This window comes from Gossypium hirsutum, chromosome D07 (genome assembly GCF_007990345.1).
Source record: "Gossypium hirsutum isolate 1008001.06 chromosome D07, Gossypium_hirsutum_v2.1, whole genome shotgun sequence".
NCBI lineage: Eukaryota > Viridiplantae > Streptophyta > Magnoliopsida > Malvales > Malvaceae > Gossypium > Gossypium hirsutum.
Window position 1 is genome coordinate 4,299,861 of NC_053443.1, and position 111,181 is coordinate 4,411,041.

General features: G+C 32.6%; 7 protein-coding genes, 1 long non-coding RNA gene and 1 pseudogene across 11 annotated transcripts; 5 read left to right on the plus strand and 4 right to left on the minus strand.

The window, feature by feature from the left end:
* Window positions 1–16,016: 16,016 nt before the first annotated feature.
* Window positions 16,017–18,716, minus strand: LOC107953698 (SPX domain-containing protein 2). Of its 2 annotated transcripts, none has more exons than XM_041097130.1 (3): window positions 18,190–18,716; window positions 17,498–17,624; window positions 16,017–16,626 (listed from the first exon to the last, which is right to left on the minus strand). In XM_041097130.1, exons 2-3 carry the CDS (start codon window positions 17,535–17,537, stop codon window positions 16,160–16,162), a joined length of 507 nt encoding a protein of 168 aa, XP_040953064.1. In that variant the 5' UTR covers window positions 17,538–17,624; window positions 18,190–18,716; the 3' UTR covers window positions 16,017–16,159. The 2 variants fall into 2 exon arrangements, with proteins under 2 accessions (XP_040953064.1, XP_040953065.1); XM_041097131.1 differs by lacking the exon at window positions 18,190–18,716 and adding an exon at window positions 17,718–18,158.
* Window positions 17,538–18,504, minus strand: LOC121219480 (SPX domain-containing protein 2). Its single transcript, XM_041097728.1, has 2 exons — window positions 18,190–18,504; window positions 17,538–17,624 (listed from the first exon to the last, which is right to left on the minus strand). Exons 1-2 carry the CDS (start codon window positions 18,502–18,504, stop codon window positions 17,538–17,540), a joined length of 402 nt encoding a protein of 133 aa, XP_040953662.1.
* Window positions 18,717–30,219: 11,503 nt separating the features above from the next.
* Window positions 30,220–30,993, plus strand: LOC107956577 (dirigent protein 15). Its single transcript, XM_016892189.2, has one exon. It carries the CDS (start codon window positions 30,269–30,271, stop codon window positions 30,833–30,835), a length of 567 nt encoding a protein of 188 aa, XP_016747678.1. The 5' UTR covers window positions 30,220–30,268; the 3' UTR covers window positions 30,836–30,993.
* Window positions 30,994–49,283: 18,290 nt separating this feature from the next.
* LOC107953697 (ethylene-responsive transcription factor WIN1) lies at window positions 49,284–50,551 on the minus strand. Its single transcript, XM_016889082.2, has 2 exons — window positions 50,179–50,551; window positions 49,284–50,095 (listed from the first exon to the last, which is right to left on the minus strand). The coding sequence occupies exons 1-2, from the start codon at window positions 50,256–50,258 to the stop codon at window positions 49,573–49,575; spliced, it is 603 nt and encodes a 200-aa protein (XP_016744571.2). The 5' UTR covers window positions 50,259–50,551; the 3' UTR covers window positions 49,284–49,572.
* A 6,116-nt stretch (window positions 50,552–56,667) lies between these two features.
* LOC121219271 (uncharacterized) lies at window positions 56,668–57,344 on the minus strand. Its single transcript, XR_005915934.1, has 2 exons — window positions 57,243–57,344; window positions 56,668–57,167 (listed from the first exon to the last, which is right to left on the minus strand). It is a non-coding gene; the product is annotated as an uncharacterized lncRNA (long non-coding RNA).
* A 9,146-nt stretch (window positions 57,345–66,490) lies between these two features.
* Window positions 66,491–78,853, plus strand: LOC107955966 (phospholipase D alpha 1-like; annotated as a pseudogene).
* Window positions 78,854–83,029: 4,176 nt separating this feature from the next.
* On the plus strand, window positions 83,030–83,897 carry LOC107956576 (uncharacterized). Of its 2 annotated transcripts, none has more exons than XM_016892188.2 (2): window positions 83,030–83,365; window positions 83,476–83,897. In XM_016892188.2, exons 1-2 carry the CDS (start codon window positions 83,218–83,220, stop codon window positions 83,718–83,720), a joined length of 393 nt encoding a protein of 130 aa, XP_016747677.1. In that variant the 5' UTR covers window positions 83,030–83,217; the 3' UTR covers window positions 83,721–83,897. The 2 variants fall into 2 exon arrangements, with proteins under 2 accessions (XP_016747677.1, XP_016747676.1); XM_016892187.2 differs by having other exon boundaries at window positions 83,085–83,365; window positions 83,473–83,897.
* An 11,652-nt stretch (window positions 83,898–95,549) lies between these two features.
* On the plus strand, window positions 95,550–98,700 carry LOC107953695 (EIN3-binding F-box protein 2). Of its 2 annotated transcripts, XR_001699262.2 has the most exons (3): window positions 95,550–95,989; window positions 96,147–98,173; window positions 98,259–98,700. XR_001699262.2 is itself a non-coding variant. In XM_016889081.2 (2 exons), exons 1-2 carry the CDS (start codon window positions 95,965–95,967, stop codon window positions 97,232–97,234), a joined length of 1,113 nt encoding a protein of 370 aa, XP_016744570.2. In that variant the 5' UTR covers window positions 95,550–95,964; the 3' UTR covers window positions 97,235–98,700. The 2 variants fall into 2 exon arrangements, 1 of the variants encoding a protein (XP_016744570.2); XM_016889081.2 differs by having other exon boundaries at window positions 96,147–98,700.
* On the plus strand, window positions 97,253–98,370 carry LOC121219481 (EIN3-binding F-box protein 1). The gene is made up of 3 exons (XM_041097729.1): window positions 97,253–97,954; window positions 98,016–98,161; window positions 98,259–98,370. The coding sequence occupies exons 1-3, from the start codon at window positions 97,253–97,255 to the stop codon at window positions 98,368–98,370; spliced, it is 960 nt and encodes a 319-aa protein (XP_040953663.1).
* Window positions 98,701–111,181: the final 12,481 nt, after the last annotated feature.

Sequence of the window (111,181 nt, forward strand, 5' to 3'; positions counted from 1 at the left end):
TGATTCTTGATTTTTTGGGCTTTTTTAAAGACCGATCTATAAACATTCATTTTTTTTTTTGTTTCCCGTTCTTTTGTTTATTCTTTGCCCCATTCCTCGCATGCTTCGCCTGTTGCTTACTGCCTCTGTTGCAGGCTCAACACAGTATATAGTAGTTGTAGAACTATGTCGGTCTGGGTGGCACGTGATGGCCAAGGGCAGAGGTAGCATGGGGGGCGACTGATCAGAGGCGTGCTATGCGTGAGGGGGATGGGTTGAAGCGGGCAGGCAAGCTACAAAGCATGGAGACTAGGTTTTTTTGTTTGGTTTGAAAACTAGTATAGTTTTGGGCCATTCGGGCCTCTAAGGTTTTTATCATTATTGGGCATTTGGATTGGGTCTGTTTTTTGGGTTAATTGTTGTATGTTTTAATCTTATGTCTGTCATGTATGCTGCCAAAATATGGGTACAGCTTTTTGCTCTTGTCTGTCGAACTGAGCAGGGAAGAAAATTTGCCTCTGCGACCTTTTCCTTTGGTTTTTCTCTTCAATGTTCTGTTTTTTTTTCGTTGTTCATCTTCACTGCTAGTGATTCTTTGCTGCAATCATGGGAGAGATTTGTGTCTTCGTCTGTCCATTTGTTAGGGATATAAGATTTTCTCTTCATTATTCACTGATGCAGGATAGAGTATTGGCTTATTCTCCACTTGTCAGATATGCATCGCTGTTCTTCGATCTACTTCACCACCAGTATGGAAGACAAGATTTGCGTCGTCGATCCACTTCATCATTATAGAAGATAGGACCTGTTATCTTTGTCTACTTCCGCCAATACATGAAGACAGATCTGCTTTCTGTGATCTACTTCGCCACCTATGGAGACAGATCTGTATCTTGATCCACTTCCTATCATATAGGAAGATAGGACTGCTATCTTCGATCTATTCACGCCATACATGAAGACAAGATCTGCTTTCTTCGATCTACTTCGCCGCCAATATGGGAAGCAAGATCTGTATCTTGGATCCACTTCCTATCAATATAGGAGATAGGACCTGCTATCTTCATCTACTTCACGCCAATACATGAAGACAAGATCTGCTTTTTCGATCTACTTCGCCACCATATGGGAGCAATTCTGTATCTTGATCCTTCTATCATATAGGAAGATAACCTGCTATCTCGATCTCTCACGCCAATACATGAAGACAAGATCTGCTTTCTTCGATCTACTTCGCCGCTAATATGGGAAGACAAGATCTGCATCTTCGATCCACTTCCTACCAATATAGGAAGATAGGATCTGCTCCTTTGACTATAAAATCAATTTTATGGACCTATTTACGTCTATGTTTAGGATGACATGATCGAGTGGATCAAATGCTCCTACTAGATGTGTATGAATGATATTTGTAGATGTCATGAGAATGATCCATTTTTAATGCTTAGGTTGTCATTCCTCATTGTTCATCAGGTTCCATCACTGATGCCTTCTTTTTCAGCCAGTACATTTGACAGAAAACTTAAAGAAATAGACGCTATTTGACTATCATTTCTCAAATGTTTCCAACCTTAGGTTTGGTTAGTTCTAAACAATAGTCCTGTTTCAGTCCTGTATTATTAGAAACTTTCAGAGTAATATGCAGAACTCCTTCTGCATGTGTATTGTTATCCATTTATCGTTATTTCAAAGAAAAATGCTTGAAAGATTATCAAAATGGACAAAATAAATTTTACTGAGAGCAAAGCTCGAAATGAATAAATCAATCAAGATAGCAATTTTGCTGAGATATGATGAAAAGATATCACAATGATAAGATGGAATTTATTGAGAGCAGAGCTCTAAATGAACAAATAGCAATTTTAAGATGTAATAAGATAAAAAACAGGTGCCCCAGATATCGCAGCATGAGCTTCTCTGCACAACTCTGTGTTTAGAAATCCTAAAGACTTGTTGATGCCCCAGATGTAGCATCTCTCCTTCTTGTTAATTCGGAGAAGACAAAACTACTCTATGCTTCACCTTTGATCGAAAATTTGAATTGCCCACTCCTGGGTTTTCAATTCAAAGCCCCTTTGGTCTCAAGGTGCCCTTTGCGGTTTTTGCCTTGGCCTCTCCCTTTTTTTTTTTTTTAGGCAAAGTACCTCTTCCCTGAATCCGAATTCATAGGATTGGGCAAGCTTTTGCCATCCATCCCAGTTAAAATTAATGGCCCTCCTGAAAAGGCCTTTTTTACTACATAAGGTCCCTCCCAGTTTGGCATCCACTTTCCTCTGAAGTCCTTTTGTATGGGAAGGATCTTCTTCAGTACCAAGTCCCCTTCATGGAAGTTTCTAGGACGAACTTTCTTATTGTAAGCTCGCATCATTCGTTTCTGGTACATTTGACCATGACAGATAGCTCTTAACCTCCTCTCTTTAATCAAGTTCAGCTGATCATATCGGGATTGGACCCATTCTGCTTCGTCTAACTTTAGTTCTGAAAAACTCGGAGAGAGGGAATTTCAACCTCAATTGGTAGCACTGCCTCAATTCCATAAACCAAAGAGAATGGTGTTGCCCCGGTAGAAGTCCTGACGGACGTTCGATAAGCATAGAGGGCGAATGGCAACTTCTCGTGCCAATCTCTATAGGTCTCAGTCATTTTCCCCACAATCTTTTTGATATTTTTATTGGCTGCCTCCACCGCACCATTCATCTTCGGACGATATGGCGATGAGTTGTGGTGCTTGATCTTGAATTGATTACAACTTCTGCTATCGTGCTATTATTCAAATTTAATGCGTTGTCTGATATGATCCTTTCAGGCATTCCATACCGACATATGATTTCCTTCTTTAAAAACTTGCTGACAGCTGTCTTTGTGACGTTGGCGTAAGAAGTAGCCTCTACCCACTTAGTAAAGTAGTCAATCACTACAAAATGAAACGATGTCCGTTTGAAGCCTTTGGCGATATCGGCCCAATGACGTCCATGCCCCACATGGAGAAAGGCCATGGGGAAGTCATGACGTGAAGAGGTGATGGAGGCACATGAATTTTGTCTCTGTAAATCTGGCATTTATGGCACTTCTTAGCATACTTGATGCAGTCTCCTTCCATGGTAGACCAATAATATCCGAATCTCATAATCTGTCTGGCCATTGTGAAACCGTTAGCGTGTGTTCCACAAATACCATCATGGACTTCTTCCAAGATCTGCTTGGCCTCCACAGCGTCTACACATCTTAACAGCACCTGATCTTTTCCTCTTTTGTACAGGATTTCTCCATCTAAGACGTAACCACTGGCCAGCCTCCTCAACATTCTCTTGTCATTCTCAGTTGCTTGGTTTGGGTATTCACAATTTTTCACGTATCGCAATATGTCCTGATACCAAGGGTTGTCGTCCTTTTCTTCTTCCTCGTCAATATTACAACAGTGGGCTGGAGCATCATAAATGCTCATTTGGATAGGCTTCACATCCTCTGGTCTATTTACTTTGATCATGGAAGCCAATATAGCTAAAGCGTCGGCCATCTGATTCTCGTCTCGTGGGAGATAACAAAAAGTGATGTCGTCAAACTCCTCAATCAATTCTAGGACTATCCTTCGGTAACTAATCAATTTAGGGTCTCTTGTTTCCCATTCGCCTTTGAGCTGATAAATTACTAATGCCGAATCCCCATATACCTCAAGTACCTTGATTTTGCGTTCCATAGCCGCGCGGATTCCCATGATACATGCTTCATATTCCGCCATGTTATTTGTGCAATCAAAATCTAGTTTACTGGTGAAAGGATAATGATCACCGTTTGGAGATACCAAGACTGCCCCAATCCCGTTGCCCATGGCATTTGAGGCTCCGTCAAAATTTAATTTCCAAGTATTGCCTTCTTGTGTGCTCGCTTCAGTAGTTGCCACATACATCAGATCCTCATTTGGAAAGTCAAAGTTCAAAGGCTCATAATCGTCCAGGGCTCTACTTGCTAGAAAATCTGCTATCGCTCCCTTTTACAGCCTTTTGATTCACATAGGTTATGTCAAATTCAGATAGTAGAATTTGCCATCGGGCCATCCTTCCGTTTAGAGCAGTTGACTCCATCATGTATCTCAGAGGGTCTAATTTTGAGATTAACCAAGTCGTATGGTACAACATGTATTGTCTCAATCTCCGAGTAGTCCAAACCAATGCGCAACATAATTTTTCAATTGGCGAATATCTCGTTTCGCATTCAGTGAACTTCTTACTGAGATAATAGATCGCTCTTTCTTTTCGTCCTGACTCATCATGTTGGCCGAGCACGCACCCCATGGAATTCTCAAATACTGCCAAGTATAGTATCAGTGGTTTGTCATGGCAAGGTGGCATCAGTACTGGGGCGTTGGACAAGTAATGTTTAACTCTTTCGAAAGTTTTCTGGCATCCTCATCCCATACACCTGGATTGTGTTTCCTAAGAAGACGGAATATGGGTCACATTTCTCAGTTAATTGTGAAATGAATCGAGCGATGTAATTTAGTCTTCCTAGGAAACCCCGAACTTCTTTTTGAGTACTTGGCGGAGGTAATTCTTGTATGGCCTTAACTTTGTCTGGGTCAATTTCAATTCCCTTTTCGCTGACTAAGAATTCTAGCAGTTTTCCTGATCTAGCCCCGAAAGTACACTTGGATGGGTTAAGTTTTAGCTGGAACTTCCTTAACCTCAGAAACAGTTTTCTCAGAACTTGCACGTGTTCCCTTTCTGTTCTGGATTTTGCGATCATGTCATCAACATAAACTTCTATCTCTTTATGCATCATATCATGGAATAATGCTACCATGGCTCTCTGATACGTTGCTCCCGCATTTTTCAATCCAAAAGGCATCACTTTATAACAAAACGTCCCCACATCGTTATGAATGTGGTCTTCTCCCTGTCTTCAGAAAGCATCTTAATTTGGTTGTACCCGGAGAAACCATCCATGAAAGAGAACAGTGAGTATCCGGCCGTGTTGTCTACCAAGGTATCGATATGAGGCAGTGGGAAATTATCTTTTGGGCTGGCTTTGTTCAAGTCTCTGTAGTCCACACACATTCGCACCTTCCCATCTTTCTTAGGAACAGGGACTATATTGGCTACCCATTCTGAGTACTTGACCACCTGTAAGAAACCAGCATCAAATTGCTTCCTAACTTCTTCCTTTATTTTTAGCAAGACATCAGGCCTCATCCTTCGGAGCTTTTGTTGGACTGGTTTGCATTCTTCCTTTATAGGCAATCGGTGCACCACGATATCAGTACTTAAACCTGGCATATCTTGGTAGGACCATGCGAAGACATCTTTAAACTCTTGAAGCAACTCAACAAGGTCTCGCCTTATTTCCTTGGCAATGCAAGCGCCAACTTTTACCTCTCTGCCCTCTTCTAAGATCACAACTTCTACTGATTCCTTACAGGGTAGAATTTGTTTTTCTTCTTCTTCCATCATTCTTAACAAATCCGGAGATAAAACGCTGTCTTGGTCACCTTCAAAATCTTGAGGATCATCTATACTCATGTCTTGCTCAAATAGAGACTCTGAATTAGTAACAGAGTCGCTCATCTCGTTGATATCTGAAGACCTGTTATTGGAACAAATGGAGGCCCAAATAAAAGGATCTAAGAATACTTGTATGCATAGTATGATTATAAAGGGGATGAAAAGAATGAAAGAATATTTGCTCAAGATGAAACTGAATGATAAGTTTTCACTGAAATTAGATTTTGGACATGTGCCTTTTACAAAAGATTCTTATCACCCCCAGGCTTAGGGCAACAAGTGTTCTGAATATTACTCTGAATTAGTTCTAAATGTTACAGGGATCTCTTCTGCAGTCCAGTTATTCAAAACACTTCCAGGTTCGTAGGGACGAATGCCCGATAAATTCCTTTCCACCCTTTCTTCCGCGGATATGGCATTGATGTCCAACCTCTCAATCCTTCCTTCTGTAACCTCATCCTTCTCTTCAGGGTGGACAATTCCCCCTGAAACAAAAGTCTTAGATATATGAGGAAAGGTTATCGGTCCCCACTTGGCTTCTATCCCGCCCAAATGTGCTCTTCTCCTTTCTTACTTTTTCTCCATCTCCTTCCTTCTTTCCCTCGCATTAGGCTTATATCCCAAACCATAACGGTCCTGTTTGTTAACTAGGATCGGTACTCTGACCCTTCCCTGGAGGTATTTTCCCAATCCTCTTCCAGGCAATGCTCCCTTCCCCATCGTTAGTTGTAAGCTCATTGACGTAGCTTTGGATATCTTAGGCTTTGGGATTTTGCTCATCTCGATGACAAATGTGGCATTTACGAATTCCAATGATCGAAATGAACATTCTATCGCTTCACTATCAGCCTCTATGTATGGCATATCATCGGTGACTGATGCAATGATGTCTTCTTCTGCACCTATAGTCACCAATCGGCCCTCTATCACCAATTTTAACTTTTGGTGAAGTGACGATGGTACAGCTCCTGCAGAATGGATCCAAGGCCTCCCCAATAGGCAATTGTAAGATGGTTTAATATCCATTACCAAAAAGTCCACCTCGTATGTATTTGGACCGATCAATAGAGGTATCTCGATTCTCCCCATCACTTTTCTCTCAGTGCCATCAAATGCTCTCACTATATTTTGGCATGATTTCATGTGAGAACTATCCACAGGTAACCTGTTTAATGTGGACAGGGGTAAAACATTCAGGGCCGATCCATTGTCCACGAGTACCGCCGGTAGTATACACCCCTTGCAACGGGCAGTGATGTGCAAGGCCTTGGTAGATCCCATACCACCTGGCGGGATCTCATCATCGTTGAAGAAGATGAAGTTATCGGTATTTATATTGTTAACCAGGTGATCCAATTTGTTCACTGAGATATCTTTAGCGACATAAGTCTCATTTAGCACTTTTACCAACGTATTACGATGTATCTCTGAACTTAGAAGTAACTCGAGCACTGAGATGCGAGCGGGTTGCTTATGCAATTGTTCCACCATGCTATACTCGCTATGCTTCAAGAATTTTAGGAATTCTCTAGCCTCATTTTCAGTCACCGGTGTGTTAATTTGCGGTTCAATTCCGGTCGTCTTCGTTTTATCTTGTTCAACCGCCAAGGCTTTTCCTTTTATAGGCTCCCTTTTTGTATTTCCCAGGTCGTAACGTTTTCCACTACGCGTATAGAAACCTGCGTCATTACCCTCTTCTGAAGCATTTATCGGGTTCTCCTCTCCCGTGATCATCACATTGCAGTCGTAATTCCAAGGAACTTTTTTGCTATCCTTGTAAGGAAAGGCTACAGGTTTTTGGATTATGACCCTTGGCGCCAGTTGTATTCCAGATCCTGTACTCGTTGGCCTTGAAATAATCACCACTGGGTGATTTGGGGCCTTTCCCGTAGGCCCCTCCTCCGAGGCATAAACTTCTCCATTTTCAAGTCCTTTGATCTCTTCATAAAATTCTAGCTCTTTGTTGTTCATCAGATTTTGCACCATGGCCTTGAATTCAGTGCAGTTTTGAATGTCATGGTCTTCTTCAGCATGAAACTCGCAGTACGTCTTCGTTCCTTCGGGCCTTTCTTTTGAATCTTGTTTGATGAGACCTCCTTCTATCATTTGTCTCCAGACCCAACTCAATGGGGTTTTTATCTCTGCAATGTCGGTTTTGATTCTCTTTTTCTCACCTTCGATTATTGCGTTTACCCCTTTATCAGCATGGTTGGGTAACGGATTCACTGCTACGTTGGGTCCTAATGGGTTGTCAAACTTCACAATCCCCATCTTAATGAACCTTTCCACCGCCTTTTTAAACCCAGTGCAGTTCTCAATTGAGTGTCCTGGTATCCCTGCATGGTATTCACATTGGGCATTCGTGTCATACCATTTGGGATATGGAGGTTGCATGGGCTCGAGATAAAATGGAGATACTATGTGTGCATCAAATAACTTCTGATATAGTTCCCCGTATGTTATTGGAATGGGCGTGAATTGAAGTCTCTCTGCGTTAGTCCTTGTGTTGGGCCTTGTGTTGGGTTCCTGCCTTGAGGGGGCTTGGTGACTAGTGGTTATCATTTTTGGAGGGCCAATAGTAATCGGTTTTGAATGGCTCTTGCTATATGTGCTTACGTTGTTTACTTCGCCCTCTTTTTTCCTTGGGGCTGGTCTTTTGAAGTTTTCCCCCGTGTCAATCTTACCGCTCCTTACCGCGTTCTCAATCATTTCACCGGACATTACCATATCCGAGAAGCTCTTGGTAGCACTCCCCAACATGTGGTTGATGAACGGGGCTTTCAAAGTGTTGATAAACAACATGGTGACCTCTTTTTCCAAAAGGGGTGGCTGGACTTGTGTTGCCACTTCTCTCCATCGTTGGGCGTACTGCTTGAAATTCTCGCTAGGCTTTTTCTCCATGTTTTGTAACGTAATTCGATCGGGTGTTATATCCGTTACATGACTGTATTGCTTCATAAAAGCTTGCGCCAAGTCTCTCCATGAACTAACTTTAGCACGACTCAGTTGGTTGTACCATTTGGCTGCAGATCCGATCAAACTGTCCTGGAAGCAGTGGATTAACAGCTGATCGTTGTTGACGTATCCTGTCATTATTCGACAGAACATAGTTATATGAGCTTCAGGACAACTAGTCCCATTATATTTTTCGAATTCCGGCATTTTGAACTTAGGTGGGAGTACTAAATCAGGGACCAAACTCAGATCCTTGGCGTCAACCCCGCGATGATAGTCGATGTTCTCCATGACTCTAAATTTTTCCTCTAACCATCTACATCGGTCCTCTAGTTGTTTTGGCAGGTTCATTCTTGTTTTTTCTGTTTCTGCCACATCATCGAGGTCCGGGACCACAGGATTAGTGGGATTATCCCCGGGATTAGAACCCGAGCCCATTTGAAAATGCAATGGTACCGAGGCACCAGCCAGATATTGAGGTCTAATGGTAACCGGTACCCTCTGTGGGTACACCTCTGGTTGTGCTTGGATGTTAGTTGGGGTGAAACCTGGAGGATAAACAGGGTCATCGTGATCTTCCCCAGCATCGACTACGGGGTATTTTCCTTTGTTATTTCCTCCAGCCAATAACTGCTTTAATTGGTTCATCACAGTGTTCTGGGATTCTAACATGTCCTGCTGGATTTTTTCCAGTCGTTCATGCATCTGATCTTGCATCTCTCGTTGCAACTGTTCCAGTCTTTCCAACCTTTGATCCATTGCTTTTGTTTGGCGACGAGTACCGTAGTGATATTTGATTAGATTTTTGTTGGTTTCCAGGGTAACTGTCATAATTTAATTTTATTAGGGTCATTTTATGAGATGTAATGCAAATGTATGAGATGAATGCAAAAAAAAGAGGCATTGATTCGAATTCAATTTCATTAGAAAACTCAACTAGAAAGCAAATTTCTTTACATAAAATAAATTACATATACGGCTTCGCCTTTATACCCAAAGCCTTAACCTTCCTAAGAAGCCAAGCTAAATCTCGACCTCGGCTTGATTCTGACTCATATTTTAAACTCAATACATCGGCCTGAACTGCTAATGTTTGCAGATGATCAGCCACTTCCCGCACTTGAGTCACAGCTTCGCCCATAACGTAATCTCTATCTCTAATTTGCCTTTGAGAATGATGGAATTGCTCTTGCCATTGATCATTACTCCTCTCAAGAAGCTCCATTCGTAGCTCAGAATTGTGTAATGCGTCCTCAAGCTCCTCTACCTTTCCTTTCAGTTCTTCGATCTTATTTAAGCTTGCTCTTAATTCGATCATGGAGTTGCGACTACGGTACGAGTGAAGTGACTTTTCTAGCTCTGCCACCTTGGCCTTTAATCCTGCCTTCTCATTTCGGCACTCTAACAAACTCCTTTCCAAAGCGTTTTCTCGAGCTCGAGCATCTTGAAATTTCTTTTCCTACTGATCGGCCCTATTCTTTTCCTCATTGATCTCTTGTTGCCACTGCTCTGACGTTTTACCCAGATCGACAGTTCTCATCGACAATCGCAGCTTCTTGTAATCTGTTTTTAGACTATCCAAATCCTCTTCAGCTTTGTTCTTTCCCTTCCTTAATTTCTCGGCTTCTAGCTTGTGGATATCGATGTTTAATCCCAAATGCACTCTTTCTTCTTCTAACTGTTCTATCCTCTTTCCCAACTCAGAATTTCTTTTCTCAAAGTCTCGTTTGATGATCTCTAATTCTGACAGAACTACTTGTAGATGCTCCTCTATAGACTGAACGCAATCTTCCCTCGGCTTAGGGATGTTGTCATTGACTCTTTTACTCCACCACCCATAATATTCTGAAGTTGCCATCGCTCCTACGGTAAATCTTTTCATTCGGTGAACCTGTTTCCAAGCGTTAGATATTTCTCGAGTTTTTCTCTTGTAGTTTTCATCCTTATAAGAAAACTCACATTGAGCCAACCCTTGTGTTGCTGGTATGAACTGTCTCGATCTATATTGTCTTAATACGAGTAAAGGGGCATAACCGACAGCTCCCCAAATTCCGAGTAAAGGGACCCAGTCGAAATCCCCACATCGATACAGGATCTCGTCGGGTACCATCCAAGGAGCTTTCCATTCAACGTCATCCTCCTGAAGATTTTGGAGAATCGTCATCCACTTTTCTTCCGTGATGTCGTCTCGTCTTGGTGTAGCAACTTGTTCCTTCAATGGAGAATAGTCTTCTGAGAAGACTCGATAGCAGACATTTTCCACCTCCCAAAAGTGACTATGGAACCACACCAATAGTAGCTGCGCGCATCCGATGAACCTTCCCTCCCCTACTCTTCGACATGCGCTTAGAGATCTGAAGGTTTCTGCTAAGATTGCCGGGATGGGCGTGACTCCTTTACTAAGCCGATCGAACAAATCAGAGACGGCCTCATCTACGTGCCCTAAAGCTCTAGGGAAAATTACCAATCCATAGATACCTAGAGCGAAGACATCCACTCTTTTCTTCACATCAGGGTGTGCTAATACTAAATCTCGCAAGCTTTTCCAAGGAACGCATTTACTGTCTCCTTTCTGTTGGATCCGGGCAGCGACCCACTGTTCGCTCATCCCTGTAATGCTCATCAATTTTTTTAATAATGTCGGGACACTAGCAGCTCTAGAATAGGCTTTGTCAATTTGAATCTTTGGACACCGAAGCAGGGTCGTATATTCTTCCATGGTGGGAACCAAGTCCACTTTTCCAAAAGTGAAACAACTGTAAGCAGGATTCCAAAACTGGGCTAGGGCTCGGAATAAATGCTTGTCCACTTTGATACCAAGTAGGTAAGGCAAGTCCCCGTAATCACAGTAAAACATCTGCTTGGTCCCGTCGTCCCATTGATCCCATATTTCCTTCATTTCTCGAAGATCATTTTGGATTACGCTGATACGGGTGAAGTCCCATAACTCTGATACGTACCCTTCTGCAAGACTATCGCCTTTCTCTCTCCACATCGTCTCAGCCCATAATCGTACAGCTGTATTGTCTTCTACTTTATCAAGAAACCTCTTTTCCATGATAAGCTTTCTATCTATACTGAACGTGAATCGACACCTCTTTTGAAATGAAAATGCCATGGAATCACAAACAAAGCAAATTAGAGCTAGGATTTAAAGTAAACAGTAATAAATAAAGCATCTATTCGGTAAGCACTAGGGTCTGGAATAGCTCTATCTTGGTGGGTTCTTATAGCTCGGTATGTGTGGTTTGGTTCTAAAGTAAGGGTACCTGAACCAGCAGATTCCTCGATCCTCACCCATTATAGGCTCATATGGACCGAGTTTAGTTCAGGGGAATACATTTCCCTATGGCCATGCGGAGATGAAAATCTCACGAAGACATAGGTACGGATGTATCCCGGAAGCGATTCACTATCCCATGCGGAGGTGAAAACCTCACGAAGGCGTAGTTTCTCACTCCCACTTAAAAGGTGTGACCAACGGTCATGCAATGGAATGTGCAGAAATATACACCTAAACTCTAAACAAAGCAGTAATTATAAACAAATAATAAAAGCCAAAATAAAGGCAAAAAGCAAGTTTTCAATTTTGACACAAAGACAAAAAGTAATCCACTCGTGGCTTGACTCTCTTATTTAAATTCCCCAGCGGAGTCGCCAAGCTGTTGACACCATTTTTTGATGAAAACGGGGTCGACTTGGAGTTTAAAAAAAAAATGAAAACGGGAGTCGCCACCAATCCTTTTTGACGAGGTGTGATCGGGTCACCTCAAAAAGTGGTTGTTTTTAATAAATGATTTAATTTTATTAAAAGAACGATTTTGGTCTACGAAATTCAGAAAAATGAGTTCGGGAGCCGGTTACGCACGAGGAAGGATTAGCACCCTCGATACGCCCAAAATTGGTACCTAGTTGATTAATTAGTGTCTTAGTGTCGAAAATTGAAAATTTGAAGAGTTTTTAAAAAATACGATCCTTAAAAGAAAATCTGATATCGTGAATTGAAACATAAGATTCTCTTGTTCCGAAGGAATATCACATCCAGCACGTTAGGACACGATACTCTAAACCATCGAAACCAAGATCACCTTATAGTTTAATGAAACCATACTTTGAAGCTTTAAGAGGATATTTGGCTATTTAGTCAAATGAGAAATCGAAACCCAGTACGTTAGGGCACGTTTTCTCGAGTTTCCAAACGCGAAATATTGCCTTATTTAGAAAAATTTTCCTTTTGGTGTTTAGTGTCAATGCTTGACAAAACAATAACGAATACGACAAGGTGAGCAAAGTAAAATGAGTAACAACAATGCAATAGGCAAAATGAAATGACGAGGCGATTACATAAACAAAGCATACAAATAAATAAATAGAACTAACATTTTAGAAAAAGCACAAGTGTACATGGATAAATAAACAAACACCAAATAACAATGATGACAATAAATACAATTATGTAAAAAAAAAATATATATATATATATGCATGTATAATTTAAAGCCATAAAATAAGAAATATATATAAATTACAGAATATGAAAACATAGATAAGTATGTACATATATATAAAATCGGTAAGTATTATAAAAAATGTAAATGTGTATTTATATATTTACAAATCGTGATAATATAAAATATATGTATGTGAATTATAAAATATGTGAAATATACAAAAAGCATTTTTAAGAGTATAAAATATATAAGTATGTATATGATGTAAAATATGCATAAATATATGTAAGTATATAAGAACTATGAAATGTGAAAAAATATATTTAAGTATGTATAAGTACGCATATATACATATTATAAATATATAAATATATAAAAAAGCATAAACTAATAATAATAATAATAATAATAATAATAATAATAATAACATTGGAATATAAAAGAAACGAACATAAAATTAATAAAATATTAAAATAAAGTGAAATGAAAAATATTAAATACGAAAAAAATATATGTGTATACACGTACGTAATAAAAATATACACTAGTACATAATTATAATAATAGTAATACTAATAATACTAATAATATAAAAATAATAAGGATATTTAATAAAGATACAAAAAATAAACGAAAAAAAGGATTAAAATTGAATTAAAGACAAAGTTGTAGGGCCAATTTAAAATGAAAACAGAGAAAAGGGACTTAATTGTAACACGCGTGCAACTTGGAGGGTCAAAAGCGCAATAAAACCCAAGTATTAAAACGCTGCGCAGCATGGGGGACCAGAATGAATTCGGGGCGAAACCATGGAGCCAAATTAAAAATAAAAAAACCTTAATTGTAAACTCCCAAAAAAGTGGAAGGGCTAAAAGTGCAATTAGCCCTTCCAAAGAAAAACACGCGGATCCTCCCTGGTGCGGGTCGGGTCGACCCGACCCGTGTTCAAAACGACGTCGTTTTATTTGTTTAAACTGGGGGTCCAAAACGGTGCGTTTTGACCCCCTATAAAAGTCAAAAAATTTCAAAAAAAATCATTTGTAGAGCTGAAGGGAAAAAAAAAGAAAAGGGAGAGAGGAGAGGGGAGCTCGGAGCGATTTCCGGCCAAGGGGGGGTCACCGGACGGCCACCGGAGGCTCGCCGGCACCGGCGCCGGCCACCGCGTGGGTAAATTTTTTTTATTTTTTTGTTAACTCCTTTTTTATAAACTTATGCTATGTAAAGATATATAATAGATGAGTTTTTGAACAATAAAAATAAAAGAAACCTTAGATCTGACTGCCTTTTCTGTTTTCGGGTGTTTTTCTTGCTTGAATCTGCTTTTACTCTTGTATTCTTAAGTAATATTACAATTGAAAATGAAAGGAAAATCCCAGAAAAGAAAAAAAGTCCCCCATTTGATTCTTGATTTTGGCTTTTTAAAGCCGATCTATAAACATTCATTTCTTTTTTTGTTTCCGTTCTTTTGTTTATTCTTTGCCCCATTCCTCGCATGCTTCGCTGTTGCTTCTGTCTCTGTTGCAGGTGTGTCAGGTGTGGGTGGTGCACGTGATGGCCAAGGGCAGAGGTAGCATGGGGCGACTGATCAGAGGCGTGCATGCGTGAGGGGAGGTGAAGCGGCGGCAGCTACAAAGCATGAGACTAGGGTTTTTTTGTTTGGTTGAAAACTAGTATAGTTTGGGCCATTCGGGCCTCTAAGGTTTTTATCATTATTGGGCATTTGGATTGGGTCTGTTTTTTTGGGTTAATTTTGTTGTAATGGTCTGTTAATTCTTTATTGGTCTTGGTCTATTTGGGTTTTATGGTCTGGGCCCGGGCAAAATTTTGGGCTTTACAATAACTTGTTTCTAAATCCAACTACCAGGTGTCAAACAGTGTTCTCAATGCTGAGGTACCGGAGTTAATTCTGTTGATCACTTCAACGGACAATCTAAAACCGGTGGCTTGTGTTGGCTTTGCAGGTGCCCATCTCTCCTTTTCTTCATCCAATCGGGATAGCTTGCATTAAATATCATTTAGGTCATCACCACTAATTGGTTGCATTCTTAGTTAATTATTTATTCTTCTTTACTCTGGTGTCTGCATTAAGAGATGAACAGGCATTGGAAGCTTGATTTCTTATTATTGAGAAGGTTTGAAGCACGATGAGCACTGTTCCGCAGCATTGTTAGCAAAGAGCGATTAACGGGATTAATGTATGTTGTAGGGGGAAAAGGGAATTGTAATGGAGTTGGCTTTATTGGTGGATTTTATGATGATGAGTAATGTAAAAAGCTTAAATTCTGGGTTGTTTTAAAGGATATCATGTTTCGTAATTTTGTTTTGTTTTCCCCTTTAGAGAAACAATTAATACCCTTTGTTTCAGTCATCATGGGATGGTTGAATTGTTTTGGAAATGCTTCAAACCGTCGCCATGCCTATACTCTAATATCTGCTTTATGGCATTGCCGTGCAGACCTTTAAATCTGATGTTATTTCTGAAAGCTAGTAAGTAATATACTAGATTAAATATTAAAATAAAATACTTGCATCCCAACGAAGTTGCTTTGGCCGGTGGTTTTATATATTGTTACAACTTTCAGTTCCCTTTATTAAATATAGTTTTGGTTTAAATAGTTGAGTTGGAGAGTAAATTTACATGGATAAGATAAAAATATCTTTAAAATAAATAACTGAGTTGAGACTAATTAAAAGTAATCAAACTTTTTATAAATAGTATCTTCGTAATCTCATTTGTATTTTTTTACTAAATAATCAAATTATGTACCTTGTTACCCCTTCTTTTCTTTTCTGTTTGGATTTTGCGTTTTGAGCATGAGTCTAATTCTTAGAATATAAAAGAAAAATTAAAATCAAATTTAGTGAAAATGAGACAATCTCAATTTCTGTTTTAAAGTTAATAATTAATCATTATAAATACCGAATTAGATAGACAAGATAGAATTCTTAATACTTCATTATTGGCAACAATCCCAAATTTAGAATTCATATTTTGATAGATTCAAGTTCTACTACTATTAGTTAAAAATCTTAAAACATTTCAAGTATAATTACAAACCAAGGGTAGTTGCTTGTAGTGTTTGTACAATAGTAAATGATTGATTTATATGTAAAAGCGAAACAAAATTATAACACAATAAGAGCATTGGTAATCATTGCTATAGTTTCAATATATATAGCATTTACACGTGTTGCTATCTAATATTAGCATTATAAAAGCATGAAATGTAAATTAAAAAATAATGAAAAATATCAGGGTCTTTTACCAAAATTCAACTATTTGGCTGCTTGTTCAAGAACAGGGATCTTTTTCCATGTCTCGTCCACTCCGCTTATTTGCAATGGAGGCAATGAAAAAACGCTAACAGTTGAGCTTCCACTCCTGATTTCCTTCAAAGCACGCAATGCTGATATACTGCTTTTCATATATAGACTCTCCATGTACTCAATCTCTGCCAGCTCTTTGGACATTCTGAGCCGATCTTCGCTCCTAGAAGTGGATGATGTTACAGGATCACATCCATCATCCTCACACTCTCCACCATCATCCTTATTTTCGGCTTCAGTTGAAGATGGTTTTTCTTTCTTGGGGAACAGATGGTCCAGCATCGCCTCACACTCCTTGACCAGCTTGTAAAGCAAGTCTGTAGTGAAGAAGGGCTGTTGCAAAACCCTTTGAATGAAAGGCAAGCGGATCAAAGCGCCCGTTCTTTTGTCATACTTCTTCAGTATTTTCACCAATCCTATTCATTGCATATCGTGTTAATGATGTTATCCACTAAAACAATCTTCTAAGTTAAAGCACTCTTACCTAATACTTGAAATAAACAACTGGAAAAAAGCAGTTAATCTTTTCTTTCTATCCAACAAGCCACACAAAAGATATACTACAAATGCAAATGATCTTCCTAATAAAGCAAAAGTGTAAATCATTGGGACCCTCTATGTTTGTTAACTTTCTTCTCTTTCTTCATAATTTATACAAACACATTATCTCCTCTGCTTTTAGTTCAGTTGGGAAGAAAAACTCCATATATAATGGATTAGTGACCAAAACTATGGTGCAGCTCAATTTTGGGCAAACTCATTTTATTTGGGGGAATGACAAAAAAACGATCCATATGCAGCCCACATGTAATACATAGTTTCTGAAAAAATAACATGAATATGAGAATGCCTCAAGATATATACATATATTATGTACATATAAAGAATGAATTAATAATGGATTATAATCTGTATAAATATAAAATATCTTAAACAGGATTATGACCCTACAAAATACATGAACAAGATATGATAAAAGGCTATAAAGGAAGATCAAATCATTGAAGTTTTAACTAAAGAATGGATATGGATAAGTTGTCTGCCAGAAAACTAATGTCAAAAAAGTAAGCATGCCATAATAAAGGAATAAAGAAACTCTGACTTCAAGAGAAATGGACATGGCACCAACAGGCTTCCTAGCAAGTTGCTATAAACCTAATCATAATATTCCCGGACAAATCATTTGGCCGGCTGAAATATTAACACCATGTAAGCATTAAAAGGAAGCAAGTAGCAATATCTTTGATTAAGCAAAGAGACAAAAGGAAATAAGCACAACTGAAGTACCTGTGTAGTTAAGAGCGCTATAATTCTCTAACAAAACCATCTAGCCATGGAAGTCCACTATCTCCTTCCGAATCCTTATCATCTCTTCACTACAATCCTTTGCCTTTGCCACACTGTCTTGTAATTCCTGCACCGCAAGCCCAAATAGCCCATCAATGAGCATGAAACTTGAAGAACCCATATATGAAACTTAATAGCGTTAGATCTCTAACTTAGTTACCAGCAATCTACATGATCAAAACTTCACTAAATCTCATAAATTTCTATATGTTCTATTGCAGTAATCCAAGCTTCCATGTTTTCGGTATCAACTTTTAAGAAAATACCGTATTGTCTTGCAGGTAAGCAAATAGTTGATTGGCGGCAACATTAGCATGCTATTGCAAACTCAAGCTTGTACTTTAAGGTACAACCCCTAAATGCATGTACGCTAGTTGTTGAAGGAAGTTTCTCGCAAGTTGACAACACGTTAAGTTTCAACGATTTAACGGACCCATGAAGGACAAACGAGAAGAAAACAGAAATAAAGGGAGGAAAAAAGAATTATGCTATTGAACCAAACGGCAACGTTTTTAGCTTTAATATTAAATCCCCTGTTTGCTTACCGGGAAAAGAAACGAAAAGCCAGATAAAAGGGGAAAAGAAAAACTCCCCAACCAGACAGATAGAATTCAAATCAGAATTCGAATTACCTTCAATCTAATGATGTATTCTTCCTCTTTCTCGACAAAAAAAGTGTTGAATTTCTCGAGCTCATTTTCCAAAAGCTTAATGAAATCGGTCTCCTCTGTCGACATACCGTCTCCGTCGAAGACGCCGACCTTATCTCCTGCACCGGCAACATCACCAGAATTTCCATCCAATTTAACCCGTTTATTCGGCCTCTCACCGGAATTAGGCTCAATAAGCTTCAATTTTTTCTTAAGCTCCTTATAAGAAAGGAACTTGTCCCGCCATTCAGGCAGAGTCTCCTCGATCTGGCTACTAAGGCTCTTCCCAAATTTCATGGCAAAAAAATCTGTTTTTTTTATATAATTAACAGAAAACTCTTAATTTAAATCTTAAGGGGGGGTATTTGGCTGGTGAGAAAATGAGAAAGCAAGTGAGGGAAAATGTGGGAAGGAGGATGGGAGCGGGGATGGTGGGAGAGGGGGAATATAACGGAAAGAGGGAATATTCGGAGTTGATGGGCGAGAATATCCGGGGGGTTCTTTAAATGAAAGCAAAAGTATATCTTGGGTTTTATTCCTTTCGACAGGGATTTTTTATTATTTTTATTTATTTTCTCTTTTCTTTTTTGGGCTATTTTTATTTTTAAAATTTTAAGCGAGTCAGATCCCGACACCTGGCAATGTAATTTCTTTTGTAGTGGCTCGAATAAGAGAGCTTTTGTTTGGACATTGGCTCGAAACTCGGAACTACTGAGTTGAGCTTGACACAGCTGATTGTGATTAGTCAAATGACCAATGTTTGACTATCTAAATTGGATTATTATTATTTAGCTGTTATTTGATAAATTAAAAAAAAGTGTTTGCTAAAAATTAAGTATGAATATAATTAATTATGAAAATTTAAAAACATTTGATTTTTTTAAGCAAAATAAAATATTAAACATAATAGTTAATATAACGTTAAAAGAAATCAAACTAAACTAATTAAAAAATTCTTGCACTTTAATAAAAATTTATCAACCAGTTTTTATTATAATATTTTAAAAAAATTAAATTACTAAAAATATTAATTTTTAGTTAATTTTTTTTAGAATCCTTATAAAACAAACCTTGACTTTTCTTTCTTTCTTTTTTTGAGAATTATGGGAGAAGAATTAGGTAACTTGGGATTAAATCTAAGCTCTCATGCTTACAACATAATGTTCTTGTCACTGGATTAAGAGGTTGTTGACATTGTTTCACATACTTTTTATTTGTTAAAAATTCGATAGGTTATAGATAATCTATAGTTAGCCTTCTCTATAACAATCACCCGCTATAGCAGTTAAGTTTTTAGAAGAATCGATTTTTTATATTTTATTTTAACTATCTATAACAATTTTTCACTGATAACAACATCTATAGTTGTGAAATATTTTTTTATTAAAGTAGTTCTTTATAACATCATATGGTCTAAATTTTCAAGTAAAATTATAGCTATTTTATATAAAAACAAGTCTATTAATTATCATTTACTACATGAAAATTATCTTCATTAAAATATTATTTCAATGAAATGACTAAATTTCTTGTGAAGAATCTATTTATCATATTTTGTTAAATGAAAAATAATCTTTAATGAGCGAAATTAAAGATATCAATTCAATAAACTATTAAGATTTCTAATTAAATATTCTACTATGAATTTAGAACATCATAAACTTATGAATTGATTACTTGAATTTAGTAACTTATGATAATTTAATTAATTTAATTTGATAATTCATATTGATTAATTCAACTTGTTATATTTATGAACTTTATAATTAATCATGTGAAAGAATGTAAAATAAAATATGTCTAAAAGTAATAATATATGTACATGTTATACGTCTTTTAATTTTGTTGATTTGATTCTCATTTTCATTTTCTTTAACATAATTCACTTTCTTTATTTGATAGAAATTCACGATATACATTCTATGATAAGCTTACGACGATTATCTCTATATAACATATTGTTATAGGTGTATAATAGTCACCTCTCTATAATAGGCAAAATTCGAGAAGACAAATGAGACTGTTATGGGGAAAGTTGATTGTATATATTTATTCAAAACATCACTTAGCAATAAAAACTTTTATAATAAATGAATAAAAAGTAGCTCATAAAATTTATAAATTAAATTGGATGAATATACATTTTGGTACTTGAATTTGTTTTCAAGGTTTCAATTGATACCTAAAGTTTATTTTGATCCAATTAGGTACCTGAACTTCACTTCTTGAGTAAAATTGATACTTGAACTAGGTTTTTTTTGTCCAAATTAGTACTTACGTTAATGACTTATTTGAACCAATTTGAGTTATGAAGCCAAGTTTAGGTACTAATTTGAACCAAAAAGCTAAGTTCAAATACTTTGGATTAAAGAAAACCTTAGGTACCAATTTGTACTTTGAGGCCAAGTTCCAGTACCAAAATTTATAGTTACCCAATTAAATTCAATATAATTATATATATTAGAGAGCATTCAAATTTCAGAAATCAAACAAAAATATGAATCATTTTCAAAGTGCAGAACCAGATTAAGATGTAATGATTGATGGATTGGCAGGACTCCGCTGGTCATGACACATGAATGGTTCAGCAGGATACATGTATCATTTTCCTTGTACCAACATATCACATCCTTAATTTTCTTTTTAAGTTGATTAATGATTCACATTTTTCTTTTTTATGTTTAAATAATAAATATTGAAGGTTAATATATATATTCTTTTTTATTTATTTACTATAATAATATTCTAATATCAAGAAATTTGAAAGAGCAAGGAAGTCAAAGTCGCTGCCCTGAGATTCCTGCTGCTTTTCGAATGAGCAGAGTATAATAAGTCGAAACTGGTAAAAGTACCAGGGAAGTCCCTGTACTTAGGAGTAGGTTGTATTTCGGCTCTTTTTTGAACAAATAGGTAAATTAGCCCTTATACATTTTGAAATATGCAAATTAGTCCATCCGTTAAATTTTATCTGCTAAATGATGACATAAAATGTTAATTTAAATGGTTAATTACTAATTTATCACTGAACTATAGCTAAAATATAATTATGATTTTTTAAAAAAAGTTTTCTTAACAATAATTCTAAAAAAGAAATTAAAAATAAATCTTAAAAATAAATACAAATTATTAAAATTATTAAAAATATATTTAAAAAATTAAAAATTACGTTAAAAAAATTTAAAACTAGATTTATTAAAGCCAAAACTTACATTCAAAGAAGTTTTTTTTTTTTGTTGAATTATAATTTTTGTTTTTCTGAAAAGTTGAACTCCCTTTCAATAATAGGGGAGAAAGTATTGTAAAAAGACAATGGTTTTTGGGTTTCGATTTGAAAGTTTGAAACTTTTTTTTAAAGATTTTTTTGTAAATTTTTTAGATTTTTTACATATATATTTTGAATTTTTAGAATTTTTTATTTAAAATTTTTATGTTTAAAATATTTTAACCTAATTTTTAATATAGTATATTTATTTTAAATTTTTGAGAATTATTGTTAAGAAAATTTTAAAAAAATTCAAAATGATATTTTAGGTATAGTTTAGAGACCAAATTAATAATTAACCATTTAAATTAATGTTCCACACCATTATTAACAAATAAAGTTTAATGGAGGGACTAATTTGCATGTTTCAAAATATATAAAGATTAATTTACCCAATTTTTAGTAGAAAGACCAAAATACAATCTAAGACTTTTCCAATAATTTTTACTGTAGAAACTAGGGGTGAGCAAAACTCGATTCGACTCGAAAAAAAATTCGAATTTTGAGTTACACGAATCGAGTTATTCGAGTTATTCAAATCAACTCGAATTTTTTTTTTGAATTTCGAGTTCGAATCGAGTTGAGTTTTCGAATTTGAATAACTCGAATAATTCGAATAATTCGAATATCAAACTATAATATTTTACATTTTTACCCCAAACTCCCAAACCTTTTTACTTTTCCCTCAAAACTTTTACTCCTTCCCACTTTTCCCCCAAAACTTTTACTCCCCTCCCCTCCCCTCCCAACCCCCCAATCTACCCAAAATTCATTTCCCACCAAAATTTTACTCTCCCATTTATTTTTTCTCAAAATTTTACTCTCAAAAACCCTCAAAACCTTTTATTTTCCCCCAAAATTTTTACTCCCTCCCACTTTTCCCCTAAAACTTTTATTCCCTTCCCATCCCACCTCCCATCTATCCCAAACCCTCCCCCTCCAATTTTTTTTAATATTTTCCCTCCAAAATTTTACTCCCCCTATTTACTTTCCCTCAAACTTTTATTCCCCAAAACTTTTTATTTTTCCCCTAAACTTTTACTTCTCACACTTTACTCCCAAATAAAAAATCAAAATATCCAAAAAAAATTCACTAAACATAAATAGTAATAATTTTATTTATATCTACTATTTATATTATTAAATTAAATTTCACATTTTATATTATTTATATTATTGAATTGTTTAGTCATATTGAATATTTATATTAAAATTAAATTATTAATTATGCCATAAAATATTCGTGTTAAAATTTTATATTGGTATCAATTTCACATTTTATTTTTAAAATAACTTTTATTAAAAAATCATATCTTTACATTTAATATATTTTTTAATTCTAAAATACATAGTGACAAGAATCTGAAGATAATTGAAACAACTAAGCAAGCAAAGAAGCTAATCAGTATATAAAAAATTAATAAATAAATTATGAAGTGATGAAAGTTAATAAAAAATTTGATTAAGGTGGACAAATTTTATTATGATGGGTGACAATGGTTACAGGACCCAAAATTATTTTTTAAAATTTAACTCGAACAAATATATTCGATTCGAATTCCATCTCACTTGACTCAATTCGAGAAAACTTCAAATAAAGTTAGGATGATAAAATGAGATTCAAAAACTCGATTAACTCGAGAATTTTCGATTCGAGTCGATTAGATCAAATGCTCACCCCTAGTAGAAACTCTAAATACAAATAAAGAAATTAGACATTAATTACACTAGAAAAGGAAATTAGACATTAATGAAACGGTTTTTTAATTGAATTTTGCATTAATGAAACAGTTATTTTCCCTAAATTCTACATTAATGCAACGGTTAAATGTGAAAAATAAAATAAAATTCAGTCGGGGTTACCCCGCCCACTTCTTCCCATTTATCTAGTGGGTTAAGCCAGGCTGTGCATTTTATCTAGGTTATTTATGTCCTTTTCTTATTATGTATTATGCGCCAATTATTTAAAACATAAAACAAAATTTACTTATTATTTCTGAGTAAAAATAGCATGCCAGTCTCTATACTATATTTTGAATTGTATTTTGATCTCTATATTAGAAAATAAGTAAATCGATCCCTGAATGAACAAATTAGTCCTTTCATCATGCTTATTTTGGCATTATATAAGCCATAATAATAAATTTACCTCTCAATCTTTACTTCTTTATTTAGTTTTATTTGGAGCAACTAGCCCTCAGTCTTACATTGCTTATGTGACACAATTTTGTCTTATATGCAACATCATCAAATAATTCAAAAATTCTAAATGTTTTTAAGAAATTCAAATTAAAAAACCGTAAAAATCCAAAAATATATTTTAAATTTGTAATAAAATTTTTAAATGTTTTAAAAAATAGAAATACAAAAGAATTATAGTTTTTTTAGAGATTTAAAAACTTAAAATTATGAAAAAGAAGGTTAAAAATTCAAACAAAAAAGTGCTTTTTAAAAAGGATTTGGGCCATCCGTATATGATATATATTGTTTATTTCGTAAATATATATATATATGAAATCAAAATTTAATTTTATGTATAGAATCACACAAAATTAAAATTCATGTCCTTAAAAGAAATTTATCCATTTTATTATGAGGCTTGGTATAATGCGAAAGCATTTGGAATATCCATGCGTTTAAATATTGAGAAGAATGGGATCTATGTATGGATATTCTTGGCTTACCTCTCCTTTATTATTAATATATGCATAATCACATGATATCTCTCCACTGTTTCCTTATCATCCCAAAAACAACCCTATTTTATTAACATATCTTTAGAGTTAAATATGAAAAAAAAATTATTAAAAATCACAAGACGAGTAACATTCACACAGAATTATAATTTCTATTCAAAATTTGCCTCTAAACTTTAAAACATTTTAATTATATCCCCAAACTAACAAGGTTATATTTATAAGGTCATTTAACCATTAAATGAGATGCCAAACCTTATGTGACATAGTTTAAAATGAAAACTCTTAATTTTGAGGTTTTCGAAACTTTTACAAAAGTTTTACTGCCCACTCTCTCTTTTTTCGGTTTTACTTTTAAAAGTTATTCCGTAACGTTATACTTTTTCTTTAAAATTTTCATTTTAAATTATGCCACATAAGATTTAATATATCATTTAAACGTTAAATTAACAATTTTAATAATTGAAGGACCTAATTTATATAATGTTGATAGTTTGGTTCAACTAACCCTACAAATAAATAAAAGCTTTTAGACTTAGGCCTCTTTTAACTTACCAAAGTAAAGTGTTGAAAACTATACTAGAGTTCATTGAATTGCACACTTAATTGCAACTAGCTTTAACAACTAGAAAAATAAATTAGAGATGGTCACAAAAGTTAGTTAAGCAATTTGGGAAAAAAATTACGTTTACGAGGCCTTGTCCTAGAGAATAATCCATTATCAATTTGCATTACCAAATTGAAACCTCATTCCTATGTATATAGTAGCTAGATCACCTCCCCAATAAAAATTTCACATCAATGAATTTACACTAAAATAATCTTTTTTTACATTAATGATTAAGGATCGTACGTACTTAATTAAATCAGGTTACAACCTAATTTCCAACTCAAGTAAGGGACGAAATGAAGTTGATCTTCTAACCAAAGGGCTATGATAGGAACAACCTATGGAAGTCCATTTGGAATATCAACTCCTTGCGAGGGGTTAAACTGTTCATTTGGAGAACTTGCTAAAATGCATTAATTAGCTTCAAAGGAGAACCTTAGGAAAAGAAATAGATTATTCTCTATAGAGTGACATCGATGTGATAGTGAGGTTGAGTTCATGGAGCATATTCTATTCCTTTGTCCCTTTGCCCAAGTAGTTTAGAGATCATCCTCTTTTTGCTAAAACCATTAGCAATTGGTTTCTCGCCACGCTTTCAATGGTGGACCAGAGTTATGGGATGATAAATCAGAGTGGACAAAGTTTGGATATAGGGCTTGTTGTTTGGATACGTTGGTGCATTTGGAAAGTGAGGAATACTTCCCTTGTTTGAGGGTGAAAATTTTGGACCTCATTGACGTAAAACCTATTATTTGAGACAACCTCAAATCTCTGAACTTGATTTTATGTTAAAATAGAATAAATTAAATCGAAAAATTTCGATTCTATGGTCAAGTTTTTACTTTTTTTCTTTTAAAAATCTATTTTGAAATTATTTGTTTATAAAAGAAAAGAATGTTAGCATTTATTTTTTTATAATCATTAATAATCTACAAAAGGTTGAATGAAACCCGATATACACATAAACAATGCTAGGAAGGAAATATATAAATAATAAAAAATGAAAACTTGCATCCTAACCCAATTAGGGTATAACATATATAATTTCTAAGCATTTGTATATATATATATTACATTGGCACATCACATAATTTAACACGAGACATATACATATAACTTTGTATACTTGTTTAACTTTAAATGTAAATTCTTTCTGGTTTTAATTTTTTTCTAATAAAAGGGTTTGAGATTTGATTAAATTAATTGTAATTTTAAGATAACTATAAATTGTATCTCAATGATAAGCATAAAATTTTTTTGGAGAACCCTTATTAGGGAGTTTAAGATGACACAAAGTACAAGGTAAGGAGATTTATTATCTCCTTATTTATTTATGCTTGGTATGAAACGACTTATTAATTAAGCGATCTCGAATAAAAAATGGAATCCAATGAGATTAATTAAGATTTACATTTGTTGATGATGATGTGTTTTTTTGTGGAGTAGGCATTGAGCAAGCAAGGATTGTGATTGAAATTCTATAGCAAATTGGTAGTTCTTAAAACTAAGTTATACTTTTCTGAAAATACAGATGTCCTAGTGGCGGATTCAATTAGCAACATGTGGGGATTTCAATGAGTCAATGATTGTGCCTCTTTTCCATAAAAGAGTACCTAACATGACGTATCAATTTATAACGGTCGAGATGCGAAGTTGTCAATGGGTATCAGAGTAACTTTAGCAAAATCAGTACTCTTCTTAGCGATTCTAAATTCTTTCATGCAGTATGCTTTAATTTCGTTGGGAGTATATATGGAATTAGAGAAATTGGAGAGAAATTTGATCTTGGAGTCCAAGAATAATACAAAGAAACTGGCCTTAGTAAATTGGAAAGGCTGTTGCCAACCAATAGCGAATGGTGGTTGGGAATTCGCAGGCTAAGTGACCATAGTAAGTCTTTCATGCTTAAATTGGATTTTAATGTTCTAAAAAACACTTATAATGCTATTTGGGTGAGAGCTGTTAAAAATAAGCACTATTAAAAAGAGAAGTGCCCAAATAACATTGAGAGGCGTAGCTGTTCTTATATTTGGAGGCCATTATCGAAGGTTTGAAAGCTGTTCTTGATAGTGTGTGTTGGGTCTATAGAGGATGGAAAGGTAATAAGGGTCAATGTTTCTAATAATCAGGATGAAGTTCATGAGAATGCTTGAGTGGTTGACTTGATCAATAGCTAAGGGAATTGGAATTGGAGTAAGATAACAAAAGCCTTAAAATATTCACCATTCTAAGGTAGTAGAAGCAAGACAAGATAGTGAACAAGTTGGTCAAGATAATTATTGTTTGGCGCTGGTCAAGGAACAAACATTTCTCAGCCTACAAGAGGTTTACCTGAGGGATTACTTAGGAATTTGTCCCCTAAGTGTAGTAAAATTTTTAAAAAATACTATAATTTAATCCTATGCACATTAACTATGTACATATATTATGATTAAATTTAACATTTTTAAGTTAATTTAATTATTAGAATAGTGCTATAATCAATTTAATTTTTATGACATGTTAAACATAATTCCAACTTTCATTACATTCTGATCGTCACAACCAAATGGTGTGACCCTATAGGATCTTGTAACGTTGAAAGTAACATTAAAACGACCATAATATTATAAACAGTGAGTGACATCTAGCAATGCATCACTGCTACCCAAGTTGCAAGACGTCGCGGTCCGGCATTGTCTTCTATGATAAATAATGGAAAACATCCCTTTGTCCTTTATATCTAGAATGAACACAAGTCATAGGAATAGTCACACTTGTTTAGAATAATCTCTTGGTTCTTGATTCCCAAGTAGACTAAAATAATCAATTAAGTGTAATATCTCATATCAACTAATTTGATCATGTCCATGCATTTTTAGTCTCACTCGATCAAGAGGCTTGAGATATTTCTCCTACTATGTAGGAGGGACAGATCATATCTTGATCACTCACATGCCACTATACAAATTGTGGCAGACCCCACACTGGTTTTTATAGTACAACCATTTATGGAAGACATTTGATTGTCTCAAAGCATACGACTCACAATTTTAAAACAATGATCATCTCAAGTCTAAGGATCATAGATAAAATTACCACTATGAGAAACATTGTGACTATTACATAATAATCCAATAACCATTCTCATGGTGAATTAGTCCAATATATACTTATGTGTTCATTTTATATCACATATCTATAACAACACTTGTTATCAATCAATCACATATTAGTCTCAATGTATTATTGTTGTCCAAGCCCATAATAATACTTGACTAATAACCTTTAAGAATGATCATATCATTCTTTGGACATTATAATTATACAATTTATTTAAACACAGAAATAAATACTGAAAACAATAATGATAATGAATTTATTAATAAATTAGGTAAATGTGTATTATTATAATCATCATATGATTGGTCTTTGGACATAGTCAACACTTTTGGTAAATTCCCTTGTTGTTGAACATGAGTCTATGCTTGCCAGAAGAAAGGACTGAGTCATTGATTCAAGCTTCTATCCAACAAAGTACATCTAATTCCAATCTCATTGTTATTGATACTAGTCCTTCTATTGCTAATGTGTTTGAAATTGACATCATTGAACCTGTCTCTGTCCTTGATAATACACCTAGTGAGAAACCCCGTATTGAGCTAGGAGAGACTAAAACTGATGATGTTGTGGTTATGGGAGTAAGCACTTGTACTGGCACCGGAGCAAAGACATACTTCTCAAGTGTCGTTCGAGAAGAACTTTGTATTAGAAGATGGATTATATTTTAGTTATTTTATTAAAAGTGAACAAACTAATCCTAATGCATTAAATTAAAGAGCAAATGAATTGTTCCATTAAAAATTTTATTAATTTCTGCAGTTAAGTAATAATGTGACTAATGGAGCAAGTAGGTAGGGATACATAGCATGCCACATGCACCTCATGTTTGACACATCAGAAAATATTTGAAAAAATAAAAAACATCCTAAAAATAATTACTTTTTTAAAAAGTTATTAAAAACCCCACATCAAGAATTAACATTGATTTGTCTAGGTTTATTTTAGATGTGGTTTTTCAAATATTTTTAAAAAAAATTATAAAATATATAGAAAATTATTTAAAAATTATCAAGAATTATAATAATTTTTTAAAAAAGTATTAAAATTTAATAAAAGTTATTTAAAATTACATTAGACATTTGAATTGCAAATTAATAATCATAATTGAGTTAAAATTTATTTAAATATTTAATAATTATGATGATGAATTACTATAAATATTTAAAAAAATTGAAATGAAAAATAACTTGAAAAATAGTGTAAAATTTAATTGAAGTGAAAGCTTTTGTTTTAATTAAGTAGTTGTTTCCTCCCTTTTTGTCCACTTAGTGGAACAATATGAGAATATATATATATTATAAATTAGGACAAAAAAAACCAATAAAGATTTAAGGGAATATGATCAAAGTATAAATATTGTTCACTGGAAAAACAAAAAGTTATAGATTCTATTATTTTGGATTTGTAGTTTGGTTAGGGCTATTTTATTTTTGGTTATTTATTTTTAATTAATTAAATTTTTAATATTTTTATTAACTTTTAATAATTTCAGTAATTTTTTATAATTATTAATATTCTTAAATAATTTTCCATATTTTCAATAATTTTTTATAATTATTTGAAAAACCACATTTAGGATGAGCCTGTACACATCAGCATGAGGTACACATGACACTTCATGTGTCGTTGCCTACTTGCTCTGTTAGCCACGTTATCACTTAACGATAGAAATAGATGAATTTTTTTAATGAAATGACAAGTTTTTTTTAATCTAACATACAAGTGCTAATCTACCTATTTTTTCAGTAGAAGAAATAAAATACAATCTGACTCCTAATACAAAAACCTTTATAATACTTTTACCACAATATCTCAATTTGGTATGCTAATTTGTTGAAAGCTAGCAAGCAAAAGATATTGCTTTGTCACTGTCCATTTTTTTTATGACAATCCAATGATTTATCTCTTTAACCTTTAGATTTCGTTTTCTCAAATATATCGACATTGTCACATAATCTCTAACAACATGAACCATGAGGTGTGATATTGTGGTGATTGTTCACCTTATCCCTTAATATTATGGTCGTGGATTTAATACTATTTGTGGGAATGAGCCCATTTCATGACTAACTGTTACCTATTTAGAAAACACCCGTAACGAAGAAATTAATCACTACTTCCAAAATTGTGAAAAGAAATTATAAAATTATGGAAACTAATGAAGAATTTATAGAATTCCCAAACTAATTTTCGTCAGAAATGGTAATTTTTGTGAGAAATGATTAGTTTTTGTCAAAAACGGTAAATTTTGTCAGAAATGGTTGGAAACAAAATCAGGGGGCTTTAATATTTAAAATCCAGCATAAACTCTATTTAAGCCGTAGAGGTAACACAATCAGAAGCACAAAAGAAAATATTACTAAAGTAAAAAAGTAAATATTGTGTTGAAAAATGGAAGAACAATTGATATTTGCGTGGGCAATGATATTCTGCATCGCCATAGCGCCCGTCTATGGGGAATACTATTCCAAGACTGTTACACCTAGTTCAAAGGCGGAAAAAGTGACCAATCTTCACTTCTTCCTCCACGATACCCTCAGTGGAGAAAACCCTAGTGCAGTTCTGGTAGCCCATGCTAACCTCACCAGGAAAGACCATTCCCCAGTTCCGTTTGGCAGCTTGTTTGCTATCGATGATCCGCTCAGAGTAGGGCCTGAACCAACATCCAAGATAATCGGCAACGCCCAAGGACTGTACCTATCATCCAGTCAAGATGCTTCCAAGTTTACAATAGTTTTGTACGCTGATTTTGCGTTTACGACTGGCAAGTTTAAAGGGAGCTCCTTCAGTATATTCTCTAGGAATCCGGTGACCGAAGCTAAACGTGAAGTGACAATCGTGGGAGGGAGAGGTCGGTTTAGGATGGCTAGAGGGTTTGCCCATATTAAGACCAGCTATTTCAATGCTACTACAGGAGATGCTATTCTCGATTACAAAGTTACTTTATATCATTATTAAAACCATAAGAATGCAGAAATACAGGAATCCAATCATGAGAGAAAATTAATATTTTCCTAAGACTGAAAATGTGATATCATAATTAATACTTGTTATGATTCTGTGAAGAATTGGGGAATAACGCTAGTGATCCCATAATATACATTTTATCTTCCTTTACAAATACTGCTTACTTTCCAAGGGATTTCTATTAATTATTTATGGTGTTTATATGAATGATTCTGAAATATTTTGATGGCAAATTTGTGACAAAATAGCTAAAAATAATAGAGAAAAGGGTGAGATGGTAAGGCAAACTTATTACACGACCCAGACAATAGCATTACTGAATTCATATCATATTTGTGTTATGAAATAATGAAAGGAAAAGACATAACTAAAGAGAGAATATGAAAGAGATACAAGAGTGATAAATGAGAGAATTTTTTTATTTCATTCCTTGTGTATACCTCTACAAGCCTTGCACATGCCTCTATTTATAGTTCTTCTAACATAATACAATCCCTTAACTTATAAAGAATAAATAGAGGCTTAATTACAATATAAAAGCTACATAATTCCATTGGAGAAATTTTAAATTTTTTGAAAATTTTAAGCAAAAATGAAAAATAAGCAAACAAAACACACAAAAATAAAGTCCATGTATACCCTACGCTTAAGTTATACATTATCCTCAATGTGTCCACTTACTAAAGATAAGTTTGAGAAATTCCATTGGTAAAAGGTGATGTGCAAAAAATTTTTTAGGTCCTCTTCAAACTTCGTTGAAAGCTCAAAAATGTTGTGTAACTTCCGGTGAGCGAACCTACATAGAAAAACATATAAAACACACCAAAATAAAATATGCAATAATAAAGAAAGAAAAACAAAAACAAAAATAATCATCCAAGTTCAAAATGAGTTCTCAGTTATGAGTCTTCACTACTCATCCAAAATTCCTCTATCATGTTCCACTTTCATGGGTTCCCCAACATCTACTTAGTCAACACACAATGAAATCCAAATACATAACCTCTTGAGGTGTGTCAAACGCCCTTCCAAAATAATGTTCGACTCGTTGTCCATTTGCTTGCTACAAAAATGGGATCCTTCATCACTTAAAAGTTCTCCTGGAGTTCCAAATCTAGAGAAAATGTTTTCCTTGAAGAATTTCACCACTGGTTTCGTATCATTTGTTGGTATCACAACCACTTCCACCCATTTAGAAATATAGTTCACCTCCAATAAAATGTAATGATTACCAAAAGAACTTTGGAAACAAACTCATAAATTCAATTCCTCAAACATCGAACATTTTCACTTCCAAAATTCCTCTTTAGGGCATCTCATCTCGTTTGGAGATATTTCCTGTATGTTGGCAACAATCACATTTTCTTACAAACTCATAAGAATCCCAAATCATGGTAGGCCAATAAAACCTCGAATGTAGCACTTTTTGCGCCGTTCGCTTGCCTCCGAAATGATCTCTACAAGGTGAAGCATGACATCCTTCTAAAATCTTGACAACTTCTTCCTCTACCACATAACGAAGAATTAGTTTATCAGTACACTACTGGAAGGCATACGATTCCTCCCAAATGTAGTCCCTTGCATTATGCATAATCTTTTGCTTTTGTTGAGTCGAGGCATTAATTGGGAAAAAAAACCCTTCTACAAAACAGTTCACAATACCAACATATCATGGTGCCGACGATGGCTTCCCTTACACTTGACAACACTCTAAACGGAATAATTGTTCATCAATGAAGCTCTCGTTAATAGCATTGTTACCACTCAACTCTTCATCAGTGAAATGTCTACTAAGGAACTTTACAATTATAATTAACATATATCCACCAACGTCATTAACAAACATATGTACACATATCATATAAGTGCACCTTAAGTGTCTTCACATACTCATGATCAAATCAAAATTAATAAAGGCCTTATGAGCATGTTCATTTTCACATGTAGTCACCATAGATGCTTTACATTTAAATACACATTTACACATTTTTTTAGGCCTTATGCATATCCATTTCATTTAATAGTTTCCAATAGAGAAAATTCATATTTACCTTAGTCTTTATCTTTTACATGACAAAACTCATGTTTTAACATGGTGTCGACTCTATCGACTAAAGGTAGGAAAATAACCAATATGTCTTATTTATAACCATAGTGGCATTTACTCACATTTTTAAAACTTTTAAAACTTGTAAAATTTTAAAAAAGGGGCATTGGATTATGTATTGGAAGAGAGAGCCAAAACTTTTAAAACTTTGGGCTCGAAACTTTTGATTTTGGGCCTTTGGAGCACTTTAGCATTTTTAAAGTGAAAAAAGGGGGGAAGAACCCACACCATTAGCTGGCAGCAGCCAGCCAAACCCCTTATGGAAACCCTTCTTTCTTCTCATTTTCTTATCTTTTCTTCTAAGATCAAACCATTTCTTAGCATCAAAACTTTTGATTTCTTGATAAAATCAAGTAGGAAACTTAATTCTAATCTCAATTCCTCCATCAACTTCACCATTCAAGTCAGAGAGAAAATAGAAGCTAGTGAGAGAAAGTTTCATCAAGGTAATAAATACTAATTTCCATTAACAAGCTAGGAAAGCTTGTGTATTAATTTTGGATATGTTTTTTGTGTACATGGAAAATGAGGAGATGTTGACATTGAGCTTCCAAGTTAAGATGATGATGATGGAAACAAGTTTTTGGAGGCATGATACTGTATTTAAGAGCATCCAAGAGATAAGTAACTTTGGATACTCCTACTTATTCTACGTTATTATATTAGGAAAAAAATGATAAATTTATGTAATAAATGTGAAAATGATAGTGAAATGTATGCATGCAAATGTTATGAAATAAGTCATTAATATGTGTTACAGAAAAAATACGTTATAAGCTAATCAAATGAAATGGGAAACTTTGGTTGCTATGAAAGTGATAACGAGTATATTTGGATATGTAGGAACATGTATGAATCATGTTAGTTAAATCAAAATTTTAATAATGTCATTATGTCCAAGTAATGCAATGAATTGCAAATTCTTGCAAAATTTCCACAGATTCAATATAAGGTAAAAATGTGAAAATGGTTATATGAAATTAATGAATATATATATGATGTATAATCGAGATCATAAATTTAATATGTTATAACATGGAAATGAAATCATATGAAAAATGTGTATATGAATTGTCATGTGGTGATGATGTGTGATATGGATTTTGTAATACAATAGGGATTAGTGAAATAGTGAAGGTATAATTGGCATGTCAATAAGGATTAGTGTGCGTTCTTTGTGTTAGAAGCTTTACGGCACTACACATAAGTGCATAATAAGGCTCTAATGCTTGGTGTGATGGTTGGGTTGCACTTATTGTGCAACAAATGTACGATGTTCAGTTGGAATCCTGAATATTTAATTTTATTTTACTAAGGTTTAATAAAGTCAAAGTGCTTAAAATTGGCTAAGAAGAACTATAAGTGAATGTTTCTTGTTATAATCGAAACAAAAAAAAGTCACATGTGCTAAGTATATATTAGTGTCAATGAAAAGATTATAAACTTGGTCAAATATGAAAGGATTGATTAAGGGAATACATGTGGACCTAAAAGTGAGTGAATAAGAGAATAACTAGAAAATTAATTAAATGAAAACATATTTAGGGCCAGTTCTCATTGCTTTTGAAAAGTGCTATGAAAAAATGCTTTTGAGAAGTGCTTTTAAAAAGTTTGGTTTAAAATTTGAGTGTTTAGTTTTGCTGTCAAAAATTGCTTTTGAGAAATAAAATGTCCATTTTAGACATGTTATTATCAAGTAACAAATATGCATTTAAATAATATTTAAATTAGTTAATATTATTATATTTTAGTAAGAATATAAAAAAATATTATAACTTGTTGTTAATATTTTAATATATGAAATATAAATTTTAAATATTTTTAAGCAATAAATATTAATTATTTATAAAATTTAATTAGAATATATAAACTATATTTTAAATATTTAAATATAACCATTAAATATTTATAATTAGTATTTTAAAAAATATTTTTTTTATTTTTAATTAATGATTTTAACACATTTATAATTAAGCACCAAGAAAAAAAGGAAAATACTCTGTTATTGGAGGGGTGAAAAAGTAATTAAGCACTAAAAATGCTTTTGGGAGAGGAAAAGCTAAAAATTTCAGCAAAAAACAGCTTGTTCTTCACAGTTTTTCTTCCAAAAGTGATTTTAGAGTCAGAAGTGTTTTTTTTAAGCAATGAAAAACTGGCCTTTACATGTCTTAGGCCTAATGAATGAATCTTTGTTCTTTTTATAAACAACCTATAAAAAGTGTAACTTCATAATTGGCATAAGTTATAAGAAATGGTAAAGTAGGTTTATCTATGAATGCTCATTGAGTTTTTTAAGCTCATGCGACGAAAAGTATAAGGTTCGAAATTGGGAGCTTCGTATCATCAATTATCCTGAGGTTATACATAGTTATTTTGGATGTTTTTTATAATAGAAATTGACATGTACAGAAGAACTTATTTTTTATATTGTAATTGTAGAATTTGAGTTGTAACTCGAGTCTTTTTTATGTTTTTAATTAAGACATTTTTTCATGGTTTACTTTAAATGTGTTTATGGCTTGAATTATGAGTTTGAATAGGTTTTGAAATTGAATTATAATGTTTGATTCTTAATGAAATGATATGGTGATGTTTGAACATGTTTTTCTGCTTAAATTTTAGCTTAAGGGGTCTAGGGTCCAATACCTTTTCCTTAGGTGTCGATATCCAAGTTGATGTCAAAAACTACATTACATGAATTTGGGTACCTACCTTAGGTACTGATACCTTGGACCCTGGATAGTGCCCCCACACTATTTTGATCATTTTAAGTCCTTCAAGGCTCGTACTTGATCCCATGCATCTCCAATCACCCAAAAAATATTTTTAAATAATTTTAAGTTGATTTCATAACCTTCAAAATGTTTTTATATTATTTTTATGATTTTATTTAAATTTTTCAAAGCTTTAAATTTTGATAAAACTCCTATTTTCCTCCACCCGAATGACTTTGTTTAAACTGGTGGGCTTCAAACAATTATTTTATGATTTAGATGTGCCCCGTAAGTTTTAAAATACTCAAAATAATTAATAATAAATTTTAATTATTCTAAAATCCACATTGAAATGTTGTAAAATGAAGGCTTTTATAAAAGAAAATTTTGGTTAAAGCTTGAAAGTGCTCTAATAGCACCTCCTACTCGTACAGTGCGTCAAAATAGGTGGGGGATGTTACACTTGAAATTTGGGATATAATTAATTTATTTTGGGTTTGGTAATAATGGATATATTATATGGGTTTGGGCTTAGTGTAATATATGTGGGTTTTGAAATAAATATTTTAAAATAAGTATTAGGTTTATAAATTTAATAAGAAAGATAAAAGTTATTCAATTGTCAATAAAATATAATAATAAAGAATAAAAGATATTTCTATCAATTCATATGCATATCATATAATAATAAATTTTACATCCAATAAGTACTTCAATTATTTTATATAAAAGAACTCTAATGAATAAAATATATTTTCATCAATTCATATGCATATTATATAATAAATTTACATACAATGAGCATTTTAATTATTTTATATAAAAAATCCCTATTAAATATATGTAATTTATGTTTTTTATAAGACAAATCTAAATTGTGTTGTTATCAATTAAAAATAAAATGAATTATTACAATCGAAATTGAAATATTTATAACTTAAAAAAATTCAAAATTATTTGAATCCATCAAAGCCCACTCAATGGATAGTGTGATATATCTCCGACAAGCTTCCAACCCAATCGAGCTTCCGATAATCATTTCAATGCATCTAATAATTATACATATTACCAATAATAAAACACATATTTATATAATATTCATCACCAAATAACATTCACTTTACTTAAAATTATACATAATATAATTCATATGAACTTACCAGGCTAAATTATAGAAATATCATAATTCAGAGACATTTTAGTAATTTTCTATTTTCCTCGAATTTTCACTCAATCTTGATCTAAATTAACATTTCATTCAATTTATTAATTTAAATAATAAAACAATTCATTTCATGCAATTTGGTCACTTTTGAATTTTTTACAAAATTACCCTTAAAATTTTACTTTTATTCAATTTAGTCCCTAAACCTAAAACATGCGAATTAGCCATTTTTAATGAAAACTCATGCTAGTTGAATAATCATATATTTTCCTCCTCCTCCTCTCCATTCCACATCCTTAATGTATATAACATGTTTATATGTAACATTATCTATAACTTCACTATTTATTTATATGTTCATTCAAAGTTATCTACTTGAGTCATGGTCACTAAATTATTTATATTTTGAGCAACAGAACTCTGAATTAAGATCCGCTAAATTTATATGAAACTAGGATCACATATTTTCTTACCATAAAATTTTCAGAATTTATGGTTTATCCAATAAGTACAGTTTATTCTTTAAAGTCATCCCTATTCTGCTGTCTGACAGTTTCAACCCTTCTTCACTAAAAATTAATTTTCTCCTCGTACAGGATTAGGATAATGTTCTCGTTTGTTTCTATTAAAATTAGACTCACTAAGAATTTAAAAATATAAATTTATGCCCCTAATTATTTTTATAAATTTTTAATGATTTTCCAAAGTCAGAACAGGGGAACCCGAATTCATTCCGACATTGTCTCACAAAATTTATTATATTTCATGATTTACAACTCCATTGCTTACACCATTTCTTCTACAAGAAACTAGACTCATTAAGCTTTAATTTCATATTTTATTTATCTTCTAATTTGATTCCCAAAATTTTTGGTGATTTTTTAAATTTGGACTACTGCTGCTGTCAAAAACTGTTTTAATGCAAGATGTTGATTACTAAGTTTAAAACTCCCTTATTCCTTTTCTCTATAATATTTCCCATAACTTTCTCTTATTTCTCTTCACTAATAAATCAAGAACATAAGACCTTTGTAGAAGCCCAAATTTGCTGGGCCCATTGTCCAAATAAAATAAAATACAACAAACCCAAAATTCAATCCCAACTACCCAAACCTTAAAGCCTAAAATAATCAGTCCACAAACTTAAAATTTCAGCAGCAAACCCTAGCTGGCCGCCGCATGCCTTACGTGGCCTCCTCGTCTGCCACGCCTCCACTCACACGCTTCTGCCACCACTGTCGGCCACGGGCACCTGCAAAGCCAACAAGTAGACGCAACAACAAAGAAAAAATAATGTAAAAAAGCAAAATAGAGATAAAAGCATTGGTAATCGGGTTAGAAAAACCCCAAGCACTGCTCATGTATCTTCTTCTTCGTTTTTTGACGAACAGAGAAAATAAAAAAGAAACACAGAAATTTTGAAAGGATTGAATCCTTGTTATTTCTTCTTCGTTTTCCTTTTTTATTTATTTACTTGTTTTATCTTACATTTTTTTCTTCTTTTGCAAATCTATTTTTAATAACTATAATAAAAAATCAAAAGCGAAAGAGGGGGAAGAGAAACTCATCGGAGTTGGCCGTGACCGCGCCGCCAGTGGGTCTCTCCTCCGTCGCCCGATTCGGGTCCAAGGAGGTCAACGGTCTCCCCTTCGTTTCACTTCTCGCGGGTTGAGAGAGCTTGGCTCTCAAGGACGCCGTAACAGGGGTTGATGGGCCCATCGTTTTCCGTTGTCGGCCGTTGGCTAAGGCGGCGGCGCGACCATTTCGTTACCAGAGACCATAGGTCAGAGGTGTGGGGAGTGTTGAGAGATTGTGAGGTTTTTTTTACTTTGAATGGCTGAAGGAGTAAAAAAACTTTAGTTTTTGTAAAGAAAGTGGAACGGCGCTGTTTGATGGGGGATTTGTGCATTCTATGCCCTAATGGGTAATTTATGAATTTAGTCCCTCCATCTTGCGCTAAAGTGCAATCTAACCCTTTTATTCTTAATTTCGGCCACTAAATTTTGCGCATGCTCCAATTTAGTCTTGTGCAGACTGAAGCGCATAAGAGACGGGGAATATTGCACAATCGGTCCCCCATGTCCTCAGCGCAATTTATTTCGGTCCCCATAGCCACCTGTTTCATGTATTTGCAGTTTAAGACCCTTTTTTATTATTCTGTTTCAACCACATGCTTGATACGTTTAATTTTTTTTCTATATACTATTTTATCATTATTTGTTTTAAGCCTTTATATTTATTCTTTATTTGAAATTCTTTTACATTAAAATTTTTCATATATTTTATAAAAACTGTTTCTTTTATTGTTTAAGATTTTCTTTTGTATATTGTTTTATCTTAAACTATTTTAGATTGACTAGTATTTATCTCAAGTTTTTATTTTTATTTTTTTTGTTTATTTATTTGGTTTAAATTCATATATTATCATCTTATGTATTATTATCTATATTAAATATTTTAATATTCATAATTTCAAATTGTTCATACATTTTTATAATATATATATTTACGTACATACTTTTCATTTATTATAAATATATATTTTTTATATTTTATATTTCATATCTTTATATACATAGATATACATAAATATACACATTTTAATTCATATATATATATGTACTTGTACATGTTTAAATATATTTTTCATATTTCATAATTCTTATATACTTACATATATGTATACATATTTTACTTCACATACATATATTTTTATATTATTACAATTTGTAAATATATACACATACATACATATATTCTATTCTTAGTTTTATTTATTTGTTTCATTGTCTTGGTGTTTTGCGTGATGTTTACCTTTTCTTATTACGTGTCTCTTATTTTCATCTTATTTTATTTTGTGTTGCTTCATTTATTGTTGCTGCAATTTAGTTATCAATATCACATCATTATTATTGTTGTATCCCATTATTTGTCTTTCAAATATTTCGTCCACACGGTTACTTTACATTATTTCACTATTACTCTATCTTACATTATGTTCTAGAAAAAACATATTTGTTTGCTCCTATACGATGTTTAATAAACTAAGCATATATCATGTTAAATATCACGATAGTTCTTACTCAAAATTCCTCAAAAGGAAAATTTTTTCAAAACGAGACAATGTTTTGCGTTTGGAAAATCGAGAAAACATGCCCTAACGTGCTGGGTTTCGTTTTCTCGTTCGACTAAATAGCCAAATATCCTCTTAAAACTTCAAAGTATGGTTTCATTAAACTATAAGGTGATCTTGGTTTCGATGGTTTAGAGTATCGTGTCTTAACGTGCTGGATGTGATATTCCTTCAGAACAAGAGAATCTTAAATTTCAATTCATGTTATCCGAGTTTCTTTTAAGGATCGTATTTTTAAAACTCTTCGAAGTTTTCAATTTTCGACACTAAGACACTAATTAATCAACTAGGTACCAATTTTGGGCGCATCGAGAGTGCTAATCCTTCCTCGTGCGTAACCGACTCCCGAACCCATTTTTCTGAATTTCGTAGACAAAAATCGTTGTTTTAATAAAATCTAAATCGTTTATTAAAAACAACCGTTTTACGAGGTGACCCGATCACACCTCATCAAAAAAGATTGGTGGCGACTCCCATTTTTCGTTTTATTTTCAAAATCCAAGTCGACCCCGTTTTCATCCAAAAAATGGTGTCAACAACCTTATTTAAGAAAGATCTACTATAACATCATTTCTATGCTTTTTCAATAATATCAAACTTAAAAATATATTGAAATCTTGATGTTCTTACCTTGTCTTATTAGTTTCAACCTTAAACTTGATTTTCTCTCTCCTCCAGCTTCTCTTTCTTGAATCTAACTTGATGTTCTAGCTCCCCATAGTCTCCTTGTTATCTTTCTCTCTTGATGGATATGGAAATTCTTTTGATTTCTAAGTGAAAATGATGAGTATTTGGTGAAATGACCAAATTGTAAAGAAAAGAAAGTTTCTTTCTTTCTTTTCTCTTCATACGTTGGATGCATGAGAAGAAGATGATGATTCTTCATCTTTCCTTCCATATATATACTAAATAGAATAATAATAAAATAATAAAATATCATTTAAAAATCAAATTAAAATATTAATAAACTAATATTTATTTATTTATTTAATCTAAAATATCTCCAACATCATCATTATCTTCTAGATTTCCCTTTCTTCTAATTGACCATTTTGCCCTTTATGATCTTTAAAAATTTCATCCTTGAGTCATCACTTAATTTGGTGAAATTACGATTTAGCCCCTCATAATTCTTCACCTATTCAATTTGGTCCCAATTCGTCCATTTTCCTTAGTTTCTAGATTATTCCACCCTTAAAATATTTACACTATTGGTCTTTTAACTTTTTCATATTTACACTTTAACCCCTCAAATTTTGAGTATTTACTCTTGGGCAATAAAATTTTTCTCACTTTTACGATTTAATCATTTCTTGAATTAATATGTCATAATATACTTCCCAATGTTGACATAATTCAAAATTACCCTTTTTGTCACTTTATTTCCTTATTTTACTATATAAATGATATTATCTTACTTTCTTACTGTAGTAATTTTCGGGGTATTACAAAAACTAAACCCAAAAAAAATCCAGAGTAAAAAAAAAATAGAGCCTGCCTATTTACCAGCTCTACCATTTTTATGACACCCCACACTCGACCTTGTCACCAATTCCAAGTGTGTGACGTCACATTACGTTGCCGAAGCAACTCATACTAACTTTTATTTCATTTATTATGTTACAAGAAATAAAATAAAATAAGTCTCATATATTTCTAACTATACATATAAATGTGTTCAATAATTGTCAAATAAAGTCATTTAATGTATTTGGGGATTAAACGGAATCAAATTCGGAGTTACTATTCAAATCTAAACTCTAAATACCAAAGTCCAATAGTGTTGTCTCAAGAAAATGATACCATGTCTCGAGACAGGTTTTTCTAATGTGTCTATTTTTGCTTCGATATGGATATGTCTTGAAACACCAGGTCCATGTCTCAAGACTAGATCTTTCATATTTTGAGATAAGGCTTGAGACAAATTCACTATTTTCTTAATTTAACTTTGATTTTTTAATGTCTCGAGACAAGGGGTTCTTGTCTCGAGACCAAGAACAGGGAAAATCTATTTTATCTTCGAAGTGTCATTGTTTCAAAACATAAGCCATTCTTTCTTAAGACTTCTTTGATCAGTCTTGAGACCTAAAGCAATGAAATGCACCAAATGGTCAATTTTGTTCTTGTGGTCTTGAGACATGTTCGTGGTAATATTGAGACAAGAGAGTCACTTGATTACTTACAAAAACAATGCACTTGTGTCATGAAACAAGTCTTGAGACAGAATGACTTGTGTCTCGAAATAAGGGCACTTTGAAAATAAAATAGATTTGCCCTATTCCAAGTCTCGAGACAAGAACCCATCATCTTGAAACATCCAAACATTGAAGCTAAATTAAGAAAATAGGGGATTGGTGTCTCGATCCTTGTCTCGAGGCATGAAAGATCTAGTCTCAAGACATGGATCAAATGTCTCGAGACATCCACATCGAAGCAAAATTAGTGAAATTGGAAAAGCCTATCTTGAGACATGGTATCATTGTCTCAAGGCACACTGCTGGACTTTGGTATTTGGAGTTTAGATTTGAATCTTAACTTCGAATTTTATTTAGTTTAATCCCCAAATGCATTAACTGACTTTACTTGACAATCATTGAGCACGTTTATATGTATAGTTGGAAATGTATGAGACTTAATTTGTTTGATTTCCTGTTACACGATAAATGAAACAAAAATTGATATGAGTTGCCCCGATAATATAATTTAATGCCACATATTCAGACCTGGTGATCGGATTGGGTGTGAGGTGTCACAATTTTGGTTGTTTTTAGATCAAGATGCCCATTCAAGTAAAAAAAATTGTGTTCTTAAAAACAACAATTTTTTTCAAATTTTTATTTTTTTCTCAAATTTTATATTAAAAATTTCAAATTTGATATAAAAGTTTTTGTTTTAATTTTTAGTTCCTTTTTCAAACTTTTATAATATCTTAAATTTAAGGGATTTTTTTTCCAGTTTTTTTCATATATTTTTTTAAATTTTTAGATTTTTATGAAATTTTTAATATTTTGGAAATTCTTATAACTTTTTTTTTAATTTTTTAAATATTGTAAGATTTTTTTACTTATTATTTTTTCATAATTTTTTTGAAATCACTATAACTTTTAGAATTTTTTAGAAACATTTAAAAAATATTTTTATAATTTTTAATTATTTTCTAATGTGATATTAAGATAAAGGGTAAACTACCAAAGGCCACTAAATTATTAGAAAGTTTACGTTTTGGTCACACAACTTCAAAAAGTTACAAATTGATCATTGAACTATTTGCAAGTTTTCATTTAAGTCACTAAGTTTGTTAAAGTCAATGTTGTATGGCCTTATCTATTTGCACCACCTACACCAATCGAAAGCTCTCTTTCCCATTCTCTTCTATATATTTTTTTTCATGAAAAAACTTTGAACGTTACATAACTGCGAACCAAAATTCAAACAACTTTCTTTTCCGATCTTTGACGCTAACCGTCAGATTGACTTAAATCTAAAGTATGTTCTTCCACTCGTCAATGAGTACTGATCCATTGTACCTATTGTCGAATTATCTCTTGGAGCTCAAACTAATTGGACTTAAAAAAAGGAAACTTAATAGCCATAGGCTTAAATGAAATATTTTTAATAGTTGAATGATCATTTTATAACTTTTTAAAGTTAAATAATCAAACGTAAATTTACTAATAATTTAGTGGCCTAAAATTTAATTTACCTTAAAATAAGATAACGTTAAGTCAACAAACTCAATCACGTGAATTGTCACGGGGACAAGAAAAGTGCCAAATTAGTGAAAGTTATCAGCTAACGGTTTCTATCCACGAGGGCTTTATTGATTGAAGAAAAAATTCGAGTACTTATTAGATGCAATAAAATAATGAAGACTTAATTGATTTTTACATTATTTCTTAAGGGGTATTTTATAGTATTTAGCCTTCTATCTCTTTTATTTTCATTTTTGTTCTTTCTTTAATTAATTAATTAATTAAATTTCCACATTTTCTCACATATAAATTTTTTTGGTACCTCAAGAGTCGAGACTCTATCAATAGAGCATGAAAATCTTAATTATTACTTAATTTTTTATTGTAATTAGGATATTCAGTGTCGAATGATTAATTTTCTCATCCCAGAAATTTTTTTTAAAAAATAAACGATTAATCATGAAATATGTTTTGTTCCTATAAGTGGAGATCGAACTCCCAGCCATACTAATAGATAAGATGAGCGACCATTATACCATACCTCATGATTATTTATTATTGATATTTTAAAACCGTTATTTTTCGTGGTTATTATTAATTAAAATCTAAAATTACAAAAATTGAACTATTGGTGACTGTCCCCCCCCCCTCCTTTTTTTTTTCCTTTGATAAAATGGGTAGATGTCTCTTTCTTATAGTTAGATTGGAGCTTTTAGCTTAATGGCTTGTCAATTAATTCAAACATCATATCAAGGTACAAAGAATGGGGTGATATATATGTATATGTATATGCATGTTTGGCTCTCTATCACTAGGGACCACTAAAAATAAATAGCCTCCAAAGACCAAGACAACTTTATTTAATCCAACAAACATTACAACATTGAAGGCCAACCAACTATCTTGGCTTTGGCTAACCCATTTATTTAGTTTTCCTGAAAATAATATCATAATTGACTTTGTATCCTGCTTCTAAATTTGGATTAATAGTAATGATTGTCGAGATTATTTAAGTAGAGATAGTGATTTCCTTTTTATAAAAAAATGTAATATTTTGTTTTTGAGAAATTTAAGTAATATTTTTATTTCTTGGTAGGACTACCAAATTCTTCTGCGTATTAAGAACCTAATGGTTGCATGCATTTTTCATGATCTATTTAAAGCTTATCTTAATTTTACCCAAAAAAAAATCTTATTTAAGTACAATCCATACCTGTAAACTTACATATATATATGTATATAAATATAATTATACACAAGAAGAAATCATGTTTCATTGTTATATACATATATGCTAATGAATCAGTGACCCAATGCATAAATTGAGGCCTATTTAAACAAAAATAGTATCCATGAAAAATTTGTTTGGGAGAATGGAAGGTGTTTAAATGTTAGAGGTACTACTTTCTTTCCATTTTATTCTTGTGTAATTTATTTTAACAGTTGTAATATACATATAGCTCTTAAGTTTCAATTTCTATAAATATATACTTTATATATATACTTACACACACTTACTTGGTAAGTGGTAAGTTGATGAGAAAAATCTAAATAAACTTTTAGTTTTTAATATAAAAAACTTAATTATCTTATACTTGTATGATTGGTTAGTTAGCAAAATTTTGGAAGGTTTTAAGTAGCTACAATACTACCTCGCTGTCTCTGGTTATATTGTTGTTACAAGTTAACCGGACATTAATTTCATTATGATTTGTTGATTTTGTATAATTTTGTATATGATTTTTTTTGAATAATTTTATTATAGGTTCTAATCATTTCTGCTCCTTTTGACATAATGCTTAGAACTATTCATAGCCCCTCGTAACTTATAAATAAAAGGATAATGCACTTCAACGCACTTGAACCCATATCCTCCCGCATTGGCAGAAAAATAAAAATAAAATTGATTTTATTAATTATTTTCTCACCTATTACACTATGGATCAAACAAAATTCTCAAGGAAGAAAGGTTGTTGAAAAAGAAAGAGCTAATACTACAAAGAAAATGGTTTATGCAAAGTTCAAAATAAACATAAACATAGGGATTTAAGAAGAAAAAAACATAAAAACTAAACAATATTTTGAGTTTACAGTTCATAGATGTGCCAAAATTTCAAACTTAATGATATATCACCCATCAAACCTATTGCTTTCTCAGATAATCACAATGGCAAAAACTTCTCCTGCTGTTACATTGATATTAATCAAATGTTGGATTTGGACATGATTAAGATTTAGACACCAAGCTTTAATTAATGAAACAAGTACAAGCTAAAGAAGTGGCTTAATTTGGCTGCTGCTACTGTTTATTATTGGTTATCTATCTATCATTCACATCTTTTTCTTAGCAAATTAATGAAAAATGTTAACGAAAGAGATATGTGAGATGTATAAATCATATATTTGTTTCCATTTAATCCTTCATTATCCAACCCCATGCATTCAGTCTATTGTTCATCTTTCAATTTTAATGATAATACTGATGTTTTACACCTGAGGCCATCTTGTTGTCCACTCCATCATTTGTATTTTGATTCCTTTACCCTATTGTGATCTAGAATGGAGTAAAAACATTAAGCTTAATTTTTTTTTGAAATAATAAAATGTAATCGAATTAAATTCACAAGAGTCAAAGATTTAAATATATAATTACGTATGGTGGGTCTTGAGCCTAAATACTTTCGAAGCATATGATTAGAAATTAGGCTTTCATTCCACGCATTCTAAACTTTAAATTTTTTGTTTTCCATTCTTATCTGTAGGGGTGTTCAAACGGTTAACTGAACCGAAATTTTTTCAAACAAAAATCAACCGAAACGAAATTTATATGGTTTTTTTTAGTTAAAACAAGTATAAAACATATAAAAAATAAATAAATTGATAATGTTCGTTTCACCTAATTACCTGAATTAAAACTACATATAATTTGTATTATTAATTATGAAGTTTGATTAATTACTCGATTTTGAACCGAATTAACTGATAACTAAATTTTCAAAAAATCATTAACCGACCTCTGACTGAATTAGATTGGTTAACCAACCGGTTAACCGAATTAAACCGATTCGACTAATTAATTCGATTTTAACTAAAATTTGAACATCCCTATTTATCTATTAGATAAGTAGCAAAACAACAAATATTAATTTAACATATCAAATTTGAAAAAATGTTGATAGTTAAATCAATATAAAGTTTAGGTCAACAACGAGCCATAAATTTTGGTGATCAAATTATGAATTTTCAAAGTTTAGTAACTAAAAAAATTTTCTTGAAAAGTTAAGCAGTTAGAACTATATATATATATTTAAAATTCAAAATTATAATAGCATGAGGACAATTCTATGTTAGAAGACATGGTAATATGTGTTGTGCCACCATCATATCATTCAATCATTCTATGTTAAAAATACATAATTATAAATTAATAATATATGATTTATAATTTACTAATAAATAATTTTGTTTATAATTTAAAAATAAATAATTATAAATTAATAGTATTGAAGGTCTAAGTTATTAATATGTTATTAAATTTATTACTAAAAATAAATTATTAAATCTTTACTAGATGATTGATAATATCTTAACCTAGCTTAGCTTCAATGTTTGCTTGTCCCGAGATAAGTGAATACTTTGTTTTGAGGTATGATAATTATTGTCTCGAGACATGTTCAATATCAGTTTGTGAATATTTGTGAGGGTGGGGGGTGGTCCGATGGGGGAACATGAGAGGGAGAGGAATGGAGTGGGGATTTTAAAATTATAATCAAATTATGAACATTTGTAAATTTTGAGAGTTGATTTTTTAAAATTATGAATAAATTGATATAATATTTTGAAGTTGAGGGACTAAATTTGTTATTATGCCACACCAGCTTGCCGTTTGTGATTTTATTTGGAGTGGCCAAAATGATTGACTTATGTAACATAGATAATTAAATTGCAAACTTTTTATTTTGAGTACTTAAAATAAAAATTTTAATAATTAGGTGATTATCTATTGCTGTTCTTTTTAGCCAATATGGTGCACGAACTTTCAAATCATTTTCATAAATGAAAATCCGTCATTATCATCTTTTTCACGTAATAGAAAGGTAAATGAGTAATTAAAAAAATATTAGTGTGTTTAGTTGCGAAATTTTAAATTTTTTTGAGATTTTTAAAATGTTAATATTTTAGAATTTATGAAGATTTATAAATGTTTTGTTTGAATAAATAATTGATTTAAAAAATTAAATTAGTGGTATTTTACAAATTATAAAATAAGGATAATTATTTTAAAAATAAATATTATAAAAAATTTCCAAGATGAATATTATTATATTTGTAAAAATTTATAAATAGTTTTAATAAAGAAAAAGTAAAAAAATGATTTTTTAAGTTTAAATCTTTTATCTTATGATGGAACCATGTGTATTAAATTAAATAAAATTTTAAAAAATCAGAGATAGAATTTGAAAAGAGAAATTAATTGAGTTACTAAAATCTTCTCTCGAAATTACTTATAAATTTTGAAATTCTCTAATATATTTATCTAAACAAATAAATTAATTTTTACAATTTTAAAATAATTCTACAAATTCAATACCCTTAGGTTTCTTCTTTAACAATCTCCCCTATTTCTCTCTGTAAGAAATATCTCTTTGAAGTTGCCATTCAATCTCTTCCTTAATCTTCCTTATAATCAAATACCAAAATTTACTGTAATGTAAAACAAACTACTCATTTGTTATTCCTTTTAAGTTTCTCGAAAACTTCAATGCCTGTTTTTTTTCCCCTTCAATCCATATTAAACCCATTTTTTAGTAGTAAATATTATTTAATTTTAAAAGATTAAATTATTTAAAAATTTTCATTTAAGTGATTAAGTTGTTAAAATTGTTTTTTGTGTGATTTTTTCTGTTCGCACTGTCTGCACCAGTCGAAAAAATTTCATCTCATTCTCTTCTACACTTTAGGTTATTTATTTATTTATTTATGAAATCATAAATTTGCGAACCAAAATCTAAATAGTTTTTTTTTCGATCCCCGACACTAGTCGTCAAATCGATTTTGATCTAAGATATATTCTACGTGTCGATAGTTATTAATCCACCATATGGATGATTAAATCGTTACTTAGAGCTCTATAATCGAACTTTTAAAAAAATAACTTAACAACTCAACGACTTAAACAAAATATAATTTTTTATTTTTGAAATTGATTAATAATTTATGGAGGGTATTATTATGTTTCAAATTTTTGGTTATTGAAATTGGAATTTTCCAATTTCAATCGCCAAAAATGAAAAACCTGTAAATCTATATGTTTTTGGAAACTAACAAACTAAAACACCTTCCAACTTCTAATAAATCCCACACTTTGATTATCAACTCTTATCCCGAATTTTTACATTCGAAAACTTGATTATGAAGAAAAATCATAAAAATTTAAAATAAAGAGTAAATAAAATTTTAATATTTATAGTTCAAATGGAAGTATGTTATTGATGAAAATAAAGAGGTCAATTTTTGGAATGCAATTTCATACATGATTCAAAGAAGCTATATTGGGATCAAACTGATGCTTAAAACAAACTCAAAAGAACGTGGTAATACACCAAAACATAACTTGAAGTATATAAATACGAGACAAAGAATTCATATATGATTCAATTATTTTTCTTTTTCACAAACAACATTTGCAAATGTAAACCAGACGCCTTCTATAGCTGTAAGCTATAATTATGTGATATATATGACAGACTTTAATTTCATAATTATGGTATCCTTCCCTCCTTTCAGCATGAATGCTTAATATATTTTTTATATATGCACCGATGACTGACATGATATTAATATCCTATACAACACACTATATGACTTTTCAAACCAAAGCAAATGAACAGCCCAAGAGAATTAATGGGTACTAGTACTACTGCAACAAGTTACCATCTCCTTCTTGCTCATCAAATGAAGAACAGTTCCTATTAAGCAGCTCTTCTATCATTTGTAGTGCGATTCTCTCCTCTTCGTCCATGTCTGGTCCCACTTCAGGCCCAGTTAAGCCTGGGTTATTGGAAGGCAGCGTATTCGCTGAAACTTCAGTATTTCCTTTTCCAAGCTCAACAGTCATTACCCAATTGGATTCTGAGGTCTGGCCTGCCCGCTTTTGCCACACTCCTATATGAGAATTCTCAGTGTCAAGCCTCAGACAAGTCATTGAAGGAGAAGGTGCCTTGCTGCATTTTCTAAGCTTGGCATGGAGGATTTCAGACAGCTCATTTGATGGTACCCTTGAATGGGTATTTTCAGTGCCTTTTGCGTCTCCACTTGGTGTTTGTGATATGGGGAAGTTGGTTTTTGCGTTCCTTCCACTCATTAAGATGGCTGCTTGGTCATAAGCTCGGGCTGCTTCTTCAGCTGTTTCAAATGTTCCTAGCCATACCCTTCTCTTTCTACAACAAATACCACCAAATCAAAGGAGAATAAAGGGAAAAAACAAAAAACAAAAGAAAATCTTGTAGCTTAAACGACTTACAATAAAGGATGGCGAATTTCAGACACCCAGGAGCCCCAGTGTCGCTGCCTAACACCTCTAAACTTCTTTGATTGCACCATAATTTGGAAACAAATGGAGGGTTGAAAAGGGCAGGGGAAAAATCAGGCTCATAGGAAAAAAAGAACCATCTATGGATATAGAATTGTTGTTGAATGAGAGTGCATACGAGAGCTAAGAGATATCATATATGAAGGGAGATTTTACACAGCGGAAAGTTTTAACTGAAAAGATGGATTGTCGGCTAAATACTAAAAGTACCGTCCTATAGAGTCATTCGTCACCTACACCTTCCTTAAAAACCATAAGAAACCTACCGAATAAATGACATGGGTCTTACCTTGCATATTGTACTACTCTGTCATCAGTTGCTTCTCATGCAATATAATTCCATGTGATTGAAAGTAATGTAAAAAATTGACATTGATGGGACAACTTTTCTTTTCATTGTTTTGGTCTTCTTTACACTACCAATAGTTATTTTTATTATTGGCCTTTCTTAGGAAGTGTAGGAACATCACATGGAGAGAGGTATTAATGTAGGCCAAAGGAACTAATTACCCAATGAGCTTGTTGAGGAAAAATGAGTATAGAGTTATTGAATGGTATTCGGAAATATCAATTGCATACTATTATTGAGGTAATTAAAAATTTATCTTATTTGGTTTGGTAATTTAACGAAGAAAATCTTTGGATTCCGTCAAGTGTCGTTATATCAAGAGAGTGCAAATCGAATTGTAAATATTGTTTAGTGTTTATGGCCCAAATTCTTAGAAGAAGATTTAGAAGTGAGTGTTCTAGTGTTTAAGTAATCTTTTAAGTACAAAGGTGAGATCTTTATATTTTAAGAGTGATAAAGTATGAATCACTTATTGTATTAGTGATAAAAAATTGTTAGAGTCTAAGGGAGGAGCTCTTTTAGTCTGTTAGACATATTATTATGCAGTTACTAAATAGTTAGCAGCAGTAGTTAGTTCTACACACCTGTATATATACTATTGATTGAATAGATTCAAGATATCAATAATATACCAATTCAATTTCTGAGTATAATTTCATTCTTACTAGAGATCTTAACAAAGATAATAGAATTACGCAATCAATTATACAAGATAAACAATTTTATAGGCACAACTTTTTCCCAATGCCAAATTATAGTAGTCAATAAATAAAGGTTGGGACAAAAGTGATTAGATGATATTAGAACATCGCAGTTGGTGGGGAAATGACATAAATCACGAGTTAGCATCGAGTACTGCCAACTGATCAGCTATATTTTCCGTGTTCAACGCTGAACAAAAAATATGCAATGTCCTGCAAAACCTGAACAGTGATGACTTTATACTATCACTTCTAAGATCAGAAACTGACTGTTCAGTACACACTCAAGGACTCCCGCGATGAGACAAAATTTAAGATTTTGGACTCACTCACCCTTATTGTTTCCGTATGCCATATTCATAGTTCTAACCTAGCACAAGTACAATTTCGGTTCAAGAAGCTATAGATCCACAACGTGCCACTTAATTAACTCTTGCACTATCAGATGCTAGATGCATGCCTCTCCTTTCAGACAGCTGGTTTTTTTTTCTTTTACCTTTTTCATGCGGAAAGACTAGAGTGTCGTATCCTTGAGCAAGATTAATGCGGTCAACTTTTGATTTATGAATATGACTCGAGTCAATATAAGAATGACTGTGTAAGTAAAAGTTTATTTTATGTGAAAATTACGGTGATTAAATTATTAGTAAATTTATATTTTAATCATCACATTTTAAAAAGTATAAGAGTTTTCATTTAAATTATCACATTGTTAAAATTACTGTTGTATGATCTTTTTAATCGAAAGCTCACCTTCTGGCTTTTTTTATAAAACTAATCCCAAAAAATTAATTAATTACGTAAATAACTTATTTTTTGATAAAATACGTAAATGACCTAAAATTTACTGTACAAGTTGGTGGAGCCAAAGTGTTTTAAAATATACATTTAAAATATTATAAAACAAATATTTGTTTTAATTGTTTATTATTTTTTTATAATATTTTAAATGTATATTTTAAAACATTTGACTTCACCAATTTTTACTACAGATTTTTGATTATTTACGTATTTTATCAAAAAATAGGTTATTTACGTAATTAATTAATTTTTTTAGGTTAGTTTTATAAAAAAGCTCTCACTTTCCCTTTCTCTTTTACAATTATTTTTTTCATGAAATAGTTTTGAACGATATAAATCTGCAAACTAAAATCTAAATGATTTTTTTCTTCAATCTTCAACATTGATCATAATATTTTAATAATTTGTTGATAATATTTTAACTTTTTAAAATTAAATAACTAAATAATAAACTTAATTATAGTTTAATTACTTTGGTTCTTGCATTTATGTTTGGAAACACCTGTTTTTAGAAAAAGGGGTTAAATTAAATCTATTAGTACCTATACTACTCAAGATGGTCCACCTATTTTTTCTACTAATTATTGTCAATTAATATTATAAAAGTTGTACAACTTCCTTATAAGAAAATCCTTATTGAATAGCAAGCATTGGATTTTGGCATGCCTATCTCAAAAGTATGGATGCCAACCCATAAGGTAATTGCAGTTGTCGTGGCTGAATAAGAATCATTGAGACCCTCATCAAAGCATAATACGGAAGTGGGAGACTACCAATCTTGACTTCGATTGATTCAGTAAGATGCTCCTTACCTAACCCAACACAGTTCATTTCATCTGCCTACTGATCTACAATACTTTTTTTGGGTGTACTTTTTTATAATGATTAGTCGCAATTAAACAGGAAGACAGGTCTAAAAGGAAATTTTCCCGGAAACACATGAATTTTCTAATTTTTATATATCTCAATTCCATCGTAAAATTATCGGAATAAAATAATCACATTCAACATAATATAATATATACAAAAATGTAATGCATAAGCATAATAGTGAGGTGTACAATCATGAATATTTGTTATTCTTTGAGGTTGTGTAAAGCATTACAAAATAAATTGATCCGACGCACAAGGCTAATACGTATAAGCAATATCTCAATATGATTCTTGTTGACACTATTTTTTTGATAAAACGGGGTCGACTTAGATTTTGAAAAAGAAAACGAAAATGAGAGTCGCCACCAATCTTTTTTGATGAGGTGTGATCGGGTCACCTCGTAAAACGGTTGTTTTTAATAATCGATTTAGATTTATTAAAACAATGCTTTTGGTCTGCGAAATTCTGAGAAACAGGTTCTAGAGTCGATTACGCACGAGGAAGGGTTAGCACCCTCGATACGCCCAAAATTGGTACCTAGTTGATTACTTAAAGTCTTGTTGTCGAAAATTAAAAACTCGAAAAGAATTTAAAAATACGATCCCTCTTTATATTGTGTTATTTTAAAATTACTCGAATAAATCAAAATGGAAAATACCTCCTTATCTTGGAGTAACAAGATGTCACATCCAGTAAGTTAGGACATGACACTTTGTATTTTTGAGAGTAAGCTTGCCTTTTATTTTCATTTAAACCTCATTTATTTCAATTTTAAAAAGATATTCGGTTATTTAGGTTTAACGCGAGAAAAATCGAAACCCAGTAAGTTAGGGCACGACTTCTCAAATTTCCAAATACGGAATATTGCCTTTATTTTCTTTTTTAGAAAAATCCTCATCTCGAGAAAACAACGTGTCATATCCAATGCGTTAGGACACAACGTATTGAATTCCCGATACTGAGCTTTTTATTTATGAATTTCTACATTTATCTAAATTCAACAAGGAGAATTGAAGCCCAGTAAGTTAGGGCACATTCCTCTCGAAGATCTTGGATATCGAATATTTGAAAACTTATGGATAAATCGATTTCGATATTTAAGCTAAACACAACCATTTAAACGAAATAAAACATGAATGAACGATAAATTAGACCACAATGTGATAATTCGCAAGTTAAAACGTATACTAACGAACGACCAACAATCAATAAGTACAAGTGAGCAACACTTGTATGCCATGATTTCATACTATACAAGTATTAACAACAATATTGAAAAATGAATTGAAAGTTAATATAATGATATATATATAAAAAAAACCCTACATATAGAAATAATAATAATTTATCGTAAGTTAATGAGAAAATAAAAAATAATATTATATGGAAGTTTTATTTATATGAAGAGAAAAAAAGCCCAACAAAATGTAAAGGGGAATTTTATAAATAAAATGAAATACGTAAAAAAATGTACAAATTAAAAATAATAATATAACTTTTAAGTAATAATAATAACTTTAGAATAATAATACACAATAACTTTAAAACACGCATACATAATACATGATGAAATTAAAAGTAATGCATGGTAGGTTTTAAAATAGTAATATGTAGTAATGTAGTACATAATAATGCTATACGATAAATCTTATGTATAATAACTTTAAAGTAATATGAAGTATAAATATTAAAAAATATATTAGATTTAAAATCAACTATATTAAAATAATAACGGCATAACGAATATTTAAAAAAGGAAAATATAAAACAACTTAATAAGGGTCAAATTTGAACTTAAAGCAGAGTTAAATGTAACAAGTAGAAATAAATCAAAATACAGGGGCAGAAACGAGATGCGTAAATAACAAGGGGACCAAAAAGGGAAACATTCCCGTCCCTCAAAACGCTGAGTTTTAATATGGATCAAATTGAAACATATTTAAAAAACGCGATTAAATCTGAAAACAAAGTAAAGCGTAAGGAAGACAAATTAAAAACTAGAGAATCAGAGGGACCAGGAGGATAAATATTCCCTCCACCAAGAACACGGGGATCCTACGCGTGCGGGTCGGGTTTGCGGGTTACAGGTCTTGTACGACGTCATTTTGAGGCCACTACTCTAGGCTTCAAACGACGTCGTTTCCCAACCAACAGTAATACCCTAATCAGCAGGGTTTTCCCACTTTTCAAATGAAATCAGAGGCCTAAGCAGCCATTAGACCTATCCATGGGCCGCGCGGCCCGGCCTGGCCCGACGGCCCACCCGAAATATGGGAGGGTTCGGGTAAAATTACAGGCCCGAAATATGGGCTTGGGCAAAAAAATGAGGCCCGTTTAAAAAATGGGTCGGGCCTCGGGCACCACTTTTTTGGCCCGGGCTCGACCCAGCCCAGCCCGAATATAATAAATATATTTTTTTATTTTTATTTTTAATTTTAAAACTTTTAAAATATTTTTTTATTTTTTTATTTTTAAAATAATTTTTTAATGTTTATTAAAAAATGGGTCGGGCTCGGGCTTATAATATTTTTCCCGGGCCAGGCCTAGGCAAAATTTTAGGCCCATATTTTGGGCCGGGCTGAGCCCGAGCCTAGGAGGCGGGCCGAAAATTTTTTCTGGGCCCAGCCCGAACCCAGCCCGCCCGGCCCATGGACAGGTCTAGCAGCCATTCACTCCGCCGCAAGAGGGAAACCCCTCTTCAACTTCGATGCTGACGAAGTGAGTGAGGCCCGGCGACGCATTTCGAGAAGGTAAGACTCCCCTCCCCTGTCTATTTTTTTTTGCTTCGCAAGCAAGTAAGAAAATGAAAAAGAATCGAAGAAAGAAACACAGGTAAATCGGGGAAATCACCTTTTTCAATTTCTCTGTATATTTTTGTAATGATTTTTTAAATTTTTTTACATCCGTTTTTCTTCTCTTTTTACAATATGTTATCTGGCTTTTTATAACCGATTTACAATATATTTTCTACTGTTTGGCACTGTTTTGGCTTCATTTCTGCCACTGTTTTTGCTTCTATCTTTCGCCTTTCTCTTGCTTTCGTTTCTGTCTTTTTTTTTGCAGGCAATGTGAAGTCAACGGAAGGAGTTTGTGCCATTTTGGTGCAACATGGGTGGAGGCGTCGTCATCGGGCGCGGTGCACGCTGAGGGCGCACATGGGGCAGCTACGGCGCGAAGGAGGGAGGGGACCCTAGGGTTTCTGAAAATTTTAAGTTCTTTGGGCTTGTCTGGCCCTGGGGTAGTGGGTTTAGGTTTAGGTTGGGTTTGGGCCATGTTGGGCTTTTGGGCTATTGCTGTAATTGAGTTAGTTGGGCCCCGGGCAAAATGGCCTTGTACAATTCTTACAATGATTTTTTTATAAGAATTACTTTTCATTTAATGGAGAATATTTTTTATTAATTATATTCTATTTTATTTATTTTAATATTATATTATCCTACAAAAACTTTTAGTTTAAAATTTGAATGAAATGTTTAAAATTTAAGGATAAGATGTAGAATTTTATTTTATTTTATAATTTAATATCTATATTTATCACACAATCTAATTATATTTCATAATTAATTTTAAATAATATATCGAATAATTTTATAATTTAAATTCAATACTTAAATTTTCTAACATATTTTTTTTAACTTATCAAACAATAACTAAATCATTCATCATGTTGATCAATTAGCAGTAAGATATAATCATCTAATCAACGACGTCACATTTTATTGTATAAACTCATCCTAATGCTTTACATTTATCACAAAACTCCATATAAACACAAAGAATGTTTAACTCTATTGGCATTGGCATTGGCATTGTTGCCAGTGCAGGTGGACAAAGATTCGAGTGATCTAAAACGCATTATCCTTCTATTTAAGGATTAAAGCGGAGCTATGAGTAATTTTAGGCAGTATATCTAAAAGAGTAAATATAATAAGAATTTAGAGCGAAACCATGAAGATGAATCCATTTTCGCATCCCAACTTACCTTAACTATAATCTAATGTTAAAACTCAAGAAGAAGCTCAAGATTCCTACATTCTTTCCTTTAAGAACTCATCAGACATTTTTTTTTAAACTCGAATAAGCCTCTCTAGAGCAACAGTGATGTGAATGGAGAGGAAAAGAATTGTTCAAACCATGCAAAACCCTTTTCTTATAACTTTAAAGACTTGAAAACATTGAGTTTCTCCGAAAATTCCTGTTCAATAAACATTACCGTGAATTGCCAAAAGAAAACCTTTAAATGAGAAAAGGGTTGAGTAAATGTGTTTACCTTACTAAAATTGACTGAGAAGAGAATGGATGAGGAATTTTTGCTCCTGGAAAAAATGAAATGATTTGTGAATTTGGAAAGAATGCAACTTTTCCCTCCTATCATACCCTTGGGCAAATAACCACATAAACCCCTTTTATACTTTTACACATTGGCCCTCTCAAATCTTACCTCTCTTACTTCTCATCCACTTTTAACCTAATAATAAATTATGAAACCAACTTCATACTTGTTCTAAAAAAATCTCTCTATTTAACCTCATCTATTAAGCAACTAATTCTTTCCTGAACTATAACTTAATTTTCCTAAAAACGCTTTCATGTTTACCAATTATTTAATTTCTTAGAAACATTTTCATGTTTTAATCAATTCTTCCATTTATTATGAATTACTTAAATTTTTAATTTTTTCTTTATGTTTTAAGTAACTCTTTCATCTTTTAAATAATTCTTTCATGTATTACTTTCAACACTTTGGACGTTATATTTTTAGATCTAACAATTATTTTTGTTTTAACCTCATTTAAAGGTTTTTTTTTTCTTTTAGAATTTTCCTACTTTGCTTGTAGGATCCTATTAAAACTAACGTTGACAATAATAAAATAGAACGATCACAAAACAATAATACATAGATTTTACATAGAAATCCTTTCAGAAAAAAACCACAGGCACAAGAGAAAATTCACTAGTGTTGAAAATCGAATGATACAAGAAAAGTTGCTTGAAAAACTTTCTTTTAATCAAAGTCAAGTACAGAAAGTGTAGTTCTATATGGATTCTACTCGTGCCACGTAGTCCGTACAACAAATCCCCTAATTTTACTAGTGTATTATTTCTTTAACAAGAATTCATGTCACACAACTCTAACAAATTTTAATTACAATATTGATGATGAAGAAACAGCGGACCCCATTACAGCTTGAAATGTTATAAAACATAGGCACAGATATCAGCTTCAACTTCCATAGGCCAAGGAACTGAAAACACATCCCCAAATAAATTTGTCAATTTGCATATTGCATGTGCAACCCTGTGGTCCCCCGTTTTTTTCTAGGGCTGGTGCCTTGTGGTTTTACCAATAATTTCTGTACAGTCGAGTCAAAGAACTCGCTCCAGCTAGCATTTCCTAGTTTATGGCTTGTGGGCTGTGAGATATCATGTGATTTTAACTTTGCCTAGTACCGGCTCTGTAAACAAGCATATGCACCAGTTTCTGTTACCTTCATGAGATCGTTTTCTACATTTCGTGGGTTATGAAAGGTGAAGTGAAAACTCTTGTTCTATAAAGATTTATGAAAAGTACCAAAAACAGAAGGTACAGTTCAGAGGTACCAGTAAGCTCTTGTTCTAAAATGTCTTTTACTACATTCTTTTTTAATTGGAAATCCATAAATCCTACTGTAATAGGCCATTTTTGCCCGGGCCTAAACTAAATAAAAACCCAAATAATAGTCCAAGTCCCAAATTACAATATTAGCCCAAATTAAAATTAAAACCCAAGTTATAAACCCAGGGCCCAACAGGCCCAAAACCTTAATTGATTTCAGTAAGGCACAAACCCTAGTGCCCTATGGCGCCGTTGCTGCCCATGTGCCTTCGTAGTGCACTTGTCGCCCAATGTAGCCTCCATTTGCACCAAAACGGCAAGTTGACTTCGCCACAGACCTGCAAACAAAGCCAAAAGGAAGACAAACACAGAAACATCAACAAAAATAATAGCAGAACGAAAGTAAAAACAAAAAGAACATTGATATAGCGATGTAGTCGTGGCTATAAAAGCCACGAAAATAACCATGTAATTTTTTTGGGATTTTGGACCTAGATCTGGGTTTGGGAGGTTAAAAGGGTCAGACCGGAGGTTTTAATTTTTTTCGGCCATCGCATACGGCAGCGCCGTAGCCGGTGGCCTACACGGTGGCCGGTGACTGGAGTCCCTGCCGGAGATTGGGCCTCTGCCCAGAAAAGGAGAGAGAGGTGAGAGGCTATTTTTTGTTTTTTTTTTTAAAGAAATGTTAGAAATAAAAAAGGCTAAAATTTGTCTTATATACAGACTATAAAACGGCGTCGTTTCGAAGGTTAGGTTCAGAGACCAAAACGGCGTCATTTTGGTCTCTAACCCGTGACCCGACCCATTAACCCTCAGTATCCGCGTGTTTTAGTGGTGAAGGGTCTATTTGTGCTGCTGATCCTTCCACATTTCGCCCATTGGAGGGCGAGGATATTTTCCCCATTGGTCTCTCTTTATTATTCGCGCACTCGATTTGGTCCCGTTCTTTTTATTCATTTGCGAGTTTGCCCCCCAGATTTCCGTGTTAAGTTCAAGTTAGTCCCTTTTTTATTATTATTTTCTTTTTGCTATTAAATTAATAATTTCGATAGTATTATCATTATTGTTACTATTATTTTTAATATTGCTATTATTATCATTGTGCTATTATTATTATTACTTACTTTATTATTATCATTATCATTATTTTTTATTATTACTAATATTATTATTTTTATTTTTACTACTATTGTTATTATTATACATTGTTATTTTTAAACTGTTTTGATCTAATATTCACTCATTTATTATTTATGGATTCACTTTTAAAATTTTAATTATTTCTTTAGTTTTCATTTTTTAAATCAGTTTGTTTTATTTTTTTTTATCTTACTATTTTATTATTTCATCATTTTTGCTTTTATTATTTATCTTATTTTTGTTTTTATTCTTATTATTCCTTTTATTTTGGTTTATTTTACTTCAACTTTTACACTTATTATGTCATTTCGTTACTTATTCATTTACGTATTTACATTTTGTTATACATACATTCAATTTTCGATTATTCATTACCATTATCAGTTTTGTTATTATTGTCATTCACTGTTGTTATTGTCATCATCATTATTAGCCTATAATAGCATTGTAATTCATTTTACATTTTGCTATAAAATCACGTTACATTAACCTTCGTCCAATATATTTTACATTAAGCAATTTTGTAACTCAAAATTCAGGAAAATCGTACCCTAATTTACTAGGTTTCAATTTTTCTCGACGAGTCTAAAAAACCAATCATTTTTAAGAAAATCAAAGTATAAGTTAATTAAAAACTTATCCTCGAGAGTTCAAAAATGTTGTGTCCTAATTCATTGGATGTGACATTTTGCTATCTCAATGTAAAGATTTCTAAAAATATAAATGCAATATTCTGCATTTGGAACTTTGAAAAATCAAGCCCTAACTTATTGGGTTCTGATTTTTTTTCATTTTACCCAAATGACCGAATACCCTTTTAAAACTGAAATAATTTTTTTTTAAAAAATAAGACGAACTTATTCTCAAAAATACAAGATGTTGTGTCCTAACTTACGGGATGTGACATTTAGTTTCTTCGAGATAAGGAGGCATTTTATGCATTACAATCTATTCAATTAATTTTAATTAGATAACATTAATAAAAAAGGATCGTATTTTAAGTTCTTGCCGAGTTTTCAACATTCGACATTAAGATTTTAATTAATCAACTAGGTATCAATTTTGGGCGTTACGAGGGTGCTAACCCTTCCTCGTACGTAAAGGACTCCCGAACCCGTTTTCTTTGAATTTCGTGGACCAAAATCGTTGTTTTAATAAAGTCAAATCGTTTATTGAAAACAACCGTTTTATGAGGTGACCCGATCACACCTCGTCAAAAAAAGATCGGTGGCAACTCCCGTTTTCATTTTCAAAATCCAAGTTGACCTGTTTTCACAAAAAAAAAATGGTGTCTACACCTACTATCTTCCCATTTTTCTAACTCATTTTTATCAGTGTCTACATAATTTTTCTGAAAATGTATTTTTGGGGGGGGGGGGAATTATTACTGCCCTCCAATAAGAGAATGTTTTTTTTTTCCTAAATATGAGCATGGGTTGTACAACATTAACTTTAAGCGGAATCAAATTATTTTCACTTATATTATAGTTCAAATTCATATTAAATATTTAAAATTCATTTTAACTTAATCTTATATTAATTTTGCATTAAATGTATTAATTTATTTCTATTTGAATAAATAAATTATTTTTAAAAATAAATAGATTAAATTATGGTTTGTTAGTAATAAACTAAAATTTTAAATTAAAAACAGTGAGGAAGCAAAAACTTTTGTATTGATGATGGAGATAAAATTAAAAAAGTTTTGAGAGGTTAAAAATGATTTTTTAAAAAGGTTTAAAATTCAACTTTTAATTGTTAAAAAAAACTAAAAGGGAAGTATATCATATAACAAATATTATTGAAAATTTTTGGAACTTAACCTTTTGTGTTATATTTGATGAGAGTAAACTACAGGCACATTTCTAGTAAAATGTTTAGTAATATAGGGTTTGTTTGATTGTCAGTAAAATATTTTCCGTAAAATAATTTCGGGAAAATGTTTTACTTTTCTGTAAAATGATTTACTGAAAAATATTTTCTGGTGTTTGATTGAATCTGTGTAAAATATTTTCGGCTGTTTAGCAGATTTCCTGGAAATATTTTTCGAAAAAATTGTTTTTACATATATATTGATATGTATTAATAATTTTTTATATTTTAAATTATTTTTACATATATTGCAATGATTTATTTATAATAATACTCAATTATTAAGCTACAATATTAATCGTTATAAATTGAAAAAAATTAATATCAAATAAATTATTTGTAATTGTGTTAAAAAACAAGTATTGAATAATTAAAAAAACAAGTTACTGGAAAATCGATAAACAGAAGCAATTTTCTACCAGAAATGAAGGAAGGAATGAAAGAGGCGATAGAGAGGAGAGCACGGAAAATCTCTTACGGAAATTGAAAGGGTAAGACATTTTCCCTAAAATGTAACCCATTTTCCCTTATTTTGGAGTTCATTTTCCAAATGGAAAATGTTTTCTGCCAATCAAACGCTAGAAAAGTTGGAAATGATTTTCCAGAAAATCAATTTCTTCAATCAAACAGACCCTTAATCATGTAATTATATCATTTTTACTATTTTAATCACACTTTTTCAAGCGTAATAAGTGTTATAATATTATTAGTAATAATATTTTCAACAACTACATTTCATTGAAATTTGGATATAAGAAGAAAGCAAATTAAAGTCCACCTAAAAGGTTGAAACATTGAAAAAATGAAAATGATTCTATTATGGTTGCTGGTTTGAACCCTAAGCTAAAGTGAAAAGAAAGAGGAGAGTTAGGTGATGGTGGAGTGCAAACCTCTGAGCACATGGCTCGATTATTACAACTTGAGTCTCAATTGATGATCATCATTTAATTGGATCTATTAATTAACCATGCAAGTACGTAGTTTGTATGTCCTCATATACATAAATGACATATTAAAAAATATATAAAATATGTAGCCATCAATACGTACTAGGTTGGGTTTTTGGCAGTAAAGATACGCCATAAAATGGAAAACAAAACCCACATGCATTACATTAATGTGTAGCCAATGAAACAATTTTTAGTGTCCTAAGATATCCTCATGCATAAGTGTTGAAAAACATAGACCAATGTGGTCCCAAATGACCCATCAATAGCTTTCAACATTATTATTATGGCACTAATCTCCAAACGAAATGGTTCATTTCTTCTCCCTTCTTTTTCTTACAAATTTAAGTGAAGTAAAGAGTGGTCGTTTATTGTATCTTTTCTCATTTGTGTTATGGGTTTTTAAAGGTAATAAGTTGTCAATGATGTAAATTAACAAGTATTCGTGGTAATTGGCAAACTCTATCTTTTTCACTGTGTTGAGGGTAGACTCCTTTGAGAGATGTTTTTGAAGTGTCATCTCTCAGGTAGTCGGCCGAACTCTTAATATTGTCCCCATTAGAGGTTGTTGACACATTTGAAGGCAAGGATAATTTTGTCGTTTTTTCTATGGCTAAAACAATGACCATAACTTTAGGCACTGTTTCATTGTCATACTTGCCTAATCTCGAACTTAATCTCATCAAGGGAATCCTAGTATCCTCCACCCTCATAAGGACGTCACTCATAGCGGACTCAACCTTGGCCGTCTGGGTCTCCACGACCTTCATGAAGTCCTTTCACAAAACCTTCTTGCCCTTCGCAGCACCTTGGTTCTCAACCACGCTGTCCTCTTACTATCTCACTTTGTCGAACTAGTTTGTCATCGTCACCACTGTAGCGACCTAAAATTTTTACAAGCGCTAAAGTCTCAATTCTGTTTAAAAAAGAGGAGTCGTCACTGATTTTTTTTTCTAGGTGCGATCGGACACCTACTAAATTCTCTTTAAAAGAAAAATTATTTTTAAAATTTTCTTAAAAAAAAGTCGATTTTAGGTCTGCATCAAATCCAGAGAAAATTGGAGTTTAGGAGTCGGTTATGCACGAGAAAGGTATTAGCACCCTCGTGACGCCCAAAATCTGTATCTCATTAAGCGCGCATTATTTTAATTTTCAAATATACGAGTTCAATTTAATATTTAATCATAATCCGACGAAAAAATGAAAATTTTGATATATTACATATTATTGTATTATATATTTTAAAAGGCAATTTGATAATTTACCAGTAATTTCAAAAATAAAGATTTTATAAAAAAACGAGAATTTCTAAATTTTTCAATTTTTAGAAAGACGTTCCGCATTTAACAAAAATCCATGATATTCACCCAACATAGCAGTGAAATCAATGGCTTAATGTCAAACCGATTCGTTGCCCTATGTATTGAAATTATTTAAATTTAAAAATAATAAATAAAGTAGACATAATAATATTTCAAAAAGGTTATTTAAAAATGCTAATTTAATTAAAATGGGTATCTTTTAAATACATGGACTAAATTTACAATGGATTAAAATTTTACCAAAAGCCTAAGGTTATGGACTTGAAACCATGCAAATCGGGCCTCCTTTCTCACTTTTTTTTTCAATTTGGTATGCTGCTGGACGGGCTGACTGGATTGGGCTGCGGCTGTTGGGCTTGTTGTTGGGTCTGCTGGTATTGTTGTTGCTGGGCCGCTGTTGGGTTGGTATGCTATTGGGTCTACAACTGGCAACGAATCAGATCTGGTTCGGGTCAGTAGTTTGGATCGACGGTACGGGTCAAGTTGAACCGACTGTTCTTTTTCTTTTTCTTTCTTTTTCCTTCTTCTTTCAACTCAAACCCTAGCCCCTTTTTTTCTTTTCTGACGCTTCATTTGCCCGGCGGTGCGACAGTCGCTGGTGTTTTGCCCTTCATATCTTTTCTCCTCTTTCTCTTCTCTCTTCTTTCTCTTTTTTTTTCTTTTCTCTTTTCTTCCTCTTTTTTCTCTTCTTGTTTTGCTTATTTTTCAGGGGACAATCGTCTCATCCATCGCCGTTCGTCGCTCATCGCTCGGGCCACGGCCGGACCTTTCCCTTTTGCCAGCGTCTTCCCCTAAAAGGTGAGTTATATTTTTTTATTTTTATATTTTGGTTGTTGTGATTACTCGGGTTTCAATAATGGCGGATGGAAAGCGGCAAGGCAGTGGGGTGATGACGGTCACGGTGGCGGTGGGGGAAGCGGCCATGACGATTCGAAGGTAACAAAGCTATTTTTTTCTTTTTTTGAAGTCTTTTTTTTCTTTTTTCTACCTCTGTTCCTGGCTGCCAATTTTTTGCAAGAAAAACGTCCTCTTATTGTTGTTGATTACTCCTTTTTCTCTTTGTTTTCAGGTAGCAGTTGAGGAGGGCCATCATGAGCCTAGGCTGGCCGCCGAAAATAACGGAGGGTAGGTGCGCGAAATGCGCCTGGCGGCTACAAACTGATGTAGTTTGCCAGAAAGACCGTATTGTAGAGGATGCAAAACTTTCAGGGTCAAAATGTAATTTTAGAAAAATTTAGAGGGTTAAAATGTAATTTTAGGAAAAGTTGGAGGGTCAAATGTAATTTTAGGATAATTTAGGGTTAAAATGTAATTTTAGGAAAGTTGGAGACCAAAATGTAATTAGTTAATTTTTGTATTTTTTCTAATTTTCTTTTATTTTTATTATTTTTTAAAATTAATATAACATAAAAACAAAAACACTAATGGGCTAAAGCCCAATCAAGTCCAAAATTAGATAAGTAAAAGCCCAATTGTCCAATCACAACAGGCCCAATCATTAGGCCCAATGATTGGGCCCATATGAGACAAGCCCAAACCTTAGACCCATTGATCCAAAAAAACTTCGAGCTCAAATTACCCAAACCCGTAATTTGGAAAAAATTAAAACACGAAATCCGAATAGGACAAAATTCAGTGATTACAACCACTGCAGTACTAAAAACATAAACTATAATACCACTTGTCACGTGCTTAGACTTATCCATGTAATCGTGCGGTCTTAGACTCAAATTTCTCGCCCATGAGCCTAAGTCAATTTTCAATCCTCCCTTGGGAGAGGCTTTGGCACACTTAGACTAGACAAGCAACGGAAAAAATGAGCTTAAATAGCACAAGTGAAGAATGCAAGAAAACTGGGAGAATGTGAAAGTATATTTCTCAAATAAAAGATAGCTTGGATACAAACAGGGGGAGTACCTCCTTATATAGGCAAGCCCTTTTCGATCTAATAGTTACAATTAATCCTAATGGACAGTCAAGATCTAATTCTAGAACCTTCCCACCTAACTCATTAAAAGTTATACAATGGTGGAGTATTGTAGAACTTTTGGAACATTTTACATGGTTCTACATGAATTTAGACCCTTGTTCCGACTTCTAGAGTCTTCTAGGGCACTCCAAGAACCTCATGGCTTAATTCTCTCGTGTTAGCTCAGGTTCGAGCTTGATGAGGTGTTGCTCACTCGCGGGGCATGATACATGACTCACCTTCATGACCAATTGATGAAATTCTCTTACTCTGCGAACCGATCACCTCTTCAGGCGCTCATAGAGTTGAGAGATAAAAATCTCTTCCAAAAATAATACTGATCCGTTGAACAATTTTGTTAAATCTTAACAAATGATACTTCAAAAATTCTTTAAAAAATAATTAAGCTCCCATGAACATAACCCTCAATGATTTTAAAACAATGTAACCATATCATCCTATTAGACTTAAACAAATAACCCAATTTCTTTTAAGATTTCTAACTTCTTATTAGTGCATTAGTGATGCCGAGATGGAGTGAGCGTTAGGCATCCGGACACGGTTGCTTGTAAATATTCACATTTCCTTTGTAAAAGTACAAATTATTATGCATTGGGAGATAAAGTTTCGACTTAGCAGTTGTAGAAATATATGAAGAGAAGAAAATGGAAGATGGATTTGAATCAGTTGATCCAAGAAGGTAAGAAAACTAAATTAGTTATAATACATATATTATTCAAATACGTATTTACATTACATTTAGCAGAAATATTATTTTTCGTCATATTTTAGTATATAAATTAGCAAAAACCTAATTTCAATCAATCATCACATGGTTTATTATGAGAAAAGTGGAAGAAATTTTTTAGCTTATTTTGAAGAGGCTTTATTTTTTGCAAAGATTTTATTTATCTTTCTAATTCAGCTTTAAATTTACACTAATTATTTTTTTATTTTATTTTGTAATAAATAAGCTTTTTTTCTATGTTATTATATGAATAACCAAATGAGTCATTAATACTTCTATTTTAGAAAAAAAAATTGAAGCATTCCGGTAATGTCTGCAAAAATATAGCCGATCTCATACCAGTTGATGGGTTTTGGGTGCTTAGAGCTGTGCCTAGAACTGTTAATTGTGAGGCGGACTGTGTCGCTAAGTTGGGTGTGGGTAGGCGTGGATCTGAGACATGGATTAGGGGCTAGTTAATAGAGTCTTTCGGATCTGGTTTCCTCCTACTTCTGTTCTGGTTCTGGTTTTGCAGTGAGTCAAAGGCGAGCTTTGTCTGTTTCATTTGAGTTTGTAGTTTTGCTGAAGAAATAAAATTTCTATTTTGACTTTTCAAAAAAAAATACAACCTATCCACTTGTTTACGTGCTAACATCAGCAGCAGATATTTGCAAATAAAATCAATTTGCTGGAGTAAAATTGGCTAGGTTCCAAACGAATTAAGTTTACCTGCTAAAGCATTGCACTGCTTTCTGGACCAGGTTGCTGCATGCTTTCTCCAGGTATATTTATGACCAGTCACCGCCACTTATTCAAGGCTTTGAGTCCGGATAACATATCATCGTCTTTATTAAAGACTTGGTAAATCGATCGTAACAGCTAGAACAATATTAATGATAGCCAGTTTGTTTTTCATTTTCTTATTCTTATATATTTATTTCTAGTTATACGCCATAGAATTGAATCTCATCTTCATTGGAGATTTATATGCTTAAGATATAAATTATTAGTTCCTCGGTCTCACGCGTAAATATTTTATATGCATGTGTTTTCAATACGATTATGTTTCATAATTTCTAAATATTTTCAAGTATTTAGAGAATCATATGTACTAAACACCGATATTTGGAGAAAAAGAAGTCGGAATAACATAGTTTCTCATATGCGTATAACTTTCACTTTGTAATAAATGATGAACAACAAAGATGCTATAGGAAGATCAGTAGAGAAGGCTTCACTTACGGTAAGAAAGCCCTTCTGTTGTCATTATCTTGTCATCAAACTCTAGCCTAGCAAGAGCAAGTAAGCCTTCTTTCTTCAACTCAAAAGATGTCTCTACAACTCTTCCTACCATACTCTTCATTTTTCTTGTCCTACACGAGTATGGAGATATGACCACCAAGGATTCTCCAAATATATGAAAAAACTTTAAAAACAAGATCTAACCATACCCGTATCAGATACATTATTATATCAAACACTCATAGCCGAATCCAAGTAATATAGCTAGCAACTACACCTTAAAAGAGATGTTGCTTGCACTCCAAGAATCAGGAAAATACTTTAACACTTCAATTCTTTTAAAGACTATGTAGGATAATGAATTTATCTTACCTTTTCCTGATTTTAAAGATGATGGATCAGAATTTCAATTGTTTCTTGACAATCAAGACAATATGTCCTTATATCTCAGGAAATCTTCCTGCTTTTCAATATTTAATTTTTTTTCTTAGAATTGTTAAGGGAAAAAATGAAATCTTTTGGACAGATTCTGCATTTTGAGTTGAGCCTAGGATATAATATTTCATTTATGTTTATTTTCTTTGTTGTTAACAACAGTTAACTTGAAGTTCAAGTTATGCATAACATTATTAAATGGTATTTCTCTTTCCAGAAGTTATTGCATAACATTGAAGATAGAGCAGGAGTTGGGAAAGGAATTTCCAAACTGTATGTCACCATTGATTTAGAAGACACCCGAGTTGTTAGAACCAAGCTTTTAGAAAATGAATGCTCTAACCCACAACGACACGAGTTGTTTCACATATATTGTGCTCATATGGTTTCCAGTGTTGCTTTTTCTATCAAACAAAATGATCTCATAGGGGCCACCCTGATTGGAAGAGCTTACGTTCCTGTCCAACAATTGCTAAAAAGAGTCCCATATACATTCATCAGTCAAAGAGAAGGTTTGCAAGGTTACCCTTTACCAAGATGGTCATGTTGATGACAAGTTCATTTCCGGTACCATCCCTCTTACCGATGTAAGTTTACAAACTGCATCAATGCTAGAAGGACATCTTCACTGCCATTTCTAATGCAAGACATCTTATTTACATTGTTGGGTGGTCAGTGTATGCTAAAATGACCATGATAAGAGACTTGAAGAGGCTGAAACATGGTGATTTGACACTTGGCGAGCTTCTTAAAAAGAAAGCGAATGAAGGTGTTCGCGTATTAATTCTCGTCTAGGATGATAGAACTTCTATTGGGTTGCTTAAGAAAGACAGAGTGATGACTACTCATGATGAGGATATGAGACAGTATTTCCATGACTGTGAAGTTCATTGTGTTTTATGTCTAAGGAACCCTGATAATTTGCATAGCATTATTCAAGACATAGAGATATCTACCATGTTCACTCATCACCAAAAGGTTGCTGTCGAGGATGGTGAATTGCTTGATAGAGAATAAAAAAAGGAAGATTATGAGCTTCATCGGTGGCATTGACCTTACAGATGGGAGATATGACACTCCTCATCCCATTTTCAGGACTTTAGGCACAATCCATCATGATGATTTTTGTTAACCTAGTTTCTATGATGCCTCTATTGTGAAAGGAGGGCCAATGGAGCCTTGGCATGATATTTATCGTCGATCGGAAGGACCTATTACGTAGGACGTATTGTTAAATTTTGAGCAGGGGTGGAGGAAGCAAAGAGAGAAAGACTTGCTTGTTCCATTACGAGAATTGCATGTTATATTCATTCCTCCATCTCTAGTGACTCTCCCTGAAGATCAAGAAACATAGAATGTTCAACAATTCCGGTCCATTGATAGTGAAGCTGCCTTTGGCTTTCCCCAAAACCCCAAAGATGCAGCCAGATCAGGTCTTGTGTTAGTAAGTACAAAAATAAAGAAATTCAAAAAGAGAAATACAAAATAAATGTGAATGAAACAAATGAATATTTTGATATTCTTGGTTGATTTGATCAGTACATTAGTAAGTTTTATATACAAAAGGAAGACTAACTGCTGTTAACAAACTCTACTAACAAACTATTAATTTGTATAACAAATTGCTTAACAACCTATCTTATCCTATACTTAACATTCATTCAACTTCTTAATAGGTAAAACCCGAAGCAAATGATGAAATCGAGTAATCAACGAAACAGATAGGGCTTTGTAAAAATATCAGCAACCTGATCACAAGCGGGCACCTCGCCAACAATGAGTGATCCTTCAGCTACCTTTTCACGAACAAAAAATAGGTCAAGCTCAACATGTTTGAACTTGAAATGTAAGACTGGGTTAGCAGCAACAGCAACCGTACCAGAATTGTCACACCAAATATCAGGCGAATCAGCAGAAGGAACTTATAACTCTGTTAGCAGAGAGACTAAACACGTAACATCACTGGTGGCTGCAGCCAAACTTCGATATTCAGCTTTAGCTGTGGACCGGGAAATAACTTGTTACTTTTTCGAGTATCACAAAACAGGCGTACTTCCAAAATACACACAATATCCTGTCGTGGAGCCACAATCATCAAAATCCAATCCCCAGTTGGCATCAGCATATCCAACGAGGGATAGTCTGTCAGACGGATGAAAAATCAACCCATGATCAATAGTACCATGTAAATACCGTAAAATTTGTTTCAAAGCCACCAAATTTACTGTATTGGGTGCATGCATAAACTAACACACATGATTCACAGTATAAGTAATATCCGGTTGAATTAGGACCACAGATTGAAGAGCACCAGTCAGACTACGATATTCCGTAGGATCAGCAAGACGAGTACCCTCATCTTTGGACAACCTCGATGAACTAACCTTTGGTATGTAGACGCTTTTTGCAGAGGTCAAAGAACTTCTGTCAAGAATATCCTTAATGTACTTGCGTTGGCATAAAATAAGATTTCCAATGGAGGATTGAGTGACTTCAATGCCTAAAAAGTAGTGAAGGTCTCCCATATCCTTAAAAAAAACTCTTTATCTAAAAGCTTAACGAAGCTAATTATACTATTATCCACACTTCCTGTTATAATAATATCATCCACATAAACAAGAACATAAATGATTGATTAAGACGTTACGCGAACAAAAAAAGATGTATCAGATTTTGACGCAAAAAAACCAGTAGAAACAAGATACCTTTTCAATTTATCAAACCAAGCACAGGGAGCTTGCCTCAACCCATATAGCGCCTTCGTCAGACGACACACCAAGTTTTCACCATTTGGACTAAACTGAACATACTCTGGAGGTTGTTGCATGAATACTTCGTCAGAGAGATCGTCATTCAAAAAAGCATTATTAACATCGACCTAGCGAAGTTGCTAACCACAGAGACAGCAACTGATAGTATGGTTCAAATAGTAGTCGATTTGACCACGGGACTGAATGTTTCTTTAAAATCATAACCAGGAACTTGTGAGCACCCCTTTGCGACCAACCGATCCTTACGTCGAGAAATAGTCCCATCAGAATTTTTCTTTACCTTAAAGAGCCACTTACACCCAATTATTTTTCGTTATTAAGGGAGAGAGGCAAGTTCCCAAGTGGAGTTTGCCATAAAAGCATCAAACTCAGCTTGAACCACTGGTCGGCATTCTAGATTTGCAAGAGCTTCTTCAATCGTGCGACGCTCATAGTCAATAGCATCAACAGACAGGGCCTTGGGCTTAAAAATCCCAGCCTTAGACCTGGTAACCATAGTATGAGTGTTGCCCAACGGAATAGACGTTGAAACAGAAGGAACTATGTCCAGAGTAGACGAACTACCCGCAACTGTCGAGGTTGAGAGTCGGGATTCTCCATGAGCAGACCTCAACTCATCCATTGAACCACCCGTTGTGGACTGCATAAGAATACCAGGAGGAAAAGATGAAGGGCCAGTAGTCCCTGCGACCGTTGGAGTAGGAGAATAGAAATCAGACTGGACAATAGAAACATATGTAGAAACTTGCGGACTAATTTTACCACGATCTATGATAGGCGATGAGAACAAGAACCGTCATTCATAAAAAAACAACATGATGAGAAACAATGATATTACCATTCGGTGTAAGACAATTATAACCGTTATGTTGAGAATTGTACCCCAAAAACGTACATAGCTGAGACCACAAATCCAACTTGTGATGTGTAAACGGTCGTAGATAGGGAAAATAACTACACCTAAACACCCTTAGGTGATCATATGTCGGCTCACGACCATGAAGAACCTGATATGGAGACTTCCCTTCCAGAACTGAAGTAGGGAGACGATTTATGATATGAACAGCATTACTAAAGGCATAACCCTAGTAGTCCATAGGCAAATTGGATTGAGCTAAGAGAGTAAGACCAGTCTCAACAATGTGCTTATGCTTCCGCTCAGTAACTCCGTTCTGTTCAGATGTATGCGGGCAGGATAAACGGTGAAGTATCCCAAGACTAGTCAACACCGATGTGAAAGCATGATATTCTCCTTCCCAATCACTTTGAAAATTCTTAATATCTTTCCCAAACTGAGTCTTGACCATTTTCTGAAACTGGAGAAAGTACTCAACTGCTTGAGACTTACTTTGGACAAGATAAATCCACGTAAATCGACTACACATATCAATGAACTACACATAGTACATGTTAGAACCACATACAACCGATACTGGTTCCTATAAGTCGGAGACAACCAATTCAAACAAATATTTATACTTAGTAGTAGAATGTGAAAAGAGCAGTTTATGAGATTTCCCCTTTTGACATGCAATACAAACATTATTAAGGCACTTTTTTATTTGAAACAATTTTACGTTTATCAAGAACAAGTTTAACAGTGGAGGCAGATAGATGACTAAGTCTGCAGTGCCACAAGGTAAAAACATCATCACTATCAGTATGCAGTTGAAATTTAGTGTTGTAGACCAAAGGAGCATAAAATGTCGAAGCCGGAGTTACTGGAGAAAATAGTAGAGCCCGTCACGAGTATGGCCCCGTAGCAAAATTTCCTGAGTTGGGATGTCCTTAACAATACAATAAGATGGATGAAATTTAAAAAATACATTATTGTCATTAGCAAACTGAGAGATAGATAACAGATTCTTCCGTATATTCAGAACACACAAGACATTAGACAGATGAAGCATCTTACTTGTTGTAGATAAAATAGAATTCCTAATACACGATATTTTCGTAAGAGACCCATCACCAATGAGAAGAGAAGATGTACCTAAGTAAGGTGTGGACTCATGCAAAGTAGTGGCCTCACAACAAACATGGTGTGTAGCCCCTGAATTAGGACACCAAGATGTGGTCCCTACAAGCATAGGAACATAAAAGTCATTATCAAAGTTAGACCCATAGTGAGTTGTATTGGAGTTGGATCCCTAGGTAGTCAAAAAATTAGAAACATTAAAATCAAGAATAGCAACAACCCCACGTACGGTGAAACGTCACAATCATGAACACGAGCCCTCGGTTTAGTTCGTCATGGCACACCTTGATTTTGGACAACATTATTACTAGTGGGCTCAAGCCCAACTAGATTTGCATTTGGCCTATTAGGCTGACCATTCAACTTATTAATATGGCCACCATTATAACTTGTATTGTCGGACCTACTATATGGCCCAAGACTATGGCTTAAAACTTGCAGCCTAGACCCGCTAGAAGGACCAAAAACATGCAGGTCGAATTGATGACCCATATCGCTCGGCCCAAAAGGATTACCAACGTTATGCGACCCATACCTAGAACCCGATCCAAGCGGCAGTGGTCCCATCTTCATGACCTGCAGTAGCAGTATTAGTAAAATTGAAAGGGTTAGAAAGCTTAGTCGCGTGATAATGAGGTAGAGAAAATTGTCTTGGCATCTATCCCCAGGAAAGACCAGAAGGAAATGCCACTAGGGACGTCTCCAAAGGGCCGATGGGTTGCACAGATCCACCGAACGAGAGCGGACCACCATGTGCGGACGACCACCACTCAGGTTTGCCAAAACGAACATCGCGCAGTCTTTAGCCAGCATAGCTAGACGACACCGAGGCCACTGTCAAAGTGGAGAAGCCATCGTACTCTTGATCAAAGTAATAATAATAACATTGTGTTAAGTGACCATATCGTCCATAGATCTGGCACTAAATCCGGAGCCAAAACCCTCGTTGTAACAACTTGGTTTAGACCCTAGTCAGAAAGTGGTTTTGGGACCATAAATCTGAGTCAGAAAAATATTTTAATATTATTTTCCCTGCTTATAGTATGTGAATTGATATGTGTGAAATTTTCGTGATTTAATTTATTCGTTTGTGTGCTTAATTTGTGAAAAAGGTTAAATCGCATAAAAAGTAAAAGTGGCATTCTCATTGTTAATATGCTAATTTGTTATGATTTGATTTATGTGAAGGTCCTTAAATGGTAATTACCATATTTTTGTGATAGTGGATGATAGTGGAATGGCACATGGTGTAATTACTAATGTTATTAATGGTTAATTAGGTAAATTAGTAAATAATGTTAAATTAAAATAAAACAAAATGTAGTGTCATCTTCCACTATTCATCTTCACCGAAAATTCAAGGAGAAGAAAGCCATTGTTGGCTTTAACGTTCGACCAAGCCCTCATTGCCCAAATAGGTACGATTTTAGCTTCATTTTTAATGATTTCTACGTTTTTGAGATCGTTGTAGCTTAATCTAGCTAGCCCGTATCTCCGATTTCAAAACTGTTAAAGTATTTGAATGTTGTCATTGTTGAATGCATTAGTATTTTGATAGTTGATGATGGAAAATAAATCATTGTTGTTAGATATGTAAGTTTTGTTAATGAATTTTTGATAAAAATGTCCATTTTGGACTAAATTGTGAAATATTGAAATTATGAGACTAAAATGTGAAATAAATGTTAGAATTGGGCTACTAGGGACCTAAGGTAATTCAGCCCAACTAGAGTATGTTAAAATTTTGAATATTTTGAGTTGTGTTAAAATTTTGAATATTTTGAGTTTTTTTGAAATAGGGACTAAATCGAGAAAATGTGAAATGTTAGGGGCTAAAATGCAATTTGCCCATTTATGTGTTTTTAAATAAATTTGAATAAATATATGATTAAACAAGTCAAATTTGTATTGAAATAGATCAAGAAAAGAAGAAATCAAATTTGGAACGAGAGAAATCAAAAGTTGTCGAATAGTCGTTCCGTTTCGTTCGTCTTCTTTCGAGGTAAGTTCGTAAGTGAGTAAATGATGTTAAATTGAATGTATTTATTTTATACATAGTTGAATTGAATTGTATGTATGTATACTACAATACTGAATTGAATTTAACATAAGAAGATTAATTACGAGCTTAATTCGATTGATTTACAACATCCGAAAGCCGTACGAACCATAGGAATTTTGATACGTGACATCGTATAGGACTACGTCTGGGACGTTGGCATTGATTTGAGATTTACATGTAAGACCATGTTTGGGACATTAGCATCGTATATGATTTCGTGTAAGACCATGTCTAGGACAGTGGCATCGTTATTTGAATACAAGTAAGATCACGTCTGGGATGTAGGCATTGTACGAGCTTTTAAGCAGTCCGAGTATCCTTTTTTATTCTGAATGGTACAACGTGAAATGATATGGCAAAACCGAATGTGGGTTCGAATTAAACAATTCATATATGTTTGAGTTATATGAATTTTGAAAGTAAAGGTAAGTATTGTGTATAACATGAAAATATGAACTAATCACTTAAATATGATTATATATATATGTGTGTTCAAGATTGGGAGAATTCGGCATACTTGTATAAACTATATGTGTTCTTTTAAAAAAAAACTATTTGCTTATGACTTTCTAAGCTATTTAAGCTTACTGTGTGTTTGTTCGTTCGTTATTTTATCTAGTTATGAGCTCAGGAATCGTCAAAGAAGTCCGTCACACTATCGATTTCTATTTCGGTATTTTGAAAGCTTGAAACTTTGAACATATGGCATGTATAGGCTAGCATTTGTTTTGTTTGGTCATGAAGTGTGTATATATTTAGCCATGCGGAAATGGCTTAATTTTGACATTAGTGTTTATGTGTATTCGGTCATGGAAATAGCTTATTGTGGATATGTATTTGATGGTATTTTCACTATGTAAGTTCGGTTGCTATATGTAAGTAATGGTATATTCTATGAATGTTTTTGATTGATTGTTTTGGTATGGATCTAAATGATAAAAAAATGGCATGAATTATTTTTGGAGGTTGAATGAGATGACCGAATATGTGGTTAAGGGATTGGCTATGTGTATGTATTTTTAAGCATGCAATTTAGGTGTGTTTTAGGTGTTATATGTGTTCAAAATTGTTCAAGTTAACATGGTCACATGCGCACAAATTTGTAGTGAGAAAATAGGTATGTTTTGGTATTATAAATTGAGGTGCATTTGTCTTGGAAATAGTTTGAGGGATTGTATATGATGTGCATGCAAATTCGGATAAAGTACTAGGTAAATAAGTAATTATATAGTCATATGGGTTCGAATATTTATTAGTGAAAGAAAATGTATATGCTAGTAATGTGATCACTTATGGTTGGATTACTATGATTCGGTTGGTGATGTCATGATATGATTCAATATGGGTGATTGAAATTAGCTCAAATTAATGTGGTCATATACGCATAGTCTCGTGATGAGTGAAGAGGTATATTTGGTCTTATTATAATGGCTGATTATGTGTAAAATATATATGTTTACTAGGCTGTGGGAATAATTTATTTTAGATTATTGTGCTAGCCGAATAGTTCATGAGATGAATAAATAGATACATGTGGTTTGGTTTGATTATTAAATTTGTAAATTGAGTATACTATGATTTGTAGTATGTGTTTTAAAATGGTTTATATTAATTAAGTAAAATGAGTGCATGATGCTTAAAATTTTATACTTGACCATTTGTTGAGGTTGTTTAGGCCGAATATGTTTGAGTCTTTATACCGTGTGATATCGCATATTAAGTATAATATGCACGATATATGTTATGTAATAATATAAGCTTAAATAATATTTTTAAAATGCGAATGATATGAATATAGGAGTATAAAGATTCAAAATTTGAATGGGATAAATGTATTGATGAGGTTAATTTACGAAGCATGAATTTTAATGAATGCCTGTTATGAGCTGTGTTTTGTTCGGTAATTCCCTGTAACCTTAATTCGGCGACGGATATGGGTTAGGGGTGTTACACTCGCTCACGAGTAGATGAAGATGAACAACTGTGCGCGAGTAGATGAAGATGAACAACTGTCGCGCAGGGTGTCAACACCAGGGTCGATGGAACAGACTCAACAAGATTCGCAAGAAACGGTGCTTCTATTGCTGCACAATTTTGGCAATTCTCAAATTCTAGAAGAGCGTCGACAAGTTTTTAAAACGGAAGAGACTCAATCGAGAATGATGCAAGAGTTAAAACAGCATCAAACTCCGATGAGAGTCCGACAAGTATTATTTCCACCTTCTTTGCCTCTGGAACCGTAGATTCAGAGGCCTCAAGAAGCACACAGGTATTTTGTATTTTTTCTATATAATCTTTGACAGACATGGTTCCTTTCTTGATTGAATGAAGGTCATGCCGGATTCGAGACATTTTTGCTCGAGTAGCAGTAGCAAAAAGGCGATTGGCCGTGCTCTAAACGTCACAAGAAGATTTCGCTGCTGTAAAACAAGACAACAGATGAGAACTAATGGTAGAGAGAAGCTAACAAGCAAGAAGCTTATCTTGCTGGACGAAAATAGAAGCATCAGGATTTGGAGTGAGAATGCCATCCGGAGAGGAGATGAATCGAGTCGGAGCAGGTAACGTCCCTTCCAAATATCTGAGTAACTCGTATCCCTCAACTATTAGCCGTATATGCTGCTGCCATTGTACAAAACTGCCTTAATCCAATTTCACCATGTCATGCCTAGGAAAAGTCTGAACTAATCGAACGTTAGAGAGTGCGGGACTGCCACGATCAGAGTAGTAGAGTCAGCGAAATTTGCCATGGACGCAGTGAGAAGAACCTCCAGGAACGTTAGGCGACTGATGCCATGTTAGTAAGTATAGAAATGAAGAAATTCAAAAGGAGAAATACAAAATAAATGTGAATTAAACAAATGAATATTATGATATTCTTGGTTGATTTGATCAATACATTAGTAGGTTTTATATACAAAAGAAAGTCTAATTGTTGTTAACAAACTCTACTAATAGACTATTAGTTTGTATAACAAATTGCTTAACAACCTATCTTATCCTATACATAACACCGAGAGATAAGGATTTGTGGAGAATACGAACCTCCAAAAAGACCTCGACCTCATACCAGTTACGATAGAGCTCAGCAATCCAGGCATTTCATGATCTATATTCATTCCAAGATGATGATTGGTAAGTTAGTTTGATACATTTGCACATTTGATGTATGCTATCTTCATTTATCTCCAACAACTAAACTAGGGACAGTTTCGTTTCCACAGTTGATGATGAATGCATTATAATCAGATCTGCCACATCAATCAAGGATCAATAGATGGTGCCAATGATACAAAAATTGCAATGGGAGCCTACCAACCGTATCGCCTCTCTACTAAGGAACCAGTGAGGGGCCAAATTCATGGGTTACATATGGCATTTTGGTATGAGCACTTACGCAAGCTTGATAAGTCCTTTCTTGACCAGAGAGCTTGGAATTCGTACGGAAAGTGAACCAGGCAGTTGAGGAATATTGGAATTTATACGCATGCAAGTCGTTAGATAATAAGCTGTTAGGCCATTTGCTAAGCTATCCGATTGGAGTTAGCAGTGATGGAGAGGTGAAAGAGCTTGCAGGATTGGAATATTTCTCGGACACCAAAGGTCGAGTTCTTGGACCCAAATCTGGATCTTTCCTTCTATTCTCATTACCTAAATTCAGTAATCTAATTGTCTGATGGTCAGAATGATTGTATTCTTTGATTGAAGAAACTCTAGATTAAACTTTAGTTGGAAGCAACCTTGAAGAAAATGACAATGTAGCTATGAAGCCATTTTTCCTAATTGACAATAGTGGGTAGATAAGAATGTTCCCTACATATATAACTTTTCCTTTGTTTTAGTTAATCTAAATCTCTAACCACCATGAATTTACCTCTACCCCTTATGTCCTTACCCATGCATTACTAATTTGGTTCACTCAAAAACCATAAGGTTATACTAATGACAAGCATCATTATTCACCTTTACCTTTTTAACTCAAGATATCTATACTTATTTTAGTGTTTTACTGAGTTAGTGCCTTGTCATGAGTTAACTGGATACCAACTTAGTTATAAAATTATTAAAATACCCATTCATATATAAATTTAAGTAAACTAGACCGTATGTCGCTTTAAAATAGCATAGTTCCTTACTTTAAATTTTTTTTATCAATTTAGTCACTCTATTTAAGATAATCGCTCGAATTGGTCACTACTGTTAAAAATTCCTTTAATCAACTAACGGATTGCTAACTTGACATTGTTTTTTATTTTTGGCTAAAGTTAGGAACCTGCCTATAATTAAGCCAATTTTTTTTCGTTTATTTGCAACATACACCAATCTTCATGATCATCATCAATTCCAAACCTTTGGTCCAATTTTGGTCCTCGAAAGCAACCACTCTTGCTATTCCTCAAGTGTATCTAAATTTAAACATTTTTAATTCATTCCCTAGTATATTTATTTGAATTTAGATAAGCTTGAAGAAATTTTTTTGAGGGATATATTTGGGTAATTAAATAAGAATTTTATATATTTTTTTAATAAATTTTATTGTTTGTAAAAAAATAAAAAAATAAAAAGAGTTTATTTTTATTATTCTTATATTTTTAAGGGTTATTTAAATTTAATTTAAAAAAATGATAGACTTAACATGTAAATAGACCAAAAGTTAAAAACCATTTAATTTGGTGTCACCATAATGTTAGGCCGCACCCCTTTTTCAGCCAATTTAAAATGGGTAATTACTTCATCAGGTCCCTAAACATTTTACATAATCACATTTCAATCTAGTGTTGTCACTGTATCAAGTGACACAAATTTTCTTTATTAAAACATTGATGATTAGGAGATAAACAAGGGTGGTGTTCTCAGTTGAGATTCCTTTTGAAAATATAAAAATTAAATTAATCTATTTAATAATAAAAAAATTTAAATTAATTAAAGTCGGAGCTGTGAGTTATATGCAAAACAATCTCAACTTCTTCCAATGCCGAAGATATTTTAAAAATATGCTTTTGGATATTCTTATATATACTACCTACACAAAGTTAATGCTGCCTTTAATTTCCAATAGTAAATTTATGATAATCTGCCCACCCCTTTCGCCTCACTCTCATACCATTTATTTATTTATTTATCACAACTACGGACTACCCCACTTGTAGCTATAAAATTATAAAACTAAAATATATATATATTTTTTTAAAAAAAGTAAAAGTTGGAGTGAAAAAAGGGTTTTTTTTTAAGGAATCTAACCTTATAAATTTAAAATTTTATGAAAATGATCTAATTTCAAGATTAATTATGGGAATTACCTGATTTCTACAATAGAGTTAGGTGTCAACACTTTTCTAGGCGGCGCCATCCTAAAAATTCCATTATGCTCTAATCATTATAATAAAAAATAAAAAATACAAATAATTTTTTTGGTGTCGCATAATAAATTGATGACAGACTGAAATGTGTAGGGGCTGAATATTCAGGAATCTGATGAAGTAATTATCTTTTTTAGATTGGTTGAAAAAAAAGTGTCACGTGAGAGTATGGTGGCACCAAATTAAACTTTTGATCTATTTACATATTAGTCTTTAAAAGATATAACAATAACAAAAATAAATTTTTCTCATTTTTTTATTTCTTTAAAGTTTATAAGGTCAAATTCTTAAAAAATTAAAAAAAGAGTGTCGCTTGACATTATGGCGGCACCCCTTTTTAAATTAATTTTTTTATTTTATTTTATTTTATTTTATTAAAATAATATTTTTCATAGGTGATGTACGACTTTTTACTGTTCAAAATAACTTATTTTTATAAATAATTTGCTTTCCACCTTATTTTTGTAATTTTTTATATTATTAATATAAAAACCGTAGGTTTTCATCTCTGGGAATCAAAGCTCATAGACTTTTGGTGGCACAGGCACTTCCCACGTACATTCACCGAACCTGGGCCTGTGTCGGACTCTTCCATGCCCTAAAAATAGTCCACGGGTTAATTTAATTTTTATACTATAAAAAATAATTAAATAATATTAAATTGTAATAAAATTAATATTTATTATTAAAAATATTATTTATTATTTACTAGAGTTAATATTTTTTAAATTTTTATGATTTTATAAATAATATTTTTTATTTAAAATTGAACAACAATAAAAAATAATATTTTTTTAAAATATTTTTTATACTGTAAATATTAATACTATTATAATTCAAACTCATTTGATTCTATGATTCATTTAAAAATAAAATGACTAATTTAATCTACTCATCTCTTAGGAACTTCAACCACAAATTAACACTAAAGCATGAAACCCACTCTTCTGCTTTTGTAATGCTTACGAATCAATTTAGCTTTTTCAGAGTAAATTTTTATTTTGGTTATTTAATTAAAAATAGTTACAATTTGGTAATTAAATTATTCAAAAAAATTTATTTTAGTCATATGCTATATGACTTTTTTTGTTTGTACTGCTTGTATCTATTGAAAGCTTTCTTTCTTTTTTTCTTTTACAAATTTTTTTTCATGAAACAACTTTAAATATCACGAATTTGCAAACCAAAATTCAAACAACTTTTTTTTTATCTTTGACACTGACCGTTAGATTGACTTGGATCTAAGGTATGTTATTCTACTCGTCGATGGATATTGATCCACAGTACTAATCGTCAAATCGTCGCTTTAAAAAGAACAAACTTAATAACCCAATGAATTAAAAAAAATTGAATAGTTCAATGACTTAAATGAAAACTTTTGAATAGTTTGGTGACCAAACAAAAACTTACCCATAGTTTGGTGACTAATGGTGTAGTTTACCCTTTTTTAAGATCAACATTATGATTTTTAAAAAGGTTAAAATATGCTAGAAATTCATGTACACTTTGTAAATTTAGTCTATATACCAATAAATTTAACAAAAAATAGTGTTAACAATTGAATCTAAAATCTAAAATTTGAAATTAAAGAACACAACGGTGGTGATTCGTAAGAAAATGGTTAGAATAGGTGATATTAAAAATGGTGAGTTTAGGGAGCTGAGGTTGCATGTGTCATTTTTTTCCCTCTAGGAAGAAGGGTTATTTATAGATAGAAATGTGGTTAAAGTGGGTATATAGAATTCAATTTAAGCTAAAATTAAGATATGGGCTGAATCTAATCACATAGGGATTAATGGAATTTGATAATTGAAAACATTTAATGACATTAAAACTGATATGTGTGGCTCTTTCCAATAATGGAAGCAAGGTTTGTTCAAACGAAAGATAAAAGGGTATGAAATCACAACCTTATACTCAACATCTTTGTCGCTTTCCTTCACTCTACAACCAGTGAAATTAGCATATATCAATGACATGAAGGGTGCAGCACAAATTCTCCCCAAGAATCTGGAAATTTACAATGACCTCAACAAGACCTTTTAAAAGAAACATACCCATCTGAAATATAAGGTGTCATCATAAGATGTTGCCCATTACTCCTTCCTTAAGAAGCAATTGTCATCATCAATATTTGTGGGGTAATGGTTGTTTATCTATTTTTCTTTAATTACATATTTGGGATTTTAATTTTGTTTACGAAAATAAAATATGCTTTATAATCAATCATTTAATTTTATGATAAAATTAATTATTATTACAATATCTTAACTTCAATAGAAGGAAATTTGACATTGTCCATATATTAATAATTTTAATGTAAGTTTTGATTAAATTTGTTCTTGTTAACATTATATCTAAGTTATTCATAACCTCTTTTAACTCATAAATAAGAAAATAATATATACCAATATACTCTAATTTATATCTTGATAATAATATTAATATCAAATTAGAGCTTAAATGTATTAAGCAACGTAGGAGCAGCGGATGAAAGAAAAGGTGACTCCTAGAGTCCCATCCAAAGGCCAAAAGCACCATAGGCTTGCTTTTTCAGCTTTTCATGACATAGTTTTTCTACGGAAGTTTCTCTCACATGCAAAAAAAAAAAAAAGTACAAAAGAAATAAAAAAGAAAAGACCCACACCAATCAGGCTATATATATACTATAAAATATCGCCCATTTAATTCCAATATTTTATTCTAGAAAGGCAGCGTTCCCTGTTCCCACTGGTTTGTCTATGTTCAAAACCAAAACAAAAGCATCAATTTTCTCACCCATTTTTCAACCTACGAAAGGGGGGGTTGATCTTTACTTGTGATCATGGCTTCAATGTTGAGCTCTCAAGGAATGGTTCTTGCAACAGCTATGGCAGTCTCAGGCACTGTAATTCTTCTCGCTTTTCGATATCAGAAATCTTTCCCTCTCCCCCATCCTTCACAACAAGTTCTTCGCTCCTGCATATCTTCTGGTACATAGATACATACCCCATCTGCCTCTAACATATTGCATGCGTGTATGTTAACACACTGCTCTTAATCATTTCACCATTTTTGTTGCCTTTGTTGTTGTTTAAAGAAGGGAAGAAAAGGGAGAAGAAAAAGAAGAAGAAAGTGCACTTTGCAGAAGATGTGATGGAGCCCAGAGGCGATGGATTACAGGTGAAGAATCATGTTAGAATATTTAGCAATAATTCTTCATCAAAGTTGAAGAAATTTGGTGGTGATGGTGGTAAACAGGGAGGAGAAATGCCTGCTAACAGAGTTGCTCTTTACCATGGAATTCTAAGGGATCGTGGTGTTCAACGATTGGCTTACTCTTACTGAGAAAAATGAAAGAAAGATAGGGGTTTTTTAAATTTTTATTTCCTGTACAATCATAATTGTTTTTCTTTTTAACTACAGTTTGTGTGAGTGTTCTGTAATTTTGTAATTAGTATAGTATTTTCTTTTTGTAAAAAGTTGAATTGATTAAGAAAAATAATTAGTTTTTCTTTGGTGATTATTATTATTATTATTATTTTTAATTAAGAAAAAAATGTTAACTGGTTTCTAAAAAGAAATGCTATCATTAAAGTTTTTTATCCTTATGTCTTTAAATTAAATATTAAATTTAAAAAATAAGTAAATTAATTATTTACAATAGAAAGAAAAAAAAAGTGTAAATTAAACTTTTTGTTAAAAATTCTATCCATATATATTGTTAAGTTATTTTATATAAGTGGGATGGATTTAAAGGATAAATAAGATTATGTAAAAATACCATGGAGCTCTGTACTAGAAATCAAATTGTATTTTATCCCGGCCTCTACTCAAGATATGGGTAAATTAGTTCTTATACTTTATATTAAAAACTTTACCAATTTATACTTTTAAGTGATGATGTGTCTAATAGAACAACCAAATAGCAATACATAATTGTGCCACGTTTACCTCATTCAACAAATATTTAAAATTAAAAATAAATAAATTTTTAATAATTATTTAAAAAGCACGACCAAGATGAACCTATGCAAATGATTGTTCATGTTCACATGAACTTAGACGAATAATTGTTCAGATTTATTATAGACATTATTTTTTAAATAATTATAAAAAAATTATAGAAAATTATTTAAAAACTACTAAAATTTATAAAATTTTTGAAACTATTAAAAAAAACTAAAACAACATCCATAATGAAATTTAACATCTGGCTGTCCAGCTTCAAATGACCCTAGACAACAATTTATCTAGATTTATTCTAGAGTTATTTCTTAAATAATTAAAAAAAAGTACACATAATTATACAAAATTATTTAAATTTATTAAGAATTATAATAAATTAAATCAAACTTATCTAATGATGGACATTAGAATTTGAAGAATTTTAAAAAATTCTTAATATTATGATATTAGTTACACATGTTAGTGTTTGGTTTCTCCATTAGCCACGTTAGCATTTAATAGTAGAAATGAATATAATTTTTAATAGAATGATCAATTTACTATTTGATTTAACATATAACGGTTAATATGCACATTTTTTAGTAAAAGAGTTAAAATGCAATCCAAATCTTAATACAGGGGCTATCATGATACTTTTATATACTTCTATCCATCCTTTAATTTTAGGTCACTTATATAAAAAAATTGAAAAAAATCAAATCATCACTTAATAACACGTATAGATAGATTTTTAACGAAATGGTCGATTTACACTTTCTTTCTTTTTTTAACATACAAGGACTACCATTTATTAAGTAAAAATGATAAAATGCAATTCATGGGATTTATATGACACTTTCCGTCTTTGTTATTTTAATTAATTAGTTTTCATAATTGGAAAGCAAAATTTTAAGTGAAATTAAAGGTACAAAAACTTAGTAAAAGGTTCAGCCCACATGTTGCGAGTTACTTTTTAAAAAAAAAATTAATGGGTATACACGGTATTCGTATGTATTTTTTAAAATAACCATGAAAATATAAGTATACATAGTGAGAAAAAAACCAAAAATTATAATATAAAAAAATAATATTATATTTTGTACTTTTCCATAATATTATATGTATTTTTTTAGGTTCTTTTTCTCACCATGTATGCTTATATTTTTATGGGTATTTTGAAAACTATATATAAGTACCGCTTGATATAGTAGCGGCACTTACAAATTGTTTTTAAAGACTAACAATTAGCTGATGATTGACTAAAAAAGGAGAGAGTGGTGCCACTGATGATTACTGTAACAAACGACCCATTTTTATAAATAATTTTTCACAATCTATTTTTGTATTTAATTAATTTTTATATTATTTTTATAAAAAAACTGTTGTTTTCAATTTTGAGAAAAAATTACTCAATAAAAAGGTTACTCAATTAAATACAACTTTTCTTTTAATTTTAACTTAATTTTCTTTTGAAAATATAATTTTTTAATAAAATGTTATATTATATACTTCTCTAATCAATTTTATTTAGTTATAACCAAATATGAAATGACCATTTGTTGACACACGTTGTCGCATTCATACTCTCGTAATCATTCAATTGATTGACTCAGTCCACTGGAATACCTTTTTTTATTATTATTAACATTAATCTCAGGAACACGATGAGAATTAAACTAAATTTTAAATCTTAGTTTTCTGAGGGGATTTAGATTAATTTTTAAGTTTCAATCCAACCCATCTCAAAAAGTAGGTTTATTTTTTTTCTAAGTCCGGTCTAATTTAAGAAAGATAAATTTGGACCCGACCTGACTTGTTCATATTTATTTTTTCATATTAATTTTTATGTTAAAATAATTTTTTTAAAAATATAATACACTAAATTCATTAAAATAAAAAAATTTCTAACACTTTAAAAATACATTAAAAAATATTTATATTTAAAGACATTATCATAAATATAATAAATGTTTTATTATATTATAAATAAATAAATATTTTATTGTATTAAATATAATTTTTAAAACTTTATATTTTGGGTTGGGTAAATTTTTTTTAGGTTTTGAGTAATGGGTTTAATTGTTATTGAGTTAGTAATTTAATATAAATATAAATATATAATTAATATAATTTTTTATAACATAATATATACTAGTTCACAAATCAACCAACCTAAACTCTGAATAATTCTCGATTCGATTGATGGATTAGTCTAAAAACCATAACAAGAAGAGAGTAAGGCGCTTACGACATGCAATGAAATTTTAGTTATGTTACATTAGAGAATTGAAATTGAAAAGTTGGATTCAGATTTCATTTGCTATATAAATTGTGTATTATGAATTAGTTGAGTATAATATTCAATGTAATATATATTCGGGAAGTATAATAATTATGAATTTATTAAGTAATAATATTTAATACATTATCATTGTATAATGAAATGTCACAGTTATTAAGTAAAATAAAAATGGTAAATTATAGAATTAGTCAACCGCATGTTTCTGTTTTGATCATTAAACTATAAAATATTTCAAATTTGTCATTAATGTTTTAGATTGTTTCTATTTTGATCACTCACCATTAAATGATTAACGGAAGTGATGATGTGACTTTTATATAAAAACATATAATATTATTTCTATGTATTTATATAAACACATTTAAACACGGAAAAGGGCCTCTCACCTCTCCTAATCTAACTACCAATCGTGCATCTCTTTCATCTCCGATTCATACCATCCATTCGAGGGGGATGGAAATTGAACAAGTTTGCTTCTAATTTTAATTTTAAGTTCTCTTTTTTAAGGAGAAGAGAGATGTGTTGAAAATAATAAGGGTGAATTAGAGAGAAATTTCAAAAATTTTGTATTTGAAACCCCTAAACCGTGTTTAAAACTTAGAAATTCACAGACAAATAGGTTAATCAAAAGTCAAAAGAAACCTAGAAATCTTAATAAATTTATATGTAAATTTGTGATTTTGATAAATTCAAAACACAGAACTCAAAATGAAAGTTTTGGTCTCCCCGCCGCCGATGCGGTGGCTTTCGGCCGGACCCTAGGCCGGCGCTTGGAGAGAAAGGGGAGAGTTGAGAGGATTTTTGGGGATTTTTTTTGAAGAAGAAAGAAAAATGAAAGTTTTTGAAAAAAAATTGGTTTAAATAGGGAAGCAAAACGGCGTCGTTTTGCTCAGCCCTTTAAAACGCCAAAACGGCATCGTTTAGCTCCTGACCCGAAAATTCGACCTGCTCCAGCAAAGGGATCCGAGTGTTTAGGCTTGAGGGGATATTTGCTCAATAAGCCCCTCCACCTTTATGCCGTTTTCAATGCGATTCCTTTATTATTTGTAATTTCGGCCGCAAAATTTCCTTTTGTTTTAATTTAATCCCCAGACCATGTACATGCACTTCCTTGGAACGGCGCCGTTTGGTTGGTGCGGGATATTTCCCCAATTAATCCTTCACGTCTTTCGTGCCTTTGAAATTAGTCCCTACGTTTGGTTTATTTTTTCTTTAATTTATCCTGTCAATTTAGTTTAAATTGCATTTTAATCCTATATATATACACGTATATATGTCTAATATTTAATAATATATATACATGATTATATTATCTATTTTATAATTTATATATGTATGTATTTATATACACATTTTAAGTATTTATATTTATATGCCTATGTTTCTACCATCCGTATCTATATACATACATGCGTACATGTCCTGTTTCACATATGCTTATATATACATATTCTTGTTATTATTTTACAATTTCTAAGTATGTATGTATATGTGAATAAGTTTTTATAATATATGTACGTACATATTTTTTTTAATTTGTATAAGTATATATATATATGCACATTGTTTTATCTTAGAATTTTTATGTTTATGTACATATACACGTTCTTATAATGTACATACTTATATTTTATAATCTACTCATATATATGCAAATACTTATATTTTCATATTTTATAACACATATATATATATCTTTTATATTTTTATAGTTTTATACATTTTCTTTGTTTATTTCTTCATTTACATTTTCATTATTCAGATTTCAAAAAATAATTTTAAAAAAAATATAAGTAATAATCGGTATTTGGGATCTTCGAAAGAATCGAGCCCTAACGTATTGGGTTCCGATTTTTCTTCGTTGAATCCAAACAATCGAGATTATTCTTTCAAAAAATAAAAGCGTTATCGGGAATTCAATACGTCGTGTCCTAACGCATTGGATATGACATGTTGTTTTCCCGGGACGAAAATTTTTCTAAAATAATAAAGGCAATATTCAATGTTTAGATTTTTGAGGGAGTCGTGCCCTAACTTATTGGGTTTCGATTTTCAAAATAAATCTAAATACGTGAATCCTTTCAAACTCAAGTTTTAAACGATCTCGGGAATTAAAAAGATCGTGTCCTAACTTACTGGTCGTGATCCCTTTTTTAAATCCGAGATAAATAAATATCTTTTAAATGAGCATTTTTACGTATCAAAAATTCGAGACATTGTGCCCTAACTTACTGGATATGGTTCTCTTTCTCGAATAACGTGAAATATGTTTCTTTTCTAAATTTTTTTAATATTTTAATACAAGGATCGTATTTTTAAAATTTTTCAAAGTTTTCAATTTTCGACATCAAGACATTAGCTAATCAACTAGGTACCAATTTTGGGCGTTACGAGGGTGCTAATCCTTCTCGTACGTAACCGACTCCCGAACCTATTTTTTTGAATTTTGTGGACCAAACTCGTTGTTTTAATAAAATTAAACTGTTTATTAAAAATAACCATTTTTCAAGGTGATCCAATCACACCTTATCAAAAAGATTGGTGGCGACTCCCGTTTTTTCGCTTTCGTTTTCAAAATTCAAATTGACCCCGTTTTTATACAAAAAAATGGTGTCAACAAGAGAAATCCAATTTTTTGTATGAAACCTAACAAATAATTAACAAATCAAAAGAAAAAAAAACAAAAACAAACAAAAAAAAGAAGCTTTATAAGCCTTTTTCAAATCATCACCTTTTGCATTCTTGTCAACTTGAAAAAATCTTGTAATAATCTAAACACATTCTAAACAAAAAATTTATTGTAAAATTTACCTTTATCTAATTTGTTTGTAATTTTATTTAGAAAAAGATGTAAATTTTCTAGGTTTTCAATTTTTCTAACTTGATCTTTAGATTTATTTTAATTTTTGTAATATTTTAAAAAGATAGATACATATATATTTTTATAATTTATTTTAAATTAAATACTTTTTTATAATTGTACAAGCCTAAATTGCCCGGGCCCAAACAAAAACAAAGCAGGCAGTTTTAGTTTCTTAATAGCAGGCCTAAACTCGTCTAAAGCCCGACAAATAAGTGGCCCAATAACAAAACTAACCTAAGCCCAATACAGACATCAGCCTAATAATAAAAAAAACAAAAAACCCTAAGAAACCCTAGCTCTCTTTGCTTCAGCGCCGCAAGTAGCCCCAATGCCTCCAATAGACCCCGATCGACGCACGATTCAGGACTAGCTCCTCCACGCACGCGCCGTAATCTCCACGATACCTGAAAAAGCGGACTCAAAGAGCCTGAAGGAAGAAAACAAGCAGAAAATAGCATTTTTTGTTTATTTTATTTTCTTTTTCTGGCTATAAAAGGCCGACTTTTATCTTGTAAAAGGGAGAGGAAAATAAAAAAATACAGAGAAATAGACAAAAAAAATTGAAAGAAAAGCAGTAAATACAACGTTTTAAGGTGAATCGGGTTCTTTTAGTTTCATTTTATTATTATTTTCTTTCTTTTGCGTTTTATGTTTTTTTAAACGAAATAAAAAGGAAAAGAAGGGATTACCTTTGCCGTCGATTCTGCTAGGAGGGGTTTTAAAAAAAACACTTGGCGTGCCTCCGGTCACCGATCGCGATGAACTCGCGACGAAAGGGTGGTGAACGGCTGTGGCATTAAGTGGGGCATTTGGGTATGAAACCCTAGCAGAGGTCTCTGCTGTTTGGAAAAAAAGAAAATGAGTTGGTTTTTTGGAAATTTTAAGGTTTTGTAACGATCGCAAAACGACGTCGTTTAGAGCCTGTTTCTGTGGCCCCAAAACGGCACCGTATGGTGTGACCCGTGCGGTGACCCGACCCGAAGGGGAGGATCCGCGCGCTCTAACGTCACATGGTCTTTTTGCGCAATTGGCCCTTCCGTTTTTCAGCGCTTTTTAATTAAATCCTTTTTACATATTTTAGAAATTGGGCCGCATAGTTTATTTTTATTTTGATTTGGTCCCTTGCTACGCGGCTTTTTGAAAGGACGGGATAATTTCCCTTTTGGTCCTCCGTTGTCAGGCGCGCATTCAATTGGGTCCTTTCTTTTTAAATTTATTCTAAATCTGCCCCATTTCTTTCATTTTTAATTCAATTTAATCCATTTTGTTTTTTATCATAATTATGCTATATTATATTATATTGTTTTATTGTTATTGTTATTATTATTATTTCTATTGTTGTACATTACTATTTATTATTATACTCTTATTACGCATATATGCAATATATATTTTACACGTTTTAAATACATATATATTATATATATACTTTTTTTTACTTTATTCTATCTCCATATTTTTTTATATACATATATATACCCATAATTTATTAATGTATTATACTTATTTTTTATTCATATTTTATATTTTATTTTCGTGACTTATGTGCACACATTTATATTTATATTCACAATTTTTTTTTTCAAAATACACATTTTTTATATATATACTTATGTATTTCTTTTTTAAAATTATGTACACATACATGTTTTAAATACGCATGTTTTTTTACAATATATATATGCATTTTTTTATGTATTAAACACACATACATTTATATATAATAGATACGCATTTTTAAATATATATGCATTTTTTAAAGGCTTTTATGAATACATGCATATCTTTTATTCATACGTTTTTATGTATATTTTCATCTCTTTTTAAAACTTTTATATACTTTATTTTGTAAATATATACACATATACATTTTTCTATCTTCATTTTATTTTCATGATTCTCGTACACATATATACATGCATTTATTATTGGTTTTTTTTGATTTGATGTACCTTTTTTGTTTATAAATTTATTTGTATATTATACCCACTTGTATATATTCGTAAATGTTTATTCATATATGCATTAGAATGTTGATCTCATGTTATGCATTACCCCTCTAGCATATCCTTTTTTTTTTAAAAAGAAATGCGTATTTTGGTTTTATCGAAGCATTAAAATCATCATTTTTTTGTTACAAATTTCCAAAGTATTTGGCATTCATGATTCTCGGGAAAGATTGTGTCCTAACTTACTGGATTGCGATTATTTTTCGATGAATTTAGAAAGCCAAGTAATTGTTTTGCAATAAATTCGCAAATTTTAATAGAAGCTTATTCTCGGGAATTTAAGATGTTGGGTCCTAACTTACTGGTCATGACATTTTCTTCTCGAAATAAGAATTTTCAAAAGCAAAAGGCAATATTCGGATATTTTGGAGAATTAAAAACATTGTGCCCTAACTTACTGGGTGTGGTGTTTTATTTCTTTGAAATAAGAATGTCTTATTATTTTAATTCATTCATGAAATAAAAGGTTCATTTTAAAATCTTTTCAAATTTTTGACACCAAGGCATTTTAAAAGAATCAATTTGGTACCAATTTTGGGCGTTACGAGGGTGCTAATCCTTCCTCGTGCGTAACTGACTCGCGAACCTATTTTCTCAAATTTCGCAGACCAAAATTATTTTTTAAGGTGGGCCGATCACACCTTAATAAAGGATCGGTGGCGACTCCAGTTTTGATTTTTAAAGTCGACAACCAAAAGATTTGTTTTCAAAAAAACGGTTTCGACAATAATATTTATAAAAAATAGACTATGACATCGTCAATGCCACGTGTCACAACCTAAGAGTTCATGAGTTCCATATTTATCATTATTATATAAAGGTACCAAAACCCTTGACGGAATGAAAATTCGGGTACCAACTTAAGAAAAAAAATCATAAGTACCAACTTGAGAGAATATGTCAAGTTGAGGGGACTAAATGCATATTTGAGCCTTATAATTATAATCAAATATAAACACATAATTTTATTTATATAAATATATAATTATTATATTTTATACTTTTTCATAATATATAGGGTAAATTATACAAACCGTCACCCAACTATGTTCGTGTTATTGTTTTGGTTACTTAACTTTAAAAATTTTCAATTTAGGTACTAACATTTGTATTCATTCATGTTTTGGTCACTAGTCGTTAAATTGTTAATGAAAATACTGACGTGGGTTTTTTTGTAACTAGTACAATAACATATTTAGTCCTCATCAATACTTACGTATTCTATTAATTTGACCCTAATTCTAAATAATTCAATAAATTTAACCCTTCACGTTTATAAGTTCTATCAATTTGGTTACTAGATAACCTTTAAAAATATCAAATCAAACTAAAAACTTGTATGAGCTTTAATTGAGCAAATGAGTTGAGAAAACAGAGTTGAAAATGTTAGTTTACACCATAGGCAAGCAAGCAGGCAAATTCTCGAGGTTAAAGATCAAATATGATCAACTTTAGGGGCTCAAATAAGTCTAGCTCACCAAGCCAAGAGATGATGTTATAGTAGGGCCAGAAGCATAGCAATTTGCTGCCCCATAAAGTAAAAAATAAGCAAAAGAAACTAGTTTTTTCTTTAATAAAGATGTTCCAATTCTGTGAACCAAGAAAACAAAGACGAAGTGTGGTGGTCGTTGAATGATTTAATATTTTAATTCATTCATCAGCCGAGGGTTTTCAGCAAACCATCCCGCATGTCGGCCTAAGCGTCAGTCGATGACGTGCGACTATCTATTATATATTATATTTGTTCAAGTGATCAAGACGCCGAAACTCTCTTAAAATGCTTAATCTAATCCACATGCACAAACAACATTATCAATATTCTAAAAATGAATCTGGTCAAAGGCAGGGCTTGAAACAAAAGGATTCCATGAAATTTCCAAAGAATCCCAAACTTCAAAGGTGCATGAACACGAGTAAACATCACAAAAATAACAATCACCTGCCAAGGACAGCAAAGGTACCAAAAACAACCCAAAAGTTATATCTTTTTCACATCCATCACATTATCAACATTTTCTATCAATTAAAAAATATATAACTACTAATTAGTTTGAAAATTAATGTTTTAGACAACCTAAATTTTATAAATTTATGTTTGGACTGAGTGTTCATCTTTGAAAAACTCAAGCCCTCCAAAAGGGAAAACTTTTTGCATGATATTTCCGTAGAAGTTAATATGCATGCACATTAGAAATTCAGGATTCATGCACATACAATGAATATTTTGAAACTAGCTAGTAAGAAAAGAAAGAAAAGGTAAAACAACAAATTTTATACTCAAAGGATACTAAGATTGCTTGAATTTCAACAGATTCATTTGACCATGTTCTCTTCCATCCCATCTTACATGTTATTTTAATTTATGTTATTCTTTTTAGGGCTTTTGATAACCTAATTAGCTAAATGATAAGTTGATTCATTTGTGAGAACAAATGTGCATGTCAGAATGATACGTGCAAAAAGGGTAAAAACCAAGACTAATCTATTATATTTGTTTAAATATTATGATTGGGCACGATCCGACAAGGAACGATGTCAGAAAAAAAAATTGGGATTGAAATTAAATTGTATATTTTTACGATAGAAATGTAATTTTACTATTTTAATAGCCTATATTTTTATAATTTTTAAAGAATTAAATCAAATTTTTATCATTTTTTTGAGAGGCAAAATGTATTTTTATCATTACTAATTTAAAATTTTATAAACTATAAATAGGCTTAATTAAAAAAATTTCATTTTAGAGAGGGCTAGGCCCTTCCAACCCTTAGATTCGCCACTCTCTCTCTCTCTTCAAGTAAAAAAAAGGGAGTCAAGACACCCTAAAATAAATAATAGTTCCAATGGAACCTTCTTTTCTATCAGAAATTGATCGTTTATTCTTGAGTCAAGCTATTATTTTCTATTCTTTATTCTCTTTATTACTATTAACAACTTAAATAACCACAACAAATTATTTTAAGAATCATTAAATTTTATAATTATAAAAGAGTGTGACATGATATATCATGTAAATTGTTGGAATCGAAATATAAGAAGAATAGTTAGATGTAATCCCACTTTCCAAGTAGTCACTCAATAATTTGGCAATGCTATGCTGAAAAATTGGAACAAGAAAACATTAAATTTATATTTATAAACATTAGTTAACGACAACCGAAATTTACAAATTCAATTATCCTCGTTAACGCCGACATGTCTTTGTCAGGATCCTTCTATTACTCATCAATTACGTTAACCACAAATTCTCCAAATTCATATTTTAATTTATATGATCAAAAAGTCTTTGAATTTATTTTAAATTAAATATATCGTATATATAATTTTTTGTTCAATTTAGATATGATAAATGTCGTCCACAATCTCTTAATCTAACGACAAAAATATCATGTTGTGAAGTATAAAAATATTAGGATCAAACGAGATTAAATTTATCCAATATTTTCAAATTTGATCAATGATAAATTTATACATATCCATAAATGTTGTAATTATGAATTTTTCCTAGTTAACGCGGTCTTAAATTGCATTTAATCTTACCATTTTAAGTCAAGTATGTATTAAATTGTTTCATTAAATAGTACATGTTTGTTGCATTTTATTGTATGAGTGTCGATGCACCACAATTGGCGTTGTGAGCTGCAGTGAACTTTGTAGTTTGTATCTATTTGACCAACCACCACGCGAGGTAGTTCCACTGTTGAAGCCGGACACTAAGGGCGTTGCTTTCCCTAAGTTCGAAGGCGGATGCTCTCTTTTGTAAAAGAAAAACAAAATAGTTTCATTAAATTATTTCTTATCTTATACTACATAGACCTTGGGATATTTTACTTCATAAAATAATAATAATTATATTATAATAAATACACATTAGTGGTCTTAAAACTAAGCTTAAATACCTCTATTATAGGTTATGATAATATCTCTTCTTTTTAACACAATATCTAAAATTACCTATGACTAATTATGCACTTCTGCATATTCAAATCCAATTTACACCAATCAATTGAATTTTGATTATTTAATTCAATAAAGTTGACTATAGTGGCCGGTAATGTACTAATGGGGCGTTTGGTTGGACTGAGAAAAGAAAAGAAACAACAAGTTTCTGAAGGTACATTGCATGTAGCAGAAAGCTGTCTGTTAATGTATCTGCAACAAAAACATGAATATTTAAAATAATAATAACGTGGAAATTTCCCAACACAACATCTCTCTTCTTTTCTTCAAACCAAATAAATAGAATACTTGTGTTTTGTTTCATGTAATAGTTCTCGTTTTTCTTCTTCTTTCTTTCCATCTTTCCCCCCCTACTTATTGGGGTTTCTGAGCTCATTGTTTTAAACAAGTTCTGATGCATTCAAGCTTTCAAGGGTTATACTTGGTCTGTTTATTAACGTCTTCCCTTGTTGAGTGTTCCGTTTTGGGATTAGAGGCTTCTCACAAAGGTGCCTTCTTTGAGGTTCAACCATGCCTGCTCTTGTTAATTACAGCGGTAAGCTATTCTTTTTTATTTGTTTTCTTCTTGTTTTAGTGGGTAAAAAGTTAGCTATGAATTTATTAGATCTATTTATAATTCTGAGATTGATTAAATTGTTTGAAGTTTATGCTTTATACGGAAACCACTTATTGTAGGTCTACTGGAATTTCAGGTGATGATGAATTTTTTATTAGAAAAAACTCTATAGAGTTGGGCAGATTGTGTTCAATCAGTTCCCAAGCGGATGTGTATTGGCCTCCTCATAAAAGAGTTCGTATTAGTGCCCCATTTCTCTTTCGGGAAACTGATTTTGAGCAGAACAAGCAACCATCAATCAATGACCTTCCCGGTGAATGTATTTTTGAGATCTTCAAGCGACTTCCTAGTGGCAGAGAAAGGAGCTTGTGTGCTTGCGTCTCAAAGCGGTGGCTTAGGCTTCTGAGCAGCATTCGCAAGGGTGAATACGGGTCATCAAAGGTGGTCAAGGAGAATATTGATTCGGTTTCTTATGCCATCGAGACAATCTCATCTAATGAAAATGGTGGGTATCTTACAAGGTGCTTGGAAGGGAAGAAAGCAACTGATGTGAGGCTTGCTGCAGTTGCTGTTGGAACCAGTGGTCGTGGTGGACTGGGAAAGCTTTCTATTCGTGGAAGCAACTCTTCTTGCGGAGTAACTAACTTTGGTCTATCTTCCATAGCCCGCGGTTGCCCTTCTCTCAAGTCACTTTCTTTGTGGAACGTCCCTCATGTTGGAGATGTAGGTCTGTATGAGATAGCTAAAGAATGCCATTTGTTGGAGAAGCTTGACCTTTGCCAGTGCTCTGCAGTTTCAAGCAAGGGTCTGATTGCGATTGCAGAGAACTGTCTTAATTTGACCGCTTTAAGCATTGAATCTTGTCCAAAGATTGGTAATGAGAGCCTCCAAGCTGTCGGAAAGCTTTGCCCCAAGCTGCAGTCCATCTCTATCAAGGACTGTCCACTTGTGGGAGATCATGGAGTTTCAAGCCTGTTTTCATTAGCATCCTCTGTCCTTTCAAAGGTCAAGCTTGAGGGATTAAAAATCTCAGATTTTTCTCTTTCTGTGATAGGATACTACGGTAAGTCTGTGACAAATCTAATGTTCAGTGGTTTACGAAATGTGAGCGAGAAAGGATTTTGGGTCATGGGTAACGCTCAGGGTTTGCAAAAGTTGGTATCTTTGATGATTACTTCATGCCGGGGGCTAACAGATGTTAGTCTTGAAGCCATGGGAAAATGATGTGCAAACCTGAAGCAGATGTGCCTTCGCAGTTGTAGATTTGTCTCGGATGATGGCTTGCTGGCTTTCTCCAAGTCCCAAGGTTCTCTTGAGTGCCTGCAATTGGAGGAGTGCAACAAGGTCACACAATCTGGGATTATTGGTTTCCTCTCAAACTGTGGATTAAAATCTCTTGCTCTTGTAAAGTGTATGGGAATTAGGGATGTATCCTTGGATACTCCTTTGTCCTCCCCTTGCAATTCACTTAAATCCTTGTCCGTAAAGAACTGCCCCGGGTTTGGGACTGCCAGCCTGGCTATGGTGGGCAATTTGTGCCCTCTGCTTCAACATGTAGATCTGAGTGGACTTTATGGCATCACAGATGCAGGTCTTTTGCCTCTTCTGGAGAGTTGCAGGGAAGGACTTGCAAAGGTGAACTTGAGCGGCTGCTTAAATTTGACAGATGAGATAGTTTTGGCCTTGACCAGGCTACATGGTGGAACCCTTGAATTGCTCAATCTTGATGGTTGCCCCAGGATTACAGATGCAAGTTTGGTGGCAGTTGCAGATAATTGTGTTTTCCTCAGTGATTTGGATGTCTCCAGGTGTGCAATCTCCGACTCCGGTGTTGCTGCCTTATCTCATGCAGAGCAACTCAATTTGCAAGTCGTTTCGTTTTCAGGCTGTTTGGGAGTTTCAAACAAAAGCATGCCTTTCCTAAAACAATTGGGCAAAACCCTGGTGGGATTGAATCTCCAGCACTGCAATTCAATCAGTGCTCGAACTGTTGAGCTGCTTGTAGAGAGCTTGTGGAGATGTGACATCCTTTTCTAATCAAAGAGGGCTGTTGAGCCCAGAGCCAGATCCGAACAAGTACATTATATGTCGTAAAGGATGGGAGAAATATCAAACTCCTAAATTCAGCACACAAGTTTTCGGTCCAGCAAAGTGATCATGCTGGTAGCTCTATGATTTGGTGTTTTCCTGGGGACTTTGGCTGTTTGGCTGTTTTTCGATCCATCACCTTTTTTTTCTTTTTTTGCAGGCTTTCTCAGCCTGTTATATCTATGAAGCCCCCAATTGCCAGAGGCAGTTTCATAGCCATGGGTCCTGGAGAATTCTGTCATCGAGTCATGGGTTTAAGTTTCCTCTCATGATCATCGTAGCTCTTCATCCCAACTTGGTGTTTTAGCTTTTATCGTACATTTTCGTCGAAATGCTTTCTTTCATTTCTGGTCCTATGAAAACTGGTATTTGGATCTGTCCATCTTAGTTTTTAATCATCTTTTTCAAAGGTCTGCCAGTGTTTGAAACTCCTGCAGGGGTGATTCTGTGTTTCTTTTTATCGGTATCACCGTAGTGGTTGCTTTGGGCATTTCGGTTCAAATCCGAATCTTCGTGTAGCCTTTTTCCTTGTATATGATATGAATTCTACGACTGCAACTACACTGTTATCATCAATGAAACTTTCTATGCTTTTTTCTTTATACTTTTATCTTATTGATTGTAGAACCATGGTGTTGAACGTTTGGCTTTAGTAACTCCTTGTTTAATTGTTGTAACTCGCATCACCGATTAAACATTGGGATTTATTTTTTTGGCCAAAACACTTGGCATGATTTTCTTTCTCCAAATCCTTGTAACAATAGGAATTTAGTAGGGAGAGCGATTCACTGATGGATAACAGTAGTGCGGATTGCTGCAAATTTTGTGATGGCTTATATGACTAAAAGAATCAATTAACCCTCTCAATTTAAATCCGTATAATTAAGTTTTTGCCCTTAATCAAAAGAGAAAAGAGGAAGGATCATATGAAATTATGATTTCACGTCATCCTATTCTTTTTCCAATAGAAGAATGACAAATTAGATTTTTCCTCCTAATTTTCAGCCGACAAAAAAATTGATTTGTCATTCTTCTATTGGTAAGGGATATAAATATAACGTGGGATCACAGTTTCATACAATCCCTTTTCTTAATCAAAAACATTAATTAAGCCCCTTAGTTAATAATTTTCATCTTTTATCATGATGACTTAATATAAATTAACAGACCAATTAGACAGTTCCAGGATTAACCTTTCATTTTCCTCAAAAAAATATTTAAAAAATAAATAAAAATAAAAAATTATAAATATCATAATAACTTATAAAAAATTCTAATAAATCATAAAGATTTTATTTTTTTAAAAAAATTATAAAAACTTATATAAAAAACTAATAAATTATAAACAAATATAAAAATATATATATGAATAATAAAAAAATCATTTATCGGTTCCTAACTTTAAAAATTAAACCCCTAAAATCAGAATGAATATGTGGTATCAATTTAATCGTCTACGTAGTAGACAATTTTACAGCATGACCCTCATGTTGTTGGGAAGCTTAGCTGGAAAGAAATTGCTTCCTTTTAACCTATTTGCAAGTCACTGATTTTGCATCACAACCGTTGAAAAGGGATCAGTAAGTCATTGTTCTACAAAAGCTAGGACTTCTAAGATCGGTTTTCAAATGATGCTTTCTAGTTTAGCACAAAAATTCTTGTAGAACTACCAAAAGGAAACATAATAGTATATCAATAACTGTTGAGAGACATTACTTGAAAATTTACTCAAGTATCAAACAAGATACAACAACGTGCTAGTGTTGCGGACTTAAGCTCAGTTCCAACAAGTCTAAATCAACCTTTGATTTTTGCTTGAGAGATGATTTACACACTTAATTTAGACAAGCACATAAAAGGAATTTAGATAGCACAAGAGAATATGAGAGAATGTGGAAGTGTTTTTATTAACTCTCAAAGTTAGCTTGTGTACAAATGAGGGACGGGAGCCTCTACTTATATAGACAAATTCAAATTCTTTTTGATCCGATAGTTACAAATAATCTCAATAGATACTTTAAATTACGTTCTAAAATATATCCACCTAACCCTATTAAATGGTATAAATGTGTTTTTCAAATGTATTAATACACAATCTCACGACATTGACAATCAAGGAATATAGTTACCTTTCTTTACTTTCATTTCTCTTACTTATTGCAATTGTAATTAAGTGAAGGAGATTAAATTGAGAATTTTTGAATTTTTAAATTGTATAATTAGTTTTTTTTATTTATTTTGTTTATTATTACAAAACTTTATTAAAAAGTAAGATTAGAATTTAGTCTAACAAAGTATATAATACATACTGCTAACTTAGTATTGAACATCTCAAATGTCATCAACCCTGATCAGGTTCCAAGTCCATTAGTATCTTATTAAGAAGTTACCGAGGAGCTCTCATCTAATCAATGGTGCTCTTACACATCGCATTGGATGCTTTCCTATTATAGTATTACTTTTAAACTTTTTAGGTATGTTCATGTATTAAACCCTTAAGTGGGTTGCTGGGTGTGAGTCTTGACATATGGTCTTCTTTATTCTCAAAAAGATGTAGTTGTCCCTCTCCTTTGAAATGCACTTAAAAAGTAATTAAGGATTATATTTCTCAAATGCCATGCTTACTATATCCAGGGTAGTAGTGGATCCATTGAGGTTTCTTATTCAATCAAAGAGAAAAGGGTGCAATATTTCTAAAGTTTGAGAAAAGAACAGATGGAGACCACATTCCCACTTCACCAGCTGTTTTTGCGTGATGCCCTAATTGCCTGCCTCTTTATTTTCATGAATCTAATCATATTGCTCACCATTAACCCAAAAAACATATAAAAAGTAGTTTCAGAATAATTAATACGTAAAAATTCAGTCAAACATTTGAATGCATAATATATATATATCGAAAACCTAGCGTTTTCACCATATAGCTTTAGTAGTGCTTTTTGTTAGAGATTCTGAGGATGTTGAACCGAGCTGAGATGAAGTAGCAAAGGGTGGTCCTATTTCTACTTTTCACGTAGGCAATGGCTTTTGACTTTTCTTAGATATTTACTTTTCAAACCAAAATTTAAAAATTAAACAAAAACAAAGTAGCAGCAGCTTTCTTTCTTTATTTATTTAAAGCAGAACTTGAAGTGGGCTGGCTGCTTTTACAGAATCAGAATCATAGATGGCTTATATTGATGAAGTTAGGTTAAAATTAGAGGCATTCCCACACCCTGCAATTACCTCAACTTTTTAAAATAACCTTACTCAACCTATGTCCCGTTTCATTATTGTGATTTAATTTTAGTCGACTTTGATTCACAAACATAAAATCCCATATTAAATTAAATTTTCTTTTAGAAAAATAAAAGCGACTATGAAAAATTAAATTAATAAATATAAAAAATAGGAACATATTAAATTAGTATAGAACAAAAAAAGACCAACTTCTTTTTAAATATATATGTGACTGTTTAATTGCTAATTTTTATGAAATTGCTATATATAATGTGTGCTACATTACTTTATACTCACTAAATGGGTAAAACTAAAATCCTATATTTTACGCTTCTTCTATTCAAATGTGAATATACATATTTCTTTTTATAAAACCCATATTAAAATTTTAAATCATCAATTTTTCTCAAATTTTGAAATCATCCCTAGATTTTTTTCTTTTATTAAAATGCTACTATAATCAGTGGTTATTTGCATAAAAAATTGTGCTTTAAACGTTAATATATTTAGAATTTAGTTTATCTATTTATATTTTAAGGAATTTAAATTAATTTTAAAAACTTGATTTTTAAAATTTGAGACACAGAGGAATTAAATTCTAAATGTACGAAGGGTATAAAAATTTGAAGCATATTTTAACCTTTTTTAAGATGCAATTTTCTTAAATAAATAATATTAAAAGATATAAATATTCTCCTATTTTATTTAAAAGATTGAGGGTTTACAAGTACAAATATAATACTATCACAATTATAAATACATGGCCAAGTAAATACAATGTAGAATTAAATTAATACAAAGCACAAACAGATATAACCATACAAAACCCACCCATGTCAACTACATATGGTAAAACTAGAAATTCGCGTATCCAAAACCTTAACCTTTATTAACAATGTTAAATTTTCCTTAATCAATTAACTCAATATATATAAGTATCACTGTATGAAAATTTGCAAAATTTGGTGTACGTGACACCCTTGAATTTCGCTTTCCCTATGGTAAAATAGAATGGAAATCAGGTGGAATTAGGTATTATATGCTATGTACGCTAACTCCATTATCCCCTACAGTTTACGTCCCAACAACAACCCAAAGAAAACCAGTTACAAGTTATTATGGTGCCCAATGAGGAGGTGTAAGATGAAATAAATTACTATTATCAGCAAAATGACGAGGAACTTCTAAATCCTTACCTAATTTAGCCCGGGCCCAAACAGAAAACATACCAAAAATAATAATAATAATAATAATCATAAAGTCCAAATTAAAAAAAAATAGTCTATTTACAAATAGGGCCTCATATATTACAAGCCCAAATAGCCCAAATTAAAAAAAAAACCCTAAATCCCACGGCACTAAATCTTCAAAAGACTAAACAAAAACTCTAGCCTAGAGCCATCGCCGCACCCTAGTGCTTGCCACTATCAACTGCTCTGCCACCGTCATCCTCAACCACCCCCTGCAAGAAAAAGGAAGAAAAGACAGCAAACAACAGTACAAAACAGTAGAAAAATAGAAAAAATAATATTGTAAATCGGCTATAAAAGCTAGAGAAAAAAATTGTATTAAGGGGTTTTTTTTTCAAAAAAAAAAGAGAAAATTGAATATATTCGAGACTTGAATACAAAAACTGAGAGAAGCAATCGAAATATAAGCAAAATCAGATACAAAAAGGTGATATTTTTATTTTTATTTTTTCCGAAATAGATATAGGAAAGAAATAAAAAAGAAAGGAGCCATTTTTTACCTTTTTTCTGTCGTCGAAGGAGGGAGAAATCGAAAGGTTTCTTGACTGTCGGCCCGATTTCCTCAATTTTTTGACGATTTTAACCCCAAAACGGGGTTCTTAAAAAAAGGGACAAAAGGAGATTTTGAAATTTTTCGGTCACCGGAGACGACGGCCACCATTGCTAATGACCGGTGGCCGCGGCAGAGCAATGGCGGCTCCCATGGCCGGCCTAAAGAAAATTTCAGAGAAAAAAATGTTAAAGGAGATTTTTTTGAAAAGCAAAAGGGGAGGGGATATTTTTAGCTTTGGTCCTTCTATTTTTTTCATTCTTTTAATTTAATCCCTTTTAGTTTTATTTATTTAATTTTCTCCCCACAATTTAAATTCCTGAACAATTTAGTCCCTTGACCCACTGTGGAACTCTTGGGGAGTAACACATGTCAATATAAGGGGGATAATTACCCTTTGACCCCCTAAAGTTCTTATCTTATTTTAATTTGGTCCTTTAAGTTCTTTTTCTTTATAATGTAGACTATCAATTTTGTTATATTTTAAATTTAGTCCTTTATTATTTATTTTATTCTGACTTATCCATTTAATTTCATTTAAATTACAATTTAGTCTTTTATTTTCCACCCTTTTATAAACGGTTTCCTTTTATTTATTTATTTATTATTCCTTTTATTTTATTCATTTACTTACTTACTTATTTATTTATATATTATTCATTTATTTACTTTTTTATTCTAATTCCTTTATTCATTTATTTGTTATTCCTTCATGTTTCAATATTCAAATTTTGCTTTATTTATTTTATCGAATATTTTTTTCTTTTGTTTCTTTGTGCCTTTATTATTATTACTATTTTATTATCTATTTGTTTATTACTTCTTTATTTTTATACATACTAAAAAAATTAAATTGTTTACATTTTTACTTTTATTTATTTGCACATTTTTTGTTTTCGTTATTATTGTTAGTATTATTATTAACATTATTATTATTTATCTTTCCTCCATTATTTATTATTAGTATTAGAATAATAATTGCAATATGATCTTTACCATCGTTATTACAAATTGGTATTTTATCACTATCATAGTTATATCATTGTCATTTGTTAGTATGAGATTTTATATTTTTCATACATCATCATTTCATTTTTTATACGCTTCCCTTTTTATTTTATTATATCAATGTCACGAGTTGTGTTTAAATGTTCTTATCCGTTTTTATGCTATGCCCAAGTAAGTTAAATACACATTACTTTAAATATTGCATTCGTCTTTGCACAATGCATAAAAAAGGAATCTTTTTTAAATCAAGGTAATGTTCATTATTTCAGAATTAGAAAAGTCGTGTTCTTAACTTGCAGAATATGACTTCTTTCTAAAACTGAGATAGTTGAATATCTACTTTTTTTTTTAAAAAAAACAAGATTTTGGTGTTTGTTCTTGTTTTCGAGGATGTAAGGCATTGTGTTCTAACTTACGAGACATGATCCTTTCTTCTCGATTAACTTGAAATAAGCCCTTTTTGCGAAAATTACTTTAGTTAGGTAATGCCTTAATGCAAAAAGGGATCGTGTTTTAAACTATTTTCAAATTTTGAATTCTCGACACTAAGATATTAAGTAATCAACTAGGTACCAATTTTGGGCGTCACAAAGGTGCTAAACCTTTCTCGTGCGTAACCGACTCCTGAACCCATCTCCTGGATTTTGAAGACCAAAAATCATTGTTTTAGTAAATCAAACCTTTTATTCAAACGATCAAATTACGAGGTGATCCGATCACACCTCATAAAAAAAGATTGGTGGCGACTCCATTTTCATTTGTTTTAAAATCAAAAGTCGATTTTCAAAAAAAAAAGGTTTCAATAACTTGGTGACTCCACTTGGGACAAAATAAGAGAGTTAAGCCGTGAGTTGATTACTTTTGGTCTTTTTGTCGAAAATTGATAATTTAGTTTAAATTTACGATCCCTTCATTGCATTTAATCATTCATTTTTATGGTAAATCAAGTCTTCATCATTTTGTTACATAATGATATGTTTGCTTTATTGGTTTGAGTTTCTTGGTATATTTCCGCATATCGTATTGCATAATTGTTCGATTTTGCCCTTTTTAAGTGGGAAAGAGAAGCTATTCCTTCGTGAGGTCTACACCTCCGTATAGGATAATGGATCCCTTTCGGGATACATTCGTACCTATGTTTCCATGAGATCTTCATCTCTGTATAGCCATAAGGAAATGTATTCCCCTAAACCGAACTCGATCCGTATGATCCTATAATAGGTGAGGATTGATGAATCTGTTGGTTCAGGTACCCTTGCTTTAGAACTAAACCACATTAATGAGCCCTAATAACCTACCCTAGATAGAGCCATACCGAACCTCTAGTGGTTACCCAAATAGGTGCTCTATGTATTATTTTTGGCTTGCTTTAAATTCTAGCTTTGTATGAAATGTACTGACTTGTTTCGTTTTGTTTTGGTTGTAATTGCATTGCATTTTCATCATAAAAAGGGTGTTGATTCACATTCAATTGCTAAATAGAAAGCTTGTAATGGAAAAGAGATTTCTTGATAAAGTGGAAGACAATGCGACCATCTGAATATGGTCTGAGAAGACACAACAAGATATATGTCAGAATTGTGAGATTTCACTCGCATCAATATGACTTAGAATAATCTCTAAGAGTTGAAAGAGATATGAGACCAATGGGATGACGAAACCAAGCAGTTATTCTATTTTAACTATGGTGATTTACTTTATTTACTTCATGTCAAAGTGGATAAGCATTTATTCCGAGCTCTAGCCCAATAATAGAATTCCGCCTATAGCTGCTTTACTTTTAGAAGGTAAACTTGGTGCCACCGTAGAAGAGTACACAACTCTGCTCTGTTTCCCGAGGATCTAAGCCGACAAAGCTTATTCTAGAGCCGCCAACGTCTCGACTTTCTTGAAGAGGCTAATGACAATAACGGGAATAAGTGAGCAATGGGTCACGGCTCAAATTAAACAAAAGGGATATAGTAAATGCATCATTTGGAAAAGTTTACGGGATTTGATTTTGGTACATCCGGATATGAAGAAAAGAGTTAACGTCTTTGCCTTGAGTATTTACGGGTTGGTCATCTTTCCCAAAGCGCTAGGGCACATAGATGATACAATTTTAGATTTATTTGATCGACTTGATAAAAGGGTCATGCCCGTCTCGATAATTTTGGCCGAAACTTTTAGATCTTTGAATGCATGCCGGAGAACGGGCGAAGAAAGATTTATCAGGTGTGCACAACTCTTGCTAGCTTGGTTTCACAACCACTTTTGGAAGGTAAAAAAGGTCTATTATCAAGTATTCTCTAAAACCTGCTATCCGTTGAAAGAATTCGTTGCTACGCCAAGGCGAGATGACATTTAGAAGGAGAAATAGATGGCAATTCTCCAGAGTCTCCAAGATGAATACGTTGAATGGAGTGCCTTTTGGATAAGCCAGTTGACCCAATTGCTGACCGGAGGGACTGAAAAAGGGAAAAGTATTCTAAATAACTCTGGGGATGATAATGAAGCCCTTGTATACCCCTAGACTTCACCCTAGTAAATGTCTAAGCCCAACTAGATACATATCCACGAAGGGTACCCGTTACCATAAGACCTTAACAATATCAAGCCAGCACTTCAGCACCGGTGAATTACCCAACAGGTTCAGGTTTTAACCCCGGGGATAATCCAACTAACCCAGTTATTCTCAATTTGGATGACATGGCCGAAATGGATAGAGCAAAGGTAGAACTACCAAAACAACTAGAAGATCGGTACAAGTGGTTAGAAGAGAAATTTGAGCTATGGAGAATGTCGATTACCTCTGCGGGGTTGATGCTAAAGAGTTGAATTTAGTCCCTGATCTAGTACTCCCACCAAAATTCAAAACTCCAGAATTCAAAAAATATAATGGGATTAGTTGTTCTGAAGCCCATATCACAATGTTCTGCCAAAGAATGATGGGATACGTCAATAATGACCAATTATTAATTTACTACTTCTAGGATAGTTTGATCGGGTCGGTCGTCAAGTGGTACAACCAGCTCAGCCGTGCCAAAATCAACTCATGGAAAGACCTGACACAGGCTTTCATGAAATAATACAGCCATGTAACCAACATGACACTCGATAGAATTACTCTGCAACACATGAAGAAGAAGCAAAGTGAAAGCTTTAGGCAGTACGCTCAGTGATGGAGAAATGTGGCAACGTAAGTCCAACCATCACTTTTGGAGAAGGAGACAATAATACTTTTCATAAACACTTTAAAAGCCCCGTTCATTAATCATATGTTGAGAAGTGCTACCAAGAGTTTCTCAGACATAGTAATGTCCGAAGAAATTATTGAAAATACAGTAAGGAGTGGGAAAATAGATGTGGAAGAAACGCTAAAAGATCAGCCCTGAGAAAGAAGAAAAATAAAGTGAACATCACAAGCATGTATAATAAAGATTATTTAAAATCGATCACTATAGGTCAAACAATGACCATAACAACCAACCATCAAAGCCGTTCAAGGCATGAATCTAACTCAAGGCCAAACATGAAAAAACTCTAATTCATACCCATCCCGATGACATATAAGGAGTTATATCATAATTTGTTTGATGCTCATGTGATATCCCCATTTTACTTAAAACCGATGCAACCTCTGTTCCCAAAATGGTATGATGCGAATGCTTAATACGAGTACCATACATGAATAATAGGACATTCAATTGAGAACTGCACCGCATTCAAAAAGTTGATTGAGAGGTTTATTAAAATGGGGATTGTAAGGTTTGATAATCCATTTGGACCTAATGTGGTAGGAAATTGGTTACCCAGTCATTTAGATCAATGGGTAAATGCAATAATTGAGAGTGGATGAGAGAAAACCAAAACTGATGTTGCGGAAGTAAGATCCCCATTACAATGGGTCTGGCAAGAAATGATAAACATGAGATTAATCGTTCAATATTCGGAAGAGGTACCCAAAGGTGTGAGGAGCTACTATAAGTTCCACGCTAAAGAAGGTCATGAAATCTAGGAGTGTGTTGAATTCAGAGCTTTAGTGCAAATTTTGAAGGATAATAAAGAGTTGAAATTCTTTGAATATGTCAATGACTCGGAAGGAGGAGATGTTTGTGCCTAAGAAGAAGGAACAACGGAGAAAATCCACAAGGTCAACCACCCAGTGGTGATTATTTCAAGACCAATAAGCAATGAAGTGGTAGCACAAGTTGTACCAATAGTCATAATTCAGAAACCTATGGCTTTTCCCTATAAGGATAGCAAAATGGTTCAATGGAATTATGACTGCAACGTGATGATCCCAAGAAAAGAGAATTCAGTTGGCACTTCAGAAGAGGGCTAGGATATTGGTTTCTACACGCGCAATGGAAGACGCTATGACCCTGAAAATGTAAGAATTGGGCCCACTAAAGGAAAAACCCTAGCAGTTGAGCTAAAGAAAGAAAAGACGGTTAGGCTTGAATCACCTGTTAACGAGCCAGTAACAGAGAATGAGGCTAAAAAATTTCTAAAATTCTTGAAGCATAACGAGTATAGTATTGTAGAATAGTTACACAAACAACAAGCTTGCATATCAGTACTAGCTTTGCTCTTGAGCTCAGAGACAAATCGTAGCACATTGATGAAAGTGCTGAATAAAACTTCTGTCGTTAATGATATCTCTGTAAATAAGCTAGATTGTCTAGTTAACAATATAAGTACCGATAATTTCATCTTTTTCAATAATAATGAAATACCTCCAAAGGGCATGGGATCCACGAAGACCTTACATATCACTACTCGCTACGAAGGATACACATTGCTAGAGGTGTTAATCGACAATAGATTTGCGCTAAACATCTTGCCTCTATCCACACTGAATAGATTGCCAGTGGATAACTCTCACATGATGATGTGCCAGAATATAGTGAAAGCATTCGATGGCACGGAAAGGAGTGTGATGGGAAGGATTGAAATACCTCTTTTAATTGGTCCAAACACATATGAGGTAGACTTTTTGGTGATGGATATCAAGCCCTTTTATAATTGCTTGTTGGGTAGACCTTGGATTCACTCAGTTAGGGCAGTACCGTCGCCACTGCACAAAAAATTAAAGTTGGTAACCGAAGGTCGACTAGTGACAATAAACACTAAAGAGGATATCATCACATCCGTAATTAGTGACGCACCATACATAAGAGTAGATAAAGAGGCAATAGAATGTTCCTTTTGATCATTGCAATTTGTTAATGCAACTTTCATTGTTGAAGGAAGCAAGATCCCAGTACCTAAAATATCCAAAACTACGAGGATGAGCTTGTAGTTGACGGTTGGAAAATGAGTTTTACCTGGGAAGAGACTCGAAAAATATCTACAAGGAAGAGTCGAGGCACCAATACTAATGGACAAACGAGACCGCTTTGGCTTAGGATACAGGCCAGATGCAAGGCAAAATAAAAGGGAGTTGAAGAGGAAACAAGAAAGAAGAAGAGCGCGATTGAGTGCATGAGAGGTTAAATGGGAACCAATGACATTTCCTTATATATCCAAAACATTCATGTTAGGAGAAATCATTTATCCTGAACGAAGAATGGCATAAAAAGAAAGCTCAGAAGGATTGTTGAGAAACTTGAACATCAATGCTATATCCAAAGAAGGAATTGGGGAAAACCTGTCAGACATCCGTCCTTATATCCCCGGAAGTGTTCTGAACAATTGGACTGCGGAAGAGTCCCTGTAATTTTTAGAACTAATTCAGAGTAATGTTTAAAACATATTTATTGCTCTAAGCCTAGGAGCAATAAGAATTATTTTGTGAAAAAGGCATATGTCCATTATTTTTATTTCAATAAAATGTATCTTTGTGTCTTATTTTGGCAAATATTCTTTTTTTCTTACCATTTGATTCATACTCATACCACACAGATAGTTATTCTTATATTTATTTGTTCTTTGGGTTTTCATTATTTCCTATAATAGGTCTCCAGATATCAATGATATGAGCGACGCTACTACTGACTCAAAATCTTTTTTAGTGCAAGATATCTGTCTAGAGGAACCTTAGGACTTTAAAGATAACCGAGATTGTAATCTATCCTCTGATTTGTTAAGGATGGTAGAACAAGAAGAGAAACAGATTCTACCTCACAAAGAGTCAGTAGAAATTGTGGGCTTAAAAAATGAATAAGAAAAGAAAGAGGTGAAGATCGGAACTTGCATCGCCGCAGAGACAAAGTGAGACCTCATTGAGTTACTCTAAGAATTCAAAGATGTCTTCGCATGGTCGTATCAAGACATGTCTGGGCTAAGTGCTGATATCGTGGTACACCGACTCTCCATAAAGGAAGAATGTAAGCTAGTTCAATGGAAACTCCGAAGGATGAGGCTTAACATCGTGCTAAAAATAAAAGAAGTCAAGAAGTAATTCGACGCTAGTTTCCTACAAGTGGTTAAATATTCGGAGTGGGTATCTAATATAGTCCCCATCCCAAAGAAAGATGGGAAAGTACAAATGTGTATAGATTATAGAGATTTAAACAAAGATAGCCTGAAAGATAATTTCCCGTTGCTTCACATCGACACCTTAGTAGACAACACGACAGGTTATTCACTTTTCTCCTTCATAGATGGCTTCTCTGGATACAACCAGATTAAGATGCATCCTGAAGATATGAAAAAAACCATATTTGTAACCATGTGAGGAATATTTTGCTATAAAGTGATTCCATTTGGGCTGAAAAATGCAGGAGCGATTTATCAAAGAGCCATGGTAAACTTGTTTCATGATATGATGCATAAAGAAATTGAGGTTTATGTCGATGATATGATCGTAAAATCCCGAACAAAATAAGAGCATATACAAGTTCTGAGGAAATTGTTTTTGAGGTTGAGAAAATTCTAGCTAAAACTCAATCCAGCAAAATGTACCTTTGGGGATAGGTCTGGAAAATTGCTAGGGTTCATTGTCAGCGAAAAGGGGATTGAGATCGACCTAGATAAAGTTAAGGCTATACAGGAGTTGCCTCCGCCGCACACTCAGAAAGAAGTTCAAGGTTTCTTAGGAAGATTAAATTATATCGCCAAGTTCATTTCACA

What these genes read in the sequence shown, in the direction of transcription:
- LOC107953698 (XM_041097130.1), bottom strand. Translation starts at nt 17,537, where the DNA reads ATGGTTTTGTTAGAGAATTATAGCGCTCTTAACTACACAG. An exon ending in TAGCGCTCTTAACTACACAG is followed by an intron (nt 16,627 to 17,497) that starts GTACTTCAGTTG and finishes TGCAATGAATAG; the next exon opens with GATTGGTGAAAATACTGAAG.
- LOC121219480 (XM_041097728.1), bottom strand. Translation starts at nt 18,504, where the DNA reads ATGAAATTTGGGAAGAGCCTTAGTAGCCAGATCGAGGAGACTCTGCCT. An exon ending in AATACATCATTAGATTGAAG is followed by an intron (nt 17,625 to 18,189) that starts GTAATTCGAATT and finishes CTTGCGGTGCAG; the next exon opens with GAATTACAAGACAGTGTGGC.
- LOC107956577 (XM_016892189.2), top strand. Translation starts at nt 30,269, where the DNA reads ATGGAAGAACAATTGATATTTGCGTGGGCAATGATATTCTGCATCGCC.
- LOC107953697 (XM_016889082.2), bottom strand. Translation starts at nt 50,258, where the DNA reads ATGGTGCAATCAAAGAAGTTTAGAGGTGTTAGGCAGCGACACTGGGGC. An exon ending in GAAATTCGCCATCCTTTATT is followed by an intron (nt 50,096 to 50,178) that starts GTAAGTCGTTTA and finishes TATTTGTTGTAG; the next exon opens with AAAGAGAAGGGTATGGCTAG.
- LOC107956576 (XM_016892187.2), top strand. Translation starts at nt 83,218, where the DNA reads ATGGCTTCAATGTTGAGCTCTCAAGGAATGGTTCTTGCAACAGCTATG. An exon ending in TCGCTCCTGCATATCTTCTG is followed by an intron (nt 83,366 to 83,472) that starts GTACATAGATAC and finishes TGTTGTTTAAAG; the next exon opens with AAGGGAAGAAAAGGGAGAAG.
- LOC107953695 (XM_016889081.2), top strand. Translation starts at nt 95,965, where the DNA reads ATGCCTGCTCTTGTTAATTACAGCG. An exon ending in TGCTCTTGTTAATTACAGCG is followed by an intron (nt 95,990 to 96,146) that starts GTAAGCTATTCT and finishes CTGGAATTTCAG; the next exon opens with GTGATGATGAATTTTTTATT.
- LOC121219481 (XM_041097729.1), top strand. Translation starts at nt 97,253, where the DNA reads ATGTGCCTTCGCAGTTGTAGATTTGTCTCGGATGATGGCTTGCTGGCT. An exon ending in AACAATTGGGCAAAACCCTG is followed by an intron (nt 97,955 to 98,015) that starts GTGGGATTGAAT and finishes AGCTGCTTGTAG; the next exon opens with AGAGCTTGTGGAGATGTGAC. An exon ending in CAAGTTTTCGGTCCAGCAAA is followed by an intron (nt 98,162 to 98,258) that starts GTGATCATGCTG and finishes CTTTTTTTGCAG; the next exon opens with GCTTTCTCAGCCTGTTATAT.